General features: G+C 46.6%; 1 protein-coding gene across 1 annotated transcript; it reads right to left on the bottom strand.

Annotated features, from left to right (window-relative positions):
• Positions 1 to 34226: 34226 nt before the first annotated feature.
• On the bottom strand, positions 34227 to 112641 carry LOC141129031 (uncharacterized). The gene is made up of 5 exons (XM_073616761.1): positions 111048 to 112641; positions 94363 to 94518; positions 89038 to 89075; positions 84468 to 84615; positions 34227 to 36175 (listed from the first exon to the last, which is right to left on the bottom strand). Exons 1-5 carry the CDS (start codon positions 112629 to 112631, stop codon positions 34517 to 34519), a joined length of 3585 nt encoding a protein of 1194 aa, XP_073472862.1. The 5' UTR covers positions 112632 to 112641; the 3' UTR covers positions 34227 to 34516.
• Positions 112642 to 144179: the final 31538 nt, after the last annotated feature.

Raw genomic sequence — 144179 nt, 5'->3', positions numbered from 1 at the left:
TCTATACCCCTTTGTTCAATCAATAGAAACATACTACACATTACATCCTACATCACCTACCACCGTTTTCCCCCCTGTCCCAGCGGTCGACATTTACATTAAATTGGTTCTAATTGGTGTCTTTAGTCCCTTCAATTCCTTGTTATGTATTGTGAAGAAGAGAAAAAAAAAAAAAAGGGGGACCCACCCCACCGTGTTTATCGTGCTTATATTTATAAAGTGTTTAAAAATAAAATTATAAATAAGTTCCTCCTTATTCTTATTAGTATCATTAATCACTTCAATTCATAATTATATATTGTGAGAAAAAAAAAAAAAGGCATTCCCCCCTTATTCTAATTGGTGTCTTTAGTCCCTTCAATTCCTTGTTATGTATTGTGAAGAAGAGAAAAAAAAAAAAAAAGGGGGACCCACCCCACCGTGTTTATCGTGCTTATATTTATAAAGTGTTTAAAAATAAAATTATAAATAAGTTCCTCCTTATTCTTATTAGTATCATTAATCACTTCAATTCATAATTATATATTGTGAGAAAAAAAAAAAAAGGCATTCCCCCCTTATTCTAATTGGTGTCTTTAGTCCCTTCAATTCCTTGTTGTGTATTGTGAAGAAGGAAAAAAAAAAAAAAAAAAAAAAAAAAAAAAAGGGGGACCCACTCCACCGTGTTTATCGTGCTTATATTTATAAAGTGTTTAAAAATAAAATTATAAATAAGTTCCCCCTTATTCTTATTAGTGTTATTAATCACTTCAAAACCTCTGTGTATAATAGTGCTTATGATTATAAAGTGCTTAAATAAAAAAAAAAAAAAAAAAAAAAAAAAGCCCCCTTCCATGTATATTCGTGTTTGCGATTATATAATTTATAAAGTGTTTTTAAAGATAAATTTATGAATACATTCCCCCCCTTATTCTAATTCGTGTCATTAATTACTTCAGTACATTATTAAATACAACCCCTTTATTCTAGTTCTTGTCACTAACCACTAAAATTCATAATTATGAAAATGTGCATAAAAAAAAAAAAAAAAAAAAAAAAAAAGGGGGGGGGGTGGAGTAATATCCCTATAGTTCATAATTGTTATTAATCGTGTGCCTATCTCCTTCCCCCCTACACCTCCAATGTTTGTCAAAACCGGGACAAGAGGGAAATAGTAAAAAAAAAAAAAAAAACAGAAAAAAACAGAAACTACATATACATTTAACCATACCTTATCTTACCCCCCCTCCCTCTTGATTAGCATTAGAGAAGTTACATGACTATTTACCTTTACCCTTCAGGGCCATTCTTCTTATATCTCTATTCTAAATGACTATACCATTTCTTCCTCCTACCCATCTGTATTTCCCTCTTCTATTATCTCCTCAGCGCATTGTTCCCAGTTTGCCCATGTCGTTTCAAATTTCTTTCTTTGGTTTTTATAAATATTGTATCGGCCCAAACTCTATGTGCTCCGTCGTCATTTTCTTAATCCAGGGGGCTACTAATTCCCAAAAACGCTTAATTATTGGGCATGTCCACCATAGATGAAGAAAAGTTCCCCTCTGTCCACAGCCCCTCCAACATTTGTCATTAGCTTCTGAAGAGATTTGTGCCATTTTAACTGGTGTCCTATACCATCTCGCTAGGAATTTATATGCCATTTCTTGCACCTTTGTACTTATGGAAGTAGTAAATGTTAACGATATCATTTTATTTATTTGTTTATCTGTCCACATTTGGCCTAGCTCCCTCACCCATTCTTTCATGAAGTATGGGGGCTTCTTTTCTTGTTCTCCTTGGATCATTCTGTACATCCGGGATAATGTATGCCCATCTTCTGATGTCTGTGCACACTTCCTCTCAAATGCGGTAAGTGTATTTATGGATCTTAACGGTTTTATTTTCTTAAGGAAGCTCGTCATTTGATGGTGTTTCCATTCCGCCATTCTTGTCTCCCCAAATTTCAAGATCATCTCTGTCAGTGGTATTAAAACTCCATTTGGGGCAAACTTACTGCATCTAATATTCCCATCTTGTCCCCACGCCCCCAGACTTCCCGTCTTCTCCCCGGGGGGAACCACGGAAATCCCTCCAGAGGAGTCAGAGGGGAGGTCTGTGGGGCATACCTACCCTCTTTATTCATTCTATCCCATACTCCTAATGTATTCAGGGTTATTGGTGATGTCCATTGTGACAGCCCTCTCAGTGACCCTTGGATCCATGGTGCTCCTGCCAGGTTTCTCCCCGCCATCATCATTTCTGCCTGAACCCATGGTTTTCTATCTAGGTCATGGCACCAGTCTATTATTCTAACTAGCGCCATGGCCTTATAATAGGATGTTATATCCAGGAGTCCTAGGCCACCCTCCGCTCTACTCCTTCTTAAAATGTCGTACGCCAGTCTAGGCCTTTTATCGTTCCACACAAGGGCCATAAATAGCCAAAGCATTTGTTTAAGGAGACTCGCCGGCAACCTGATTGGCACTGTACGTAGCACATAAACTATTCTGGGCAGTATACTCATTTTTATGGCACTGATTCTTCCGAACCAGGTCAAGTATTTCCCCTTCCATTTCTTTAGTTCTTCTGTTATTTCTTTCACAAATGAGCCATAATTATGCTCCAACAATAATTCACTCCGAAGATGTGTGAACTTATAACAATGGCACAAAACAGAATTCAACAATAAAAATGGTTTTCCCAACAAGCTAGAGGGGGATGGGAAAATGCCTTAAACTGTCCAGAGAGAGAAAAAGCAAAGTCATTGGTCTTTTCCAATCTTGGTAAATAAAAACCTCGGACCACAAAACTGGTTCTTCCGATTCCAAGTTTTTCTTTGCACATCTGTAGATCTTGGGAAAGGTGTTCATTTTTTTTCAATAATCCTGTGGGATGAGAAAAAAAAAGTTATATACTTTTCCAACTATGTAGGGCACAAACATTGAATGAAACTGCATGCAAACCAGGTGCAGTGTTTTTCAACTCCAGTCCTCAAGGTGCCCCAACAGGTCAGGTTTTCAGGATTTCCCCTCAGATGAAACGGCTGTGATAATTACTAAGGCAGTGAAAGTGATGAAATCACCTGTGCAAAACAATGGAAATCCTGAAAACATGACCTGTTGGAGTGCCTTGAGGAATGGAGATGAAAACATTGGCTTAGTGAGTGTCAGGAACATCTAGCGCTCCTACTCTTCATTCCAGCACCCTGGTTTTGGCTATGGCATTCTCCTTGTTTGTCTGTCCACCTGCAAGGTGGTTAATGTGGCCAGTCTCTGGGTGGAAACCAAGCCTGTGAAAAGCCAGAAAAATCAGTTGCATGCTTGTGATATAGTGTGTTTAATTCCTGATCAAGCTTCCTGTCTGTCTGCCCTGCTAGTTTTGATTTTCCTGTGTATGACCTCGGACCGGATATCGGACTATTATCAGAACTCTGCCTGCCTTTTACCCAGACTGTCATAGAACCACTCTACCTGTCTGCCAACTGCAAGTACCTGTTTGCTTTGCTCAGTTTGCACTTGCCCTGGCATGATGGTCAGGCACTATAGCATTGTGTATAAGACCTGGGGGCAACCGAGTACCGGTAGGCCTGCTTGTCTTATGGGAAAAGGGGGCTGCTATAGGTGAAGAACACAGTAGCGAGCTATAGTGTCTGACCACCTCTGTTTGGGGTAAGTGTGACAGCGAGGCTTTACTCAACACTATCCTAGAGATTTTAATCACAGGGATAAGAAATGAGAAATGGTAATGTATGCAAACGATGGAGCAGTAAGGAATGTTTAACTGGACAGACTGAGGAGACACGGCCCAAGAGAATGATAAACACACAGGTTCCAACTCTTTGGCCAACACTTTATACAATTTTAGCTTGTATATAAAAACAGTTACAATGGGTTTACTCCACCATTCATTTAAGGACATTGTTCTTCTATAAACTTACAAGGGATATTCTGCCTAGTGGCTCTACTGTGGTCCTCCCAGGTCCCAGGGTCAGCCGGGAGAAAGATCAGAATTGCTCTGAATTATTATTTGTTGAGAGGCTCACTAGAGAACCTCCTGTCCTGATAGTTCTATGTAGGGGACTTGCTTCAGATCTACTAGAAGCCTCGCATTATTTTGATATGCATTTTCCACCAACTCACTTCAGGAAAACATTCTGGATTTTTAGATGGCCTTTCCTTTAAGCCATTACAGCAAGTAGATTGGTAATCAGTTTAAATTCTATACAGCAGTCCTAGACCTAAACATGTACTTCTCTGAATATTGCTGCAAGCCTAACCTGTACGGGACATGGCAATTTACAACTATCTACAAAGTGGTGACTGCCTAAGGCCTCAGCAAGTTCCTATGGAGGGAACATGTTGGCTGGGTGGTTTATAGAGAATATGATTTAAAAAAAGTGAATCTATAATATATTAGAGTCAGCCTGGGTTAGGGTCAATAGTAGACGGCAAGTACTTCCCTTTCAGGCCTGTTTATGAAGCAGCTGGTCAGTGAAGCTGGTTGGTGGCTGTTTTGCTATCAGTGGTAACATGCCTGGATCCTGGCTGGAAGACTCTTTTTTTCTGACTTGAACCTGTTGGGTGAGCTGGTCTGTAAAAGAGACCACCAGGGATGCCCACAACAGATGGATGACCAGGGATGCCACCCTAGACCGCCAGGGATGCCAGTAAGTGCCCAAATAATGCCAGTGCCAACACATCTTGCCAGTCAGTGCCTGCCAGATGTCTCCTCATCAGTGATGCCCAGCAGTGCCACCCATCAGTGTCCACCTATCAGTGCCACCCATAAGTGCCCATCAGTGCTTCATATCAGTGCCCACTACCAATGCCCATCAGTGCTGCACACCAGTGCCACCTCATCAGTGCCCATCACTGAAGGAGAAAACATATTTAATTCACAAAATTTTATAACAGAAACAAAGAAAAACTTTTTTTTTTCAAAATATTCGGTCTTTTTTTATTGGCTGCGCAAAAAATAAAAATGCCAGCAGTGATCAAATACCACCAAAAGAAATCTCTATTTGTGGGAACAAAGTGATAAAAAAACAATGTTTGTGTACAGTGTTGTATGACCGCGTAATTGTCATTCAAAGTGTGACAGTGCTGAAAGCTGAAAATTGGCCTGGGCAGGAAGGGGGGAAGTGCCCCCTAGTATTGAAGGGGTTAAAGAGTTTATATATCTGAACCTCAATTTTTACTGTCCGATGTTGGAGGCCATTTACCATCACTTTCTGTACCGGTTGATCAGGACACTGAGGGAGCATTCCCTAAGAAGGACACATCTTAAACCCGAGTTCCACCCAAAAATGGAACTTCCACTTTAAGGGAGGTGACCCCCTGACATGTCACATTTGGCATGTCATTTTTTTTGGGGGGGGGGATACCCTCCTTTTTAGATCCCCTTTTTAGAGGGTCCCAGCTCCCACTTCCTCCCGGCGCACTGGAAGGGAGATCACCCCTCCCCCTCTCAGCAATCATCTGGGACACGTCACAGGTCCCAGTCGTGGTGCGGCTCGTGCATGCGCAGTGAAGCCACAGCCGGGCGCCCACAGTTATTATGCAGAGAGGAGGGGTGAGGGGCGGGGCTTCATTCCCCCACATCGCTGGACCCGGGACAGGTAAGTGTCCAATTATTAAAAGTCAGCAGCTGCAGTATTTGTATCTCCTGACTGAACCCCCCGAACCCCAATGGGGCCTTAGACAAGTCTAAAAATGCCAAAAGCACAAATCCTTCTCTTTTCTAACCAGAACAATGAAAGTGATTTTCTCTCTTGCAGTACATAGGGGGGGCATCCAAAAATATTTTCTGTGTTTGTAAAGTCCAACAATGGCGTCTGTATGTACATAGACCACCTATTACTGCTAGAAATCTTGTCATCTGATAATAATCAGACAGAACTTCATCCACAGCTCTTTGAACAAACACCTCCGCCTCTATGAAGGAGATCTAGAGGTCATCTAAAGTGGGGGGTCACCAACCTGTAGATCACAAGACAGGTTACTAGTAGATCATGGTCTGGGCTTGCTGGACCTCCCCCCATCCCAGACCATCAAACCCAGTGCAATGCAGAGGGACTACTTGTAAAGTTGGAGCAAGAGCCGCATAAGCTGCTCCTTCCTCTGTAGTGCCGGATCCTGTCCCATGTGGAGTGACAACAACTGGACTCCACCTCTTATCCCCCCCACTAGTGACCTCCAGAGTGGTGCCAACAGCAGGAAAGAAGAGATCTCCATGTCAGTGTGAAGGAATACAGCGAGTATAATAGTAGAAGACGCCTTTCACACTCATGTGCTGTGCTTTACCCCACACCGCCGCTCCAGTACAGGGGACCTGCACCTTTCCTGCCCTTACCCATACACTTCTATTATGTGGATTAGGAGCACTTTCTGAAAGAACATTTCATCTACTGAATGCCGGAGATTTGATGAGCTTTCAAAAAGTGCAACTCACCCGCAGGATATAATAGTAGTCTATGGCAAAGTGCAGATCACCAAGGAAAGTTGTAGATACACCTGGGGTTCAGGTAATCTGCAGCACATCAGTGTGAAAGCAGCCTTATAGGGTTCTCAGAACAATAAGGGGTCATTTACATTTGTAGTTTGGGGGGGATGGTAAAACCTTAAGCTGTGTTTTTATCACCCCTGCCCTAACCACACTCCTTTAGTTGCGGTGTCCAGGGGTGTACACATGTTGTAGTCACAGCAGGACTTGTATGCCCCGTCATGGTTGGTGGGTGTAGCACCTACCAAACATGACCCATTCAAGTGAATGTGACCGCTCTGCAAGTGTCCTGCAACTCTGTGCAGTACAGCAAACCAGGGGTTAAGGCTGGCAGCATTGTTTTGTGTTCTCAACACCTGATTTAACCCCTTGCACCCTGCAGGTGTGGCACCCCTTGTAGTGGCCCATTTACTTGAATGGGTAGCAATTGTCAGGCGGAAGCCCCCACCAAAACCAACAGGGGGTGTAATTCCTGCTGCGGCATGTCTACACCTTTATGGCTGCTGCCTCAGCGGATAAAGAGAGTCGGGATTGGGGGGCAGTAAAATCATATCCCAACCGCATGGGTTTCCCCCCCAACTTTATATGTGAACAAGTTCTAAGGGGGCAACTAAGAGCTCAATAACAAGTGCAGCAGGCATTGCTGCTCCTCTGAAAAGCGATCCCAGTGTGTGTGACAGGTGGTGAGGAGGTCACCCCCTCCCCCTCTGATATAAACCCATGATAGCCGTGTAATGCCCGTGATGGGCACACAGTAGTGCGGCAATGAGAGGTGTGAATTGGGGGTGAGGAGGTGACGCTGTGCCCGGTGATCTTCTGACTTCTCCCATGTTCTTCAGGTAGATCACCACCTCTATAGGGTTCCCTTCCCCCGCTCTAAAGTCATAAAACATTTCCTGTGCTAGGATGGCATTGCTGCCTAATCCAGTAAGGTGAGTGTTCCCAACCTCGGGTAGATGTGATCTCCAGGGGGCATCGCTGGCTGAAAACAACATGAAGAAAAAGATGGCAGCCGCCACATGTGAAAAGTGGTGATGACAATATATACACCATATGATTGGAGATTATATCCCCTTTATCCCGGGTCACACGGCTGCAGGATGGAAATGGTACCAGTTCAGCCAAAACTCCATAAATAGTGACCTGATTGAAGAATATGAAGCCCCCCCGGTGTGGAAGCCGCCCAGCGCAGTGTCCGAGGAGCTGAAGGAAGCAGAAGAGGGAAGTGAAATGACATTAGATAGAGGAATACAGGAGACGCCGCTATATTATGTATTGATACATCCAACGTTTATCAGCTCCATGTCATCAGTGCCATTTATTGATTCTTTTCTATACAGCACTATGGATACAATGTTTGTGGATGGAGTGATAAGGATCCAGGATTTGGGGACATCCACTATCAGGATTTTGGGAGAGGGAATTCCCTGATCTGGGTGAGATGGATGTTGTGATGGTTTCTCCGGGTGAGGAGATCACATAGTCACTCTGGATGTACAAAGTCTGTTTGGAGGAAGAATTCTTCTTCACACCTCGAATATATCTTCATCCCTCATGTGTGTCTTCTCAATCCCTCTCTATTACAATTGGCACTTTGCTGAAGATTCAATCATTTCTAGACATTTCTTTCACCATTCCTAACATTCTCTTCATCTCACTGGAAGGTTTATCTCATTTTTCACTCATTTCTCTTTTCATTCATTTCTACTTTGTTTCTGGATTTCACCATTTTATACTTTTTGGACTATTTCATATAATATTTGGTACTTGTGGATGTTATTTGTCATTTATAGAGTTCATATTCTTCAATCAGGTCACTATTTATGGAACATCATACCAAAAAAAAAAGGTTTTCACATTTTATATTGGGACTCGGCTTTAGTTTTCCCTTTTCATTATCTCAGGTTTTTTCACCACTTCTGAATATTTGACACAAACTTCAAATTTTTGTGTATTTTTCACATTATTATTAGCGCTGCACCCCCCCTATGTTTTCACAGATCTGAGTTTGTATATAGAGATTTTTGGTGCTGGCAGCTTTATTTATTTCATTCATTTCAATTCTTTTCTTTTTCACATATCGTTTTCCAGCACAACGTTCACCATCTGGTTCTTTTTCTAGTCGGAATATTCTTGTATTGTCCGTGTCTCACATATTCTACGGATTGTGCGGCTCCTTATATTTGGTATCTGAAACCTAAAGTGAAGAATGAATTGGGGGAGGGGGAGCTGTATGTCAGACCATTTATTTTGCTTTGGATAGAGTGGGAAGAATTTCATCCCCAGTCAGATCTTTAGTGATACAAAATCTATGGAATATAAATGTAATACTAAAAACCTCTAAACCATATAGTCCTTTAAAATATTGCAGCAGCGCTCGTGTCAAATCCAATTAGATGAGAAGATTTCATATATAGTTCATATGCGAGTCAATGGAAAGAAAGGAGATCTATTATAGCTGTGATCTGTAGAGATTGGGGACAATACTAAGCTAAGCAGGGCAATAACTTCTCCGCAGGATGTGGAAACCTTACAAGAAGATCTGAACAAATTAATGGGGGAGGGGCGACTACATGGCAAATGAGGTTCAATGTATAAAAATGTAAAATAATGCATTTGGGTGGCAAAAATCTGAATGCAATCTATAGACTGGGGGGAGAACCTCTGGGGGGATCTAGGATGGAAAAGGACCTGGGGGTCCTAGTAGATGATAGGCTCAGCAATGGCATGCAATGCCAAGCTGCTGCTAACAAAGCAAACAGAATATTGGCATTAAAAAGGGGATCAACTCCAGAGATAAAACGATAATTCTCCCGCTCTACAAGACTCTGGTCCGGCCGCACCTGGAGAATGCTGTCCAGTTCTGGGCACCAGTCCTCAGGAAGGATGTACTGGAAATGGAGCGAGTACAAAGAAGGGCAACAAAGCTAATAAAGGGTCTGGAGGATCTTAGTTATGAGGAAAGGTTGTGAGCTCTGAACTTATTCTCTCTGGAGAAGAGACGCTTGAGAGGGGATATGATTTCAATATATAAATACCGGACTGGTGACCCCACAATATACAAATACCGGACTGGTGACCCCACAATATACAAATACCGGACTGGTGACCCCACAATATATAAATACCGGACTGGTGACCCCACAATATACAAATACCGGACTGGTGACCCCACAATAGGGAGAAAACTTTTACATGGAAGGGGGTTTAACAAGACTCGTGGCCACTCATTAAAATTAGAAAAAAATACATTTAACAATCAACTGTCAAGAGGGTTCATTACTGTAAGAATGGCAAGGATGTGGAATTCCCTTCCACAGGCGGTGGTCTCAGTGGGGGGCATCAATAGTTTCAAAAGAAAAAAAACGAAACAAAAAAACACAAACTTAGATAAGCAACTGAATGACCACAACATACAGGGATATACAATGTAATACTGACATATAATCACACACATAGGTTGGACTTGTGTCTTTCAGCCTCACCTATTACTATAGATAGGAAGAGGAACACCCTCCAAAGAAGCCCTGAATAGCAGGGACTTGCATGTGTTTTTTTTGCACAGATAATTTCATAGTTTAACCCTTAAATTACCTCCCATGATATCTCCGTAGGTCATGTGACACATTGTAAATGCTGTGCCCAGACGTTGACAAAAATAATTGCTTCTTCTGAGAGTCTTTCAGCAAGGTTGGCCTTACCTGCTCAAAGTATACTTTGAACCACTGAAAAAAAAAAAAAATTAAAAAAAAATCATCAGTACTCCAACTTTATTTTCCATCTCTCCAAACCCTGTTCTTTAGCATATTACCATTTCCTCTTCTTCCTCCAAAGCAAATGCTTCTACTTGGTTTGTGGCCGTCTTCTGTAGCTGAACCCCAATGATTGGATAAGAGGCCGTGTTTTCGGAAGTGACGTATCTGTGGAGCACTCGCTTCTCCCTCTCGTAAACCTAGGAGTACAAAATAAAGATAAAACACGCAGAGACATCTTCTGCAGTCACAATTTCTTACATTTTGGGATCTAGCGATCGTAGGACGATCTCATTTCATGTAAAACATAGAAAAAAAAAAAAAAAAAAATTCACGAGGGTAGCAGAAGAACACTAAAATTTCAAACAAGCAATTTTTTTTGTAAAGTGGTGTTTAGTACATGACATTAATCAGGACCAAATCCTGGGAACATTGAACATGGAAGAAAAATGGGAATGTTTTAGGAGCCTATAAAACAAAAAGGTATCACACAGTGCATTCAATATAGAAGAGTGAAGGTTAAACCAGGATGGCTAAACTATAATGTAAAAAGCCTCATTAAAAGAAAAAAAAAAAAAAAAAAGTATTTAAAACAATATAAAGGGGATGGGTCATTGTCATTATACAAACACTATAAGGAATGTAATAAGGAGGTGTAAGAACGCAATAAATGTAGAAAAAAAAAAAATTACGATTACGAGAGACACAAAAAATCCAAAGGAATATTTTTAGGTAGATTAACAGTAAAAATGCAAAATCAGAGCATATTGCCCAAATAAAAGGATGAGGAAGGGAGGATGGTTACGGATGACCCAGAGATTGTACTAAATGCCTTCTCCTCAGTTTTTACACAGCACAAGGAGGGGGTATACCGACTGGGGAAGTAGTGTTGGTGAAACATCACAGGATGTACCCTTGTGGCTAACAGAGGCCAGAGTGAAGGAAAGACTAGATAAACTTAATACAAATAAATCACCAGGACCAGATGGCTTACACCCGAGAGTCCTCAGAGAACTCAGTCGGGTTATAGCCAAACCATTGTCCCTAATCTTTGGATAGGATTGGTACCAGCTGATTGGAGAAAAGCCAATGTACCAATATTCAAAAAAGGACAGAGACAAATCCCTGGGAACTATAGGCCAGTTAGTCTAACAATCATTGGTAAATTGGAAGGGATGATAAGGGACTATATCCAAAAATTTACTGAGGAAAAAATCTTAAGTCATCATCAGCATGGGTTTACTGAAGGTTGTTCTTGCCAGATCAATCTGTTAACATTCTACGAGGAAGTGATCTGCCATCTAGACTGGGGAAGACCTGTGGATTTGGTGTATCTGGATTTTGCAAAGGCATTCAATACAGTTCCCCATAAGCGCTTAATCTAAAAGCTGAGGTCTGAAGGCATGGAATATGTTTGTTCTTCGTTGACCATAATGTTTGTTCTTTTTTTTTTTTTAAACTGTTTAACAATTTTTTCCATACAATACAAGATAACAAGTAATTATCAGAATCTTTCACAGATAAAGCAAATATACATTGTCATTAAAATTGGATTGCAAACAATAATGGAATGGAGTACACAATGTCGATGCAAAAGGTAAAAGGTATTGAGAAAAAAAGAAAAAAAGAAAAAAGAAAACCAGCCAGGTAATGATGGTGACCTGCATATGTACGATTTGGCTTCATCCACACAGATTATCAATGTTAGTATGGGGTCTAAAACAATGTAAAACACCCATGGTAAGTGGATATAATCAATATTAAAGAAGTCCGTATCAGTCTATGGAAGCATTGACACCATAAATTCATTATTACTCAAACAGAACTGTCAGTTTCAGAGCTATAATCAGATTCATCCCAAGGCCTTCATATTTGCAAGAATTTATGTGAAGAACCTTCGACTTTGGCTGTTAAAATGTTCCATGTTCCGTATGTCCGATATGATGGAAAGGGTCTACATAAGAGTGGTAGAAGCTGTAGAGAGCCATAGTTTTCTTAGCTGCTAATAGTATGAAGGACAACAGTTTACGTTTAAGTTTGTGGATATTAGGTACGGGAAGGCCTAAAATATAATGCATAGGGTTTAGGGGGATGGGGATCCCCATCAATTTTTCCAGGACCTTTTGTATTTGTGCCCAGATTTGGGTGACTAGAGAACATTCCCAGAAGATATGAAAATGTGAGCCCACAGCTTTATTACATCTCCAGCACATTTTTGAGGTAGCCAGGTTGTACTTGTGTAGGCGTTCTGGGGTTTTATACCAGAATAGTAGAATTTTATATGCCGACTCTTTATGTGCGACACATCGGGACATTTTGGAGGTGGATTCCCAGATATTCTTACAGTCTAACAGAGAGATGTCATGTTGGATTATCTGTGACCACCTCTTCATGTAGTGATGACTATCTACCTTCAAGGGGCTAGCTTTGTGTAGGATTCTATATATGTTGGAGATTAAGTGGGGTTCATAGGGGCCGTTGGCACACAAGATTTCAAAGTCTGTTGGTTTGTCTAAGGAAAGAGCGGGGCTTTTAGAAGTGAAAAAATGTCCAAATTGTAAGTAAGCGTAGAGACACGTTTTTGGAATCTGGTGTTTTTGTAAATCAGTGAATGACAGTAAATGTCTCGTAGCTGGATTAACAAGATGCCTCAGCTGAAAGATCGCGGCCTCAGTCCAATGTAACATACAATCGTAAGATAAGCTATCAGGAATGTCCGGGTTGAAGAGAAGGTTTATGAGAGGTGAGCACGGAGAAGATAATGAGTAATGCTCAGAACATCTCTTCCATGTTGCTAAAGTGAGCAGCATTGGAGCTAGGCACAATCCTTTCAGCTGAGGCATGTCTTTGTCACTAGATGGCCATAACAGGTAACACGGATGAACCGGTGAGGTGATGCTCATTTCGATTTCGGCCCACCTGTTTGGTGCTTTCTTGTGAGTCCAAGAAGAGAGGACTCTTAAATGTGAGGCATAATAATATTTAATGAAATCAGGAGCCCCCAACCCCCCTCTATTTTTACGTGCCATGACCACCGATCCTGCCACCCGATGGGATGCATTATTCCATATGAAGCGGAAACTTCTCCTTTGGGGAGCCTTCAGCTGTGACATAGGAATGGCTACTGGAAGTGTCTCAAATAGGTACAACAGCTTGGGAAGTATCGACATTTTGAGAATGTTTACACGTCCCAGGAGGGAGAGGGGAAGAGCTGTCCATTGGGTCAGGAGACGATTGATCTCCCTAAATAACAGTGGAAAATTAGCTTGGTATAACAGAGTATGACGACATAATCTGTACACCCAAGTATTTTAGTGAAGTGGTACACCAGTGGTAATTATAGTTCTGTTGAAGTATAGTTAATTGAGGAGACTTAATATTAATGGGTAGGGCTTCCCTTTTGGTGGTATTGATTTTGTATCCTGAGATGGCGTTAAACGCCGCTAGAATATTATGTAGTGATGGCAGGGACATATGTGGATGTGTAAGCATCAAGAGAACATCATCTGCAAAAAGGGATATTTTGTATTCTCTATGTCGCAAGTATACTCCAGTGACATTGGGACTTTCACGAATAGCAGCAGCCAGGGGTTCCAAGCTTAGGACAAACAATAAGGGTGACAGGGGACATCCCTGCCTGGGATTGGGGTAAGGTACCTTTGAATAAAGAGGAGAATAAGTTTAACATGTGTGGGGTTAATATTGGAAGGAAAGTTTTGTAATATGAATAGGGGAGTCCATCTGGGCCTGGGGCTTTGTTTGAGGGGAGTAGTTTAATCACATCTGCCAATTCCTCAGCGGTGATTGGCATATTAAGTGAGGATAGCTGCTCTGAGGAAACTCGAAGTAATTTTAGGGAAGATACAAAAGCGTCAAATTTCTCTTGTGAGAACTGTGTCGACGGGTCTGAACCCAAGCAATTGTAAAGATTATGATAAAATTCTCCAAAAACTTTGGACATTTCCTGGGGAGAATAAGTAGGTGTACCATCAGACTGTACTATATGGTCAGGGAAAGATAGGAATGGTCGTAGCTTTAACTTTTGGACTAGCATCCTATGTGGCTTATCTGCAAATTCATAAAATCTCTGTTTCGACCACAACAGTGCTCTAGAAATTTTACTCATATCCAAAGCCTTAATTTGGTTTCGAGTAGATACTACTGTACGTAGACGTGCTATCGTGGGAGATTGAAGCAAATGCATTTTCGCTGAGCGAAGTCGAGCTAGAAGATCTAATTTTTGTTGAGTTGATTCCCTTTTCTTTCATGAACCAGCAGAAATGCATTCGCCCCTAAAGAAAGCCTTATGAGCTTACCATAGGGTAGATACGCTTGAGACAGAACCCACGTTTAGTCGAAAATATTCTGTGAGTTTCGGTTGGAGTAGGTTATTGGTGTCAACATTCCGCAAAAGGGACTCGTTCAGTCTCCAGTGGCATGTCTTGGGTAGTGCAGAGTGTATGGCCAAATCTAATGTAATAGGGGCGTGATCAGACCATGTAATGGGGCCTATTTCGGAGGCAACCAGATAAGGTAGTAAGGGTGCGGTGATTAGAAAGTGGTCTAAGCGGGAGTACAGTTTATGCGGGGGGGGGAATAAAAGGTATATTGCCTTTGTGTGGGATGTTTCACCCTCCATGTATCAAATAAGTTGTATGAGCGCGTCAGTTTCCGAAATGAAGTGGACAATTTGTGAGCTTGGAGCGGTGGGGTGTTTTGGAAAAGGGCATGCCTGTCCTTACTGGGGGACATACATAAATTGAAATCACCTCCGAATATTGTAAAAGGTTGTGGGGAGGAATGTAACCTTTCGAGAATTTTTGTGAGGAAGCCAATCTGCTCCGAGTTAGGGGCATAAACATTGACCAATGTAAGGGGTGTTTTGTGGTGGACACAGTTCAGGAGGACATAGCTACCCTGGGGGTCCAGTGTTGAGGCAGTAATTTTCAATGGACAGGAGCATTTGATCAAAATGGCTACAGCCGCCCTTCCCGAGGGGTCGGAGGCCATAAATGCAGTTGGATATATTTTGGAGGCAAATTTGAAGGAGCCCCCCGGACGAAAATGTGTCTCCTGAACCATGACCACATCAGCCCCTGAGGCCTTGAATTCCTTCAGAGCCAACCAGCGCTTGTGAATGGAATTCAAGCCCTTTATGTTACATGAGAAAATTGTAACGCCATATAACATTTTGAAATAGAGCAGAAAGCGTTTTCTTAACCTGGCATAGGAATGTATTCCAGCATACTATAAGCAATCTGCAAAGAGACATATGTAAACATTTCTTAATGAACGTGAAGACAGTGATTAAATATTTGTCATTAAGGTAGTATAAACCTACCAAACTCAAACATGTAGGCAGGTCAAAAAAGGACCTGATAAAAGAAAAGAGAAAAAAATAATAAAAGAAACAAAAAAAAACTGAAACAGGCATTTTGTAAACCTGAAGGTAGGGAATCCTTCAGGAGGCCCAGGTAGGTTACCTTGGGAATGTATGGGAGCATGACAGTCATCAGTATCAGTTCATGGCCTACTCCTTCAAGAAATATCTATACTTGGACATTGTAAGCAAGAAGTAATGATCAAAAACAAAAAGAGCACGACTTACTGGATGTGCATCCTAAAGAACACAACATACAGGGATATGGGAAATATAGACACTGACACATGTGCAGGTTAACCTGGATGGCCTTTTGTCTTTATTCAGCCTTACCTACTATGTAACATTTTTTTACTTACTGTCATGTTATTAACCACCCCTGGTCTCTGAAGATGCTTAAGCACCAGAACTGCTTCCAGGTAATATATAATATTGCACTTGGTGCTCACTTCCAAATTCTCTTTATTTTGGTCTTTCCCGATTAGCTTCCAGAAAGGTCTCCTTTGCTATCTCCAGCGGCATTCGGTTGGAGTTTTGGAGGCAGTCATCAAGGTTTCAAACCTGTAATTGATGTGAAGGTTACAGCATTGCAGGAAGTTCTAAGAAATGACAAAGTCAGAATAATCGGCACAACCAAAGATTAGATTACCTTTTACCGACATTCTCACGAGATACGAGCTTCATTATCCTATTTTGTATATCATCGGTGATGTTCATAAAAAAAATGTACAATGTTGAAAGTTCAGGATCTTTCACAGAGAGATTAGTTCCCTTTAACTGATAGGTTACAAAGCGTCTCACGTGCTTCAAGTAGCCACTTATGGTCCGGTTCTTAAGGGGACGTTTCAAAGCGATAAAAAATGTATTTACTTTTCCTGTCCTTAGGACATATTTTGGATTTATAAAATATAATAATCTGGCCACATCCTCAACCTAGGGGGAAAACAAAACATAATTGATTATAAATTGGATGAAGGGTGTACTGCAGTGTTGGCACAGAAAAGCAGATTGATAAGTTTAGAGGAAAATCTGGCTGGCATATTCAAGGAGAAGTACAGGCAAAGCTCATTTGGCTGTACTTCTCCTGTGGATCACAGTTCATTCTGCACTCCTGTGAACCATTTTTAGCGGGCTGAAGCCCGCTGTCGGCTGATGTCAGAGCCAGTCCATGCTCGAGAAGGGTCATGACCATATGGTCGGGATCGGCTCACATGCCTGGACCAGCACCCGGCTTAGGCTCCCAGTGAGCCACCGAGAACCTGAGCCGGCTGCTCTGCCCCCTCCACAGCCCAGAACTAAAGTGAGTGAGGATTCTCGATTCTCAGTGTTAGAGCCAGTGTTCCATCAGAATCAGCAACCCATCAGATTTGGTAACAGGAGTGACTTTCCATCAGCTGAATACTTACTGTGCATGAGCAGGTTTGCTAATCTGAAAGAACACCTGCAGTCATAAAGCAACAGTGGACATCTTGCTACACCCAGCTATGTCTTGGATTTCACAGTCCTTTAACAAATAAAGTGATCATATATGACACAATATAGTATATGGAGATCTGCCATGCTGTTTTCATGTTATATTTTCAGTCTAAAGGTTTAGCACTGACCAGTGCGGGGTGTACCATCATGGCCTCTGCCAGCTTCCTACTGCTGGCATCTAGCTATTTTCAAAACGGCATCACAGGTTTCAACATACTACATTTATATCCGCTCAGTTTATTGCTAAAATGACTGAAATTCAAGACTTAGCTGGGTGTAGTAAAATGTCCGCTGCCACCTTGTGACTGCAGGTGTTCTGTCACATTATCAAACCTGCTACAAATGTGCAGTAAGTATTCATCTGACGGAACGTTCCCTCCATTACATAATTTGATGGGTCGCTAAGTCTGACGGAACACCATTGGACAGATGCAGCATTGGAATTTCAAGCAAGGACATTGGGTCAGTCCATTATGTAACACCACCATGTGTAAACTGACGTCCCAAACAGACCCCGCCTTCACTCACCCCTGGGTCCTAAAGAAACCCTACACAAGAAATGCCTGAAGGAAAGGGGCTTCTGTTCTGAGCTTGTGAACATCGTGTTTTTCTGTCTCCAGTAGGTGGAGCCACACTCTAAGGCACTCCCCTGGAGAGACCTCTTCAGGATTTAAGCCTAGGTTCAGACTAGTGTGATCTCAGACATCGCATGCAATTCGTACCCGCACCGTAGGTGCCGATCACATGCGATGTCTGAGCAACGCGAGTTCAGCCACACAGTTGTATTCACATGCATTAACTGTATGCATTGGATTTGCACAGAAAATGGCGCAGGGACTTGTGTTTTCCCCGCACTGGAATCGGATCACATGGGTGTTCTCAGCAGTCCGATTCCTGTGTGAGTTCAAAGTTCACACTGCGATCTGTGAACCATTCTGGGGGTGTCATTAACATTGTAATGACACCCACAGCGGTTGGCAGAGGGCGGTGTGACCTGCCTGCGGGAGAGATGTGGGAACCGGCGCTGGTTCCCGCATCGCACTAGTCTGAACCTAGGCTAAATGTTTTTATTTTGATCCATTAACATTTTGGTAACCAAATCTAGTACAGTACTGGTTTCATACCTCCTGTTTATAGTTCTCCATCTCCAAAGTTTCATACAAATATGTTGCAAACTCCTTGAGCATTGGTGCTTTCAAAGAATGCCTTTCATAGAGTCCTCCTTTTCTCATGTGTAATCGTGTCTTCGAGGTCCAGTTTGTATACTGAATCCTTTATTAGAAAAACATTAGAAATGCAGAAGAATGGAGAGTTTGAATTGATGCAGATAAAATTGTAAACAAAATGTTATAGTTACTGTGAAACCCCATAAACCTCTGGTATATCATCTCCTGTATCCTCTTCTTCCTGCACTATTTTCTCCACTGTGGGCCATGTGCATTGTGAGGAACCGGAAGCTTCTTCAGACACACATGGTGAAACCATGGCAGTCCTTGACTGTCCTTCAGCCAATAAGTCCCTTATGGGGATGAGGTTGTACGAGTCTTCATTAAACATTGCAATGTTGTGAAGTCTTCTACAGATGGTTCCTGAACTCTCCCTTGATCTTCATGATTTGGCACATATGGTGTGACTGCTGTATTAACCTGAGGTCTTGGGGTTGCCGATGAATGTTCCATTTGGACTCTTGGAGGGGGGGAATTTAAGAGCCCGAGTAAAGTTTTATTAATGTGTTTAATCAACACCATGTTGGATAGAGGGAGAGTGTGGTAAAACGTCTAAGTGAGATCAAGAGAAAGAACTCAAGTGAACATCAGATAGGAGCATGAGAGAACGAACGGTTCAAAAGAAAATGTTGGAAAAAACGGGGAAATGAAAAATGACCAACTCTAAAACTAAACTACCGAAAAAGACTGGGCCAAAACCTTTTGGAATTTTGCATTCTATTCCTTGGAAGGGACAAACTTTAGCTAATTTTATGAAAGGAAACCTCTATGCAAGGGTCTTTGAATAGTTGAAGTCTGTTTTAATAACCAAATCAATCTGTACAAACAGCTAGTTTGCAGATCTAAAGGAGATTATACAATTCGATTGATGTAATTGTAGCCATATTTGTGCCCATTACAAAAACTGACGACTGTCCATGATACTTTAGTTGCACCAACATCCAAAATTTTAGGGCCAGCTATTGGGGTGTAACCCTTTCCTCAAGGTCCAAACAGTACTAATACACAAGTAGACTGTTAATGAATCTCTAAAAAATAAAACACAAAGCAATTGTAAAAGCAAAAACTCAGGGAGTTGTGAGAAAAGACCGGAAGAGAGCAATGAAATGGTGTGGGGGAGGGGGGAGAGTCGCAGAGGTGGGAGTCATACTTATTACAGTTACTTAAATTTGCTGGATAAGTATTTGGAAAACTGCGGTCCACATTTAGTCCATTATATTTTGTGTACAGAAGAATAACTTTAAGAAGAATACATTCATGTCTTACATAGTGTGGTCTAGTGCAGTGTTCCTCAACTCCAGTCCTCAAGGCGCCCCAACAGGTCGTGTTTTCAGGATTTCCTTCAGATGAAACGGCTGTGGTAATTACTAAGGCAGTGAAACTGATCAAATCACCTGTGCAAAATAATGGGCAGCCTGAAAACATGACCTGTTGGGGGGCCTCAAGGACTGGAATTGAGGAACACGGCTCTAGAGTGTGGGACATTTCTCACAACCAGACCACACTATGAAAGACATGAATGGTTTACCTCTTCAAAACTACCCAGGAAAGTAAAATATTTGAATGATGAGTCTATTTGCAAAAATAAATAATGGACTAAATGCAGGCCTCAGTATTTTTACATCTTTATCCAACAGTTTTGTGACCTCTCAACTCCGACTCTCTCCTCCTCCCACCCCATCGCTCTTTCTCTGCCTTTTCTCACTATCCAAGCTTACTTACCATTGCTAAACATCGGATTTTATCTTCAGAGAGTCTTATTAACATCCTGATAAAACTTTGTGTATTAGTACTGCCTGAAGAAGGGTGTACACCCTGAAACTTGTCCTGATTTGGAGGTTATTGCAGAAAAACAATAAAAAAAAAAAAAAAAAAAGTGCATCGCTGACATTACTCAATTCCAATTCGATTGTAACCGGTGTGGTAAGATGAAGACAAAACAGGGTGACCTTACATACCTTGTTAAGCTCGGTTTGTTTATTACAGTTAGTCCTCTGTCCTCCAAAAACTTTGCAATGTCTTCCAATATTTCTGGATTGAATTGTTCCTCTAATTGTCTGGAAGGGACCGCACAACATTTGGCTGATTTGAATAGTTTGTCTCGAGTCCCAGAAATGGCGGCTTTGATTTCCTCATCAGGGGCCTCATTCATACAAACCCTTCTAAGGTGTGTGCAAAGGAAAGTCTCCACTTTAAAGAAAATGGGACACATAAGAGGAGATCTTCTCACCCTGAAAAGTGGAAAGACACATAGAAAAGGAGAGAAGACGGTAAATTGGTAAATGGTTTAAAACAAAAAAAGCCAGCACTCCATCCTTTTCAGGCCATTAGTCCAAAATTCTGTTTTAGAAATTCTCATATGCCAACAACTAGGTGTGTAAAGCTGACCATTCTGCTCTTTAGCAATTTAGTGCTTAATTTGCAACAATTCAGTAGCAGCTGTAATATATATATATATATATATATATATATATATATATATATATATATATATATATATATATATATATATATCAATTATCAGCAGTTCTGACGCTCATCTGACAGCCACATTCCAGCCGGTGTGGTGATTTGGCAGGTAACTTGCTGGAGCTTTTCAGTGATTGGCAACAATTCTAGCGATCTGATAGCAGCAAATCCACACTTTAGCGATTCAGCGACTGACTTGCAGCAAGGGTTCCATAATTAGCGACAATTATAGCAATCAACTAATAACAGCAGTTCAGCAATTATCTTGCAGCAACAATTCAATAGCTGACAGCATTCATATGGCTCCATCCTTATCATCTGGGTCTATTACCGATGATTAGAACAGTCCATCAATGGTGACAAGTCTGCAGTTCTTCTCTCACCAACAGAGAACAGCGATTAGGATTCTTTTACCTTTAGCAGCAGTTCAGTCATAAATGGTTTTCCCACAGCAGCAGCTCCACCAGCTTAAGAGAACTTCTAGTATTTGACTGAAATCAGCAACACTTCAATAATATATGGAGAGCAAGTAGCTGAGATCTTACCAAAGGAAGAAAAAGTTTGTGAAGGTTTGAATGGTGGACCTGCTTTGACACGAGTCTATATGAGGTCTGTGTGGTGGGTCTCATTACTGTGGAGAAGTGTAATAAAGCAAAGCGGAGCAAGGCAGGAGATATTAAAATCACCCCCCCCCCCCCCCCGCAGCCCCTATTCCTCTCCCCTCTCTCCTTCAAAGTTCCTCTCGTCTCCCATGATCTCTAAGTCTCCAGAGGCTGAGGGAGAAGTTTTAGCCATTCAGGAATTTCAGGCATTAAAGTCAATGGATCAAGCAAGACAGTGAGGTGAAGGATGGTGAGGGATGGTGAGGATGGTGAGGGATGGTGAGGGGATGATGATGAGGATGATGATGAGGATGATGAGGATGATGATGAGGATGGTGGGGTCTGGTGAGGTCTGGTGAGGGATGGTGAGGTCTGGTGAAGGATGGTGAGGTCTGGTGAGGGATGGTGAGGTCTGGTGAGGTCTGGTGAGGGATGGTGAGGTCTGGTGAGGTTTGGTGAGGGATGGTGAGGGATGGTGAGGGATGGTGAGGTCTGGTGAGGTTTGGTGAGGGATGGTGAGAATGGTGAGGGATGGTGAGGTCTGGTGAGGGATGGTGAGGGATGGTGAGGGATGGTGAGGTCTGGTGAGGGATGGTGAGGGATGGTGAGGTCTGGTGAGGTCTGGTGAGGGATGGTGAGGGATGGTGAGGGATGTTGAGGGATGGTGAGGGATGGTGAGGGATGGTGAGGTCTGGTGAGGTCTGGGGAAGCCTGTGATCAGACAGCAAACAACCGATGAGCAATGATGAAGAGCTGATGAGAAAACAGCTGATGTGCAGTCAGAGACCTGACTGATAAGACAAGCAGACAGTCATGGTGGAGGGGTACCAGGGGGGGGACGATGATCATTAATAATCATTTATTAGCTTAGTCACTTCTGACATCGCTGCCAACATCCTCCTAAGCCAGGCGGGGTAAAGATGTTTCGTCATCCCCTCGGAATGGAGCGGCATCAAAGCTCCTCTGAATGAAAGCCGCACATCGCAGAGCCGGCAAATGACCGTCCACTCAGATCACCTCACATCCGCACCTGAGCCTTTCATTGATAAAGAGCAGAATTTATGTCATCAGATGATTGTTATAGTTGCTCTTATTTAATGAACTGTTACTGCGAGTTAAAGAGGAAGTAATCCCTCCTGAAAAAAAAAAAAATCTAAAAACACACACCCTGCAAGTTAAAGGCATAATGAGCTAGTGCATAGCATACTAGCTCACTATGAATTACTTACCTGAGAACGAAGCCCCCGCAGCCGTCCTCGTCTCTCCCTCAGGAAGCCGACATGTCGCCTGGGGATTGCTTCCGGGTATCACGGCTCCGACGCTATGATTGACCGGAGCCGTGATGTCATCACTCCCGTGTGGGAGCCGCCGTGAACAGCACAGTGCAATGGCACGTATGTACTATTGCTTCAGTGGGCTTAAGTGCTCATGTGCCGCATGACGTCGGCAAATACAGGGAAATCTCCTAAACTGTGCAGGTATAGGACATATCCAGTGCAGCTCCAGGCAAGTCTAATTATAGGTTTGTCTGTAGTTTAGGGTGGTTATAAAGGGTTTACAACGACTTTAATTGCTAAATCATTACAGTTATTGATTTGCTGCCAATAGACGATCAATACAATTACTGCAAAACTATCGAATTATTGTGAAGTCTCTGAATTGTTGCCGACTGATGAAACTGTTCCTGATTGCTACATATGGCTGCTAATTACTCTTTTATCTGATTACCCTTCATATCTGTGAAAGCCATCTGAAAAGATAAATAAATAATTTCCTTTTTTATAAAAGTATATTTATCAAAAAAAAGAAAGGATAACAGATTATGACCCGGCAAAGGAGGGGGAGGGAACCGGAGGCCGAAATGGAGAAATCACTGAGAGACAATGAGGAGATGCCGGCAGAGGGTGTTAAAAAACTCAGAAGGATCAGAAAAAGGGGTTGAAGGAAATGTCTCCAAACAAAGAAGAGATTCTAATAAGATGACAAAAGCCATAATAAATGAGAATAGCAAAGCTGGAGCCAATCAGGATACTCAATGAATCTCAGAGTAATACTCAAACTACATCCCTGACCAGGGCTTTTTTTCCCTCAAACAATAGGTGCTGGAACTTAAAGAGGAGGTCCAGTCAAAAAAAATAAAAATTAAAAGTCAGCAGCTACAAATACTGCAGCTGCTGACTTTTAATTGGACACTTACCTGTCCCGGGGTCCAGCGATGCGGGAGGAATGAAGCCCCGCTCGTCTCCCCCTCCGTTCAGTGGCGCCGGCATTGCAACTGTGGGCGCCGGGCTGTGGCTTCACAGCCTGGCACCCACTGCGCATGTGCGAGCGGCACCGTGCGCTGTAATTGGCCACTCAGTCACCTGGGACCTGTAATGGGTCCCAGATGATTGACAGGAGGGAGGGAGCAGAGCTGAGCCCTTCCTGTGCCGAGGGGGAAGTGATGTCACCTGCCCAGGCACTGGAAGAGGCAGACTACGAGGGACCCCCTAGCAACAGGCATTTAGAGGTAAGTTAAAAAAAAAAATCCAAATTTTTTTTGTTTTTTAGGATTTTTCATGTATTTTTTTTTTTTTGGGTGGAACCCCACTTTAACCACGGCCCCACAAAACCCCTCCCCCTACACACACCCTCCAAATCATATCAAATAGTGGGTGCAGAGTTCAGGGGGGTTACACACAGAGTGCAGAGCTGTAACTTGTAAACACAGAAGTCTGGTTTCTGTGTTTACAAGTGATTGTGGTGAGCAGACACCAAAGGGTCTGAGCAAGAGGTGGTGGAACTGAGTTCACCAAGTTCCCCCTGAAAAAAAGCCCTGACATATATACTCCAGCACTCTGCTGAATCAGTCCTGTCCTTTGCACAGAACCGGTTTCCCCTTTTAAACACCAACATAGACGGAAATGGATCACCATTTTCAGAATTGTTAGTACATACCACATCATTAGGTTTATCTTTAACCCTTGTCTCTCTGCTACAAAGAGCATTGCATGGAGACAAGTCCTTATCAGTCCTCAAGCTTGCTGCAGGTTCAGATTTAAACTGGGCTTTGCTACTAGACGGGGTATTCATTCTCATCAAGTCTCTGAAAGCAGATTCTCTCTCTCTTTCTCTTTCTCTCTCTCTCCAGGTGTGGAAAGCTTCCATTGAGGGCGTTGTCCCTTCTTTGCTGTGCTCTCTAATGCCCCCTCATGGACACGGGGCAACATTGCATCTTTCTTGGATTTTCCAACATTCCCTGCAGGCCAAACAGGTTTCCTGTTGCCAGGGGTAACAGCAGACCCACACACATTGTCACACCCCTTGCAGGATGCTGGATACGGTGCCCTCTTCTCTGGGCTGACCACTTCACACAAGCAACCATAACTTGAAACCACTGGTTTCTTGTGCTCTCCATCACCCCCTGCAGGCTGAACAACATTTTCTCACATTTTCTGTCTGTTGTCACCAGGGGCAACAACAGACACTTTTGCATGAACCTCTTCACTCAGAATTTGAGCCACATCTCCGCTGTAGCTCCTTCTTTCTGCAAACTGACTTTCTCTGGTTGCTATGGGAGACCACATTCTCCCCTCAGAACTTTTCCAGTGCTCCATAGACTGGATGTCTTCTAGATAATTATCGTAGTCATCTCACTCATAACCCATCAAGCGGTTCACCCCTTGGTACTCTTGTGTCAGAAAAGGTTGCTCCAATTCAGCCTAGCGGTATCTGGGCCGCCCTTGGTAGGAAGAAATCATCGCAAATTCATCCCAAAAGTCTTCAACATGTTCAGAAGACAACATAGAAGGCACTTGTAGTGCAAAGTGGATTTGCCTTTGGTAAATAACCCCCATTGCTTCCTTTTTACATTCTGACCGCCCCATCTCTGCAGTCAGGCCCACAACATTTAACACAGTTCCTAATAAACACAGGAAAATTTGGTGTACTGTCTGTTTAAGACTTGCAAGCAGCAGACTTTCACATGCAGACTCCACTGGTTCACATGAGCCGCTCCTCACAGCATTGCTGCAAAACAGTTTCTTTCTACTCACCGTTTTTGGTATGTGAGGATCTGGAAGTCTTCCAACTCTGCCCAACATCCAAACCTCCACCATATGTAAGATTGGGGTGATCAGACTCAAGTGATAGGTGCGTTTCCAGTGAGTACGCCGGTCCAAAACTGTATTATAAGGGGGTGGTAGCCCAATTTTATTTAAAAGAACAAAAAGAAAGGTTCACAAAGACATCGGTATCCCACGCAGGGGGTTCCACCATTACTGGATCTTACAGACTCCAAATGCTTCAGCCTCCTGGCTTAGGTTATTGCCGGCTGCTTCAGGCCTGTAGCCTAGGCCTTAGGTCTGCTCCTTAGAACAAAAGAGTTTCCTAGAGTGAAGTTCTCTCCTAGCTTATTCCTGACATAGGTGTGCACCCCAAAGCTCAAATACACATGAACGCCACCTGCTGTCACAGGGAGGAGGCTCTGATGGTGGGAGACAGTTGATTGGGAGCCTATTACCTTAAATCCTAAGTATAGATGTAATATGTTCCTACAGTTGAACCTAGCCTTTATTATAATGTGGGCATTTACACTGGCCACTGGCACCCCAACCACCCACCTGGTGCCACCCCTGGATAATGCTAATGCACATGGGGTGATTAGGGTGTGCCCAGGCACACCCGGCACACCCTGTGCGCATGCCTATGATTCCTGATCAGCGCCTTGCTGCTCTGTCACAAAGTACATCTGCCTCCTGCAGACATGCATGCTCTGACTTCACCCCATGCAGCCTCTGACTCCTGCAGAGGAATGAGAGTCCCCCTGACTCCAATGTACAGACTTCCTGTCTGTGGGGTCCTGAGCCATAGTCAGGTCACAACTAAATAGCCCAACACACAGCTGTCCAATCAGAGGGCCCGTCTCTCCAAAATCTGGTGTAAACCAGCAATCTTTCAGGTAGTACAGGGTCCCACTGCCACATATATATATATTATATATTATATATCTATATATACACAATGGGGACGGACAGTATTCAGACCCCCTTAAATTTTTCACTCTTTGTTATATTGCAGCCATTTGCTAAAATCATTTAAGTTCATTTTTTTCCTCATTAATGTACACACAGCACCCCATATTGTACACACAGTACCCCATATTGTACACACAGCACCCCATATTGTACACACAGCCCCCCATATTGTACACACATCACCCCATATTGTACACACATCACCCCATATTGTACACACAACACCCCATATTGTACACACAGCACCCCATATTGTACACACAGCCCCCCATATTGTACACACAGCACCCCATATTGTACACACAGCACCCCATATTGACAGAAAAACACAGAATTGTTGACATTTTTGCAGATTTATTAAAAAAACCTGAAATATCACATGGTCCTAAGTATTCAGACCCTTTGCTCAGTATTTAGTAGAAGCCCCTTTTGATGAGTCTTTTTGGGAAAGATACAAGTTTTTCACACCTGGATTTGGGGATCCTCTGCCATTCCTCCTTGCAGATCCTCTCCAGTTCTGTCAGGTTGGATGGTAAACGTTGGTGGACGGCCATTTTTAGGTCTCTCCAGAGATGCTCAATTGGGTTTAAGTCAGGGCTCTGGCTGGGCCATTCAAGAACAGTCACTGTGTTGTTGTGAAGCCACTCCTTCGTTATTTTAGCTGTGTGCTTAGGGTCATTGTCTTGTTGGAAGGTAAACCTTCGGCCCAGTCTGAGGTCCTGAGCACTCTGGAGAAGGTTTTCATCCAGGATATCCCTGTACTTGGCCGCATTCATCTTTCCCTCGATTGCAACCAGTCGTCCTGTCCCTGCAGCTGAAACCCCCCCCACAGCATGATGCTGCCACCACCATGCTTCACTGTTGGGACTGTATTGGACAGGTGATGAGCAGTGCCTGGTTTTCTCCACACATACCGCTTAGAATTAAGGCCAAAAAGTTCTATCTTGGTCTCATCAGACCAGAGAATCTTATTTCTCACCATCTTGGAGTCCTTCAGGTGTTTTTTTTTAGCAAACTCCATGCGGCTTTCATGTGTCTTGCACTGAGGAGAGGCTTCCGTCGGGCCACTCTGCCATAAAGCCCCGACTGGTGGAGGGCTGCAGTGATGGTTGACTTTCTACAACTTTCTCCCATCTCCCGACTGTATCTCTGGAGCTCAGCCACAGTGATCTTTGGGTTCTTCTTTACCTCACTCACCAAGGCTCTTCTCCCCCGATAGCTCACTTTGGCCGGACGGCCAGCTTTAGGAAGGGTTCTGGTCGTCCCAAACGTCTTCCATTTAACGATTATGGAGGCCACTGTGCTCTTGGGAACCTTAAGTGCAGCAGAAATTTTTAGTAACCTTGGCCAGATCTGTGCCTTGCCACAATTCTGTCTCTGAGCTCTTCAGACAGTTCCTTTGACCTCATGATTCTCATTTGCTCTGACATGCACTGTGAGCTGTAAGGTCTTATATAGACAGGTGTGTGGCTTTCCTAATCAAGTCCAATCAGTATAATCAAACACAGCTGGACTCAAATGAAGGTGTAGAACCATCTCAAGGATGATCAGAAGAAATGGACAACACCTGAGTTAAATATATGAGTGTCACAGCAAAGGGTCTGAATACTTAGGACCATGTGATATTTCAGTTTTTCTTTTTTAATAAATCTGCAAAAATGTCAACAATTCTGTGTTTTTCTGTCAATATGGGGTGCTGTGTGTACAATATGGGGGGCTGTGTGTACAATATGGGGGGCTGTGTGTACAATATGGGGTGCTGTGTGTACAATATGGGGGGCTGTGTGTACAATATGGGGGGGCTGTGTGTACAATATGGGGTGCTTTGTGTACAATATGGGGGGCTGTGTGTACAATATGGGGTGTTGTGTGTACAATATGGGGTGCTTTGTGTACAATATGGGGGGCTGGGTGTACAATATGGGGTACTGTGTGTACAATATGGGGTGCTGTGTGTACATTAATGAGGAAAAAAATGAACTTAAATGAGTTTAGCAAATGGCTGCAATATAACAAAGAGTGAAAAATTTAAGGGGGTCTGAATACTTTCCGTCCCCACTGTATATGACTATTTGAATTTATTAAAACCTCTTTTTTATCCTATTTATGTTTTTCCTTCCGTGTGCCTTATATAAAGTTCTGCCCTTTGCTCTTCTTTTCTCTCCCAGGAGCTCGGCATACCAGAAGACACAAGAGGGAGGCGGCTGAACTGTAGCCAATCCCAGGATAACAAGTACATACCGGGAGAAAATGAAACTAGCTGATCACACGCTCTCATTTCTCACCAATCACATGATTGTTTTTTCAGGAACCCGAAACTGGAAGGTTTCCATATAGTTTAACCCTTTGGCTGCCAGGCCCTGCACTCCACTTTTTAAACTCGGCTGGCCGGACCATTTTGCCAATTTTTCTATCGATTTTTTATTTTTTCACTTCCAGCTATCAGAGTTTGTGAAAGACCCCCAAACCAGACATTTCCTGAAAGCACATGACCCGTAGAATAAAAAGAAGGAGCTACTGTTTTTTTTAAGCAATATTTGCTCAAACTATAAATGCACATATACCGCGCTGTCTAAAGAACAAGGAAAATAGCAGCCAGCACAGCAGCTAACAAGTGAAAACTCATTAAACCAATACAAATAATAAAGGTAAACTGGTAATGTAAACTTAGTGAAAAAATGTCCAACAATTTGTAATTGAAACACAAAGGGGGTTATTTACTAAAGGAAAATCCACTTTGCACTGCAAGTGCACTTGGAAGTTCAGCTGTAGATCCGAGGGGGACATGCAAGGAAGATAAAAAACAGAATTTTAGTTTGCACATGATTGGATGATAAAATCAGCAGAGCTTCCCCTCATTTCAGACCCCTTAGATTTAGAGTGACTGCACTTCCAAGTGCACTTGCAGTGCAAAGTGGATTTGCCTTTCGTAAATAACCCCAAAATGTCTTTAAAGAAAAAGAGAAACTTCAAAGTGCAATGTCCAAAAAGATCAGTGACAATCTTCAACTTCATATGTGATCATCAAATATGGTACTAATTTGATCGTTTGATAGTAGATCCACCACCAGAAACACCAAATGCTTACCGGAGGGATTGAACTCAAGTAGGTGTACACCTAGTGAGTCCATCAAACTTTGTGGTATAATATACCCAGAGGACATCAGGTTCAGGATCCGGATATAACCTCCAGGTGGATATTGGATGTAAGTAGGTTCAGATGAATCGGGCATTCAGCCCCACCATTAAAAGAAGAAGGAAGGCATATAGTGTAATTCCGTTGGAAAATTTAATGTATAAAAAAACAGAGGAAATACACTCACGTTTATGTAGTAAAAAAATGCTTGAATAAAAAGTGACAGTGGTCTCACCATGAATTTCCGACGCGTTTCGACTTATGAGTCATCATCTGGGGTGCTGATCCACTGTGGTCACTGTGTTTTTATATATGCTAAGTACCCCCATAATGAATAGCAGCTCCGTCTGATTGGTAATGCAATTCTAAGGTTACTTCCTGGTTCAGCCAAGATGGCGCCATAGCGTGCGTCCCAAGCCTCGTCCTGACACGTGGAAGCGGATATAACGTCACACTACACCATATCAGGCGTTGACAACCAAAAAAATAACGCCGCTGTCAGTGGGACAAAAACGTAACGCGGTCGTCAATCCTGGTTACATTCAATCCTGGTTACATTCAATCCTGGTCACATTCCGTTCCTCGCAGCCAGTTCCTGAGACTGCGTAGGAATTGTTCTGACGTAAACACTTATTTGGTTCAGGCGCCAACACTGAAAGAACGATTTATAGAGAAGGGATATGAACCAGTACTGGTAACTTCAGAACTAAATAAAGGGGCAGGGACTGATAGGAGTTCTTTGTTGGTAAAGAAACCTCCTCGGGAACAAGATAATTCCTTTAAATGTTCCATGCTCACCACATTTTCACTCCAACATAGAGAAAATAAAAACATCATCGGTCGTCATTGGGATAGACTCAGAAATGATCGTGTACTGAGAACTGTACTTCCGGAACAACCGAAAGTCATTTTTAGAGGAGTGTCTTCATTGCGAGGAAAGATTGCCCCTAATACGATCAATCCTCCGACACGATCTTCATTCTTTCACTATCTAGTTGGATATTTTCCTTGCAGGAAATGTACAGTATGCCAATATAATTCTTGTGGGAGACGTAAAAGTCTTGAATACAAATCTAATGTCACCAATCGGGTATATCCCATCTAAACATTTTGTACCTGTACCACCACACATGTCCTTTATATGATCACTTGCCCTTGCGGCAAACAATATGTGGGTCGTACGATCCGTGCGTTTTCCATCAGGGTAGGTGAGCATATCGCTAAAATGAAGAGTGGTGATGTCCAACATAATGTGCCCCGACATTATAGAGAACACCATAGTGGAGACCCCCCAATTCCTTATCATTGACAAATATATCCCCCCTTGGAGGGGAGGAGCCATGACACGTGGGGTCTCACGTCTGGAGATTTATTGGATTCACCAATTACAGACTTATTCACCTTTTGGATTAAATATTGAATGGGACATTAATGCTTTTATCAGCCAGGCATGATGTTCTGCTATTCTGGATATTATTGGGTGCAATCGGTACATATAGAATCATTTGTGTATCCATGTGCTCTATGTATATTTCAAATCAGTTTCTGTTCTATTTGTAGTGATTTAATGACCTTTCACTTGTTAGCGCTGAACTTTTTTACCTTTTTTGTCAATATTTGCACAAATGTTTGTCAAATTGCTATTTTTCCTTCGGGTCTGATATGGAAATTAAAGGGAACCCTGTGCCAAATAAAAAAAAATGGCGTAGGGTCCCCCCAAAATCCATACCAGACCCTTATCCGAGCACGCAACCCGGCAGACCGCAGGAAAAGGGGGATGAGAGAGCGCCCCCCCCTCCTGAACCGTACCAGGCCACATGCCCCCAACATGGGGAGGGTGCTTTGGGGTAGCCAGGCACGATATTTAAAGGAATATTTCATTTTTATTGTTTCACTTTAAGCATTAAAAAAATCACTGCTCCCGAAAAAAACAGCCTTTTTTTAAAACTTTTTTTTGCATTGATCCATGTCCCCTGGGGCAGGACCCGGGTCCCCAAACACTTTTTATGACAATAACTTGTATATAAGCCTTTAAAATTAGCACTTTTGATTTTTCATGTTCTTGTCCCATAGACTTTAATGGTGTTCTGGTGGTTTTCGAATTTTCCCCGAACATCACATATTATTCTCTGTTCACAGAACATCCGAACAACCAAACCTCGGCCCGAACCGTTCACCATCCCTACTGGAGAGCAATCCACACATGGATCGGACTTCAGAGGAAAGGGAGAATTAGACGCATGTCTATTCTTACTATGGTTTATTTTTACAATTTAAATTTATTTTTATCATTTTTGGAGGGAGGCTTTGGAGAGACATCAGGGGTCTAAACATCTAATATCTCTTTCTTGACTATCTGCAGTCTCTTTATCTGCAGCTGTAGATGAATGGCTAGGAGTCTGCATAGAGGATCCATTTTATTCAAAAACTGATGCATAGCAAACACAGTTTACTATGCTTCAGCGATGAATGAATGCAGAAGTGATCAGTAACGATCGCTGACTGTATTCATTCAGGAATGGAAGGGGGCTTGTAAACACAGGATTATTATCCCCCCCGCTCTCCATCCTGGCAGTGATCTCCTGCTCCAGTAGAGGTTGCAGCTGGTGGGAGGGGGAGCAAGGAAATCCAGCCACCAGCTGCACAGAGGGGGCATCCGGCCATCAGTGAGGTGGGGGGCACTGAGGGGGGTCAGAGCAGTGGGGGGATTTATTTGGACAAGTAGATCCCCCTGTGACTGCCCTGCAGCACCCAAAGCCAACAGGAGGATGGGGGAGGGAAGCTGGCAGCTGCAGGGTGGCCACATAGGGATCGGTGTTTATAAGGGGGGATCAGTGCTGGGGGGGATCAGTGCCGGGGGGATCAGTGCTGAGGAGGATCAGTGTTGGGGGGGGATCAGTGCTGGGGGGTGATCAGTGCTGGGGGGATCAGTGCTGGGGGGATCAGTGCCAGGGGGGGATCAGTGCTGGGGGGGATCAGTGTTGGGGGATCAGTGTTGGGGGGATCAGTGCTGGGGGGATCAGTGCTGGGGGTGATCAGTGCCGGGGGGGGGATCAGTGCAGCGGGGGGGAGTGGCAGGAAAGGGGGCATTAGAGATGAGGTGGAGGGAACTTCAGATGTCAGTAAAGGTGGGTGAGGGGCGGAAGACACGGGGCAGAGATATCAGTTTCTTCATTTCTATGGGGAGGAGTGTTTTTTGTTTGTTTTATAACTGACCAAATATACACCAAAAATGTAGCAAACAGGATTTCTAACACCACAAGGGAAGTGCATTTAAATTCATGAAATCATACATGTATGAATGTGAGTATACATAAAAAATATAAGTGAAAAAATACCAAAGTAAAAAAAAAAAAATGAAAAAAGAAAAACTAAAGCAAGGTCCCATCAAGAAACAAGTCCATAGATTCTTATAAAACAGAGTCCATCTAGATGAGATTAATTGCAGAAAGGAAATTGTGACAAAGTTTAAATTTTAAATTTAAATTTAAAATCATTTAAATTCGGTATGATTCTAATTTGGAAATTCGGATACATCGGAATAATGAGAATTTGTCTGAATTTTATTTCGGAATGATCCGATCCGCACATGTCTAATTCCAGGGACAGGAGAGCTCCCAGCACTACACTCAGGATTATACTTCTACTGAAGACTTCCTGTCTGGAATCTAGTTACCCTTCACATCCAAGAGGGAGGTTCTCACCCAGATTTACTGTCCTCCATTACAGTTTATTACACATTTTGGAGTATCCTAAAACTTCCCCTCCCCCATCCCAGTTTTTTAAGCAAATAAACTACAAAAGGACATCCAAGGCCTGATCTATGACTTGATGGTGGAAATGCGTTGTGCCTGGCTGCTCTGGGCCTATCAGGGAATGGAACCTGGGACCAAGCAGCAGGACCAGTCTCGGGTCTGTGCTATACTAGTAATAGTCCAATCTGTCTGATTGTTATATCTATATCCAATCATTGATCAATATTCCCATATACAGAGCCGAGGATTTCCACTTCCTGAGATTGTATACCCCTCCCCCGTCACCTGTCCACATTACCACACCCACACCACAATCCCCGCCCCCTCCACATCATAACCAATAGGAACAAGACTAGCACTGGCTGTATTCATAGTGATAATCATCACAGCCAATCACAGTGAGGGGGAGGAGCAATCACAGATCCATGGATTGGTCATGTAAAGGAACCTGTGAGGACAGAAATGTCGGAATTCTCATTGTGGATATTAAAGTGTGTGTCTAGACAAATCCTATTGTTCTAGATTTGGATGGAGTGGGGGAGGATTAGAACCCCTGTCAGGTTTTTACTGCTATCCGGGGCTCCATTAGAGAGATTTCCCCTCACTTCCTGTTCTGGTGACAACATTTTTTCAGACAGGAAATGAAGGAAAATCTACAACAGGGACACAGACAGAAATAAAGATCTGACAGGGGTTCTAATCCTTCCCCTACTCTACTAAAGAAAAGGATTTTTATTTCTGTCTGTGTTGCTGTTGGAGAGTTCCCCTCACTTCCTGTCTGGGGAAATGTTGTCACAGGAACAGGAAGTGAGGGGAAATCTCTCTAATGGAGCCCCAGATAGCAGAAAAAATCTGACAGAGGTTCTAATCCTCCCCCACTCCATCCAAAGCTGAAAATAGCCCTTTCTTCTATAGATAGACAGTGATGGTGGAGACCCCAGGGCCGTCATCCTGATCCTGGCTACACTATGTAGTGTGTCACTGACCCAGAACAAGCATGCAGCCAGTGAAGGCTGAACAATCTGACCTCCTGCATGCTTGTTCCTGGTCAGTGACACACTAGGTAGTGAAGTGAGGTTTAGGATGAAGATGACGGCCCCGGAACCTGCAGCTTTATAAATAAATCACTCATGTTTCCTGTCCTCTGCTTCCTCCTATTGGATGAGTATTCCACCAATCACCAATCAGATAATCCACCTTGTGATGTCTCTGGGCAGATCTCTCACTTCTGATTCCCCCCACATATCTTTATACAACCTCCCTCTACCCCCCCTACACATACCCCAGCATGGAGGGGCTCAGTGAAGGTGGTGTGGAAGGTGTGGAGATGTCGGATCGGGTCACACAGATCATAAAAGGAGATCCGCCCGGCCTCATAATCCAGATCTATCCTGACTCTCCTACTGGAGACATCGCCGGGTAATGGGATCTTATTACTGTCATGTCTCACTGAGAGCTGAGTACACCTCCCCCCCTCCAAACACCAGGACTTCTTATTACATCCAATCCATGACTGATCTCCTCTCCTGTCTATACTGGGGTAACACATCCCGACTCTCCAGTACTCTGCCCCCCCGACATCCACTTCCCAGTAATGTCTCCCTGAGGAGAACCTCTGACTGCTCATCACCTGAGAATCCTGAAACCTCTCTGGTGTTTCTGGGTGATTCTGATGTGATAATGATTTGGATGCAGTTTTCCTGTCATCTGATATATGTAGATAATTACCAGCTGTCCTCACATCCAGTAATATGTCTGTAACCCCCCTCTCTACATTTACCCCAGACATGATATCAGATAAACCTGTGTGTAATGTGTGTGAGATCCCCCCCACATCCAGATCCCCTCCATCATGGAGGAGTTTATCATGTCTCTCTCTGTCCTCATCATCTCCATCCTCAGTATCACACAAGTCACCTGTGTCTGATTCCTGTAGGACAGTCAGTGGATCCGTCATGTTACACAGCTCCTCAATGTCCCCCATCTTCCTGGACAGCTCCTCCTTCTTTATTTCCAGATCCTGGACCAGATCATTGATTATCCCGGAGATCCGCTCTGCCTGCCCGGAGATTTCCCTCAGGACTCTCTTCTCCAGGTCTTCCAGACGTCTCCTGAGGTCTCTGAACAGGACAGTGACTCTCTCTGTTTCATCATCTGCTTCTCCTTGTACTTTCCTCCTGTGTTCCTGCAGACTCTGGACTCTTTTCTCCATCTCCTCTCTCTCTGCCATCAGTTTCTGCAGAACATTCCTCAGTTTTTTCTTCTTCATCTCAGAGGCCTCATCCAGAGTCTCCACCTGGTGTCCCCGATGTTCTCCATCCAGCCTGCAGGACACACAGATACAGGTGGAGTCCTCAGTGCAGTAATACTCCAGGATCTTCTTATGGACGGAGCATTTCCTGTTCTCCAGGGAAGTGGTGAGGTCACATAAGACGTGTTCTGGTGACTTGCTGTGGACTCTCAGGTGATTGTCACACAGAGAAGCTTCACAATGCAGACAGGATATCACAGCAGGTACAGGAGTGTGAATACAGTAAGTACAGAAGACCCCGGACTCCTCCCGATCTGGATGGGTGGACAGGAAATTCTCCACTATGTTCCGTAGTGTTATGTTCCTGTGCAGTGCAGGCCGATCCTGGAACTCTTCTCTACATTCAGGACAGGAATAACCTCCAGACCCCTCCTGTGTATCCAACACACGACCAATACAGTCCCGGCAGAAGTTATGTCCACATTTCAGGGTTACAGGATCTGTATAAATGTTCAGACAGACGTAACATTCCAGCTCCTTCCTCAGATCAACAGACGCCATCGCTGAGAGCAGAAGAGAGAAATGAAACTGAAAGTATCTGACACTCATTATAACCAGTTCTGTACACTCCTACAAAGGGAGGGGCTGAGACTGAGACACGTAGTCATAGGAACTTTTATACAGAAGAACACAGATAATACAGTATCTCACAAAAGTAAGTACACCCCTCACATTTATGTAAATCTTTTCTTCTATCTTTTCCTGTGACAACACTGAAGAAATGACACTTGTCTACAATGTAAAGTAGTGAGTGTACAGCTTGTATAACAGTGTAAATTTGCTGTCCCCTCAAAATAACTCAACACACAGCCATTAATGTCTAAACTGCTGGTAACAAAAGTGAGTACACTCCCAAGTGAAAATCTCCAAATTTGGCCCAATTAGCCATTTTCCCTCCCCGGTGTCATGTGACTCGTTAGTGTTACAAGGTCTCAGGTGTGAATGGGGAGCAGGTGTGTTAAATTTGGTGTTATCGCTCTCACTCTCTCATACTGGTCACTGGAAGTTCAACATGGCACCTCATGGAAAGAACTCTCTGAGGATCTGAAAAAAAAGAATTGTTGCTCTACATAAAGATGGCCTAGACTATAAGAAGATTTCCAAGACCCTGAAACTGAGCTGCAGCACGGTGGCCAAGACCATACAGCGGTATAACAGGACAGGTTCCACTCCGAACAGGCCTCACCATGGTCCACCAAAGAAGTTGAGGTCACGTGCTCAGCATCATATCCAGAGGTTGTCTTTGGGAAATAGACGTACGAGTCCTGCCAGCATTGCTGCAGAGGTTGTAGGGGTGGGGGGGGGTCAGCCTGTCAGTGCTCAGACCATACACCGCACACTGCATCAAATTGGTCTGCGTGGCTGTTCTCCCAGAAGGAAGCCTCTTCTAAAGATGATGCACAAGAAAGACCGCAAACAGTTTGCTGAAGACAAGCAGACTAAGGACATGGATTACTGGAACCATGTTCTGTGGTCTGATGAGACCAAGATAAACGTATTTGGTTCAGATGGTGAGAAGCGTGTGTGGCGGCAACCAGGTGAGGAGGACAAAGACAAGTGTGTCTTGCCTACAGTCAAGCATGGTGGTGGGGGTGTCATGGTCTGGGGATGCATGAGTTGTGCCGGCACTGGGGAGCTACAGATCATTGAGGGAACCATGAATACCAACATGTACTGTGACATACTGAAGAAGAGCATGATCCCCTCCCTTCAGAGACTGGACCGCAGGGCAATATTCCAACATGATAACCACCCCAAACACACCTCCAAGACCACCACTGCCTTGCTAAAGAAGCTGAGGGTAAAGGTGATGGACTGGCCAAGCATGTCTCCAGACCTAAACCCTACTGAGCATCTGTGGGACATCCTCAAATGGAAGGTGGAGGAGCTAACATCCACCAGCTCTGTGATGTCGTCATGGAGGAGTGGAAGAGGACTCCAGTGACAACCTGTGAAGCTCTGGTGACCTCCATGCCCAAGAGGGTTAAGGCAATGCTGGAAAATAATGGTGGCCACACAAATTGACACTTTGGGCCCAATTTGGACATTTTCACTTAGGGGTGTACTGACTTTTGTTGCCAGCGATTTAGACATTAATGGCTGTGTGTTGAGTTAATTTGAAGGGACAGCAAATTTACACTGTTATACAAGCTGTACACTCACTACTTTACATTGTAGACAAGTGTCATTTCTTCAGTGTTGTCACATGAAAAGATAGAATCAAATATTTACAAAAATGTGACTGAGGGGCGTACTGACTTTTGTGAGATACTGTATATATGGACACATATATTGTTTATATACTAGTATTAGTATTAATTAACTCTCTCCACTAGATGGCAGCGTCTACAAGGCACATAAAAGGCTTTTCCCAGCTTGACAAAGGAGGGTGCACTGTGTACATCTCCCCAGTGCGCATGCCCTGAAACGTGTCGCAAGCACGCCAGTGACAACATCACTCCCAGCGCTGCGGTCCAGCCCTCTCCATCGGACCTCAGCTGTGCTCCAAGCCTCAGTTTGGATCCCGCTTAAGCGCCACAGTATTTTGCTGGCCAGGACTTCCAACAACACCATCTGGATATGGGAGGCGAGGGTCAAACACACAGCCTGGACGGACGTTAGCATGGTTCATTGGATCCATATGTACCTGATTACATAGGCGCCTGTGTCTTCTCTCTCTTTTTCTGCATGTCTGGAGTCTTCTTCCACTTCCCCTGCAAGGCTGGCCCTGATACAGTGGACTGTTCTGTTCCTTTACACAGAGCTGATTAGATCAAAGGACTTTTAGATGGACTTTTGTTTTATTTAAAAACACCTAATAGGCTGCGCCACTACCCATGTGTGTGTTATTATATAAACACAAAGCCTCTGAATGAGGCCGTGGTCTCAGAAGGGATACATGTCCCTTTACTTCTTATATCTTTCAGATTTGTCTACAAGAAAAGTTGATGTACATTATACTCTATGGACATTTCATTCTTTCATTCCTTAGAAAACAAAAATGCTGAGCATCTCAGATTTGTCTGCAAATGAGTATTTTACATCCCATTATACTCTATGGACATTCCCTTCTGTCCTTCATCCTCATCATTCCATTGAAAACAATAATAATCCCAAATAATCCCAATATTAAAGATCACCAGTGAATATGGAGAGGATGTCATGTAAGGATATATTTGGTAGGACTAAGGCCCCTTTCACACTCGTACGACCTGTATGGAAGTGGTTCTCAACCTCAGTCCTCAAGTACCCCCAACAGGACATCATGTTTTGGGAATTTCTCTTAGATAAAATATCTCTCCAAAATACCAAACCATTCACTCTGATTTAAAGCACCTGTGCAAGATGAAGGAAAACCTGCAAACATGGCCTGTTGGGGGTACTTGAGGACAGGGTTGAGAAGCACTGATCTAGGTCATCTCCTGTCCTCAGGACCCACTAACAGGCCAGATTTTAAGTATTACCTTGGGGGAGATGCAGACTAGAATACTGCAATCACTGAGCAGCAAATGATATCACCTGTGATGTGTTTCAGTTATCTTGCAGACCTGACCTGTTGGTGGGTCCTGAGGACAGGAGATGAGAACCTCTGATGTAAGTCACATGACTTGAAGCAATGCCTGTGTAATGTTGGGTCTATGGACCTCCAGTCACATCAAAGTCTCACCAAAGTAGTACAGGGACTAATCTGAAGTGGCACAGATATGAGCGGTGCTCATTGGAGATCATGGGGGACCACTTGTCATGTGACTTTGCACTAGGGTTGTCACCTCATCCCTTTAAACCCCAACACATAATAATTACCCGGGTTCTGTGGCTGATTAAGGTGGTAATTAAACTCACTTGGTGCCTTATCTGCATTAAATTATCCTCAGAACCGGAGTAATTCATATGTGTTCGGGATTAAGGGATGAGATAAGAACCCAACCTACAGTCCCAAGTCACACAAGTGTGAAAGGGGTCTAATGGTTCTGTGACCAACTGAAATCTATTCTTCCATTATTCTCTATGGACGTTCCTTTCTGTCATTCCTTGTAGTATGTCCCCATATCCAATACATCCCGACATCCTCTCCATAGTCAGTGGGGATATTTAATATTGAGATGAAGTGGGATTATTATTGTTTTCTATGGAATGACAGAAGGGAACGCCCATAGAGAATATTGGGAAGTAAAATAGAAACTCATTTTCAGGCAAATCTCAGAAGCTCAGCAGATTGTCCGCCAACGTCATCGGTCACAATGCCATACTATACCATGCTGACTCTCCGATTTGACTCTTCTGGTATTTTTTGTGTATGGAGGAGCCACAGACTCCGCCTCTTGCGGAATGCCCTGGGTTGTCTACCCGAGCCTCCATACCTCGAAAATGAGACATTTAAAATATGTGCGAACGACCGGGCGACCGCCAAGAGGAGCGTCGCCCACCACAGTTTCACTGTTTGCCCGCGTTTTGCTTTTTTCTCCTTTGCGGCTTTACCACAAGGAACCTCGCCTGGTCCCTTTACCTCAGGCACCGTAATCTGCCTTCTGGCGCCTGTGATAGCGGTCCCTATGCAGTCATCATCGTGAACTGAATACAGCGCATGGACGCGCCTCTGTGAGACACGTAGGGAGAAGCTCGATATCGCGCAAATGTAGACAAGGGTGTGATATCATTTTTTGGCCCAGTCACAAATTGTTGCGCCGTCCGGCGTTTGCACAAGGAATTTTTAATTGAAATGTTTACATTCCTGGCTGCAGAGGTGCAAACAGCCACCAGGTGTCATAAAGGAGTTGGTTTTAGTTGTCATTTCAAATGGCAGCCACTAGATGTCACTGTTGTATTAACTTTCATTTGATTGTGTTGTAAGCACTAGAAAAGACTCAAATACTTTTTTTAAAGATTGATGAAATGTTATCAAGTCCTGAACTGGTCAGTATAAAATTACATCTGTATGATTTATCATTTTGTGTTTAGAGGGTTTGGTTCATTTTGTCATTTACTTCATAAAAATGTTACATTTATATTTTTGGTTGATCGCATATATTATAAAATATTATTTACTGTTCCTTATTTAGTGTAACTATTCCTTATGTTTAGTGATTACACAACCACTCATTGCTTTTCTGTATGTTTTTGCTAATGTCTAATCTACTTTTACTGCCTGATCAAAAATAATCAATAAATATTATATTTGGGGGAAAAAAAAAATCATATATATATCTTTTCTTTCATACTTTCAGAAGATGAAAACTGTTTGCCGATGGTTTGTGGATTTCACCTGGACATGAAGATATATTGTGTACAGAAGTATAAAGATGAACTTTCATTAATTTTAGAATAAAGATAACCTTCTGTATATTGTATTGGAATGATATGAACGGGAGACATCATACATGGGAGAGTATACAAAACCTATAATGGTAGTATAGTATAATAATATGAACCCGGAACATTTGGGAGCATAAAGGTGAGCTGTCACCTAGGGAGAATAAAGAGAACATGTCATGTATAGGAGTATAAATAGCACTTGTAATGTATAGGACATTAAAGAGAACCTGTCACCAAAAAAAACCTGAAAAAAAGTCTTATATCTTGAAAGCCAGAAGACTCTAAAATATTTTATCTCTTCCAGAACCAGAAAGGACTCAGGATTTGGGGCAGTACAGTATCTTTGTGATCAGCACTACTGCCATGCAGCCCTAAGGTTCCTGGTGTGGAGTGAGGATCTTCATTCCCCACATCCAGAGGAGTAGCTAGTCTAGAACCTTCAGTGCCGAGACCCCATGAAAGGCCCCCCTGACCTCGGACACCAGGAACCTTTCCACCAATCCCTTTACTCCTGTCATGGGGCCCTTTATTACGGACCCACAGAAGGACCCTTTCACATGTCCTGCAGCAGGCCCCCTTTCTGCCATCTTGGGTAGGGATGCCACCCTTTCTTCAAGTCAAACCCGAGCACTTTAGCGTCTGTCAGGGATACCACATGGAGGAATCCAGCAAGGATGACCTGATTGGTAGGCTGTACCTTAAGATATCATGAATCAGGCTGAAAGAAGGTAAATGAGGTTTATTAGGACAAATAACACAATTCTGACACCAACACCAGTAAACCATCAACAATATAAGTGACACTGAAACATGAAATCGCAGCAACCAGAATAACAACCTAACTGGCTATGTAGGTCAGAACTGGCACAATATACAGGGGAATCGGGGAGCCTCTCGGTGCTTCCTGCCCTTGACTCCAAGCCAGTGGTGTAGCGTGGGGGGTGCAGGGGGTGCTGTGGCCCCGGGCGCGACATTTAGAGGGGTGCAGTATGTGTCACTGGCTGCCTCCTCCTAATTTCAGGTTCCTGTGTCCCCCGCGCTCCGGCCGCCATGTTAGGTGTCCGGCACCCTGTGATTGGGCGTATGGGGGTCATGTGAGGTGTAGGGCTGGCCTGTCCTCAATCGCTCCTGAAGTCCCGCCTCCTCACATGATCCCCCCATACGCCCAATCACAGTGCGCTGGACACTGAACATGGCAGCAGGCAGAGCGCAGGGGAGAGAAAAACAATGTGAGCCAAAGCCGTCCTCTCCTCCTCCTCAGGACTGATGCAGGACAAGAAGGTGAGTGAGACTCCCTCCTGAGAGACATGTTACTGGTCCCGGTGGGGGGGATGGGTGGGAGAGAGAGAGTGTAGGCAGGACAGTATAGTGTAGGCTGTGTAGTATAGTGGTCAGTATAGTGGACAGTATAGTGGGCAGTATAGTGTAGTATAGGGGTCAGTGTAGTATAGTATGGTGGTCAGTATAGTGGTCAGTATGGTGTAATATAGTGGACAGTATAGAGGTCAGTGTAGTGTAGTATAGTATGGAGGTCAGTATAGTGGTTAGTAAAGTGGTCAGTATGGTGTAGTGGTCAGTGTAGTATAGTGGTCAGTGTAGTATGGTGGTCAGTGTAGTGTAGTATGGTGGTCAGTGTAGTGTAGTATGGTGGACAGTGTAGTGTAGTATAGTGGACAGTGTAGTATAGTGGACAGTGTAGTATAGTGGTCAGTGCAGTGTAGGATGGTGGTCAGTTTAGTGTAGTATAGTGGTCAGTATAGTGGACAGTACAGTGGTTAGTGTAGTGTAGTTTAGTATGGAGGTCAGTGTAGTGTAGTATAGTTATCAGTATAGTGTAGTGGACAGTAAAGTGTAGTGGTCAGTATAGGAATCAGGTAGGTCAGTACTATTGTATTGGAAGGGACTCGGGGAGTGCTAGAAGTCCACAGGTTAGAGGGGGGGGGATTACTTGCCTTGCCCCGGGTGCTGACAACCCACGCTACACCACTGCACCAAGCCCCTTGGCCTGCCTGCCCTTGACTCAAGGCTCCCCTCCAGCCTCCCCTTCACTCGCCAAGCTGACCATTGACCCTTAAGCCCGTAGGCTGAAAGAAGGTAAATGAGGTTTATTAGGACAAATAACACAATTCTGACACCAACACCAGTAAACCATCAACAATATAAGTGACACTGAAACATGAAATCGCAGCAACCCAAATAACTGGCTATGTAGGTCACAACTGGACAATAAACAGGGGTATCAGGGAGCAAGGTACTGGGAGCCGGAAGAAGGGAACAGGGTGCAGGGTACAGGGAGCTGGAAGAAGGGAACAGGGTGCAGGGTACAGGGAGCTGGAAGAAGGGAACAGGGTACAGGGAGCTGGAAGAAGGGAACAGGGTGCAGGGAGCTGGAAGAAGGGAACAGGGTGCAGGGAGCTGGAAGAAGGGAACAGGGTGCAGGGAGCTGGAAGAAGGGAACAGGGTGCAGGGAGCTGGAAGAAGGGAACAGGGTGCAGGGTACAGGGAGCTGGAAGAAGGGAACAGGGTGCAGGGTACAGGGAGCTGGAAGAAGGGAACAGGGTGCAGGGTACAGGGAGCTGGAAGAAGGGAACAGGGTGCAGGGTACTGGGAGCTGGAAGAAGGGAACAGGGTGCAGGGTACTGGGAGCTGGAAGAAGGGAACAGGGTGCAGGGTACAGGGAGCTGGTAGAAGGGAACAGGGTGCAGGGTACAGGGAGCTGAAAGAAGGGAACAGGGTGCACGATACAGGGAGCTCGAAGAAGGGAACATGGTGCAGGGTACAGGGAGCTGGAAGAAGGGAACAGGGTGCAGGGTACAGGGAGCTGGAAGAAGGGAACAGGGTGCAGGGTACAGGGAGCTGGAAGAAGGGAACAGGGTGCAGGGTACAGGGAGCTGGAAGAAGGGAACAGGGTGCAGGGTACAGGGAGCCGGAAGAAGGGAACAGGGTGCAGGGTACAGGGATCGGGAAGAAGGGAACAGGGTGCAGGGTACAGTTAGCTGGAAGAAGGGAACAGGGTGCAGGGTACAGGGAGCTGGAAGAAGGGAACAGGGTGCAGGGTACAGGGACTGGGAAGAAGGGAACAGGGTGCAGGGTACAGGGACTGGGAAGAAGGGAACAGGGTGCAGGGTACAGGGAGCTGGAAGAAGGGAACAGGGTGCAGGGTACTGGGAGCTGGAAGAAGGGAACAGGGTACAGGGAGCTGGAAGAAGGGAACAGGGTGCAGGGTACTGGGAGCTGGAAGAAGGGAACAGGGTGCAGGGTACAGGGAGCTGGAAGAAGGGAACAGGGCGCAGGGTACTGGGAGCTGGAAGAAGGGAACAGGGTGCAGGGTGCAGGGAGCTGGAAGAAGGGAACAGGGTGCAGGGTACAGGGAGCTGGAAGAAGAGAACAGGGTGCAGGGTACAGGGAGCTGGAAGAAGGGAACAGGGTGCAGGGTACTGGGATCGGGAAGAAGGGAACAGGGTGCAGGGTACTGGGAGCTGGAAGAAGGGAACAGGGTACAGGGAGCTGGAAGAAGGGAACAGGGTGCAGGGTACTGGGATCGGGAAGAAGGGAACAGGGTGCAGGGTACTGGGAGCTGGAAGAAGGGAACAGGGTACAGGGAGCTGGAAGAAGGGAACAGGGTGCAGGGTACAGGGAGCTGGAAGAAGGGAACAGGGTGCAGGGTACTGGGAGCTGGAAGAAGGGAACAGGGTGCAGGGTACTGGGAGCTGGAAGAAGGGAACAGGGTACAGGGAGCTGGAAGAAGGGAACAGGGTGCAGGGTACTGGGAGCTGGAAGAAGGGAACAGGGTGCAGGGTACAGGGAGCTGGAAGAAGGGAACAGGGTGCAGGGTACTGGGAGCTGGAAGAAGGGAACAGGGCGCAGGGTACAGGGAGCTGGAAGAAGGGAACAGGGTGCAGGGTACAGGGAGCTGGAAGAAGGGAACAGGGCGCAGGGTACAGGGAGCTGGAAGAAGGGAACAGGGTGCAGGGTACAGGGAGCTGGAAGAAGGGAACAGGGCGCAGGGTACTGGGAGCTGGAAGAAGGGAACAGGGTGCAGGGTACAGGGAGCTGGAAGAAGGGAACAGGGTGCAGGGTACAGGGAGCCGGAAGAAGGGAACAGGGTGCAGGGTACAGGGAGCCGGAAGAAGGGAACAGGGTGCAGGGTACAGGGCGCTGGAAGAAGGGAACAGGGTACAGGGAGCTGGAAGAAGGGAACAGGGTGCAGGGTACAGGGCGCTGGAAGAAGGGAACAGGGTGCAGGGTGCAGGGTACAGGGAGCTGGAAGAAGGGAACAGGGTGCAGGGTACAGGGATCGGGAAGAAGGGAACAGGGTGCAGGGTACAGTTAGCTGGAAGAAGGGAACAGGGTGCAGGGTACAGTTAGCTGGAAGAAGGGAACAGGGTGCAGGGTACAGGGAGCTGGAAGAAGGGAACAGGGTGCAGGGTACAGGGAGCTGGAAGAAGGGAACAGGGTGCAGGGTACAGGGACTGGGAAGAAGAGAACAGGGTGCAGGGTACAGGGAGCTGGAAGAAGGGAACAGGGTGCAGGGTACTGGGAGCTGGAAGAAGGGAACAGGGTACAGGGAGCTGGAAGAAGGGAACAGGGTGCAGGGTACAGGGAGCTGGAAGAAGGGAACAGGGCACAGGGTACTGGGAGCTGGAAGAAGGGAACAGGGTGCAGGGTGCAGGGAGCTGGAAGAAGGGAACAGGGTGCAGGGTACAGGGAGCCGGAAGAAGGGAACAGGGTGCAGGGTACAGGGAGCTGGAAGAAGGGAACAGGGTGCAGGGTACAGGGAGCTGGAAGAAGAGAACAGGGTGCAGGGTACAGGGAGCTGGAAGAAGGGAACAGGGTGCAGGGTACTGGGATCGGGAAGAAGGGAACAGGGTGCAGGGTACTGGGAGCTGGAAGAAGGGAACAGGGTACAGGGAGCTGGAAGAAGGGAACAGGGTGCAGGGTACTGGGATCGGGAAGAAGGGAACAGGGTGCAGGGTACTGGGAGCTGGAAGAAGGGAACAGGGTACAGGGAGCTGGAAGAAGGGAACAGGGTGCAGGGCACAGGGAGCTGGAAGAAGGGAACAGGGTGCAGGGTACAGGGAGCTGGAAGAAGAGAAGAGGGTGCAGGGTACAGGGAGCTGGAAGAAGGGAACAGGGTGCAGGGTACAGGGAGATGGAAGAAGGGAACAGGGTGCAGGGTACAGGGAGCTGGAAGAAGGGAACAGGGTGCAGGGTACAGGGAGCTGGAAGAAGGGAACAGGGTGCAGGGTACAGGGAGCTGGAAGAAGGGAACAGGGCGCAGGGTACTGGGAGCTGGAAGAAGGGAACAGGGTGCAGGGTACTGGGAGCTGGAAGAAGGGAACAGGGTGCAGGGAGCTGGAAGAAGGGAACAGGGTGCAAGGTACAGGGAGCCGGAAGAAGGGAACAGGGTGCAGGGTACAGGGAGCTGGAAGAAGGGAACAGGGTGCAGGGTACAGGGAGCTGGAAGAAGGGAACAGGGTGCAGGGTACAGGGAGCTGGAAGAAGGGAACAGGGTGCAGGGTACAGGGAGCTGGAAGAAGAGAACAGGGTGCAGGGTACAGGGAGCTGGAAGAAGGGAACAGGGTGCAGGGTACAGGGAGCCGGAAGAAGGGAACAGGGTGCAGGGTACAGGGAGCCGGAAGAAGGGAACAGGGTGCAGGGTACAGGGAGCCGGAAGAAGGGAACAGGGTGCAGGGTACAGGGAGCCGGAAGAAGGGAACAGGGTGCAGGGTACAGGGAGCCGGAAGAAGGGAACAGGGTGCAGGGTACAGGGAGCTGGAAGAAGGGAACAGGGTGCAGGGTACAGGGAGCTGGAAGAAGGGAACAGGGAACAGGGTACAGGGAGCTGGAAGAAGGGAACAGGGAACAGGGTACAGGGAGCTGGAAGAAGGGAACAGGGTGCAGGGTACAGGGAGCTGGAAGAAGGGAACAGGGTGCAGGGTACTGGGAGCTGGAAGAAGGGAACAGGGTGCAGGGTACTGGGAGCTGGAAGAAGGGAACAGGGTGCAGGGTACTGGGATCGGGAAGAAGGGAACAGGGTGCAGGGTACTGGGAGCTGGAAGAAGGGAACAGGGTACAGGGAGCTGGAAGAAGGGAACAGGGTGCAGGGCACAGGGAGCTGGAAGAAGGGAACAGGGTGCAGGGTACAGGGAGCTGGAAGAAGAGAACAGGGTGCAGGGTACAGGGAGCTGGAAGAAGGGAACAGGGTGCAGGGTACAGGGAGCTGGAAGAAGGGAACAGGGTGCAGGGTACAGGGAGCTGGAAGAAGGGAACAGGGTGCAGGGTACAGGGAGCTGGAAGAAGGGAACAGGGTGCAGGGTACAGGGAGCTGGAAGAAGGGAACAGGGTGCAGGGTACAGGGAGCTGGAAGAAGGGAACAGGGTGCAGGGTACAGGGAGCTGGAAGAAGGGAACAGGGTGCAGGGTACAGGGAGCCGGAAGAAGGGAACAGGGTGCAGGGTACAGGGCGCTGGAAGAAGGGAACAGGGTACAGGGAGCTGGAAGAAGGGAACAGGGTGCAGGGTACAGGGCGCTGGAAGAAGGGAACAGGGTACAGGGAGCTGGAAGAAGGGAACAGGGTGCAGGGTACAGGGAGCTGGAAGAAGGGAACAGGGTGCAGGGTACAGGGAGCTGGAAGAAGGGAACAGGGTGCAGGGTACAGGGAGCTGGAAGAAGGGAACAGGGTGCAGGGTACAGGGAGCTGGAAGAAGGGAACAGGGTGCAGGGTACAGTTAGCTGGAAGAAAGGAACAGGGTGCAGGGTACTGGGAGCTGGAAGAAGGGAACAGGGTGCAGGGTACTGGGAGCTGGAAGAAGGGAACAGGGTGCAGGGTGCAGGGTACAGGAAGCTGGAAGAAGGGAACAGGGTGCAGGGTACAGGGATCGGGAAGAAGGGAACAGGGTGCAGGGTACAGTTAGCTGGAAGAAGGGAACAAGGTGCAGGGTACAGGGAGCTGGAAGAAGGGAACAGGGTGCAGGGTACAGGGAGCTGGAAGAAGGGAACAGGGTGCAGGGTACAGGGACTGGGAAGAAGAGAACAGGGTGCAGGGTACAGGGAGCTGGAAGAAGGGAACAGGGTGCAGGGTACTGGGAGCTGGAAGAAGGGAACAGGGTGCAGGGTACAGGGAGCTGGAAGAAGGGAACAGGGCGCAGGGTACTGGGAGCTGGAAGAAGGGAACAGGGTGCAGGGTGCAGGGAGCTGGAAGAAGGGAACAGGGTGCAGGGTACAGGGAGCTGGAAGAAGAGAACAGGGTGCAGGGTACAGGGAGCTGGAAGAAGGGAACAGGGTGCAGGGTACTGGGATCGGGAAGAAGGGAACAGGGTGCAGGGTACTGGGAGCTGGAAGAAGGGAACAGGGTGCAGGGTACTGGGATCGGGAAGAAGGGAACAGGGTGCAGGGTACTGGGAGCTGGAAGAAGGGAACAGGGTACAGGGAGCTGGAAGAAGGGAACAGGGTGCAGGGCACAGGGAGCTGGAAGAAGGGAACAGGGTGCAGGGTACAGGGAGCTGGAAGAAGAGAACAGGGTGCAGGGTACAGGGAGCTGGGAGAAGGGAACAGGGTGCAGGGTACAGGGAGCTGGAAGAAGGGAACAGGGTGCAGGGTACAGGGAGCTGGAAGAAGGGAACAGGGTGCAGGGTACAGGGAGCTGGAAGAAGGGAACAGGGTGCAGGGTACAGGGAGCTGGAAGAAGGGAACAGGGTGCAGGGTACAGGGAGCTGGAAGAAGGGAACAGGGTGCAGGGTACAGGGAGCTGGAAGAAGGGAACAGGGCGCAGGGTACTGGGAGCTGGAAGAAGGGAACAGGGTGCAGGGTAATGGGAGCTGGAAGAAGGGAACAGGGTGCAGGGTGCAGGGAGCTGGAAGAAGGGAACAGGGTGCAAGGTACAGGGAGCCGGAAGAAGGGAACAGGGTGCAGGGTACAGGGAGCTTGAAGAAGGGAACAGGGTGCAGGGTACAGGGAGCTGGAAGAAGGGAACAGGGTGCAGGGTACAGGGAGCTGGAAGAAGGGAACAGGGTGCAGGGTACAGGGAGCTGGAAGAAGGGAACAGGGTGCAGGGTGCAGGGAGCTGGAAGAAGGGAACAGGGTGCAGGGTACAGGGAGCTGGAAGAAGGGAACAGGGTGCAGGGTACTGGGAGCCGGAAGAAGGGAACAGGGTGCAGGGTACAGGGAGCTGGAAGAAGGGAACAGGGTGCAGGGTACAGGGAGCTGGAAGAAGGGAACAGGGTGCAGGGTACAGGGAGCTGGAAGAAGGGAACAGGGTGCAGGGTACAGGGAGCTGGAAGAATGGAACAGGGTGCAGGGTACAGGGAGCTGGAAGAAGGGAACAGGGTGCAGGGTACAGGGAGCTGGAAGAAGGGAACAGGGAACAGGGTACAGGGAGCTGGAAGAAGGGAACAGGGTGCAGGGTACAGGGAGCTGGAAGAAGGGAACAGGGTGCAGGGTACGGGGAGCTGGAAGAAGGGAACAGGGTGCAGGGTACAGGGAGCTGGAAGAAGGGAACAGGGTGCAGGGTACAGGGAGCAGGGTGCAGGGTACAGGGAGCTGGAAGAAGGGAACAGGGTGCTGGGTACAGGGAGCAGGGTGCAGGGTACAGGGAGCTGGAAGAAGGGAACAGGGTGCAGGGTACAGGGAGCTGGAAGAAGGGAACAGGGTGCAGGGTACTGGGATCGGGAAGAAGGGAACAGGGTGCAGGGTACTGGGAGCTGGAAGAAGGGAACAGGGTGCAGGGTACTGGGATCGGGAAGAAGGGAACAGGGTGCAGGGTACTGGGAGCTGGAAGAAGGGAACAGGGTACAGGGAGCTGGAAGAAGGGAACAGGGTGCAGGGCACAGGGAGCTGGAAGAAGGGAACAGGGTGCAGGGTACAGGGAGCTGGAAGAAGGGAACAGGGTGCAGGGTACAGGGAGCTGGAAGAAGGGAACAGGGTGCAGGGTACAGGGAGCTGGAAGAAGGGAACAGGGTGCAGGGTACAGGGAGCTGGAAGAAGGGAACAGGGTGCAGGGTACAGGGAGCTGGAAGAAGGGAACAGGGCGCAGGGTACTGGGAGCTGGAAGAAGGGAACAGGGTGCAGGGTAATGGGAGCTGGAAGAAGGGAACAGGGTGCAGGGTGCAGGGAGCTGGAAGAAGGGAACAGGGTGCAAGGTACAGGGAGCCGGAAGAAGGGAACAGGGTGCAGGGTACAGGGAGCTTGAAGAAGGGAACAGGGTGCAGGGTACAGGGAGCTGGAAGAAGGGAACAGGGTGCAGGGTACAGGGAGCTGGAAGAAGGGAACAGGGTGCAGGGTACAGGGAGCTGGAAGAAGGGAACAGGGTGCAGGGTGCAGGGAGCTGGAAGAAGGGAACAGGGTGCAGGGTACAGGGAGCTGGAAGAAGGGAACAGGGTGCAGGGTACTGGGAGCCGGAAGAAGGGAACAGGGTGCAGGGTACAGGGAGCTGGAAGAAGGGAACAGGGTGCAGGGTACAGGGAGCTGGAAGAAGGGAACAGGGTGCAGGGTACAGGGAGCTGGAAGAAGGGAACAGGGTGCAGGGTACAGGGAGCTGGAAGAATGGAACAGGGTGCAGGGTACAGGGAGCTGGAAGAAGGGAACAGGGTGCAGGGTACAGGGAGCTGGAAGAAGGGAACAGGGAACAGGGTACAGGGAGCTGGAAGAAGGGAACAGGGTGCAGGGTACAGGGAGCTGGAAGAAGGGAACAGGGTGCAGGGTACAGGGAGCTGGAAGAAGGGAACAGGGTGCAGGGTACAGGGAGCTGGAAGAAGGGAACAGGGTGCAGGGTACGGGGAGCTGGAAGAAGGGAACAGGGTGCAGGGTACAGGGAGCTGGAAGAAGGGAACAGGGTGCAGGGTACAGGGAGCAGGGTGCAGGGTACAGGGAGCTGGAAGAAGGGAACAGGGTGCTGGGTACAGGGAGCTGGAAGAAGGGAACAGGGTGCAGGGTACAGGGAGCTGGAAGAAGGGAACAGGGTGCAGGGTACAGGGAGCTGGAAGAAGGGAACAGGGTGCAGGGTACAGGGAGCTGGAAGAAGGGAACAGGGTACAGGGAGCTGGAAGAAGGGAACAGGGTGCAGGGTACAGGGAGCTGGAAGAAGGGAACAGGGAGCAGGGTACAGGGAGCTGGAAGAAGGGAACAGGGAACAGGGTACAGGGAGCTGGAAGAAGGGAACAGGGTGCAGGGTACAGGGAGCTGGAAGAAGGGAACAGGGTGCAGGGTACAGGGAGCTGGAAGAAGGGAACAGGGTGCAGGGTGCAGGGAGCTGGAAGAAGGGAACAGGGTGCAGGGTACTGGGAGCTGGAAGAAGGGAACAGGGTGCAGGGTACAGGGAGCTGGAAGAAGGGAACAGGGTGCAGGGTACAGGGAGCTGGAAGAAGGGAACAGGGTGCAGGGTACAGGGAGCTGGAAGAAGGGAACAGGGTGCAGGGTACAGGGAGCTGGAAGAAGGGAACAGGGTGCAGGGTACAGGGAGCTGGAAGAAGGGAACAGGGTGCAGGGTACAGGGAGCTGGAAGAAGGGAACAGGGTGCAGGGTACAGGGAGCTGGAAGAAGGGAACAGGGTGCAGGGTACAGGGAGTGGGAAGAAGGGAACAAGGTGCAGGGTACAGGGAGCTGGTCACAGATGCAGGTACAAGAGAAGTAATCAGGAGCAGGTCCAGAAACAAGGATCAGGCAGGGACCAGCCTCACAGGAAGAACACTGAAGAACTGAACTCCAGTTAAGGGAACAATTGTATACCTTCCATCAGCACTTATTTACTGGGGCATAAAGCAAACAATGAGAAGCTACATCCTCCTTTCCTCCTTCCCATCAAGGGAGGCAGCTTTGCATTCACAAGACCCGACATTTCTCAATGAAGCCGCCTTACAGTATCCCTCAGCTCTTTATTGATAGTACAGACAGCTATCAAAGTGCAGGTAATTCCAGTCCTCTAGTCAGAAGCTTCATTCTCTCCACCTGTTTCTTACCATCTAGGAAGCCAGTTTCACACTCAAGGACTATTTTTGGCCAGGAAACATCCTGAAAATTTCCCTTAACCCAGGGCTCGACAAACCCCGGGCGCCAGGTCGCATTTGCGACTAGAATTAGCGACCTGGCGCCTGGGGCGGCACAGCTCGCGTATCCTGTGTCCGTTCGACACCCCCCCTCCCGCCGCGATCGCGCTGGGCCGCGCCGGTAATTGAGGCCCCGGCTTTGCGGCCTACTGCAGTCCTATGGTTCCTGGTTCCTTCTGCAAGCGGGCGCCCTCTGGTGGTGGCCGTTGGTATGACAAGACATCCACCAATGCTAATGGAGCTTTCCCTACCTGTTTTCACTGCCTGCTCATCTCCTTCCCTTTACTTAGAACCCCCAAACATTATATATATTTTTTATTCTAACACCCTAGAGAATAAAATGGCGGTCATTGCAATACTTTCTGTCACACCGTATTTGCGCAGCGGACTTACAAGCGCACTTTTTTGGGAAAAAATACTTTTTTTTATTAAAAAAATAAGAAAACAGTAAAGTTAGCCCAATTTTTTTTATATTGTGGAAGATAATGTTACGCCGAGTAAATTGATTCCCAACATGTCACGCTTCAAAATTTCATCCGCTCGTGGAATGGCGACAAACTTTTACCCTTTAAAATCTCCATAGGCATTGTTTAAAAAATTCTACAGGTTGCATGTTTTGAGTTACAGAGGAGGCCTAGGGCTAGAATTATTGCTCTCGCTCTAACGATCGTGGCGATACCTCACATGTGCGGTTTGAACACCGCTTTCATATGCGGGTGCTACTCACATATGCGTTTGCTTCTGCAAGCGAGCTCAGCGGGACGGGGCGCATTTAAAAAAATTATTATTTTTTCTTATATATTTTACTTTTTATTTTTTATTTTTACACTGTTTTTAAAAAAAAATAAAAATTGTGTCACTTTTATTTCTATTACAAGGGATGGGGCACATTTAAATTTTTTTTTCTTATTTATTTTAACTTTTATTTTTTCACTGTTCTTTTAAAAAAAAAAAAAAGTCACTTTTATTCCTATTACAAGGAATGTAAAAATCCCTTGTAATAGAAAAAAGCATGACAGGTCCTCTTAAATATGACATCTGGGGTCAAAAAGACCTCACATCTCATATTTACACTAAAATGCATTAAAAAAAAAATTGTCATTTGAAAAAAAAAAATGTCCCTTCAAGAGCTATGGGTGGAAGTGAAGATTTGACGTCGCTTCTGCCCTGCAATGACTTGGAGATGGGCGGGGGGGCCATCTTCCTCTCACTCGTCTCCATGTCAGGCCAGGGATAGATCTGGATCGCCTCCGCCGTTACCGACGGCCACGGTAAGCGGTGAAGGGCACCGGAGAGCGGCGGTAGGGGGGGCCCTCTCCTGCCGCCGATAAAAGTGATCTCGCTGCTAATCTGCTGCAGAGACCACTTTTATCTGAAAGAGAACCGCCGGCTCTTGAAGAAGATACCGGGGTCATGGAGCTAGCTGCTACCATAAGAACGGTATTTCTCTTCAAAGACAGGACGTATATAGTCGTCCTGCGGGAAGGAAGTGGTTCATTAAAATGAATTTATTATTTGTCATCTCCCTGCTTGTCCCCTTTCACACGGGCCGTCTGATCAGGTTCACCTGTCAGCTTTTCAGGAGGACCTGATTGGATCCTTAGCGGGAATATGGTGGTCTTGTGTCCCTGCATGGCAGGAAATAAAAGCAGTCACATTCGTTCTAGTCGTCTCTGTGTAAATTTAAGATTGGTTCATTTTTATATTGAAAATAAAGCTTTGTCGGTCGTTTAAAAAAAAAAAACCTGGCTCCTAACTTTTTTAGCTGGCTCCTAGATTCCAAGCAAATTTGTCAAGCCCTGCCTTAACCCATTTTCATACCTCCCAACTTTTGAACTTCAGAATGAGGGACACTTTAGGGAGGAAGCGACAGATAGCGCACTACGTGCACTGTGGCAAAACTGGGTGTGGTCAAACTCTTAACAGTGGGAGGGGTTTAATGGGTGTGGTTAAACAAAACCCAGGTTTCCTTGTACCTCTAAAATAGGCTTTAATTGCTGTGCCACAAGATAGAGTCTCACAGACACATACAAACCTCAGTACTATTATTTAAATAACAAGACAGACAGATGGCAGGAGAGTGCAGGGATGGTGTCAGCAATGGAGGTACTCAGCTGTAGTACTTACCTTCTACTTTGATCTGAATGGACGATGACAGGTTCTCTTTACTGCCCGACACCCCTAGGTGACTGATCCTCCTCTCAGATCTCCTGTAGGGGGCCCCAGAGCCCACACACTGGACAGATCCAATCTGCAGAGAGAGATCTCACCAATACATACAGAGAGCTGAGGGGGAGACCAGCCTGACACCTCATTTCCCCCCCACCAGCACAGTGAGTAGATGGAACCTCACACAGCATGTAATACCCAGGAAGTGATATCCTTAGCACTGCACATAGTGATAGCACAATCATAAACATCAAGGCTGCAGACACACAAACCTCCTCAGAAAGCAGCTGACATGCTGGGACCTGTATTCCCTCCTGTGAATGGCTTAGATACCCCACCAACCAATCAGAGTTTAGCCTCCTCTCACCTGACATTCACCTCCAGTGTTCTCCGTGTGCATAGTACTAACAGAAGCTGCTCATGCTGGAAAGGACCTAGGGGGAGGGGCTTAGATCAAATGTGCGAGAGGGGAGGGGCCGCTGTGTTCTGTCTAAGCCATGAATGGGGAAGTGTAGTGTGTGGATGTGATAAGGAGGGGGAGGAGCACTCCATGTTATGATGTACAATGGGAGCCGCTCTTTCATTACACTGGTTATTTGAGAGAGGGGGCGGGTCTGAGTTGCAGTCCCGCCCATACCCGACATCACATCTTGGATCTGACAGGCGATGTCTGTCATTGGAACTGCACACTGCACATCCAGCTGGTTTCCCAATCCGTGGCTGTTTACACTGCTGCAGGTCCTATCTAGCCACAAGTCCATATACAACATAAGCAACATAATTATGCGGGACAAACAACCCTTACAGCGGGATAGCGGGACAAACATCTGCATGCGGGAAAGTCACGGGACGGTTGGGAGGTATGCATTTTCATAAGATGTCCAGCTTGGTGCGCATAGCTAATTGTAGTTCTTTAGTCGGGAGCTTCATCCTCCATATCTGCTTCTTCCCATCTAGGAAGCCAGTTTCACACTCACAAGGAATATTTTTGTACATTAAACACCCTGAAAATTTCCCTTAACTCTTTTTGGATAGTATGGCTGGCTTGGCACAAATAGATAATTGCAGTCCTGTAGTCAGGAGCTTCTTTTCCCACAATCACTTTCCATCTGAGTAAGATTGCTTCATGTTTTTATTACTGAGGCATGGAGCTAACAATGGACAGCTACTCCCACTTCTCCAATGAGAAGATACAACCTGCTTCCCATCAAAGGAGGCAGCTTGGCACCCACAAGGCCCCACCTTTCTCCATGATGGAGCCCTTACAATTTCTCTTAACTCTTTTTTGAAAGCACCTCCAGTTTGGCATGCGCAGTTATTTGAGGTCCTTCAGTCAGAAACTTCATCCAATGAGAAACTTCATCCTCCCTGTCTGTTTCCCATCTAGGGAGGCAGCTTCAACCTCACAAGACCACACCTTGTGCCCCAGAAGTCACAGAGGTTTTTATGTTCCACACTGACAGCTGTATAGCGTTCTATTTTCTCACTAGCAGCTTGGAGACAAGTGTGTAAGTGAGCGTGTTGTGGGAGGATGACTTGGCGCTACACGAGTGTGACGGGAGTGACCCCGATACAGCTCTTGGCTCGCAGAGTCATTGTCCTTCACCGCGGGTGTCACCGTTCATGGAATGTGGTGCTCAGCTGGAAAAAGCAAAACCTCATCCATGTTCTATAGACAAGCGATTAACTCTGTAGGATCCATCCGCTTGTCTGCTGAACTATGCAGTCCTCTAAGGTGACCCTTCTCTGAGCATGACCAAATGTCCAATTCCCTCTTTTACAGAGCGAGTGCATATTGTTTTTAACCCTTTACTTTCCAACATTTACACTGTACAGGATGCCAAGGATGGGTCCTGAACGGGGTGCTATGTGGCACCAGTGTTTAAGTTAGGATCCCTTTAAGGGAAGAGTGTGGGTACTCGGGGGCTCACCATAGGTGGGTGAGGAATTTCTGGGTTAGCCATGTTAAGGAGAGAACTGACTCGCAGTCCTCTCTGTATTAATAGAGAGGTATTTGGGACCAGAGGTTTTGAGCTCCTAAAGTGACATTTCGGTGAGAAATAAATAAATTGGTTGGATAATGCACTAGACCAGTGCGCCCCATTTTCTTTTTCTATTCTCACAAAAGGGCCTCCACCCCTGACTACAGGGACTCCAGTCTCCAAAGGTCTAGGAGCCTCTGGGAAGCAGCACTTAAACCAGAAAGTAGTATTCGGTGTGGTGGTGTGAGAAGGAGTTGGGGAGAGACACCTGTTTGGAGTAATAGGCAGACTGGGGCTGTGCTGAGCCCGGGGTAAAGTCCCATCTATGAACCGGGTTTCATTATATTTTGTACTTTTGTAGACAAGCAGACTTTTTGTGTGTTGCACTTTGTTTTGCTGTTGGAAGCATTTCTTTGTGTTTGTCTTCAGAAAAAGTAAACAGCTTTTAGTTTGAAGTTAAATGTCTTTGTACATGGCGCTGTGGAGCTACAACCCCCAAACTTTACAATGCTTAGATGGGGGGGCAGTTTTGTGTTTTCACAGCACGAGATCCACAGGAGATGGACCAGGTGTGACGAGCCACAATGCCCATAACTCTCTCAGACATTATTAGACAACCCTTGTGTTGGGAAGCTTTACCATTTTTGGTGACATTGTGCAACCAACCAGCCGGATTCACTTGGCCAGGGCAGCTGTTAGGCTGAATGGGTCCCCTTGATGTCTATCTGGCAGGACCCCCTCCCTCTAGCCCAAAGCAGACAGTCATGAAAAAGGTGGTGGCATGGACTGTGTGCAATGAAGAACGATCTGTATTATCATCTTCTTCTATATTTGATTTTATATCATCTGTTTATATTTACATTTCTAATTTTTATGTGTGTTAGATGGTCAGCCTGGCTTTTGTTTGTTATTTGTGTGATTTATCTATTCCATATTGGTTTTATGCACCTGTTTATATTTTTGTTCTAGACCCTCTGGTGTGTGTTCATCTCACATTGTTACTTAGAACAAGTGCTGCTGTGCTTCTCAATCCCTATTTATTACAGTATGCAATAAGGCCAACCTAACGCTCAGAGCCTTGGTTCAGTCCCCCCCTCCCCCAACCAGACTTGCCAAGCACCTGGTTCTGAAGACTTCTTCTGTCTGGGGTCCTTGGGCAGTGCTTCTCCGGGGGCCCCTCCTGGAGCTGGGAGCCTGGGGACCATCCATAGGCTGGACCACATTTCATTTTGTAGTTGCAAGAAGCCCACAATTGTCTGTAGAATCACAAGCTCTTACAAACTGATATGAATGATTCTGAGTATGTTCTCTAGATCAGCCGTTTTCCCCCAGAGTGCCCTGGCAAAATATTTACCACAAATGTATACAGGCCAGCAGGTGGAACAAGCCTGCCTTATAGTGAAATAAAGCCACAGGTTTTCATTGTGCACCATTACCACCTTCTAGCCACCGGAGTCCTAACAACCAATCATCCTCCCTTTGCCCCTCTCTGTAAGCGCTGGGGTTACATTAGATTAGCGATGGAGAAAAACTGAGGGAGAAGAGAAACTTTGGAATACTAGTCAGTACCAGCGTGTAAAAGTATAGTGGATTTGGAAAAATACATCACAGCCAACGTTGGGTGTCCTTCGTGTGTGGATGACGATGTGTTATGTAAAACTATTAGAATAATGTTTTACATTTTAGAATGGGGTGCCCCGAGACTGTTCATAATTTTAGGGGGTGCCTTGACTAAAAATAGGTTGAGAAGCAATGCTCTAGAACAGGGGTCTCCAAACTGCGGCCCGGGGGCCAGATGTGGCCCTTTGCTTGCTTTTATCAGGGCCTTGGGGTACTATGTCATCCACTGATACCAATAATGAGGTATAATACCCCCTCCCCCACACTGAGACCAGTGAAGGGGCACACTTCCTTTCAATTATACCAACGATGGGACACAATTCCTCCCAAAGACACCAACAACTGGGCAAAATGACACCAATGATGGGGCACAATTCCTCCAACTGACACCAATGATGGGGCACAATTCCTCCAACTGACACCAATGATGGGGCACAATTCCTCCAACTGACACCAATGATGGGGCACAATTCCTCCCAATGACACCAAAGATGGGGCACAATTCCTCTCAATGACACCAATGATGGGGCACAATTCCTCCAACTGACACCAATGATGGGGCACAATTCCTCCAACTGACACCAATGATGGGGCACAATTCCTCCCACCAACACAGGAGCACAATCTCACCCAATGACATCACCGATGGGGCACAATTCCTACCAATGACACCAAAGATGACGCCATTGTTTATTCCCACTGATGTTGGGACCTTTTCTACTCCCATTGACCACAGTCCCCCCCCCCTCCAAAAGTAAACTGGCCCCCTGTTTAGAAAATTTGGAGACCCCTGCTCTAGAAGATCACCATTACTGTGAATATAGTTTATATTAGCTTGCTGTTGCTTAGAAAGGCCACAAGATGTCCCCATAGTCTACAGGATGAGCTCTTGTAAGTAAAACATCTCATGTGACCTCCTCTGAGCATGCTCCAGCTTGTCATTACCATGAATACACCTTTTTATTTGATATTGTAGTGTAAAAACAATGAGAAATGAAGCCCACATTGTCTGCAGATTAATGAGCTCTTACAGACTCCTATGAATGCTTCTGAGCATGCTCTCTAGATTACTATTACTGCATAGTTGCCAACATTGAAAAAAAAATTTTTAGGGACACATTTTTGGCTGTAGGCGGAGTCTTATTATAATTAGGGGGTGGGATATGCATTTGTAGGCGTGGCACAGTGCAGAAAATGGGCGTGGTTTACGCAAAATAGTGGGCGTATCTTAATTGGGCGTGGCTCAAAGGGTGTGTGGTTAGAGTCTAAAATGAATGAGGCAAGGAGAGGGAAAGGGGGGAGAGGGATGGAGGGACAGCAGGCCCAGATCCTATACAACAATGGAAATATGTGTATTATAGAAAGTTTAACAACCAGCAGATAAAGATACTCCAAACACCTGGTGTTAGCACTTTAATCATCCCGACACCATGGTTGTTATGATGTCAGGATGATTGAAGTGCATTATTTCTATTATTACATTGTAATATAAAATGAAATCATTCAACTCACCATAATGCCGAATCAGTGGGATCCCTGAGTGTGTCACCTGCCACCAACCATCCGTCCTTGCATCACGTGTCCCAGCAGAGCCCCCCCTTGTATCAGATGTCCCCAGCGGAGCCCCCCTTACATCAGGTGTCCCAAGCGGAGCCCCCCTTACATCAGGTGTCCCACGCGGAGCCCCCCTTACATCAGATGTTCCCAGCGGAGCCCCCCATTACATCAGAGGTCCCCAGCGGTGCCCTCCCAAACATCAGGTGTCCCCAGCGGTCCCCCCTAACATCAGAAGACCCCAGCGGTGCCCCCCCTAGCATCAGGTGTCCCCAATGGTGCCCTCCCTTACCTTTCCATAGCAGACCGGCAGCGGGGTGGGGGGTAGGCGGGGCGAGGCGGAGCAGGGTGCAGGGTGGGCGGCGACGCAGGAGCTTCGTCTAGCCACCCAGCCATTCCTGGTCTCCTTAAAAATGGCGGCCGGCGGAGACGGACCTATAGCGGCGGCGGCGAAAATTCGTAAAAAAACGGATTTCTCGGGACATTTCCAGGGAGACAATCAACTCGGGAAAAGAGTCCAAATCCCAGGAAATCCAGGACAGTTGGTAAGTATGTTACTGTGAATGTAGCTGACATGAGGTTGTTGTTGCTTAGAAAGGCCACAAGATGTCCCCATTGTCTGCAGGATGATCTCTTGTAAGAAAACAATCTCATGAGAACTGGTGTGATCATTACTATGAATACACAACCGTTTATTTGATTTTGTAGTTGCAAACCAATACAAAAAAAGTGCATTGTCTGCAGATCAATGAGCGCTTACAAACTCCTATGAATACATCTAAGCATGCGCTGTAGAATGATTACCATTTATAAGAACTTGTTGTTACTTAGAAAGGCCACAAGATGTCCCCATTGTCTGCAGGATCAGCTCTTCTAAGCAAACCAACTCCTATGAACTTGCCTGAGCATGCTTTCCATTGTCATTACAAGAGAAATTTCCGGAAATTTTGAAGCTCGGAAAAAAAACAGTTTTTTTGGGAAAAACTAAAATTTTCAGAAAAATTGAAAAAAATGCTACATTAGCACTTTGTCTTTTTAAGATTGAAAGTCATTCTGTTATTTTAGGAACATAAAATATGACTATGGACAATTTGACTTGGCATAAAATGATCTGATAAGGTCAGGGATTTAATTTAGAGTTCTCACTTAATATGATGCCTACATGTAAATCTGTTTTTAACTTTTTGGCTGTTGAACTCAATTGAAGCTGCTTTTGTTTTCTTGTAACTGTATTGCCATGGTGTTGAAGCTTGTGTTCGTAGCCCAGGTGACTCCTGTTGTTGTTTACCCTTGCCCTGTGTGGGGGGGTTGTGCTAATGCTATTGTTTGTATAAAAGGCCTTGGAAAGATTAAAGAGCAGCAGTCCATTATGCTCAAGAACTGATACACGGATTTCTGACTCTGTGTCTTAATTCCTATATGAAGCAATAATTTGGCAAAGCAATATAAACTATAAGCAACTTATTTAAAAGTTGAATCTAACATTTTGGCGCCCGGACGAGGAACTCACCGATGATACTACAAGAGGTGGATGAGCTACGCTGACGGAACAAAAGAAATAGGCATTCTGGGAATCACAGATCAAAAAAAACCTGCGCAGGTAAGAAAAAGCTTTATTTTTCTTATATTCTGTGCTCCCCTGATTTGTGCCTATCCGTTCTGTCAGTTACGGTTCTCCTGGTTTTAAAACACCAGCCTCTGTAGTGGTGAGTCTAGAATTACTGCATATTTTAGTTTATATTGCTGGAATTATTTGTTTGTTTTTGTTATCTGTGTTTGTCTTGTCTGTCTTGTTGAGAAAGTGAATGAGCCTTGTCAAGGATGGTATGAGTTAGAAGGGGATTGCCGAACTAAGCAACAGAATGCGCCTTACCTCACATGATTGGGAACCTGAGGGCTTGTGAGCTTGGGGGTCTGACGCTTATGCTTAACCTCACATCTAACTCATAAACCATAGACGGGTTGAGAGTATAAGCCCTGTCTGCTCCATAAAGCAGGGATAAGAGTGTATGAGAGGGATTCCCAGATACGAGGGGGGAATAAGGTCTCAACAAAGTCCCGAGATCTAGTCGGATACCTGGCCACTTAAAGGAATGCTTGTATATGTTGTAGCCGCATTTTTGTATATGTTGTAGCCGCATTCTGGTTTGTTATTGGGCTAGCATATAAAGTAATTATTTATTTTTGGGCTAGCATATAAAGTAATTTGGTTTCAGAAATCTCATTCCGGAGAGGTTTCTAGAATTCTAGCACCCTAGGAGGAAGGCAACGAGGAACTAGTGTAACTTAGCTGGTTTGCTATTGGGCTAGCATATGAAGTAATTATTCATTCTTGTATATGTTGTAGCCGCATTATATTGTACACTAAGTGTCCCACACGCTACCTAGGCAGGACTGTTAGAATGGGCCAGAGGAACACAAAACCCCGTCAGGGAATTGTGGCGCACTATACGGTGCCACAGATAATTAAGAACATTTATGGGAAAACCGAAGCACAGGACTTAAAGGATGTCCTTCGTAAATTTAAGGTGAAAGGAGCAGCGGGCTTAGACCCGGATGTATGGAGTGAAATAAAAAGGGACAGACAAGGAGAGGTGTTAGAGAAGCAATGGATGCGTCAGGTTCAATGCTTAATTAAGGTCTCAAATAGAGCGAAAGAAGAGGGGTGGAAGTATAATCCAGATTGTGATGGTTGGGATATGAAAGATAGAAGAACAAAAAATGTCGAGGCTCCCAGCTCAGCCATCCCACCCCCATACACTGACGTAGAACGCAAACCACACAAGATATATCCGGTACTTGAGGGGAGAGGATGGGTTTGTCAGGATTGTGGAGCACAAAACCCAGAATGGGCAGTAGAATGTGTGCATTGTGGGGCACAAAAACCGCATCCAGAAACTGTAGCTCCCGTACGCACTGATACACGCATTGTTCAGGTAAACAATCCAGAATTTGGACAAGCAGCCCATCCAAATGCCCCGCCTACTGTCACTCGTAGAATGCAAATAAGGACTTGGGCACCATGGTCGGCAGACACCCTTATGGCATTAATACAGAGCGCCCCAGACCCAGTAGCAAAGCCAGCTGCTTTTTGTAGATTTGTGACACAGTTAATGAATACACATGAAGCGACCTGGCAGGATGGGGAGGATCTATGCAGACACAAAATGACTCTGACCCTGCTTAACCAGTTTATGACCGAAATAGGTCCACACAGACCTGCAGGACAAGTTGATGGGGATGGCAACCTGGAGGCAGGACATGTCAGACATATAGACTCAAGGGCCCCTTTTATTGCTAGATTAGAAGCTTTTTGTCAGGCAAAACAACAGGAGAGGGGGTCCATATCACCCATGAAGCAAATGCCAGGACAGACTGTTTCGGAATTTTACTTATCTATGGAAAGTATGATGGCAGATGAGGGATTGGACTTGGCCCTGCCAGTCACAATCCGAGCCTTCAATAAGTAAGTGAGAGACTGAAAGCCTGCACACCAGAGTGGAGGGCAACTAGAGATAGAGGGACGTTGTTACAAAAAGCGCAAGGCATAGAGGCGGACTTAGCAGAAACCAAAGGGAGCAAATCTCATGCTATCAACGCACTCGGGGGTCCCCAAGAGCAAGGTAGAGGTTCCTTTCGCAAACCCCTTACCTGTCACTACTGTAACAAGATTGGTCACATCAGACGCAACTGTAAGAAAAGAATAAGGGATGAAGGAGAGGAAGGTGTTGATTCTCCAGTTAATCAGAGAAGGAACCAGCCCAGGGACAACAAAAATAGTCATATCAGGCAGCAGGGAGATGGTCCACGAGCATGACTCACCCCGGTTTTAGAAAAATCCAAAACAACAATGCTTAAGACAAATATAACAGTTGGTAATAAGAAAATCTCTTGTTTAGTCGATACAGGAGCTTCACGCTCGTTACTTTCTGACTCTGAACTACTCCCTGGCCAAAAATCACCTGACACTTTACTAATAACTGGATATGATGGCATTTTAGCCGACGCCCCGCTTACAAAACCTCTGAAAGTTAAAGTAGGAAACCACATGTTCCTTTCACGCTTTCTGGTATCCAGAGGAGCCCCCACTAATTTGTTAGGAGCTGACATTTTGCAGAAAATAGGAGCTAACATTACCTATCACCCAGATGGCACTGTCACCTTAGCTATAGGGGATAATCAAGAACACATGGAGATGTGTAACCTGATACAATACCTAGAGGAGGAATCGGAATTGTCCGACCCACCTCCTTCAGACTTAGATCAGATTTTGTCGTCCCTTCCAGGAGAACTATGGGAGAAACATCCAGCTGATGTTGGACTTTTGCCCATACCTCCGGTTACCCTACAGCTGATTCCAGGAGCAGTGCTTCCCCAACAAAAGCAGTATCCACTTAGTGCACCTCAAGAGACGGCCATAGAAATGCAGGTCCAATCCTTCTTAAAAAGTGGAGTTCTAAAAGAGGTAAAATCACCGGCAAACACTCCCTTGTACCCGGTTAAAAAGAAATCAGTAGCCGGTAGTCCGGTTAAGTATAGAATGGTCCAAGACCTTAGAGCGGTCAACAAAATACTAGCCCCGATGACACCTTTAGTACCCAATCCACATACATTACTGTCACAAATACCATCAACCAGTATGTACTTTACGGTTATAGATTTAGCGAATGCTTTCTTTTCCGTCCCGCTTGCTGAAGAATGCCAACTTTGGTTTGCATTTTCAATAAAAAAATCGGCAACTAACCTGGACACGCCTACCTCAGGGTATGGCGCATTCACCTACCTTGTATTCGCAAGCATTGCAAACGGTGTTGGGAGAATGGGTACCACCAGATTCCTGTGTATTGTTACAATATGTGGATGATTTATTGTTATGCTGCCCTGACAAAGAAACTTGTTTGGCCACCACCCTTAATTTGTTGCGATTTTTGGCAGAAAAAGGTTGCAAGGTTAATAAGAAAAAGTTACAAGTGTGTTAGGAAAAAGTTATCTTTTTGGGACATTGTATATCACAGGGTACGAGACATCTCACTGAGGAGAGGGTTCAAGTGATAAAGGGAATGTTACCCCCACGGAATTTCAAACAATTGCGTATGTTTTTAGGTATCGTGTCATATTGTAGACAGTGGATACCACATGCTAGCGCTTTGATGCAGCCATTATACGATTGTTTGAAAATTGTACCGTATGTGCTTACAGAAGTAGCATATGAGTCGTTTATCACTTTGAAAAAGTTGTTGATTTCTGCCCCGGCTATTGGTATACCAGATTACACCAAGATATTTAACCTGTACATTGCTGAGATCACTGGACATGCCACAGGTGTTCTGACACAGGCACATGTAAAACAAAGACCAGTCGCTTACTTTTCAGCAGCATTAGATCCAGTATCTAGAGGTTCACCGTCCTGTGTACGGGCGGTAGCAGCAGTATCAATTATCATAGATAAGTCATCAGAGATTGTTCTAGACAATCCAGTCGTAGTGCATACCACACATGACATACATGCAATCTTGTCTCAGGTACAGCCCAAACACATTTCCATGGCTAGGCAATTAAGGTTACAGTGTACTTTACTCTTACCTCCAAATGTTACTTTTCAGCGCTGTACAACCTTAAATTTGGCTACCTTTTTGCCTCTTCAGTCACCAGATTTGGCAAGGGGGAATGATAGTGCTAATAGTACTAGTGAGAAAGGAAATGAGGTACCTGACACTCTTTTGTTTAAACAAGTAGATGAACACGATTGTTTTCAGCTCATGGAACAGGAGACAATGGGATTCCCACACGTTACAGATACACCAATTTTAAATGCTGAGCACACTTTGTACATAGATGGCAGTAGGTTTGCTGATGACAAGGGTAAATATCACACAGGGTATGCTGTAGTGACTGATACGCAGGTAATTGAAGCACAGGCCTTACCGGCCCACATGTCAGCACAGGAAGCAGAATTAAAAGCTTTAGAACAAGCCCTAGAATATTTAAAAGAACGAGAAGGGAATATTTACACTGACTCTGCCTACGCTTATGGTGTAGCGCACGATTATGGCCACATATGGAGGGCTAGAGGCTATCTGACAGCAGCAGGTACACCTGTAAAACATGGAGAAGGGATTAAGAGAGTCCTGAACAATCTTCAAAAGGTTAAACGAGTGGCCATCATGAAGATAGCGGCACACACGAGCGCAAAAACAATTGAGGCAAAAGGAAATGCATTTGCAGATTTGACTGCAAAACAGGCAGCTCTAGGGGAAGGAAGCCCTGAGACCTTAGCAGCGGTAGAGGTGAGTATCCCAGAACCAACATGGCAGCAGCTGAGTAAATTACAGGAGCAAGCAGGGGAGAGCGAGAAAGATAAGTGGGTCAGAATGGGAGCAGCACCAGACCTTGACAATGTATGGAGGGAAGGGGGCAAAATATGCCTGCCTGCCTCTCTGTACCCAGCAATGGCAGCGGCAGTTCACCTACCCACACACGTCAGTTCCAATTCCATGTATAGGATTGTGAACCAAGGATGGCTCGCCCCTGGATTCAGTAGTACTGCAAGAAACTACTGTGCAGCCTGCCAAATCTGTCTCCTGAATAACCCAGGACAGAGAGTAAAAACCCCACGAAAACACCAGGTCCGGGCCCAATACCCCTTCCAGAGACTGCAAATTGATTACATACAAATGCCTAAGAGCGGCCCCTTTGAGTTTGTCCTCGTGTGTATCGATTTATTCTCAGGTTGGCCCGAAAGTTATCCAGTAAAATCGGCTACAGCTAAAGCCACAGCTAAGAAACTGATCACTGAGTTAATACCTAGGTTTGGTCTTCCTGAAACCATAGAATCAGATAGGGGGACACACTTTACAGGAGAAATCATGCAGAATGTGATGACCATGTTAGGGGTTCAACAAAGTTTTCACACCCCTTACAACCCACAGAGTTCAGGATCAGTGGAGAGAGTAAATGGGACAATAAAGTTAAAAATACAAAAAGCCATGCAAGAGTTAAACAAGCCTTGGCCAGAATGCCTGCCTTTGGCTTTGTTCTCTATAAGGTACACTCCAACAGGAAAGACAGGATTATCCCCATATGAGATACTTTTTGGGAATGCACCTAGATTGGGTTTATACTTTCCACAGAGTATGCAATTGCAATGTGATAGTTTGACTGCATATGTGATACAATTACAACAACGTCTAACTAAGATCCACAAAAGTGTGTATTCTTCTCTTCCAGACCCTAATTCAATAACAGGTACACATACTCTGCTACCAGGGGATTATGTATATGTAAAGAAACACACCAGAAAGACATTGGAACCCAGGTTTGAAGGTCCTTACCAAGTACTCTTGACCACAGCCACCTCAGTAAAGCTGGAAGGAAAACCTACCTGGATACACGCATCACACTGCAAGAAACAACCCGAGAAAACAATATGATGAAATATCTACTTACATATTTTTTGTTGAAGATTGTTGTTTTACAAATATTTGCATGGACTCCTGGTATTAATGTACTTGAAGTAGAGGAAACAACAACTTTCGAATGGGCTATAGATGATCCTAAAGTAGCAAATTATTATTGACAAAGGTAGACTAGTACATCTTTCCTCACAGATACAACAGGATACTGCACCACATTGGTGGGATATATTTAGTGGAATGTCTTCTACAGCAACCAATACCTTTCACTGGTTGTTAAGTCCAATGGTAATTATTATTCTAATATTAATATCACTTACAATCACGAATATATGTGTATACAGGAAAATAAATAGGAAAATTAGGAGAATAGACAGGGCATACCGATAAATGTGTATTGACATCACCCTACTCCTATAAAACTCCTCTTCTTGAATTTTAAGATGTTGGTAATACCTAGGGGGATGGGTTCTACCCCTCTGACAACCCGCGGTCAGGGAAAGGACTCTGGGGAAAAACTGACTAGAACTTATTCATGAGGACCCAGGGGGAAGGAGAGAATGATGTCAAAGGGGGAAATTGATAAGGTCAGGGATTTAATTTAGAGTTCTCACTTAATATGATGCCTACATGTAAATCTGTTTTTAACTTTTTGGCTGTTGAACTCAATTGAAGCTGCTTTTGTTTTCTTGTAACTGTATTGCCATGGTGTTGAAGCTTGTGTTCGTAGCCCAGGTGACTCCTGTTGTTGTTTACCCTTGCCCTGTGTGGGGGGGTTGTGCTAATGCTATTGTTTGTATAAAAGGCCTTGGAAAGATTAAAGAGCAGCAGTCCATTATGCTCAAGAACTGATACACGGATTTCTGACTCTGTGTCTTAATTCCTATATGAAGCAATAATTTGGCAAAGCAATATAAACTATAAGCAACTTATTTAACAGTTGCATCTAACAGATCACAACTAGCATATTAAATATATAGTGTAGCCAAACAATTATCACAAACAGAATTTACTTTTTTATAACATTTATTTGTAACAAAGGGAGCGACAATCTCCTGAACTGATTACTAGTTTATGTGGAACAGCCAAAAAAACCTCCACAAAACAATTTTCAAAACCAAAAGTAACAATTTGTCATATTTCCTCTCCACAGTATTAAATAAAAATAAAACCCCCATTCTCATAAAAAGAATTGAAGATGGGGGAAGTGTTAAGAAGAGAGTTGGGACTAAAGTTTCAATGGACATTTAATCAGAATCATTTTCTGAAATTCTCATTATCCGTCTCTCTGCTTCTGCAGATTCTCTTTTCTGTCCGTCATCACAATTAGGAACTTCTAAAAACTTAAGGTGAACACCCTGTCTTCAAATATTTTATTCCTCATGTTAAAATAAAATATTCCACATTTTTTTTTTTGTTTCGATTTTTCTAATATTTTAGAAAAACAACAAAAAAAACAAACAAAAACAAAAAAACAAACAAAAAAAAAAACAAAACGTTTTTTCTGAATCTCCGTTTTTTTTCCCAGGCCTTCACATCTCTAGCCATTACTATGAATACAGTTCCATTTTGTAGTTGCCAACAGAAGCCTCACTGTCTGCAGAATAATGAAATACTCCTGAAAAGTAGCAAACAAATAAAATCATATGAGTGTGATGCTGTATTCCATTACAATGTATAAAGAGTTTGTACAATGTTGTTATCACAGAGAAATGTCACATGATGATATTTCCATTGTATTTAGAATGTGAGATATTAAAAAAAGGTATTTGTGTATTCACAGTAATGTCTTAGTGGATCCCCCGCAGAAGGTTTTTTTGTGTAAATTTTCTGGTTCAAATTTTCATCTTGACTTTTATCCCTCAAATATTTCTATGTAGTTGCCGGGAAACTCCAAAAGTCTCTCATATATGAAATGCATATGAAGAGAACTGAGCATGCTTGCAGCCAATGTCTTTGGTACCGGGGGGGGGGGTGGGGGGTGGAGCCCGATGGGGACCTTCAGCTCCATTTTGCTTTTGATTGGCCAGACACAGAAAAAAAAAGGATCCATATCTAATATTCAGCCCAATGTCGGCTCTCAAACGTGTCCTCTGCAGACCTGATGGGAAACTAGTCTCCGTTCTCCATCACACTCCGCCCATTTAATGACAAATCATTTCCCATATATGGGCATTGTCCTGTTTTTGGGCTATGACATCACCATTATCTCATTTACATTTATCTTTCAGACAAGAAATCTCCCAGCCGACATGTAAGTGGGGGCAGGGATACAGCACTATATTGTGTACATACAGCCAGCTTCCCAACAAAGGCACTGCCCGCTCTGAGTACTCGTGTACCCGTCTATGCCAGCTCAGAGGGGGTCTTAATTACCAATCTACTAATCTGAGAAATGGCAGAAAATGTTGAAGAAATTGTTGCCGTCATAGCAAGAGATTCTTAAAGTGTCAGTAGTAAGAACTAATCTGACATTGTCACACGGTAATAATGTTACCAACACTGGAGCAAATGCTTGTCTGAGTTGGGCATGAGAACCACCCACAGAAAAGTTCCAATAGTTCTTTTTACTCAAAAGTATGGAAAGCAGATCCATGAACCCAGCATTGTTCAAGAAGCATTAACAAAAATATGTTTTTTCTTTTAATTTATTTAAATTTATAACCAAAACTTTTGTACAAAAAAATTATATATATATCTTTTTTAAATAGAAAATAATATTATATATACAGTCCTCCTCTGTAGTCCGATCAATTAGATGAAAAGTGCTGACAAAACAAAACAACAACATTCCTAAAATGGTAGAAAAATGTGAAAACGTACGTCTGGGGTCACACTGCCGTATGGATTGGATCACATCAGGGGTCCGGTGATCCCCTCTTCACTGTTTCAGGTTTGATTTTTGGTCAGAAGTTTTGGTTGAAGTCAAACCTGAAAGCAGACCAGAAGACGCTCAGGACTCCGGTGTAATTCACTCCGAAGATGTGTGAACTTATAACAATGGCACAAAACAGAATTCAACAATAAAAATGGTTTTCCCCAACAAGCTAGAGGGGGATGGGAAAATGCCTTAAACTGTCCAGAGAGAGAAAAAGCAAAGTCATTGGTCTTTTCCAATCTTGGTAAATAAAAACCTCGACCACAAAACTGGTGCTTTGATTCCAAGTTTTTCTTTGCACATCTGTAGATCTTGGGAAAGGTCTTCATTTTTTTCCCCCATAATCCTGTGGGATGAGAAAAAAAAAGTTAAATACTTTTCCAACTATGTAGGACACAAACATTGAATTAAACTGCATGCAAACCAGGTGCAGTGTTTCTCGATGCCAGTCCTCAAGGTGCCCCAACAGGTCAGGTTTTCAGGATTTCCTTCAGATGAAAACGACTGTGGAATTTACTAAGGCAGTGAAAGTGATGAAATCACCTGTGCAAAACAATGGAGACCCTGAAAACATGACCTGTTGGGGTGCCTTGAGGAATGGAGTTGAAAACATTGGCTTAGTGAGTGTCAGGAACATCTAGCGCTCCTACTCTTCATTCCAGCATCCTGGTTTTGGCTATGGCATTCTCCTTGTTTGTCTCTCTACCTGCAAGGTGGTTAATGTGGCCAGTCTCTGGGTGGAAACCAAGCCTGTTAAAAGCCAGAAAAATCATCAGTTGCATGCTTGTGATATAGTGAGTTTAATTCCTGATCAAGCTCCCTGTCTGTCTGCCCTGCTAGTTTCGATTTTCCTGTGTATGACCTTGGACCGGATATCGGACTATTATCAGAACTCTGCCTGCCTTTTACCCGGACTGTCATAGAACCACTCTACCCGTCTGCCAACTGCAAGTACCGGTTTGCTTTGCTCAGTTTGCGCTTGCCCTGGCATGATGGTCAGGCACTATAGCATTGTGTATAAGACCTGGGGGCAACCGAGTACCGGTAGGCCTGCTTGTCTTATGGGAAAAGGGGGCTGCTATAGGTGAAGAACACAGTAGTGATCTATAGTGTCTGACCACCTCTGTTTGGGGTAAGTGTGACAGCGAGGCTTTACTCAACTCTGTCCTAGAGATTTTAATCACAGGGATAAGAAATGAGAAATGGTAATGTATGCAAACGATGGAGCAGTAAGGAATGTTTAACTGGACAGACTGAGGAGACACGGCCCAAGAGAATGATAAACACACAGGTTCCAACTCTTTGGCCAACACTTTATACAATTTTAGCTTGTATATAAAAACAGTTACAATGGGTTTACTCCACCATTCATTTAAGGACATTGTTCTTCTATAAACTTACAAGGGATATTCTGCCTAGTGGCTCTACAGTGGTCCTCCCAGGTCCCAGGGTCAGCCGGGAGAAAGATCAGAATTGCTCTGAATTATTATTTGTTGAGAGGCTCACTAGAGAACCTCCTGTCCTGATAGTTCTATGTGGGGCACTTGCTTCAGATCTACTAGAAGCCTCGCATAATTTTGATATGCATTTTCCACCAACTCACTTCAGGAAAACATTCTGGATTTTTAGATGGCCTTTCCTTTAAACCATTACAGCAAGTAGATTGGTAATCAGTTTAAATTCTATACAGCAGTCCTAGACCTAAACATGTACTTCTCTGAATATTGCTGCAAGCCTAACCTGTACGGGACATGGCAATTTACAACTATCTACAAAGTGGTAACTGCCTAAGGCCTCAGCAAGTTCCTATGGAGGGAACATGTTGGCTGGGTGGTTTATAGAGAATATGATTAAAAAAAAAGTGAATATATAATATATTAGAGTCAGCCTGGGTTAGGGTCAATAGTAGACGGCAAGTACTTCCCTTTCAGGCCTGTTTATGAAGCAGCTGGTCAGTGAAGCTGGTTGGTGGCTGTTTTGTTATCAGTGGTAACATGCCTGGATCCTGGCTGGAAGACTCTTTTTTTCTGACTTGAACCTGTTGGGTGAGCTGGCCTGTAAAATAGACCACCAGGGATGCCCACAACAGATGGATGACCAGGGATGCCACCCTAGACCGCCAGGGATGCCAATAAGTGCCCAAATAATGCCAGTGCCAACACATCTTGCCAGTCAGTGCCTGCCGGATGTCTCCTCATCAGTGATGCCCAGCAGTGCCACTCATCAGTGCCACCTATCAGTGCCCATCAGTGCTGCATACCAGTGCCACCTATCAGTGCCCATCAGTGCCACCTCATCAGTGCCCGTCAGTGAAGGAGAAAACTTATTTACAAAATTTTATAACAGAAACAAAGAAAAAACTATTTTTTTTTCAAACTGTTTGGTCTTTTTCTATTAGTTGCGCAAAAAATAAAAATGCCAGCAGTGATTAAATACCACCAAAAGAAATCTCTATTTGTGGGAACAAAATGATAAAAAAAATAATGTTTGTGTACAGTGTTGTATGACCGTGTAATTGTTATTCAAAGTGTGACAGCGCTGAAAGCTAAAAATTGGCCTGGGCAGGAAGGGGGGGAAGTGCCCCCCGGTATTGAAGGGGTTAAAGAGTTTATATATCTGAACCTCAATTTTTACTGTCCGATGTTGGAGGCCATTTACCATCACTTTCTGTACCGGTTGAGGAGGACACTGAGGGAGCATTCCCTAAGAAGGGCACATCTTAAAGCCGAGTTCCACCCAAAAATGGAACTTCCACTTTAAGGGAGGTGACCCCCTGACATGTCACATTTGGCATGTCATTTTTTTTTGGGGGGGGATACTCTCCTTTTTAGATCCCCTTTTTAGAGGGTCCCAGCTCCCACTTCCTCCCGGCGCACTGGAAGGGAGATCACCCCTCCCCCTCTCAGCAATTATCTGGGACACATCACAGGTCCCAGTCGTGGTGTGGCTCGTGCATGCGCAGTGAAGCCACAGCCAGGCGCCCACAGTTATAATGCAGAGAAGAGGGGTGAGAGGGGCGGGGCTTCGTTCCCCCACATCGCTGGACCCGGGACAGGTAAGTGTCCAATTATTAAAAGTCAGCAGCTGCAGTATTTGTATCTCCTGACTTGTAATTATTTTTTTAGCAGAACTCGGCTTTATTAGATATTTTCACTCAGTTTCTGGAATGTCTTCATTGCAGGAAAAGAATGGGGAACCCCCCGAACCCCAATGGGGCCTTAGACAAGTCTAAAAATGCCAAAAGCACAAATCCTTCTCTTTTCTAACCAGAACAATGAAAGTGATTTTCTCTCTTGCAGTACATAGGGGGGGCATCCAAAAATATTTTATGTGTTTGTAAAGTCCAACAATGGCGTCTGTATGTACATAGACCACCTATTACTGCTAGAAATCTTGTCATCTGATAATAATCAGACAGAACTTCATCCACAGCTCTTTGAACAAACACCTCCGCCTCTATGAAGGAGATCTAGAGGTCATCTAAAGTGGGGGGTCACCAACCTGTAGATCACAAGACAGGTTACTAGTAGATCATGGTCTGGGCTTGCTGGACCTCCCCCCATCCCAGACCATCAAACCCAGTGCAATGCAGAGGGACTACTTGTAAAGTTGGAGCAAGAGCCGCATAAGCTGCTCCTTCCTCTGTAGTGCCGGATCCTGTCCCATGTGGAGTGACAACAACTGGACTCCACCTCTTATCCCCCCCACTAGTGACCTCCAGAGTGGTGCCAACAGCAGGAAAGAAGAGATCTCCATGTCAGTGTGAAGGAATACACCGAGTATAATAGTAGAAGACGCCTTTCACACTCATGTGCTGTGCTTTACCCCACACCGCCGCTCCAGTACAGGGGACCTGCACCTTTCCTGCCCTTACCCATACACTTCTATTATGTGGATTAGGAGCACTTTCTGAAAGAACATTTCATCTACTGAATGCCGGAGATTTGATGAGCTTTCAAAAAGTGCAACTCACCCGCAGGATATAATAGTAGTCTATGGCAAAGTGCAGATCACCAAGGAAAGTTGTAGATACACCTGGGGTTCAGGTAATCTGCAGCACATCAGTGTGAAAGCAGCCTTATAGGGTTCTCAGAACAATAAGGGGTCATTTACATTTGTAGTTTGGGGGGGTGGTAAAACCTTAAGCTGTGTTTGTATCACCCCTGCCCTAACCACACTCCTTTAGTTGCGGTGTCCAGGGGTGTACACATGTTGTAGTCACAGCAGGACTTGTATGTCCCGTCATGGTTGGTGGGTGTAGCACCTACCAAACATGACCCATTCAAGTGAATGTGACCGCTCTGCAAGTGTCCTGCAACTCTGTGCAGTACAGCAAACCAGGGGTTAAGGCCGGCAGCATTGTTTTGTGTTCTCAACACCTGATTTAACCCCTTGCACCCTGCAGGTGTGGCGCCCCTTGTAGTGGGCCCATTTACTTGAATGGGTAGCAATTGTCAGGCGGAAGCCCCCACCAAAACCAACAGGGGGTGTAATTCCTGCTGCGGCATGTCTACACCTTTATGGCTGCTGCCTCAGCAGATAAAGAGAGTCGGGATTGGGGGGCAGTAAAATCATGTCCCAACCGCATGGGTTTCCCCCCCAACTTTATATGTGAACAAGTTCTAAGGGGGCAACTAAGAGCTCAATAACAAGTGCAGCAGGCATTGCTGCTCCTCTGAAAAGCGATCCCAGTGTGTGTGACAGGTGGTGAGGAGGTCACCCCCTCCCCCTCTGATATAAACCCATGATAGCCGTGTAATGCCCGTGATGGGCACACAGTAGTGCGGCAATGAGAGGTGTGAATTGGGGGTGAGGAGGTGACGCTGTGCCCGGTGATCTTCTGACTTCTCCCATGTTCTTCAGGTAGATCACCACCTCTATAGGGTTCCCTTCCCCCGCTCTAAAGTCATAAAACATTTCCTGTGCTAGGATGGCATTGCTGCCTAATCCAGTAAGGTGAGTGTTCCCAACCTCGGGTAGATGTGATCTCCAGGGGGCATCGCTGGCTGAAAACAACATGAAGAAAAAGATGGCAGCCGCCACATGTGAAAAGTGGTGATGACAATATATACACCATATGATTGGAGATTATATCCCCTTTATCCCGGGTCACACGGCTGCAGGATGGAAATGGTACAGTACCTGACCGCGAGATTGTGTTTCCAGCGCGATAGCATCGCGCTGGTTCTCGGCGACAGGGTACTGTGAATGTCGCGCTGGCTCGCTCATCGGGAAAGGAAAACTTTGTCTTCCTTCCGCGATGAGTGACAGGCAGTGCTGACAGCTGTCTGGTATGAATCCTGAGGCGGGAACACCGCGCCAAATTCTAAATGAAAAAACCGGTGTGGGTTCCCCCCTCGGGGGCATACCAGGCCCTTGGGTCTGGCATGGATTGTAAGGGGAACCCCCTATGCCGAAAAATCGGCGTGGGGGTCCCCCCCAAATCCATACCAGACCCTTATCCGAGCACGCAGCCCGGCCGGCGAGGAAAGGGGGTGGGGACGAGCGAGCGCCCCCCCCCCTCCTGAGCCGTACCAGGCCGCATGCCCTCAACATGGGGGGGTGGGTGCCTTGGGGGAGGGGGGCGCCCTGCGCCCCCCCACCCCAAAGCACCTTGTCCCCATGTTGATGAGGACAAGGGCCTCTTCCCGACAACCCTGGCCGTTGGTTGTCGGGGTCTGCGGGCGGGGGGCTTATCGGAATCCGGGAGCCCCCCTTAATAAGGGGGCCCCCAGATACCGGCCCCCCACCCTGTGTGAATAAGTTTGGGGTACATGGTACCCCTACCCATTCACCTAGGGAAAAGGGTCAATATAAAAAAAACACACTACACAGGTTTTAAGAGTCATTTATTAGTCAGCTCCGGGGGTCTTCTTCCGACTTCGGGGGTCTCCTTCCGACTTCTCCCGGTGTTCGGCCTCTTCTCCCGGGCCCCGCCGCTATCTTCTTCCAGCTCTATTGCCAGCGAGGGGCCCGGTCTGCTGCCGCTGTCTCGCCGCCGCTGTCCCAGTGTTCGGCCTCTTCTCCCGGGCCCCGCCGCTATCTTCTTCCAGCTCTATTGCCAGCGAGGGGCCTGGTCTGCTGCCGCTGTCTTGTCGCCGCTGTCTCGCCGCCGCTGTCTCTCCGCTTCTTCTCTTCTTTTCTTCTTCCCCGATGTTGACACGACGCTCTCTCCGGCTCGAATGCTGTGTGCGAGCTGCGGAGCCATTTATATAGGCGGTAACCCCACCCCCTTACGACGTCATGGTCCCAGCATGCGCAGGGACTCTGGCGTCATAAGGGGGCGTGGCCCCAGAGTCCCTGCGCATGCTGGGACCATGACGTCGTAAAGGGGTGGGGTTACCGCCTATATAAATGGCTCCGCAGCTCGCACACAGCATTCGAGCCGGAGAGAGCGTCGTGTCAACATCGGGGAAGAAGAAAAGAAGAGAAGAAGCGGAGAGACAGCGGCGGAGAGACAGCGGCGACAAGACAGCGGCAGCAGACCGGGCCCCTCGCTGGCAATAGAGCTGGAAGAAGATAGCGGCGGGGCCCGGGAGAAGAGGCCGAACACCGGGACAGCGGCGGCGAGACAGCGGCAGCAGACCGGGCCCCTCGCTGGCAATAGAGCTGGAAGAAGATAGCGGCGGGGCCCGGGAGAAGAGGCCGAACACCGGGAGAAGTCGGAAGGAGACCCCCGAAGTCGGAAGAAGACCCCCGGAGCTGACTAATAAATGACTCTTAAAACCTGTGTAGTGTGTTTTTTTTCTATTGACACTTTCCCCTAGGTGAATGGGTAGGGGTACCATGTACCCCAAACTCATTCACACAGGGTGGGGGGCCGGTATCTGGGGGCCCCCTTATTAAGGGGGGCTCCCGGATTCCGATAAGCCCCCCGCCCGCAGACCCCGACAACCAACGGCCAGGGTTGTCGGGAAGAGGCCCTTGTCCTCATCAACATGGGGACAAGGTGCTTTGGGGTGGGGGGCGCCCCCCTCCCCCAAGGCACCCACCCCCCCATGTTGAGGGCATGCGGCCTGGTACGGCTCAGGAGGGGGGGGGGCGCTCGCTCGTCCCCACCCCCTTTCCTCGCCGGCCGGGCTGCGTGCTCGCATAAGGGTCTGGTATGGATTTGGGGGGGACCCCCACGCCGATTTTTCGGCATAGGGGGTTCCCCTTACAATCCATGCCAGACCCAAGGGCCTGGTATGCCCCCGAGGGGGGAACCCACGCCGGTTTTTTCATTTAAAATTTGGCGCGGTGTTCCCGCCTCAGGATTCATACCAGACAGCTGTCAGCACTGCCTGTCACTCATCGCGGAAGGAAGACAAAGTTTTCCTTTCCCGATGAGCGAGCCATCTCGGCGCTGGCTCCTGCGACGGGGCTCGTAGGTGTCAAATCTTGCCGAGAAGTGCGGCGAGATTGACACAATATCGCGGTCACCAACTGTACCAGTTCAGCCAAAACTCCATAAATAGTGACCTGATTGAAGAATATGAAGCCCCCCCGGTGTGGAAGCCGCCCAGCGCAGTGTCCGAGGAGCTGAAGGAAGCAGAAGAGGGAAGTGAAATGACATTAGATAGAGGAATACAGGAGACGCCGCTATATTATGTATTGATACATCCAACGTTTATCAGCTCCATGTCATCAGTGCCATTTATTGATTCTTTTCTATACAGCACTATGGATACAATGTTTGTGGATGGAGTGATAAGGATCCAGGATTTGGGGACATCCACTATCAGGATTTTGGGAGAGGGAATTCCCTGATCTGGGTGAGATGGATGTTGTGATGGTTTCTCCGGGTGAGGAGATCACATAGTCACTCTGGATGTACAAAGTCTGTTTGGAGGAAGAATTCTTCTTCACACCTCGAATATATCTTCATCCCTCATGTGTGTCTTCTCAATCCCTCTCTATTACAATTGGCACTTTGCTGAAGATTCAATCATTTCTAGACATTTCTTTCACCATTCCTAACATTCTCTTCATCTCACTGGAAGGTTTATCTCATTTTTCACTCATTTCTCTTTTCATTCATTTCTACTTTCTTTGTGGATTTCACCATTTTATTACTTTTTGGACTATTTCATATAATATTTGGTACTTGTGTATGTTATTTGCCATTTATAGAGTTCATATTCTTCAATCAGGTCACTATTTATGGAACATCATACCAAAAAAAAAAAAGTTTTCACATTTTATATTGGGACTCTGCTTTAGTTTTCCCTTTTCATTATCTCAGGTTTTTTCACCACTTCTGAATATTTGACACAAACTTCTAATGTTTGTGTTTTTTTCACATTGTTATTAGTGCTGCCCCCACCCCTATGTTTTCACAGATCTGAGTTTGTATATAGAGCTTTTTGGTGCTGGCAGCTTTATTTATTTCATTCATTTCAATTTTTTCCTTTTTTTCTTTTTCACATATCGTTTTCCAGCACAACGTTCACCATCTGGTTCTTTTTCTAGTCGGAATATTCTTGTATTGTCCGTGTCTCACATATTCTACGGATTGTGTGGCTTATATTTGGTAGCTGAAACCTAAAGTGAAGAATGAATTGGGGGAGGGGGAGCTGTATGTCAGACCATTTATTTTGCTTTGGATAGAGTGGGAAGAATTTCATCCCCAGTCAGATCTTTACTGATACAAAATCTATGGAATGTAAATGTAATACTAAAAACCTCTAAACCATATAGTCCTTTAAAATATTGCAGCAGTGCTCGTGTCAAATCCAATTAGATGAGAAGATTTCATATATAGTTCATATGCGAGTCAATGGAAAGAAAGGAGATCTATTATAGCTGTGATCTGTAGAGATTGGGGACAATACTAAGCTAAGCAGGGCAATAACTTCTCCGCAGGATGTGGAAACCTTGCAAGAAGATCTGAACAAATAATGGGGGAGGGGCGACTACATGGCAAATGAGGTTCAATGTAGAAAAATGTAAAATAATGAATTTGGGTGCCAAAAATCTGAATGTAATCTATACACTGGGGGAGAACCTCTGGGGGAATCTAGGATGGAAAAGGGCCTGGGGGTCCTAGTAGATGATAGGCTCAGCAATGACATGCAATGCCAAGCTGCTGCTAACAAAGCAAACAGAATATTGGCATTAAAAAGGGGATCAACTCCAGAGATAAAACGATAATTCTCCCGCTCTACAAGACTCTGGTCCGGCCGCACCTGGAGTATGCTGTCCAGTTCTGGGCACCAGTCCTCAGGAGGGATGTACTGGAAATGGAGCGAGTACAAAGAAGGGCAACAAAGCTAATAAAGGGTCTGGAGGATCTTAGTTATGAGGAAAGGTTGTGAGCTCTGAACTTATTCTCTCTGGAGAAGAGACACTTGAGAGGGGATATGATTTCAATTTACAAATACTGTACTGGTGACCCCACAATATATAAATACCGGACTGGTGACCCCACAATATATAAATACCGGACTGGTGACCCCACAATATACAAATACCGGACTGGTGACGCCACAATATACAAATACCGGACTGGTGACCCCACAATATATAAATACCAGACTGGTGACCCCACAATAGGGATAAAACTTTTCTTCCACGGAAGGGAGTTTAAGAAGACACTCATTAAAATTAGAAAAAAAGACATTTAACAATAAACTGTCAAGATGGTTCATTACTGTAAGAATGGATAGGATGTGGAATTCCCTTCCACAGGCGGTGGTTTCAGTGGAGGCATCGATAGTTTCAAAAGAAAATAAAAAAAAAAAACAGAAAACACAAACTTAGATAAGCAACTGAATGATCACAACATACAGGGATATACAATGTAATACTGACATATAATCACACACATAGGTTGGACTTGTGTCTTTCAACCTCACCTAATATAGTTGGGAAGAGGGAGGGGCAAACACCCTCCAAAGAAGCCCTGAATAGCAGGGACTTGCATGTTTTGTTTTTTGGCACAGATAATTTTATAGTTTAACCCTTAAATTACCTCCCGTGATATCTCCGTAGGTCATGTGACACATTGTAAATGCTGTGCCCAGACGTTGACAAAAATAATTGCTTCTTCTGAGAGTCTTCTTTCAGCAAGGTTGGCCTTACCTGCTCAAAGTATACTTTGAACCACTGAAAAAAAAAAAAAAAATCATCAGCACTCCAACTTTATTTTCCATCTCTCCAAACCCTGTTCTTTAGCATATTACCATTTCCTCTTCTTCCTCCAAAGCAAATGCTTCTACTTGGTTTGTGGCCGTCTTATGTAGCTGAACCCCAATGATTGGATAAGAGGCCGTGTTTTCGGAAGTGACGTATCTGTGGTGCACTCGCTTCTCCCTCTCGTAAACCTAGGAGTACAAAATAAAGATAAAACACGCAGAGACATCTTCTGCAGTCACAATTTCTTACATTTTGGGATCTAGCGATCGTAGGACAATCTCATTTCATGTAAAACATAGAAAAAGTATTCACGAGGGTAGCAGAAGAACACTAAATTTCAAACGAGCAAAACTGTGCTCTTTACTACATGACATTAATCGGGACCAAATCCTGGGAACATTGAACATGGAAGAAACATGGGAATGTTTTAGGAGCCTATAAAACAAAAAGGTATCACACAGTGCATTCAATATAGAAGAGTGAAGGTTAAACCAGGATGGCTAAACTATAATGTAAAAAGCCTCATTAAAAGAGAAAAAAAAAAGTCTTTAAACAATATAAAGGGGATGGGTCATTGTCACCATACAAACACTATAAGGAATGCAATAAGGAAGTGCAAGAATGCAATAAATGTGGCAAAAAAAGGATTACGAGAGACACAAAAAAATCCAAAGGAATTTTTTTAGATAGATTAACAGTAAAAATGTAAAATCGGAGCATATTGCCCAAATAAAGGATGAGGAAGGGAGGATGGTTACGGATGACCCAGAGATTGTACTAAATGCCTTCTCCTCAGTTTTTACACAGCACAAGGAGGGGGTATACCGACTGGGGAAGTAGTGTTGGTGAAACATCACAGGATGTACCCTTGTGGCTAACAGAGGCCAGAGTGAAGGAAAGACGAGATAAACTTAATACAAATAAATCACCAGGACCAGATGGTTTACACCAGAGAGTCCTCAGAGAACTCAGTTAGGTTATAGCCAAACCATTGTCCCTAATCTTTGGATAGGATTGGTACCAGCTGATTGGAGAAAAGTCAATGTACCAATATTCAAAAAAGGACAGAGACAAATCTCTGGGAACTATAGGCCAGTTAGTCTAACATCAATCGTTGGTAAATTATTGGAAGGGATGATAAGGGACTATATCCAAAAATTTACTGAGGAAAAAATCTTAAGTAGTCATCACCAGCAGCATGGGTTTACTGAATGTTGTTCTTGCCAGACCAATCTGTGAACATTCTAGGAGGAAGTGAGCTGCCATCTAGACTGGGGAAGACCTGTGGATTTGGTGTATCTGGATTTTGCAAAGGCATTCAATACAGTTCCCCATAAGCGCTTAATCTAAAAGCTGAGGTCTGAAGACGTGGACTATGTTTGTTCTTCGTGGACCATAATGTTTGTTCTTAGGTCAAAAATTGGTTACAGTGGCGTGTCCAAAGGGTGGTGATAAATAACGTGTACTCAGACTGGTCTGGAGCGGTAAGTAAGTGAGATGCCCCAAGGTTCTGTCTTGGGACCAATTCTATTCTATTTATTCGTAAATGATAGAGGATGGGATAAATAGCTCAATCTCAGTTTGAGGATGACACAAAAATAAGCAGGACAATAACTTATCAGAATATAGAAATTTTACAGAAAGACCTGAAAAAAATAACGGAGTGGGCAAATACATGGCAAATGAGGTTTAATGTGGAAAAAAATGTAAAGTAATGCACTTGGGGGGGGGGGGGGCAAAAAACAAATGCAAACTACTCCCTAGGGGGAATCAAGGATGGAGAAAGATCTGGTGGTCCCAGTAGAAGATAGATTGAGCAATAGCATGCAATGCCAAGCTGCAGCTACCAAAGCTGGCAGAAAAAAAAAAAAAAATTATATACTCCAGGGATAAAAACTATAATCCCGCCACTTAATAAAACTCTCATTAGGCCACATGTGGAGTATTCTGTCCAGTTCTGGTCACCAGTCCTCAGGAAGGATGTGCTGGAACTGGAGAGAGTCCAAAGAAGGGCAACAAAACTAATAAGGGGACTGGAGGACCTCGATTACGAGAAACAACTGCAAACCCAAAATCTTTTCTTGCTGGAGAAAACGCTTGAGAAGAGATATGATAGCGATTTACAAAGACCTCAATGGTGATCCCAGCATATAGAAAAACAATTCAGTCTCAGGAAGTGTAAGAGGACACACAATGAGATTGGAGGTGAAGCGGTTTAACCTTAAACTGTGCAGGTTTTTTTTTCACTGTCAGGGCAGTGAGGATGTGGATCTCTTCCACAATTAGTGGTGGCTGCGGGGAGTATGGATATTTTTATGAGACTCTTGGATGTGCATCTTAAAGAACACAACATACAGGGATATGGGAAATATAGACACTGACACATGTGCAGGTTAACCTGGATGGCCTTTTGTCTTTATTCAGCCTTACCTACTATGTAGCATTTTTTACTTACTGTCATGTTATTAACCACCCCTGATCTCTGAAGATGCTTAAGCACCAGAACTGCTTCCAGGTAATATATAATATCACACTTGGTGCTCACTTCCAAATTCTATTTATTTTGGTCTTTCCCGATTAGCTTCCAGAAAGGTCTCCTTTGCTACCTCCAGCGGCATTCGGTTGGAGTTTTGGAGGCAGTCATCAAGGTTTCAAACCTGTAATTGATGTGAAGGGTACAGCATTGCAGGAAGTTCTAAGAAATGTCAGAATAATCGGCACAACCAAAGATTAGATGACCTTTTACCGACATTCTCACGAGATACGAGCTTCATTATCCTATTTTGTATATCGTCGGTGATGTTCATAAAAAATGTACATTGTTGAAAAAGTTCAGGATCTTTCACAGAGAGATTAGTTCCCTTTACCTGATAGGTTACAAAGCGCCTCACGTGCTTCAAGTAGCCACTTTTCCGGTTCTTAAGGGGACGTTTCAAAGAGTTAAATGTATTTACTTTTCCTATGTCCTTCACAAAATGTAGGTTTACACGTTTTAGATTCATAAACTATAAGAATCTGGCCACATCCTCAACCTAGGGGGAAAACAAAACATAATGGATTATAAATTGGATGAAGGGTGTACTGCAGTGTTGGCACAGAGAAGCAGATTGATAAGTTTAGAGGAAAATCTGGCTGGCATATTCAAGGAGAAGTACAGCCAAAGCTCATTTGGCTGTACTTCTCCTGTGGATCACAGTTCATTCTGCACTCCTGTGAACCATTTTCAGTGGGCTGAAGTCCGCTGTCAGCTGATATCACAGAGCCAGTCCATGCTCGGGAAGGGTCATGACCATATGGTCAGGATCCGCCCACATGCCTGGACCAGCACCCGGCTCAGGCTCCCAGTAAGCCACCGAGAACCTGAGCCGGCTGCTCTGCCCCCTCCACAGCCCAGCACTAAAGTGAGTGAGGAGGGGGCAGAGCAGAGAGCAGTGACTGGCAGTCACCAGATCTCTGCTCAGGGAGCTCTGAGAACCAAGCGATTGGCAGGGTTTGCTCGATTCTCAGTGGTAGAGCCAGTGTGCCATCAGAATCAGCAACCCGTCAGATTAGGTAATTGGAGTGACGTTCCTTCAGCTGAATACTTACTGTGCATGAGCAGGTTTGCTAATCTGAAAGAACACCTGCAGTCATAAAGCAACAGTGGACATCTTGCTACACCCAGCTACGTCTTGAATTTCACAGTCCTTTAACAAATAAAGTGATCATATATGACTCAATATAGTATATTGAGATCTGCCATGCTGTTTTCATGTTATATTTTCAGTCTAAAGGTTTAGTGCTGACCAGTGTGGGGTGTACCATCATGGCCTTTGCCAGCTTCCTACTGCTGGCATCCAGCTTCTTTCAAAACGGCATCACACATTTCAACATACTACATTTATATCCACTCAGTTTATTGCTAAAATGACTGAAATTCAAGACTTAGCTGGGTGTAGTAAAATGTCCGCTGCCACCTTGTGACTGCAGGTGTTCTGTCACATTATCAAACCTGCTACAAATGTGCAGTAAGTATTCATCTGACGGAATGTTCCTTACATCATTTGATGGGTCGCTAAGTCTGACGGAACACCGTTGGACAGATGCAGCATTGGAATTTCAAGCAAGGCCACTGGGTCAGTCCATTATGTAACACCCCCATGTGTAAACTGACGTCCCAAACAGACCCCGCCTTCACTCACCCCTGGGTCCTAAAGAAACCCTACACAAGAAATGCCTGAAGGAAAGGGGCTTCTGTTCTGAGCTTGTGAACATCGTGTTTTTCTGTCTCCAGTAGGTGGAGCCACACTCTAAGGCACTCCCCTAGAAAGACCTCTTCAGCATTTAAGCCTAGGTTCAGACTAGTGTGATCTCAGACATCGCATGCAATTCGTACCCGCACCGTAGGTGCCGATCACATGCGATGTCTGAGCAATGCGAGTTCAGCCATACAGTTGTATTCGCATGCATTAACTGTATGCATTGGATTTACACAGAAAATGGCGCAGGGACTTGTGTTTTCCCCGCACTGGAATCGGATCACATGGGTGTTCTCAGCAGTCCGATTCCTGTGTGAGTTCAAAGTTCGCACTGCAATCTGTGAACCATTCTGGGGGTGTCATTAACATTGTAATGACACCCACAGCGGTTGGCAGAGGGCGGTGTGACCTGCCTGCGGGAGAGATGTGGGAACCGGCGCTGGTTCCAGCATCGCACTAGTCTGAACCTAGGCTAAATGTTTTTATTTTGATCCATTAACATTTTGGTAACCAAATCTAGTAGAGTACTGGTTTCATACCTCCTGTTTATAGTTCTCCATCTCCAAAGTTTCATGCAAATATGTTGCAAACTCCTTGAGCATTGGTGCTTTCAAAGAATGCCTTTCATAGAGTCCTCCTTTTCTCATGTGTAATCGTGTCTTCGAGGTCCAGTTTGTATACTGAATCCTTTATTAGAAAAACATTAGAAATGCAGAAGAATGGAGAGTTTGAATTGATGCAGATAAAATTGTAAACAAAATTTTATAGTTACAATGAAACCCCATAAACCTCTGGTATATCATCTCCTGTATCCTCTTCTTCCTGCACTATTTTCTCCACTGTGGGCCATGTGCATTGTGAGGAACCGGAAGCTTCTTCAGACACACATGGTGAAACCATGGCAGTCCTTGACTGTCCTTCAGACAATAAGTCCCTTATGGGGATGAGGTTGTACGAGTCTTCATTATTTAAACATTGCAATGTTGTGGAGTCTTCTACAGATGGTTCCTGAACTCTCCCTGGATCTTCATGATTTGGCACATATGGTGTGACTGCTGTATTAACCTGAGGTCTTGAGGTTGCCGATGAATGTTCCATTTGGACTCTTGGGGGGGGGGGGAATAATTTAAGAACCTGAGTAAAGTTTTATTAATGTGTTTAATCAACACCATGTTGGATAGAGGGAGAGTGTGGTAAAACGTCTAAGTGAGGTCAAGAGAAAGAACTCAAGTGAACATCAGATAGGAGCATGAGAGAACGAACGGTTCAAAAGAAAATGATGTTGGAAAAACGATGAAATGAAAAAATGACCAACTCTAAAACTAAACTACCGAAAAAGACTGGGCCAAAACGTTTTGGAATTTTGCATTCTATTCCTTGGAAGGGACAAACTTTAGCCAATTTTATTAAAGGAAACCTCTATGCAAGGGTCTTTGTACAGATTGATTTGGTTATTAAAACAAACAGCCTTCAACTATTCAAACAGCTAGTTTGCAGATCTAAAGGAGATTATACAATTCAATTGATGTAATTGTAGCCATATTTGTGCACATTACAAAAACGGAGTTCTGTCCATGATACTTTAGTTGCACCAACATCCAAAATTTTAGGGCCAGCTATTGGGGTGTACCCCTTTCTTCAAGGTCCAAACAGTACTAATACACAAGTAGACTGGTAAAGAATCTCTAAAAAAAATAAAACACAAAGCAATTGTAAAAGCAAAAACTCAGGGAGTTGTGAGAGAAGACCGGAAGAGAGCAATGAAATGGTGTGGGGGAGGGGGAGAGTCGCAGAGGTGGGAGTCATACTTATTACAGTTACTTAAATTTGCTGGATAAATATTTGGAAAACTGCGGTCCACATTTAGTCCATTATATTTTGTGTACAGAAGAATACCTTTAAGAAGAACACATTCATGTCTTACATAGTGTGGTCTAGTGCAGTGTTCCTCAACTCCAGTCCTCAAGGCGCCCCCAACGGTCGTGTTTTCAGGATTTCCCTCAGATGAAACGGTTGTGGTAATTACTAAGACAGGGAAACTGATCAAATCACCTGTGCAAAATAATGGGGAGCCTGAAAACATGACCTGTTGGGGGGCCTCAAGGACTGGAGTTGAGGAACACGGCTCTAGTGTGTGGGACATTTCTCACAACCAGACCACACTATGAAAGACATGAATGGTTTACCTCTTCAAAACTACCCAGGAAAGTAAAATATTTGAATGATGAGTCTATTTGCAAAAACAAATAATGGACTAAATTTAGGCCTCAGTTTTTTTACATCTTTATCCAACAGTTTTGTGACCTCTCAACTCCGACTCTCCCCTCCTCCCATCCCATCGATCTTTCTCTGCCTTTTCTCACCAACTATCAAAGCTTACTTATCATTGATATATATATCTGAGTTTATCTTCAGAGAGAGTCTTATTAACACCCTGATAAAACTTTGTGTATTAGTACTGCCTGAAGAAGGGTGTACACCCTGAAACTTGTCCTGATTTGGAGGTTATTGCAGAAATAAAAATAAAAAAAAGGAAGAAGTGCATCACTGACATTACTCAATTCCAATTAGATTGTAACCGGTGTGGTAAGATGAAGACAAAACAGGGTGACCTTACATACCTTGTTAAGCTCGGTTTGTTTATTACAGTTAGTCCTCTGTCCTCCAAAAACTTTGCAATGTCTTCCAATATTTCTGGATTGAATTGTTCCTCTAATTGTCTGGAAGGGACCGCACAACATTTGGCTGATTTGAATAGTTTGTCTCGAGCCCCAGAAATGGCGGCTTTGATTTCCTCATCAGGGGCCTCATTCATACAAACCCTTCTAAGGTGAGTGCAAAGGAAAGTCTCCACTTTAAAGAAAATGGGACACATAAGAGGAGATCTTCTTACCCTGAAAAGTGGAAAGACACATAGAAAAGGAGAGAAGACGGTAAATTGGTAAATGGTTTAAAACCTTGCAAAATAAAAAAAGCCAGCACTCCATCCTTTTCAGGCCATTAGTCCAAAATTCTGTTTTAGAAATTCTCATATGCCAACAACTAGGTGTGTAAAGCTGACCATTCTGCTCTTTATCAATTTAGTGCTTAACTTGCTTATATATATATATATATCTCAATTATCAGAGATTATAGCAGATAGCTGGTAGCAACAGTTGATCAATTATCTGCAGTTCTGACGCTCATCTGACAGCCGCATTCCAGCCGGTGTGGTGATTTGGCAGGTAACTTGCAGTGGCCTTTCAGTGATTGGCAACAATTCTAGCGATCTGATAGCAGCAAATTCACACTTTAGTGATTCAGCGACTGACTTGCAGCAAGGGTTCCATAATTAGCGACAATTATAGCAATCAACTGATAACAGCAGTTCAGCAATTATCTTGCAGCAACAATTCAATAGTTGACAGCATTCATATGGCTCCATCCTTATCATCCGGGTCTATTACCGATGATTAGAAGAGTCCATCAATGGTGACAAGTCTGCAGTTCTTCTCTCACCAACAGAGAACAGCGATTAGGATTCTTTTACCTTTAGCAGCAGTTCAGTCATAAATGGTTTTCCCACAGCAGCAGCTCCACCAGCTTAAGAGAACTTCTAGTATTTGACTGAAATCAGCAACACTTCAATAATATATGGAGAGCAAGTAGCTGAGATCTTATCAAAGGAAGAAAGTTTGTGAAGGTTTGAATGGTGGACCTTCTTTGACACGAGTCTATATGAGGTCTGTGTGGTGGGTCTCATTACTGTGGAGAAGTGTAATAAAGCAAAGCGGAGCAAGGCAGGAGATATTAAAATCACCCCCCCCCCCCCCCCGCAGCCCCCCCATTCCTCTCCCCTCTCTCCTTCAAAGTTCCTCTCGTCTCCCATGATCTCTAAGTCTCCAGAGACTGAGGGAGAAGTTTTAGCCGTTCAGGAATTTCAGCCATCAAAGTCAATGGATCAAGTAAGACAGTGAGGTGAGGATGGTGAGAATGGTGACGTCTGATGAGGATGATGAGGATGGTGAGGGATGGTGAGGGATGGTGAGGGATGGTGAGGATGATGGGATGGTGAGGATGATGGGAATGGTGAGGGATGGTGAGGATGGTGAGGATGATGGGAATGGTGAGGGATGGTGAGGGATAGTGAAGTCAGTGATCAGACAGCAAACAGAAAATGAGCTATGATGAAGAGCTGATGAGAAAACAGTTGATTTGCAGTCAGAGACCCGGCTGATAAGACAAGTAAACCGTCATGGTGGAGGGGTACCAGGGGGGAGACAATGATAGCTAATAATCATTTAATAGCTTAGTCACTTCTGACATCGCTGCCAACATCCTCCTAAGCCAGGCGGGGTAAAGATGTTCCGGAATCCCCTCGGAATGGAGCGGCATCAAAGCTCCTCTGAATGAAAGCCGCACATCGCAGAGCCGGCAAATGACCGTCCACTCAGCTCACCTCACATCCGCACCTGAGCCTTTCATTGATAAAGAGCAGAATTTATGTCATCAGATGATCGGTATAGTTGCTGTTAATTAATGAACTGTTACTGCAAGTTAAAGAGGAAGTAATCCCACCTGCAAAAAAAAAAAACAAATATAAACACACTCATAGCATAGCATACTAGCTCATTATGAATTACTTACCCGAGAACGAAGCCCCCGCAGCCGTCCTCATCTCCCCCTCAGGAAGCCAACATGTCGCCCGGGGCTTGCATCCGGGTATCATGGCTCCGACGCTGTGATTGGCCGGAGCCGCAATGTCATCACTCCCGTGCGGGAGCCGTCGTGAACAGCACAGTACAACGGCACATTTGTGCCATTGCTTCAGTTGGCTTAAGCGCTCATGTGCCGCATGACGTCGGCAAATACAGGGATATCTCCTAAATCGTGCAGGTATAGGAGATATCCAGTGCAGCTCCAGGAAAGCCTAATTATAGACTTGCCTGTAGTTTAAAGTTGTTATAAAGGGTTTACAACGACTTTAATTGCTAAATCATTACAGTTATTGATATTCTGCCAATAGACGATCAATACAATTACTGCAAAACTATCGAATTATTGTTAAGTCGCTGAATTGTTGCCGACTGATGAAACTGTTCCTGATTGTTACATATGGCTGCTAATTACTCTTTTATCTGCTTACCCTTTATATCTGTAAAAGCCATCTGAAAAGATAAATATAGTTTTATAAAAAAGGAATTTATTTATTTATCAATAACAGATTATGACCCGGAAAGGAGGAGGAGGGAACCGGAGGCCGAAATGGAGAAATCACTGAGAGACAATGAGGAGATGCCGGCAGAGGGTTTCAATAAAAAAAAAAAAGTTAAAAAACTCAGAAGGATCAGAAAAAGGGGTTTAAGGAAATCTGTCCAAACAAGGAACAGATTCTAATAAGATGACAAAAGCCATAATAAATGAGAATAGCAAATCGGGGGCCAATCAGGATCCTCTGAATGAATCTCAGAGTAATACAGAAACTACACCCCTGACATATATACTTCAGCACTCTGCTGAATCAGTCCTGTCCTTTGCACAGAACCATTTTCCCCTTTTAAACCCCAACATAGACGGAAATGGATCACCATTTTCAGAATTGTTAGTACATACCACATCATTAGGTTTATCTTTAACCCTTGTCTCTCTGCTACAAAGAGCATTGCATGGAGACAAGTCCTTATCAGTCCTCAAGCTTGCTGCAGGTTCAGATTTAAACTGGGCTTTGCTACTACACAGGGTATTCATTTTCATCAAGTCTCTGAAAAGCAGATTTTCTCACTGGACTTCCTCCCACTTCACAGGGAATAGTCCCAGGACCCGTCTCTCTCTCTATCACATTTGTAAGCCCCGGTTCACACGGGGCGACTTAGCCGCCTCACAAGTCGTGTTCCGTTCTGTATTATGGAACCGGTCTAATAGGAGCGACGCAAATTTCCTGTACTATTTTTGGGGCGACTTCAGGCAACTTGCATTGACTTCTATACAGAAGTCATTTTGCAAGTCGTGAGTCGGCCTGCAAGTCGTGTTGCCCCTGTGTGAACCGGCAGTAACAGTCTTACCAATCCAGTTGTCAGGTGTGGAAAGCTTCCATTGAGGGCGTTGTCCCTTCTTTGCTGTGCTCTCTAATGCCCCCTCATGGACACGGGGCAACATTGCATCTTTCTTGGATTTTCCAACATTCCCTGCAGGCCAAACAGGTTTCCTGTTGCCAGGGGTAACAGCAGACCCACACACATTGTCACACCCCTTGCAGGATGCTGGATACGGTGCCCTCTTCTCTGGGCTGACCACTTCACACAAGCAGCCATAACTTGAAACCACTGGTTTCTTGTGCTCTCCATCACCCCCTGCAGGCTGAACAACATTTTCTCACATTTTCAGGGGCAACAACAGACACTTTTACCTGAACCTCTTCACTCAGAATTTGAGCCACATCTCCGCTGTAGCTCCTCCTTTCTGCAAATGGACTTTCTTCGGTTGCTATGGGAGACTACATTCTCCCTGCAGAACTTTTCCATAGACTGGATGTCTTCTAGATAATTATCGGAGTCATCTCACTCATAACCCATCAAGCGGTTCACCCCTTGGTACTCTTGTGTCAGAAAAGGTTGCACCAATTCAGCCTAGCGGTATCTGGACCACCCTTGGTAGGAAGCAATCATCGCAAATTCATCCAAAAAGTCTTCAACATGTTCAGAAGACAACATAGAAGGCACTTGTAGTGCAAAGTGGATTTGCCTTTCATAAATAACCCCCATTGCTTCCTTTTTGCATTTTGACCGCCCCATCTCTGCAGTCAGGCCCACAATATTTAACACAGTTCCTAATAAACACAGGAAAATTTGGTGTACTGTCTCTTTAAGACTTGCAAGCAGCAGACTTTCACATGCAGACTCCACTGGTTCACATGAGCCGCTCCTCACAGCATTGCTGCAAAACACTTTCTTTCTACTCACCGGTTTTGGTATGTGAGGATCTGGAAGTCTTCCAACTCTACCCAACATCCAAACCTCCACCATATGTAAGATTGGGGTGATCAGACTCAAGTGATAGGTGCGTTTCCAGTGAGTACGCCGGTCCAAACCTGTATTATAAGGGGGTGGTAGCCCAATTTTATTTAATAAAAGGGTTCACAAAGACATGAGTATCCCACGCAGGGGGTTCCACCATTACTGGATCTTACAGACTCCAAATGCTTCAGCCTCCTGGCTTAGGTTATTGCCGGCTGCTTCAGGCCTGTAGCCTAGGCCTTAGGTCTGCTCCTTAGAACAAAAGAGTTTCCTAGAGTGAAGTTCTCTCCTAGCTTATTCCTGATCAGCGCCTTGCTGCTCTGTCACAAAGTACATCTGCCTCCTGCAGACATGCAATGCTCTGACTTCACCCCATGCAGCCTCTGACTCCTGCAGAGGAATGAGAGTCCCCCTGACTCCAATGTACAGACTTCCTGTCTGTGGGGTCCTGAGCCATAGTCAGGTCACAACTAAATAGCCCAACACACAGCTGTCCAATCAGAGGGCCCGTCTCTCCAAAATCTGGTGTAAGCCAGCAATCTTTCAAGTAGCACGGGGTCCCACTAATATATATTATATATAATATAAATATTCTATAAAATGTATGTAAAACCTATGCCCAGCACTCCATCCTTTTCAGGCCATTAGTCTGAAATTCTTATATCCTAACAATTAGGTGTGTAAATCTAGTCATACACTATACAATCTGATTGCTCAGTTTTCATAAATCTTAGGTAAGGACAAGTCTAAGCTGCCATTAGATTAGAGATAGACACACACCACCACTTCCCCTACAAATATTAACCGGTTCCCGACCGGCACACGCCGATGTACGTCGGCAGAATGGCACGGCTGGGCAAATGGGCGTACCTTGTACCTCCATTTGAATTCCCCGCCGTGCCATTGCGTGCACGCGCTGGCCGGGAGCTCCGTGAATCGGGTTGTGGGTCCGGCAGACTCGATCGCCGCGGGGATAAGCGCGATCAGCTCACGGAGAGGACGAACGGGGAGATGAAAAGTAAAAGTATGGGTGTGGCGCTGCTCCTTTTTGTATCCTACGTGATTTGTGGTGTCTTGCTATATGCACCTCTATTTAAGTGAATGATGATCGCGGTTCAGAGAAGGTTGAGAAACCACATAAGCACTTTATCTATCCTATATTGTGTCACGTGTCAGAATAGCCACAAGTCTATGTGACGTGGCCTGACCTCATATTTACACCTTTATTTTTATTCTTCTTTATCCCTTATCACGTTAGAGTTTTTGCATTTTTTCTCTGAACCGCGATCATCATTCACTTAAATAGAGGTGCATATAGCAAGACACCACAAATCACGTAGGATACAAAAAGGAGCAGCGCCACACCCATACTTTTACTTTTCAATCCAGCTTTTTCCACCTCATGTGGTGATTGCATACTGGGGGGGGGGGCAGTTCTGGTCTATCTGCAGCTCACCGCAAATAACTTCTCTATATTTCCACTGCGCGGGGCACCATTACACCTTTTATGAACGGGGAGATTCTGATGTAAACAGGATCTCCCCGTTCTGCCTAGTGACAAGTGTCAGATCTCTGCTCCCTGTCATCAGAGCAGAGATCAGTGACATGTCACAGCTAGCCCCTCCCCCCTACAGTCAGTAATCACTCCCCTAGGACATACCTAACCCCTCCCCGCCCCCTAGTGGTTAACCTCTTCACTGCCAGTGTCATTTACACAGTAATCAGTGCATTTTTAATTGTTTGTATAAATGACAATGGTCCCAAAAATGTGTCAAAAATGTCCATCGTGTCCGCCATAATGTCGCAGTCACAATAAAAATCGCTGATCGCCGCCATTACTAGTAAAAAAAAAAAATATTAATAAAAATGCCATAAAACTATCCCGTATTTTGTAAACGCTATAACTTTTGCGCAAACGAATCAATAAACGCTTATTGCGATTTTTAAAAAAAAAAAAATATGTAGAAGAATACGTATCGACCTAAACTGGGGAAAAAAAATGTTTCTTTTATATATTTTTGGGGGATATTTATTATAGCAAAATCTAAAAAATAATGCGTTTTTTTCAAAATTGTTGCTCTTATTTTGTTTATAGGGCAAAAAATAAAAACCGCAGAGGTGATCAAATACCACCAAAAGAAATCTCTATTTGTGGGGAAAAAAAGACATCAATTTTGTTTGAGAGCCACGTCGCATGACCTCGCAATTATCAGTTAAAGCGACGCAGCGCCGAATCACAAAATGTGCTCTGGTCAGGAAGGGGGTAAAATCTTCCGGGGCTGAAGCAGTTAATGACCATTTTCATTATATGATGTAATGTGGAAAAAATAAAATATATCAAGTTAAAAGAAAACCTTAAATGACCACATAAGCCACATTGCTTAAAACACTTAAATGATCATTAATCTTCAATACAAATAAATAAACAGCCTAGCTATGTTCAGTTATCACACATTCTATGGACCTATTATAATGTAGAAAATCACAAACCAATGTGAGTTTTATACTTCTGGACGACGTGGAACCTTCTCCATGATTACAAGAAGTTCAGGAAAGAATAGTAAACTTGCGATGCTCAGCAGATTCTCTCTGTTGCTTTGCTGAGTTTTGGTGTCAGTTTTATAGTTATCTTATCTTTTCTTCTTCTACATGGGCGGGACAAGAACAATACCATCGGCAGATACTATTTTATTTTATATCATGGGGAGAGTTGAACTTTTTTTTAGGGCTCATTAACATTTTAGTAAAACTAGCCAATCCGCTTCTAACTTCAGCTTCTCCCAATGGGCTTTGACAAGAAAACCCGGAATCTGAGGATTTCAGTATCTGAAACTGGGACACAAATCAGTCATTTTACCAACACAGGTGCAAAGACTTTTCTGAATTCTGCACAAGTATTTAAGGGGACAACCACCCAGAAAAGTACCACTTACTTTATTTCTACTCAAAGTATTGAAGCCACAGACAGCCCTGCAACCAGCATTGTCCAAGATAGATTTTATCATACAAAATAAATCGGTTTGCTTTACATGTAGACTGGAGATCAACATTTGAGAAGAACCTACAATATCCTAAATGTCAAGGTCACTGCTTAGTCCTCATTGAAATGATCTAAACCAGAGTAAAAGAACCGTCTTGTTAAGCGTTTTTCCTGAGTAGCAGATATTTTGTAGCACAGAATAAAAAAAAAACTTCAATGAGATTTGAAAAAGAAGATTGATGGAAATTGGAGAAGACTTTCAGATACCTGGCAGTTATTGGTGTTGGGCGAGGTTCACACTGACAGCGGGGATGTAATTGTACGAGTTCAGCTGAATGTCAGTCCGATGTCAGACATCTGCAGGTTTCTACACAGATATCTATGGAAATCGCACATCGAAGTCCCCAATAGTAGCACAGAAACAACTTTTTGGGAATCGGTGCCACAAATGGAGCGTCACACCACTTTGGACAAATCTGCAATGTGAACCAGAACTTCATCTGACACTTTGTGTTCATTTCTTTCATTTTCTACATCCAATTGAACTGTCAGCCTAAATCTTGGTCCACACATCAGCTTATCGGACAAATATTCCTCGGTTTTTGGTGACATGCTGGTCTGATATAGAAAATGAAGAGGTTACTGCAATGTTTGTAAAACCAAATACAACTTCATAAGTGATGTCGTGTTCAATTGTTTTGTGTGTATTTTTTTGTTTGCGATCATGCGCAGTCTTGCTTTTACAATTTTATTTTTTATTTTTTTTACAAACTGTACTAATTAAATGAAAATGGAACTTTCTCTTCACATATGATAACAATTTTACAGCCTGCACCATCAGTTTTTGTCATCCAAAAAGTCAGACTTGGCAGTCAGAAGCCCAATACTAAGAATCAGACAATCAGCCGATTGTTCATAGTATGAAATGTTACTTCTGATTTTCTTTTCGTGTGAACGGCTCTTTACTTTCCAGTCTTTCACTGACTACAAGATGGTGAGCCGTTCTAAAGTGACTGGAACCCTCCGGAACACCTCCCAACTTTCTGAGATGGGAATGAGGGACACCTATCAGCAAAAGTGTGCAGGCATAGGACACACCCCTGGCCACGCCCCCTTAAAGGAGAATTGTACAAAAAAACAAAGATTGCTTAAACCCACAAGTCCTTTTTTTACCACTACTATTCCTTCATATTGGCTTTTGGAATTTACAAATGTAGCAATTTAGATGAATCAGATGAAATGTTTAGTGCTAGAAAACACTTTTTGATAAATAAAAAGTGCATTTTATATACATCTATATAGATCAGACCAAAATGAGGGACAAATGAGGAGAAATGAGGGACAGAGGGACATTATTCCAAATCAGGGACAGTCCCTCGAAATCAGGGACAGTTGGGAGCTATGCCCTCTGGCAGCAGGTTGTCCAGATGGAGGGCAAACGGATGACCCTTTCAGCCATAGCAAGAGAAGTTTGTCATTCCAAATCTGTGATTTCTAGAATATTGTATCTTTACAATGTCACAAACTCATTCAAGTCCCCCAAGAAGGCTGGTCGTCCACAAAAGACAAATGTAAGAATGGACAGGATAACGCTGAGAATCTAAATGGGCGATCGAATCAACACTGCAGCTGGGATTGCTCACCAGTTTAGCGCTGAAAAGAGTAAGGATCTGTCTCCTCAAGCAGTGTCTCTCCGATTAGGAGAATTTGGACTGAAAGCCAACTCTGCAATGACCAAACCTCTCTGTAATAATATTCCATTATAATAAGTCCCTCCATTTCATTTTGTTCCTGCTATTTCAGTATAGTCTCTCATTGCTGTTGGTTTCAGTCTATATATGATTGTGTAGGAATGTCTGTATAATAGCACGGTACCGAGGGTCCAAGTGGCTTCTCTTTGTGCACAGGATACACACTGATGTGAAGTGGCCTCTTACCTTGCGGTAAAGAGGTAACCTCATATAATCGCTGGTAATGGCTGCCTCTCCCTTGTATTCCTAACTGCCTCTCCCTTATGTTCTGGGCTGGATGGAGCTGTTAGTAGGTCTTTGTCTCTCAGCGGAGCAGGAGGGGGGGTAAAGGAAAGAAGGGGCCAGATAGTGTAGTAATTCCAATCAGAGGTTGTTATTTATTAAAACAGTAGTGAGGGTACTCACATAACTTACATGTAAAACCAAACAGAAAACTTATCTCCTACGAGCGGTGAGCTTGTTTGCATACATCAGTCTGAAATACCTATCCCGTCCATACGCGTGATGTCACGGTCACGTGACTTCATCAGGGGATAAAGGGAAGGCATAGTAGATGTCCTTAAATAGTATCTCCCATTAAGTTCAATGGGCGGCCATTTTCCCGTAGCTCCATAAGATAATAGCATTGGTGGCCATTTTCCGGGAGATCATAGGCGCAGACATTTTCTTGGTGGTCTATTACTTTATAATCCAGCAGCCAATCACAGCCTGTTTGATACCGAAAGGGGCGTGGTCAATACCCCAGTCCTCTGTAGGATGGGCGCGGCAGAGGGGGGAGGGAGAACTGTCAGCAGAGTATCGAGGGCTAAGATACATACTGAAAAGTGCTGACGTGACGGACTGACATCGCAAAGACCGCAATAGAATAAGACAATCTAAGACATCTAAAAAAATAATATATTTTTCGAGATGGACAAAAAATAAACAGCAATATTAAAAAATAAAGTATCAATAAAAATAATTGGATTTTATCAATTCAAAATGTAAAAAACGTGTGTCTATGGCGAACGGTTAGGCTGCAACACTGACGTGTGCATATATACGAGCAAAATAACACAGGCAAATAGTACAAACTCAACCTGCTAAAATCAATGATGATAAGAAGGGAGATATGTATCAAGTATATCTTGATCATAATATATATCTCCAAATGGGCAGGGGTAAGTAGCAGCAAGAGGAAGAAAGGGGAAGGTGGGGGGACTACATACCATTGGACTACATACCTAGTCCTATTATATTTTGCACACCGTTGCTTTGCTTGAATTTTCACGAGTTCTACAGTGGACCTTGTTTTCTGGCTATATGTTTTTCGCATTTTCTGCACATATTGATTGCACTCCACACATTTAGTTCATTATTGCTGTTTTTGCACATTATCTTTTGCTTATTTGCACAATCTATTGAGGCTTTTAGTGATTGTATATTGATTTTACCCATTCCAGCTAGATATTTATCACATCTGGTTTAAAGTCATTATTGATTGATTTTTTGCACTTTGCTATTATCACCGATTACTGTGGTATTCCATACTGTACCTATTGGGTATAGAAGCGTTCTTATAGTGATTGTATATATTTTTATATTGTTTCTGACTTTTTATATTTATATTATTTCACATTTTTAATACACTTTTGTACTTCTCCCTTTAGCAATATAGGTTTTTTCCATGTTTTAAGATCAGCGCAGCGCCAACTTCTACGTATATCTTCTCTCTTGCTGTATGGGTCGGGTTTGACCCATATTCGGGGCTTGCAGCAGTTCAGCGGTTTTTGCTCTTCCTTTACATGGTAGCGCAGGAATAACTACACACTTCAGTTCCAAGTGACTTGCCGAATTAACCAAAGATGGCCGTCCAGAAGCAGAATTCCTTTCACTCTCTTTGGCAGGAAGCCTCAACAGGCTGGACTAACCTTTGCTGAGGAGCATGTTGTGTGGACAGAGGAGAACTGGTCCAACCTTCACTTTAGTGATGAAAGCACGTTTAATATAAATGGGAAGCATTATGTTTGTCATCAAATTGTGAAAAGACTGAACCCAAAGTGTGTAAAGAAGTCAGTGAAAGGTGGGAGGGAAGCATCATGGTTTGGGGGATGTTTTCTGCTGCAGGAGTTGGGCCTCTCATACAGATACATGGCAGAGAGATAACATGGGGTTCCTTCCCTGCATTCATCACACAATCAACCAGCAATTTTCATGCACAACAATGCCCCCGTCACACAGCAAAATGGGGAAAAGCCAGAAGCTGAAAACATTGAATAGGCCGGCCCAGAGTCCTGATCTAAACCCAATAGAAAACCTGTGGAAAGTTCTTGGTAACAAGGTTTAGGCCAATAAACATACTACAGTGACGGAACGGTGGAGGAGACTGGAAGAAGAGTGGAAGAAAATCACACCAGAGCAGTGTGAGAGACTAGTGATGTCCTGTGGATGCAGATATACTGAAGTCATTCCAAACAGGGGCCTGTACACTTCCTATTCATTTATTGAACCTTCAGAAATGTTCGTTGTAATCTTTGTCCATGCTACAGTCATTGCTGTCCTCTCATTCTGATCATTGTGTTTTCTACAAAATAAACTTTTTTTTGTTGAAGTGCCTTTTGTTAGTTTGAAATACGGGGGGGGGGGTTATTTACTAAAGGCAATTCCACTTTGTACTACAAGTGCAAACTACAAGTGCAAAGTGCACCTGATATTACACTGAAAGTGCACTTGGAGGTTCAGTGTCTGTAAATCTGAGGGGAAGATCTGAAATGAGGGGAAGCTCTGCTGATTTTATCATCCAAACATGTACAAGCTAAAATCCTGTTTTTTATTGTCCTTGCATGTCCCCCTCAGATTTCCAAGTGAACTTCCAGTGTAATTTCAGGTGCACTTTGCCCTTGTAGTTTGCACTTGTAGTACAAAGTGGATTTGCCTTTGGTAAATGACCCCCATAGTCTTGCATTGTATGTGTGGACAATGCACATTCGCTCTCTTGCTCTCTAGACTGCTTGTAATTGTCAGTCTTATAGAAGTCTGACATAGTTGCCAACATTGGAAAAAAAAATTTCGGGACACTTTTTTGGCTGTAGCCTATAATTAGGGGGCGGGGCATGCGTTAGTAGGTGTGTCATAGGAAAAGTGAAAAATGTGGCGCGCAGTGCGCAGCGCAAAAAAATGGGCGTGGTTTACGTGAAATAGTGGGCGTGGCTTACATGAGCGTGGCTAAAATGGGGTGTGGTTAGAGTCTGAGATGAATGAGGGATGCAGAGGGAAAGGAGGAAAGGGGGGTAGAGGGAGAGGGATGGAGGGACAGCAGACCCAGATCCTACACTACAATAGCAATGTGTATTCCAGAGTTTAACCATCAGCAGATAAAGATACTCCAAACACCTGGTGTTGGCGCTTCAATCATCCCGACACCATGGTTGTTATGGTGTCAGGATGATTGAAGCACATTATTTCTATTATTACATTGTAATATAAAATGAAATCATTCAACTCACCATAATGCAGAATCAGTGGGACCACTGAGCGTGTCACCTGCTACGTCGCCTGCCACCAGATGCCATCAGGTTCCCCCAGCAGAGTCTGTCCTTACATATGGTGCCCCCAGCAGAGTTCATCCTTACATCAGGCATTCCCAGCGGAGAGCCTCCTTACATCATGTGTCCCCAGTACAGTACCTCTTACATCAGGTGTCCCCAGCGGAGTGCCTCAAATCAGTGCCCCCAGCGAAGTGTTGGCTACAGTCTAGCTACATCTCCTCAAGAGTGGTGACAAGGGGAGAGAGGTGTGTGGGTGGAGGCATGGTGACTTGGGGTGTTACAGGCTGACTTGGGGAAGGGTGGAGACAGGGTGGTGATTTGGGGGTGCAGGCATGATGGTGACCTGGGGAGGCAGGCATGGTGGTGACTAGGCCGGAGGGGGTGCAGGCATGGTGGTGACTAGGCCAGAGGGGGTGCAGGCATGGTGGTGACTAGGCCAGAGGGGGTGCAGGCATGGTGGGAGGGGGATGCAGGCATGGTGTTGACATGGGGGAGGGGGGTGCAGGTATGGTGATGACATGGGGGAGGGAGGCAGGTATAGTGGTGACATAGGGGGAGGGGGCTACAGGTATGGTGGTGACACGGGGGGAGAGGGGGGTGCAGGTATGGTGGTGACACAGGGGGGAGAGGGGGGTGCAGGTATGGTGGTGACACAGGGGGGGAGAGGGGGGTGCAGGTATATTGGTGACACAGGGGGGGAGGGGGGAATCAGGTATGGTGGTAACATGGGGGGAGGGGGTGCAGGTATGGTTGTGACATGGGGTGCAAGAGGGGAGCCAGGACCATCAAAGTCCCCAGCTAGTAGAGCCCCGGTCCTTCCATGCTGGACCTCAGCCTTTGAGAAGAATATTGCAGGGAAAGCTCCAAGCCTCCCATACACTGAGTACACCCCCTCCCCCTATCTCTCCTCTCCCCCACTACACTGACAGGCCACAACTACTACTACTCACAGGTCTGTCAGAAAACTCCTGAACAGCCAGGTGAAGCCTCCCTTCTTCCCTCCCGTCACTCCCACCATTCCCCGAGCCCCGTCGGACACACGGGGGCGGAGGGTGACGGTGGTGGAGGCTGATCACGTCTTCCTTGTGTTCAGTGTAGAGCGGGGAGGGGTTGCCAATCCCTGCAGCCAATAGGCTTCAGTGTACAATAGAATTTTCTATTTGTACACTGAAGAGAGAAGCCGATTGGCTGCCCCTCTTCCCCGCACTGAACACAAAGGGAAACAACTTTGTGACTGACTCGTGGAGGCGACGGCGGACATTTTTGTGGAGCCGTTGCCGCTTTTTTACAAAAACACTCACGATTTTCTCGGGACAAACCCAAAAATTCGGGAAAACACCCGGAACAAGATTAAATTGGGACGAGGGTCCCAAAATAGGGATTGTCCCGGGAAAATCGGGACTGTTGGCAACTATGGTCTGGATGGGGCTTTTTAGGACATGTCTTGTTTTGTGTGCCAACTTTAAATTCTCCAAATATTTACCTTGGCATTAAAGCTGCTCAGTGGCACATCTCTTGTCTGATTGGTTCTTGCCATTTGTTTTTATTGCCTAAGTTGCATCATTTTCATACTGTGCATTCAGACGGTGTTGCTTGGTCCCGCTCTCTCCTCACTGGCAGGAGCCAAATACACCGTCATCTGCAGCCACTGGATTGTGTGTGATAACCCCCGCTGTCAGGTCTGTACGATGCATGGACCTGGCAGCCAAAGGGTTAAATGGGATTGTACAATCAGATTGTATAATGTATGGTCAGCCTAAGCCTGTCACTGTGCAAAGTCCATACCAGACAAGCAATTTCTTCTCCCGAACAATATTCAGGTAGTAATGGAAGCCCAAAGATACATACATGTTCCCTAACCAAGTAGTAAATGTATCGTGTGAACATGCAGGTCACATGTTCCTGCAGACAAGACTGGCCCTTTTCACATTTGGGGGAAAAGTGAGATTTTGCTCTTAAGATTGAATGTTGAAACCTGGATGCAGTCAGCTTTGTCCAGAGATGTGCCCTTAAGCACATGTCCCCCCTTGGTGTGTGGCTACATGAAAACACATCAGCCGCTGTCAGCCTGACATGAGTTTGTATTGGCTGAGCGGCCATCGCTCTTCACATTCTTCACTCCAGCCTCGATCTTCTGACTCTTCCCCCTGGAATGGAGTGTATGATGATAAACTGCCATGTGAAGAACAATCCAGTACTGTTGTGATACTAACATCCAATTTGCAGGCCAAGCTTTCAGGCAGCCCAAGGAGTACTGCTTGGTCCTTGAAGGAGGACAATCCCCAAAAGCTCGTCCCTAAAAATTGGATGCATTAATGCAGCTACAATCTTCTCATGGAGGCTTAATTATGGAATCCCCCCCCTTTATAAAGGGGTTTTACACTCGTTATTGTTGCACCTCCAGGAGAATGAAGTGAAATCTCCAACCAGGCAAGGAGGACCTGAAACTCTTCTCTGAAAAAGTGATGAAATGTGGTTGTTCTGGACCAGAGGTCTCCATAAGTTCCAGCGTAATGTTCTTCAGACTTTAGGGTTGCTGGACTGTGGGGGAGGGGGGGATGTCTCAGCATTGGGAGTAACCAATAATATAGGCTTGGAGTACAAGCCTGAGATCAGAAGGACAAATAGTGCCCCATCCTTGTTGGGGTCAGTGTATTTATGACGGTTGTTGGTAGATGGATTAGTGGCCCAAGAGCCACATAGGATAGCAAAGGGCCACAGTCTGGAGACCAATGGTGAAGATCAATAATGTTCAGCAGATGATAGATGGTGGAAATGTAGACAGGCTATAATAGAATGAAGCTGGAGAAAATCCCAATCAAATTACAAATGAGACTCGATAAAGTGTAAAAAAAATATATATATTAAAACCATTTTGTCATGTGGTGCTTACCTGTGAACTGCCGTAAATACATTGGGGGTTATTTACTAAAGGTAAATCCACTTTGTACTACAAGTGAAAACTACAAGTGTAAAGTGCACCTGAAATTACACTGAAAGTGCACTTGGAAGTTCAGTCGCTGGAGATCTGAGGGGGACAAGCAAGGAAAATAAAAAAGCACTTTAGCTTGTACATGACTGGATGATAAAATCAGCAGAGCTTCCCCTCATCTCAGATCTTCCCCTCAGATTTACAGTCTAAATGAAAATTGTACAATCAGATTGTATGATGTATGGGCAGCTTAGATTTAGAACATGCACAGTCAGAATACTCGCTGCTTTGCAGTGACCTTTATGTGACCTCCTGGCTCCGCCCTCTGATGTGACTTATTATAAGGTCAATTTGTGTCCAGTCATCCGGTGTTGTGAAATCTGCTCAACAGCACAGCAGCAGGTCACTATGGAAATGACATGTTCTGAGAAACTATCCGGGGCTCCATGTCAGCACCGCCACTGATGAATTTGAAGGCTGCTCAGCAGCGCCACACCAGGTTACTTAGGAAATGACATGCAGTTTAATGAATACATGTATTGAAGGAAAGTAAAGTGTTCCTCCTCCTCTCCCCTCCCCCTCTCCAATCTACACAGTTCAGACAAAGTGCCGCTCATGACAAGTGTCAGGGGGAAGAATGTTTAGAATGTAGAATTGATGATTTTATGATTTTATGTATACAAGTATTAGTGGATTTTGGAATATAAATGGGATAGATAGTAGAGATTGTACAGATGATGGGAGAATACAGAAGTGATCGATATCGATCTTTTACTGACTTATATCTTCATAGTTTATGCTGAGATGGTGATTGTAATGAGCCTCATATATGAAGGTAAAGAGGGCGAGGGTTTAATATGGGGCTGCAACTAACCATTATTTTCATTATCGATTAGATGGCCGATTATTGTTTTGATGAATCGGTTAATAACCTCAAAAAAAATGTGCTGTATAATTTATATATAATAATAATGTATAATTTATTTATTAATTTATGTAAAGTTTTTAAAAAAGGCAATTTATTCTTAAATCTCTCTATGAAGTGCTAAATATAAATAACCAAATATATTGTTAGGGAGCAAAATCTCTAATCCACTCTGAGAATAACAGACAGAAGAGACATGCTCACACATCGAGTCCCCATGACGGTGAAGCACCGGTACACAGAATAAACATATAACTGGAATAAACATTTTTATGGGGTGTTGTTAGAGTGCTGCGTCCAGCATTATCACATAAGACATATCCTAACTTGTAAAACACCACCAATTACAGTGATGATATGGATACGCAAAAAAAATATATATATAGGTGTCCGCAACTTAAATTTTATCATTGTTTCATAGACGACCTCCTATTCATTTGGGAAGGCTCGCTTGAGTCTGTGATGAGGTTCTTAGAAGACCTTAATCAGAATACTAACAATATTAGGTTGGACCATCAGATCAGTGAGAGAAGTGTCAATTTTTTGGATGTGATCATTGAAAAAGAGAAGACCAGGTCGATCACTAAGGTATACTTCAAACCCACAGACCACAATAGATTTCTGTCAATTCATAGTGGCCATCATCCATCTTGGATCTGAAATATACCCAGGGGACAGATGTTGAGAATTAGACGTAACGAGAACAAGTGACTTCCATCAACAAGCTCAAATATTGAAAAATAAGTTCCTACAGAAGGGTTACACTGAGGGATCCTTGAATGACGTTATTCAAGAGATTTCTGAGATTCATGTTTGGTGAAGAAAACTGAGAACCAGAACTCTAATGATCAACATCAGTTGAGCTTTATATCCAGTTTTCATTGCCAATACAAAGGAGTAGAGAACGTCTACCGCAGGCATTGGCATATATTAGGCAGGGATAGACATCTAGGAGAAATTCTAAACAATCAACCTAGGTTTATCTATAGACGGGCCCCGAATTCTGGTGATCTGGTCGTTAAAAAGCTATTGGACCCTCCAGATCAACAAGCCCTTAAAATTAATCTGAAGGGATTTTTCGCGTGTAGAAAATGCAAATGCTGCAAAACGGTCAACATTAGCAATAGAGGGACAACGAGGGTCACCAATAGAGAGGGTGAATCCTTTGATATCAAAGAATTCATCACCTGCAATTCATCACATGTGGTGTACCTGGTGTGGTGCCCATGTGGGCTTTTCTATGTGGGAAGAACAAAAAGACTCCTCAAAGTGCGGATTGGGGAGCATATCACCAACATCAGGTTGGGTTTTCGTCACCATAGTGTATCCGTACATTTCAAAGAAAAACACAATCAGGACCCGTCTCTGTTACAATTCTGTGGTCTGGATACCATCCATCCTTCTTGGAGGGGGTCCAATAGAGTAAGGGACCTATCACAGAGGGAAACCCGCTGGATTTTCTTGATGAAATGTATGGCACCTAGGGGGTTAAACATTGAGATGGACCTCAATTGCTTTATTAATGATTTTTAGTTTATGAGATCTCCCTTTTATGAAATAATTTGTATGTGCAATAATACCGCCTTTATCCCATTAATAATTGTGTATTTCATTTATTGACCTTTATACATCATAACTTGGGGTTGTGCAACCAACTCATGGTTATGATACCTGTCCCCTTGTATAATAATATACTCTATATATATACTGCACACAAGATGGTGCCCTTTAATACAGACACCATAGTATGTAGCTATATATTCACTGTATAGGCTTACAGAGTTCACCAGTCTTCCACTTTAAATCAATAGAAAGATCTAGTATAGCAAGAGTGATGTCTGTATAGTGACCACTGATTGCTTATTATCACCTTTCTCTTTTTACTTAGCTTTACATGAAGTCATCCATATTTTTTAATATTTTCTAATATTTTCAATGTCAATGGGATCAGACTGTGCTTGAAGCATTGTAATCCGTGTGTCTGAGTGCGCTACTCTTTTTCCATACACCACTTTTTATGTCATTAAGTGTCCTTAAATATACCTGATATGTTTTCCCATAATCAATAATAAAAAACCTATGTAATCAATTAACTAATAATTACTACAAACCACATCAAACCCCCCTAAATGTATATATATTTCCCACTTACATATCACCACACTACCAAAACATATATGTAAGTCACCAATATCCGACAATCTGTAAGTGAAAATTACTATCAATATAAGAGAGTTAACAAAAAGTCCATGTGCAAAGTGCAAATACGTAAATGAATGCTATATGTTCAGCCTTTTCATTAGGTTCCGCTGTGTATCATCTGTCATTCATCGTGACTTTTTCACCATGTTCGTGACACACCACCACCGTATAGATTGGCCACTCACCAGATACTTCTTGTATAATATGCCTTCGGTTCATTAATAGGGATAACCACTCCACCTGTTTGTACTGTTCCACACCCGCTATGCCTGAGCTTTGTTTTTCCTCATGCAAAATATATGGACAACGATCATTGCGCAATGTGTTTAAAACGTATTTATTATCGCTAAAATACAAAGTGTCAACTCACATTTAAAAGTGCCCTCGAGCCGGCACTAAGCTATTCCAGCAGTTATGGATGGGTGTCTCTAGTAGCGTAGTTAGCCTGTGTGCGATAAGGATTCCCCCCGCATCCGGCTTGCGCTTCACCCCTCGTTCCTGTTCGTTCCGGACGTTCACGCTCACGTGGTTGAGAATCTCCCAACAGGCTCTACGCGTTTCGCATCATAGTATGCGTCTTCAGTAAGCTTCACTATCTGGTGAGTGGCCAATCTATACGGTGGTGGTGTGTCACGAACATGGTGAAAAAGTCACGATGAATCACAGATGATACACAGCGGAACCTAATGAAAAGGCTGAACATATAGCATTCATTTACGTATTTGCACTTTGCACATGGACTTTTTGTTAACTCTCTTATATTGATAGTAATTTTCACTTACAGATTGTCGGATATTGGTGACTTACATATATGTCTTGGTAGTGTGGTGATATGTAAGTGGGAAATATATATAAATTTAGGGGGGTTTGATGTGGTTTGTAGTAATTATTAGTTAATTGATTACATAGGTTTTCCCATAATCAATAATAAAAAAACCTATCAGGTATATTTAACCACTTCATTACCCAGCTATAGACATATGACGTCCACAGATGGGATCTCCCATCCTGGGTGGACGTCATATGATGTCCTGGGATTCCCGGCCGTCTAGGGGGCCCGCCGCGTTGCTCGGGACCCGGTGCGTGTGCCCGGCGACCGCGATGTCCGCCGGGCACCCGCGATTGCCCGTTAACCGGGCCGGCATGTGGATCTGTGTGTGTAAACACACAGATCCACAGCCTGTCAGCTCTGAGGAGAGCGATCTGTGTTCCCAGAACGGAGGAACACTGATCGGTCTCCTCCCCTTGAGCGTCCCCTCCCCCTTCAGTTAGAATCATTCCCTAGGAAACATACTTAACCCCGCCCCCTAGGGGTTAACCCCTTCACTGCCTGTCACATTTACACAGTAATCAATGCAATTGTATAGCATTGATCGCTGTATAAATGTGAATGGTCCCAAAAATGTGTCAAAAGTGTCCGATGTGTCCGTCATAATGTTGCAGTCATGAAAAAAAATTGCGATCGCCGCTAAAAAAATAAATAAATATTTTTTTTTAAAAACTGCCATAAATCTATCCCGTATTTTGTAGACACTATAACTTTTGCGCAAACCAATCAATATATGCTTATTGCGATTTTTTTAACCAAAAATAGGTAGAAGAATACATATCGGCCGAAACTGAGGAAAATTTATTTATTTATTTATTTATTTTAAATTGGGATATTTATTTATAGCAAAAAGTAAAAAATATTGTGTTTTTTTCAAAATTGTCGCTCTTCTTTTGTTTATAGCGCAAAAAATAAAAACCGCAGAGGCGATCAAATACCACCAAAAGAAAGCTCTATTTGTGGTGAAAAAAGGACGTCAATTTTTTTGGGTACAACGTCGCACGACCGCGCAATTGACGTTTAAAGTGCGACAGCGCTAAAAACTAAAAATTGGCCTGGGAAGGAAGGGGGTGAAATTGCCCGGTATTCAACCGGTTAAGGACACTTAATGACATAAAAAGTGGTGTATGGAAAAAGAGTAGCGCACTCAGACACACAGATTATAGTTATATCCCATTTCACTGAATGTTTTTTTTTGGATGCAGCAACTCAAAATCTTAAAGGGAAAGCAAAATTTTTTGCGCCGGTGACTGACACATATTGATTGTGCTTGAAGCATTGTTTGCCCTTTGGAGCTATATGACAGCATCATGACTAGTTTATATGGCTTATATATTTTAACTAGATATAGTTATTATCTCCTGTTGAAACGTTCATTTTTATATATATATTTATATTTATGTATGTATATATATATATATATTTTTTTTTTTTTTTGCGTATCCATATCATCACTGTAATTGTTGGTGTTTTACAAGTTAGGATATGTCTTATGTGATAATGCTGGACGCAGCACTCTAACAACACCCCATAAAAATGTTTATTCCAGTTATGTGTTTAATCCGTGTACCGGTGCTTCACGGTCATGGGGACACGATGAGTGAGCATGTGTGGAGCAGGGGATCACATGACTGATGATGGTCACATGATTGATCATGGGTAGTATATTAGGATTGAAGGACCGCTTGTGTAACCAATCCCATTTGAAGAAATCTTTTTGACGAAACATGTCTGGGGCGTGGTTACACAGCATTCCATCGCACTGACATTAGATGCCGCTGTCTGGAGAGGACTACACCGATCGGACTGCTGGGCCTTAGAAGGTTGGGTGAGAGACACACCAGTTTACACTTCAGGTCCGCTGTGACCGCGGTGCACCGTTGGATCATTGATCCTGTTGTTTGCTGTGGATTTGTTCAAAGGCTTATTTGTTTCAGTTTAAAAGTGAGTGCAACCACTGAAGTGTGCTTGGAGTGATTTTAATAAATTTGTTAAAACGTTATCATGATATGTGGAGCACTTTATTCATTTGTCTTTCACATATGGAGCCGGCTAGATTGGAGTCACGGTTCATCACATGCAACCCAGGTGTGGTTCAATTGCTGTTTTGCCAAACACGAGAGTGGGAGGTATACATTCTGGTGAGTGCGCTCTTCAGAGGGAGTGGTGTCACTATCACAGTGGTGTGTTGGAAGAGTAGAAGATCTATCATATAGAAAGATTGAAAAACTACTGGTGTGCTGGATTTTTTTCATGTGAACTTCTTCCATGGACTTTTCACAGTTTATGATTTTTGTAATGTTTTTATCTTTATACTGACACTTTTCACGGGGTGTTATATTCCTATCTTTATTACTGTTTTTTGTATAGAATTAGAGTATCACCGGTATCATGCTGTTTTGACTCATATCTTTACAAATATACATTAGCGCCACTATCTCTATCTGTACACATGTGAGAGGTAGGGATGAGCCGAACACCCCCCTGTTCGGTTCGCACCAGAACATGCGAACATGAAAAAAGTTTGTTCGAACACGAGAACACCGTTAAAGTCTATGGGACACGAACATGAATAATCAAAAGTGCTAATTTTAAAGGCTTATATGCAAGTTATTGTCATAAAAAGGGTTTGGGGACCCGGGTCCTGCCCCCATCGATCATCTATACCAGGGGGAGGCAACCTCCGCCCTCCAGCTGTGGTGAGACTACAAGTCCCATGAGACATCGCAAGACCCCGACAATCACAGGCATGACTCCTAGAGGCAGAGGCATGATGGGATTTGTAGTCTCACCACAGCTGGAGGGCCGAGGTTGTCTCCCCCCGATCTATACCACCTCTTCCATCGATCAAATTTATATCTCAAACTCCTCGACTACACGCTAATTCCATATAAAACACACAGAGCTCCACACCACACCCATTTCTTATTCCTGTGATAAACCTCACACACAATATACATATCATACTGCAGTTATTATCCCCTAAACTAATATTCAACTCTCAGGATCCGAAACCCAACACAATTCTACAATTCTTTATCAGAACATTATTATCAAAAATGATTTATTTATGTCCACTGAACGATTTATCGGTCATTACATGATGGCACAATCGTTTGCGGTGACGGCCGAACGTTCGTTTTTCGAAAATGGGTTCAGCCAATTTTTCGTATATTGTATGGCCAGAAAACTAACAACAACCAACTATTAAATTATAAGTGTTTTCAATTTCCTTTCAAATTTGGCTGTTTGTGATCGTAACAAATACAAATTTATCTGAAGTTACGAATTCTGCGAAATAACAAATGCCGCATCTAAACAAATTAATAATAAATAAATAAATAATAATAATAATAAAAAGGTTTTATTATTGTTATGTATTATTATTATATCGTTACGTTCCATTCTCTCAGATACGACATTCGTTAAGATAATTCGTAACTTCGGATAAATTTGTATTCGTTACGATCACAAACAGACAAATTTAAAAGGAAATTTTTTCTGGTTTTTGAATTCTCAGATTTTTTTTTTCTTCATTCTTATTTTCGAATTTACAAATTTCCAAATTTTAAAATCTTCCAATTTCCGAATTTTTAAATTTCAGAAATTCGGAATTCGGAAATTGTAAAATTTGGAAATTCGGAAATGTTGAAATAAACACATTTATCAAAATTCATTAAAAACGAATTCGGAACAAAACGAATTGCACATGTCTGTCCTTCATTACAGTTTATTAGACATTTTGGAGTATCCTAAAACATTCCCTCCCCCATCACAGTTTTTTAAGCAAATAAACTACAAAAGGACATCCAAGGCCTGATCTATGACTTGATGGAGGAAATGCGTTGTGCCTGGCTGCTCTGGGCCTATCAGGGAATGGAACCTGGGACCAAGCAGCAGGACCAGTCTCTGGTCTGTGCTATACTAGTAATAGTCCAATCTGTCTGATTGTTATATCTATATCCAATCATTGATCAATATTCCCATATACAGAGCCGAGGATTTCCACTTCCTGAGACTGTATACCCCTCCCCCGTCACCTGTCCACATTACCACACCCACACCACAATCCCCACCCCCTCCACATCATAACCAATAGGAACAAGACTAGCACTGGCTGTATTCATAGTGATAATCATCACAGCCAATCACAGTGAGGGGGAGGAGCAATCACAGATCCATGGATTGGTCATGTAAAGGAACCTGTGAGGACAGAAATGTAGGAATTCTCATTGTGGATATTAAAGTGTGTGTCTAGACAAATCCTATTGTTCTAGATTTGGATGGAGTGGGGGAGGATTAGAACCCCTGTCAGGTTTTTACTGCTATCCGGGGCTCCATTAGAGAGATTTCCCCTCACTTCCTGTCCTGGTGACAACGTTTTATCAGACAGGAAATGAAGGAAAATCTACAACAGGGACACAGACAGAAATAAAGATCTGACAGGGGTTCTAATCCTTCCCCTACTCTACTAAAGAAAAGGATTTTTATTTCTGTCTGTGTTGCTGTTGGAGAGTTCCCCTCACTTCCTGTCTGGGGAAATGTTGTCACAGGAACAGGAAGTGAGAGGAAATCTCTCTAATGGAGCGCCAGATAGCAGAAATAAAGATCTGACAGAGGTTCTAATCCTCCCCCACTCCATCCAAAGCTGAAAATAGCCCTTTCTTCTATAGATAGACAGTGATGGTGGAGACCCCAGGGCCGTCATCCTGATCCTGGCTACACTATGTAGTGTCACTGACCCAGAACAAGCATGCAGCCAGTGAAGGCTGAACAATCTGACCTCCTGCATGCTTGTTCCTGGTCAGTGACACACTAGGTAGTGAAGTGAGGTTTAGGATGAAGATGACGGCCCCGGAACCTGCAGCTTTATAAATAAATCACTCATGTTTCCTGTCCTCTGCTTCCTCCTATTGGATGAGTATTCCACCAATCACCAATCAGATAATCCACCTTGTGATGTCTCCGGGCAGATCTCTCACTTCCGATTCCCCCCACATATCTTTATACAACCTCCCCATCCCCCCCCTACATATACCCCAGCATGGAGGGGCTCAGTGAAGGTGGTGGTGAAGGTGTGGAGATGTCGGATCGGGTCACACAGATCATAAAAGGAGATCCGCCCGGCCTCATAATCCAGATCTATCCTGGCTCTCCCACTGGAGACATCGCTGGGTAATGGGGTCTTATTACTGTCATGTATCACCGAGTACTGATTATCCCACCTCTGCAAACACCAGGACTTCTTATTCCATCCAATCCGTGACTGATCTCCTCTCCTCTCTATACTGGGGTAACACATCCCGACTCTCCACCATCCAGACCCCCCGACATCCACTTCCCAGTAATGTCTCCCTGAGGAGAACCTCTGACTGCTCATCACCTGATAATCCTGAAACCTCTCTGGTGTTTCTGGATGATTCTGAGGTGATGATGAGTCGGATGCAGTTTTCATGTCATCTGATATATGTAGATAATTACCAGCTGTCCTCACATCCAGTAATATGTCTGTAACCCCCCTCTCTACATTTACCCCAGACATGATATCAGATAAACCTGTGTGTAATGTGTGTGAGATCCCCCCCACATCCAGATCCCCTCCATCATGGAGGAGTTTATCATGTCTCTCTCTGTCCTCATCATCTCCATCCTCAGTATCACACAAGTCACCTGTGTCTGATTCCTGTAGGACAGTCAGTGGATCCGTCATGTTACACAGCTCCTCAATGTCCTCCATCTTCCTGGACAGCTCCTCCTTCTTTATTTCCAGATCCTGGACCAGATCATTGATTATCCCGGAGATCCGCTCTGCCTGCCCGGAGATTTCCCTCAGGACTCTCTTCTCCAGATCTTCCAGACGTCTCCTGAGGTCTCTGAACAGGACAGTGACTCTCTCTGTTTCATCATCTGCTTCTCCTTGTACTTTCCTCCTGTGTTCCTGCAGACTCTGGACTCTTTTCTCCATCTCCTCTCTCTCTGTCATCAGTTTCTGCAGAACATTCCTCAGTTTCTTCTTCTTCATCTCAGAGGCCTCATCCAGAGTCTCCACCTGGTGTCCCCGATGTTCTCCATCCAGCCTGCAGGACACACAGATACAGGTGGAGTCCTCAGTGCAGTAATACTCCAGGATCTTCTTATGGACGGAGCATTTCCTGTTCTCCAGGGAAGTGGTGAGGTCACATAAGACGTGTTCTGGTGACTTGCTGTGGACTCTCAGGTGATTGTCACACAGAGAAGCTTCACAATGCAGACAAGATATCACAGCAGGTACAGGAGTGTGAATACAGTAAGTACAGAAGACCCCGGACTCCTCCTGATCTGGATGGGTGGACAGGAAATTCTCCACTATGTTCCGTAGTGTTATGTTCCTGTGCAGTGCAGGCCGATCCTGGAACTCTTCTCTACATTCAGGACAGGAATAACCTCCAGACCTCTCCTGTGTATCCCACACACGACCAATACAGTCCCGGCAGAAGTTATGTCCACATTTCAGGGTTACAGGATCTGTATAAATGTTCAGACAGATGGAACATTCCAGCTCCTTCCTCAGATCAACAGACGCCATCGCTGAGAGCAGAAGAGAGAAATGAAACTGAAAGTATCTGACACTCATTATAACCAGTTCTGTACACTCCTACACAGGGAGGGGCTGAGACTGAGACACGTAGTCATAGGAACTTTTATACAGAAGAACACAGATAATACAGTATCTCACAAAAGTAAGTACACCCCTCACATTTATGTAAATCTTTTCTTCTATCTTTTCCTGTGACAACACTGAAGAAATGACACTTTGCTACAATGTAAAGTAGTGAGTGTACAGCTTGTATAGCAGTGTAAATTTGCTGTCCCCTCAAAATAACTCAACACACAGCCATTAATGTCTAAACTGCTGGTAACAAAAGTGAGTACACTCCCAAGTGAAAATCTCCAAATTTGGCCCAATTAGCCATTTTCCCTCCCCGGTGTCATGTGACTCGTTAGTGTTACAAGGTCTCAGGTGTGAATGGGGAGCAGGTGTGTTAAATTTGGTGTTATCGCTCTCACTCTCTCATACTGGTCACTGGAAGTTCAACATGGCACCTCATGGAAAGAACTCTCTGAGGATCTGAAAAAAAAGAATTGTTGCTCTACATAAAGATGGCCTAGACTATAAGAAGATTTCCAAGACCCTGAAACTGAGCTGCAGCACGGTGGCCAAGACCATACAGCGGTATAACAGGACAGGTTCCACTCCGAACAGGCCTCACCATGGTCCACCAAAGAAGTTGAGGTCACGTGCTCAGCATCATATCCAGAGGTTGTCTTTGGGAAATAGACGTACGAGTCCTGCCAGCATTGCTGCAGAGGTTGTAGGGGTGGGGGGGGGTCAGCCTGTCAGTGCTCAGACCATACACCGCACACTGCATCAAATTGGTCTGCGTGGCTGTTCTCCCAGAAGGAAGCCTCTTCTAAAGATGATGCACAAGAAAGACCGCAAACAGTTTGCTGAAGACAAGCAGACTAAGGACATGGATTACTGGAACCATGTTCTGTGGTCTGATGAGACCAAGATAAACGTATTTGGTTCAGATGGTGAGAAGCGTGTGTGGCGGCAACCAGGTGAGGAGGACAAAGACAAGTGTGTCTTGCCTACAGTCAAGCATGGTGGTGGGGGTGTCATGGTCTGGGGATGCATGAGTTGTGCCGGCACTGGGGAGCTACAGATCATTGAGGGAACCATGAATGCCAACATGTACTGTGACATACTGAAGAAGAGCATGATCCCCTCCCTTCAGAGACTGGACCGCAGGGCAATATTCCAACATGATAACCACCCCAAACACACCTCCAAGACCACCACTGCCTTGCTAAAGAAGCTGAGGGTAAAGGTGATGGACTGGCCAAGCATGTCTCCAGACCTAAACCCTACTGAGCATCTGTGGGACATCCTCAAATGGAAGGTGGAGGAGCTAACATCCACCAGCTCTGTGATGTCGTCATGGAGGAGTGGAAGAGGACTCCAGTGACAACCTGTGAAGCTCTGGTGACCTCCATGCCCAAGAGGGTTAAGGCAATGCTGGAAAATAATGGTGGCCACACAAATTGACACTTTGGGCCCAATTTGGACATTTTCACTTAGGGGTGTACTGACTTTTGTTGCCAGCGATTTAGACATTAATGGCTGTGTGTTGAGTTAATTTGAAGGGACAGCAAATTTACACTGTTATACAAGCTGTACACTCACTACTTTACATTGTAGACAAGTGTCATTTCTTCAGTGTTGTCACATGAAAAGATAGAATCAAATATTTACAAAAATGTGACTGAGGGGCGTACTGACTTTTGTGAGATACTGTATATATGGACACATATATTGTTTATATACTAGTATTAGTATTAATTAACTCTCTCCACTAGATGGCAGCGTCTACAAGGCACATAAAAGGCTTTTCCCAGCTTGACAAAGGAGGTTGCACTGTGTACATCTCCCCAGTGCGCATGCCCTGAAACGTGTCGCAAGCACGCCAGTGACAACATCACGCCCAGCGCTGCGGTCCAGCCCTCTCCATCGGACCTCAGCTGTGCTCCAAGCCTCAGTTTGGATCCCGCTTAAGCGCCACAGTATTTTGCTGGCCAGGACTTCCAACAACACCATCTGGATATGGGAGGCGAGGGTCAAACACACAGCCTGGACGGACGTTAGCATGGTTCATTGGATCCATATGTACCTGATTACATAGGCGCCTGTGTCTTCTCTCTCTTTTTCTGCATGTCTGGAGTCTTCTTCCACTTCCCCTGCAAGGCTGGCCCTGATACAGTGGACTGTTCTGTTCCTTTACACAGAGCTGATTAGATCAAAGGACTTTTAGATGGACTTTTGTTATATTTAAAAACACCTAATAGGCTGCGCCACTACCCATGTGTGTGTTATTATATAAACACAAAGCCTCTGAATGAGGCCGTGGTCTCAGAAGGGATACATGTCCCTTTACTTCTTATATCTTTCAGATTTGTCTACAAGAAAAGTTGATATACATTATACTCTATGGACATTTCATTCTTTCATTCCTTAGAAAACAATTATTATCCAATTCCTCTTCGTTTTGAAGATCCCCACTGACTATGGAGAGGATGTCGGGTGAGGATGTATTGGCTACGGTGAATGGTTCTGACTCCGGGTCACATCTTCCCATTATACTCTATGGACATTCCTTTCTATCATTTATCTGTCATTCCATAGAAAACAATAATAATCCCAAATAATCCCAATCTTATAATCCGCTCCTCTACTTGGGGAACACCTGTGGGAAAGGATAAAATGCTGAGCATCTCAGATTTGTCTGCAAATGAGTATTTTACATCCCATTATACTCTATGGGCATTCCCTTCTGTCATTCATCCTCATCATTCCATTGAAAACAATAATAATCCCAAATAATCTCAATATTAAAGATCACCAGTGAATATGGAGAGGATGTCATGTAAGGATATATTTGGTAGGACTAAGGCCCCTTTCACACTCGTATGACCTGTATGGAAGTGGTTCTCAACCTCAGTCCTCAAGTCCCCCCAACAGGACATCATGTTTTGGGAATTTCTCTTAGATAAAATATCTCTCCAAAATACCAAACCATTCACTCTGATTTAAAGCACCTGTGCAAGATGAAGGAAAACCTGCAAACATGGCCTGTTGGGGGTACTTGAGGACAGGGTTGAGAAGCACTGATCTAGGTCATCTCCTGTCCTCAGGACCCACTAACAGGCCAGATTTTAAGTATTACCTTGGGGGAGATGCAGACTAGAATACTGCAATCACTGAGCAGCAAATGATATCACCTGTGATGTGTTTCAGTTATCTTGCAGACCTGGCCTGTTGGTGGGTCCTGAGGACAGGAGATGAGAACCTCTGATGTAAGTCACATGACTTGAAGCAATGCCTGTGTAATGTTGGGTCTATGGACCTCCAGTCACATCAAAGTCTCACCAAAGTAGTACAGGGACTAATCTGAAGTGGCACAGATATGAGCGGTGCTCATTGGAGATCATGGGGGACCACTTGTCATGTGACTTTGCACTAGGGTTGTCACCTCATCCCTTTAAACCCCAACACATAATAATTACCCGGGTTCTGTGGCTGATTAAGGTGGTAATTAAACTCACTTGGTGCCTTATCTGCATTAAATTATCCTCAGAACCGGAGTAATTCATATGTGTTCGGGATTAAGGGATGAGATAAGAACCCAACCTACAGTCCCAAGTCACACAAGTGTGAAAGGGGTCTAATGGTTCTGTGACCAACTGAAATCTATTCTTCCATTATTCTCTATGGACGTTCCTTTCTGTCATTCCTTGTAGTATGTCCCCATATCCAATACATCCCGACATCCTCTCCATAGTCAGTGGGGATATTTAATATTGAGATGAAGTGGGATTATTATTGTTTTCTATGGAATGACAGAAGGGAACGCCCATAGAGAATATTGGGAAGTAAAATAGAAACTCATTTTCAGGCAAATCTCAGAAGCTCAGCAGATTGTCCGCCAACGCCATCGGTCACAATTCCATACTATACCATGCTGACTCTCCGATTTGACTCTTCTGGTTTTTTTTGTGTATGGAGGAGCCACAGACTCCGCCTCTTGCGGAATGCCCTGGGTTGTCTACCCGAGCCTCCATACCTCGAAAATGAGACATTTAAAATATGTGCGAACGACCGGGCGACCGCCAAGAGGAGCGTCGCCCACCACAGTTTCACTGTTTGCCCGCGTTTTGCTTTTTTCTCCTTTGCGGCTTTACCACAAGGAACCTCGCCTGGTCCCTTTACCTCAGGCACCGTAATCTGCCTTCTGGCGCCTGTGATAGCGGTCCCTATGCAGTCATCATCGTGAACTGAATACAGCGCATGGACGCGCCTCTGTGAGACACGTAGGGAGAAGCTCGATATCGCGCAAATGTAGACAAGGGTGTGATATCATTTTTTGGCCCAGTCACAAATTGTTGCGCCGTCCGGCGTTTGCACAAGGAATTTTTAATTGAAATGTTTGCATTCCTGGCTGCAGAGGTGCAAACAGCCACCAGGTGTCATAAAGGAGTTGGTTTTAGTTGTCATTTCAAATGGCAGCCACTAGATGTCACTGTTGTATTAACTTTCATTTGATTGTGTTGTAAGCACTAGAAAAGACTCAAATACTTTTTTTAAAGATTGATGAAATGTTATCAAGTCCTGAACTGGTCAGTATAAAATTACATCTGTATGATTTATCATTTTGTGTTTAGAGGGTTTGGTTCATTTTGTCATTTAGTTCATAAAAATGTTACATTTATATTTTTGGTTGATCGCATATATTATAAAATATTATTTACTGTTCCTTATTTAGTGTAACTATTCCTTATGTTTAGTGATTACACAACCACTCATTGCTTTTCTGTATGTTTTTGCTAATGTCTAATCTACTTTTACTGCCTGATCAAAAATAATCAATAAATATTATATTTGGGGGAAAAAAAAAATCATATATATATCTTTTCTTTCATACTTGCAGAAGATGAAAACTGTTTGCCGATGGTTTGTGGATTTCACCTGGACATGAAGATATATTGTGTACAGAAGTATAAAGATGAACTTTCATTAATTTTAGAATAAAGATAACCTTCTGTATATTGTATTGGAATGATATGAACGGGAGACATCATGTATGGGAGAGTATATAAAACCTATAATGGTAGTATAGTATAATAATATGAACCCGGAACATTTGGGAGCATAAAGGTGAGCTGTCACCTAGGGAGAATAAAGAGAACATGTCATATATAGGAGTATAAATAGCACTTGTAATGTATAGGACATTAAAGAGAACCTGTCACCAAAAAAAAAAATGAAAAAAGTCTTATATCTTGAAAGCCAGAAGACTCTAAAATATTTGATCTCTTCCAGAACCAGAAAGGACTCAGGATTTGGGGCAGTACAGTATCTTTGTGATCAGCACTACTGCCATGCAGCCCTAAGGTTCCTGGTGTGGAGTGAGGATCTTCATTCCCCACATCCAGAGGAGTAGCTAGTCTAGAACCTTCAGTGCCGAGACCCCATGAAAGGCCCCCCTGACCTCGGACACCAGGGACCTTTCCACCAATCCCTTTACTCCTGTCATGGGGCCCTTTATTACGGACCCACAGAAGGACCCTTTCACATGTCCTGCAGCAGGCCCCCTTTCTGCCATCTTGGGTAGGGATGCCACCCTTTCTTCAAGTCAAACCCGAGCACTTTAGCATCTGTCAGGGATACCACATGGAGGAATCCAGCAAGGATGACCTGATTGGTAGGCTGTACCTTAAGATATCATGAATCAGGCTGAAAGAAGGTAAATGAGGTTTATTAGGACAAATAACACAATTCTGACACCAACACCAGTAAACCATCAACAATATAAGTGACACTGAAACATGAAATCGCAGCAACCAGAATAACAACCTAACTGGCTATGTAGGTCAGAACTGGCACAATATACAGGGGTATCGGGGAGCCTCTCGGTGCTTCCTGCCCTTGACTCCAAGCCAGTGGTGTAGCGTGGGGGGTGCAGGGGGTGCTGTGGCCCCGGGCGCGACATTTAGAGGGGTGCAGTATGTGTCACTGGCTGCCTCCTCCTAATTTCAGGTTCCTGTGTCCCCCGCGCTCCGGCCGCCATGTTAGGTGTCCGGCGCCCTGTGATTGGGCGTATGGGGGTCATGTGAGGTGTAGGGCTGGCCTGTCCTCAATCGCTCCTGAAGTCCCGCCTCCTCACATGATCCCCCCATACGCCCAATCACAGTGCGCTGGACACTGAACATGGCAGCAGGCAGAGCGCAGGGGAGAGAAAAACAATGTGAGCCAAAGCCGTCCTCTCCTCCTCCTCAGGACTGATGCAGGACAAGAAGGTGAGTGAGACTCCCTCCTGAGAGACATGTTACTGACCCCGGTGGGGGGGATGGGTGGGAGAGAGAGACTGTAGGCAGGACAGTATAGTGTAGGCTGTGTAGTATAGTGGTCAGTATAGTGGACAGTATAGTGGGCAGTATAGTGTAGTATAGGGGTCAGTGTAGTATAGTATGGTGGTCAGTATAGTGGTCAGTATGGTGTAATATAGTGGACAGTATAGAGGTCAGTGTAGTGTAGTATAGTATGGAGGTCAGTATAGTGGTTAGTAAAGTGGTCAGTATGGTGTAGTGGTCAGTGTAGTATAGTGGTCAGTGTAGTATGGTGGTCAGTGTAGTGTAGTATGGTGGTCAGTGTAGTGTAGTATGGTGGACAGTGTAGTGTAGTATAGTGGACAGTGTAGTGTAGTATAGTGGACAGTGTAGTGTAGTATAGTGGACAGTGTAGTATAGTGGACAGTGTAGTATAGTGGACAGTGCAGTGTAGGATGGTGGTCAGTTTAGTGTAGTATAGTGGTCAGTATAGTGGACAGTACAGTGGTTAGTGTAGTGTAGTTTAGTATGGAGGTCAGTGTAGTGTAGTATAGTTATCAGTATAGTGTAGTGGACAGTAAAGTGTAGTGGTCAGTATAGGAATCAGGTAGGTCAGTACTATTGTATTGGAAGGGACTCGGGGAGTGCTAGAAGTCCACAGGTTAGAGGGGGGGGGATTACTTGCCTTGCCCCGGGTGCTGACAACCCACGCTACACCACTGCACCAAGCCCCTTGGCCTGCCTGCCCTTGACTCAAGGCTCCCCTCCAGCCTCCCCTTCACTCGCCAAGCTGACCATTGACCCTTAAGCCCGTAGGCTGAAAGAAGGTAAATGAGGTTTATTAGGACAAATAACACAATTCTGACACCAACACCAGTAAACCATCAACAATATAAGTGACACTGAAACATGAAATCGCAGCAACCCAAATAACTGGCTATGTAGGTCACAACTGGACAATAAACAGGGGTATCAGGGAGCAAGGTACTGGGAGCCGGAAGAAGGGAACAGGGTGCAGGGTACAGGGAGCTGGAAGAAGGGAACAGGGTGCAGGGTACTGGGAGCTGGAAGAAGGGAACAGGGTACAGGGAACTGGAAGAAGGGAACAGGGTGCAGGGTACTGGGAGCTGGAAGAAGGGAACAGGGCGCAGGGTACAGGGAGCTGGAAGAAGGGAACAGGGCGCAGGGTACTGGGAGCTGGAAGAAGGGAACAGGGTGCAGGGTGCAGGGAGCTGGAAGAAGGGAACAGGGTGCAGGGTACAGGGAGCCGGAAGAAGGGAACAGGGTGCAGGGTACAGGGAGCTGGAAGAAGAGAACAGGGTGCAGGGTACAGGGAGCTGGAAGAAGGGAACAGGGCGCAGGGTACTGGGAGCTGGAAGAAGGGAACAGGGTGCAGGGTGCAGGGTACAGGGAGCTGGAAGAAGGGAACAGGGTGCAGGGTACAGGGATCGGGAAGAAGGGAACAGGGTGCAGGGTACAGGGAGCTGGAAGAAGGGAACAGGGTGCAGGGTACAGGGAGCTGGAAGAAGGGAACAGGGTGCTGGGTACAGGGAGCTGGAAGAAGGGAACAGGGTGCAGGGTACAGGGAGCTGGAAGAAGGGAACAGGGTGCAGGGTACAGGGAGCTGGAAGAAGGGAACAGGGTGCAGGGTACAGGGAGCTGGAAGAAGGGAACAGGGTGCAGGGTACAGGGAGCTGGAAGAAGGGAACAGGGTGCAGGGTACAGGGAGCTGGAAGAAGGGAACAGGGTGCAGGGTACAGGGAGCTGGAAGAAGGGAACAGGGTGCGGGGTACAGGGAGCTGGAAGAAGGGAACAGGGTGCAGGGTACTGGGAGCTGGAAGAAGGGAACAGGGTGCAGGGTACAGGGAGCTGGAAGAAGGGAACAGGGCGCAGGGTACTGGGAGCTGGAAGAAGGGAACAGGGTGCAGGGTGCAGGGAGCTGGAAGAAGGGAACAGGGTGCAGGGTACAGGGAGCCGGAAGAAGGGAACAGGGTGCAGGGTACAGGGAGCTGGAAGAAGAGAACAGGGTGCAGGGTACAGGGAGCTGGAAGAAGGGAACAGGGTGCAGGGTACTGGGATCGGGAAGAAGGGAACAGGGTGCAGGGTACTGGGAGCTGGAAGAAGGGAACAGGGTACAGGGAGCTGGAAGAAGGGAACAGGGTGCAGGGTACTGGGATCGGGAAGAAGGGAACAGGGTGCAGGGTACTGGGAGCTGGAAGAAGGGAACAGGGTACAGGGAGCTGGAAGAAGGGAACAGGGTGCAGGGCACAGGGAGCTGGAAGAAGGGAACAGGGTGCAGGGTACAGGGAGCTGGAAGAAGAGAACAGGGTGCAGGGTACAGGGAGCTGGAAGAAGGGAACAGGGTGCAGGGTACAGGGAGCTGGAAGAAGGGAACAGGGTGCAGGGTACAGGGAGCTGGAAGAAGGGAACAGGGTGCAGGGTACAGGGAGCTGGAAGAAGGGAACAGGGCGCAGGGTACTGGGAGCTGGAAGAAGGGAACAGGGTGCAGGGTACTGGGAGCTGGAAGAAGGGAACAGGGTGCAGGGAGCTGGAAGAAGGGAACAGGGTGCAAGGTACAGGGAGCCGGAAGAAGGGAACAGGGTGCAGGGTACAGGGAGCTGGAAGAAGGGAACAGGGTGCAGGGTACAGGGAGCTGGAAGAAGGGAACAGGGTGCAGGGTACAGGGAGCTGGAAGAAGGGAACAGGGTGCAGGGTACAGGGAGCTGGAAGAAGGGAACAGGGTGCAGGGTACAGGGAGCTGGAAGAAGGGAACAGGGTGCAGGGTACAGGGAGCCGGAAGAAGGGAACAGGGTGCAGGGTACAGGGAGCCGGAAGAAGGGAACAGGGTGCAGGGTACAGGGAGCCGGAAGAAGGGAACAGGGTGCAGGGTACAGGGAGCTGGAAGAAGGGAACAGGGTGCAGGGTACAGGGAGCTGGAAGAAGGGAACAGGGAACAGGGTACAGGGAGCTGGAAGAAGGGAACAGGGTGCAGGGTACAGGGAGCTGGAAGAAGGGAACAGGGTGCAGGGTACAGGGAGCTGGAAGAAGGGAACAGGGAGCAGGGTACAGGGAGCTGGAAGAAGGGAACAGGGAGCAGGGTACAGGGAGCTGGAAGAAGGGAACAGGGTGCAGGGTACAGGGAGCTGGAAGAAGGGAACAGGGTGCAGGGTACGGGGAGCTGGAAGAAGGGAACAGGGTGCAGGGTACAGGGAGCTGGAAGAAGGGAACAGGGTGCAGGGTACAGGGAGCTGGAAGAAGGGAACAGGGTGCAGGGTACAGGGAGCTGGAAGAAGGGAACAGGGTGCTGGGTACAGGGAGCTGGAAGAAGGGAACAGGGTGCAGGGTACAGGGAGCTGGAAGAAGGGAACAGGGCGCAGGGTACTGGGAGCTGGAAGAAGGGAACAGGGTGCAGGGTACTGGGAGCTGGAAGAAGGGAACAGGGTGCAGGAAGCTGGAAGAAGGGAACAGGGTGCAAGGTACAGGGAGCCGGAAGAAGGGAACAGGGCGCAGGGAGCTGGAAGAAGGGAACAGGGTGCAGGGTACAGGGCGCTGGAAGAAGGGAACAGGGTACAGGGAGCTGGAAGAAGGGAACAGGGTACAGGGTACAGGGAGCTGGAAGAAGGGAACAGGGTGCAGGGTACAGGGAGCCGGAAGAAGGGAACAGGGTGCAGGGTACAGGGAGCTGGAAGAAGGGAACAGGGTGCAGGGTACAGGGAGCTGGAAGAAGAGAACAGGGTGCAGGGTACAGGGAGCTGGAAGAAGGGAACAGGGTGCAGGGTACAGGGAGCTGGAAGAAGGGAACAGGGTGCAGGGTACAGGGAGCTGGAAGAAGGGAACAGGGTGCAGGGTACAGGGAGCTGGAAGAAGGGAACAGGGAACAGGGTACAGGGAGCTGGAAGAAGGGAACAGGGTGCAGGGTACAGGGAGCTGGAAGAAGGGAACAGGGAGCAGGGTACAGGGAGCTGGAAGAAGGGAACAGGGAACAGGGTACAGGGAGCTGGAAGAAGGGAACAGGGAACAGGGTACAGGGAGCTGGAAGAAGGGAACAGGGAACAGGGTACAGGGAGCTGGAAGAAGGGAACAGGGTGTAGGGTACAGGGAGCTGGAAGAAGGGAACAGGGTGCAGGGTACGGGGAGCTGGAAGAAGGGAACAGGGTGCAGGGTACAGGGAGCTGGAAGAAGGGAACAGGGTGCAGGGCACAGGGAGCTGGAAGAAGGGAACAGGGTGCAGGGTACAGGGAGCTGGAAGAAGGGAACAGGGTGCAGGGTACAGGGATCGGGAAGAAGGGAACAGGGTGCAGGGTACAGTTAGCTGGAAGAAGGGAACAGGGTGCAGGGTACAGTTAGCTGGAAGAAGGGAACAGGGTGCAGGGTACAGGGAGCTGGAAGAAGGGAACAGGGTGCAGGGTACAGGGAGCTGGAAGAAGGGAACAGGGTGCAGGGTACAGGGACTGGGAAGAAGAGAACAGGGTGCAGGGTACAGGGAGCTGGAAGAAGGGAACAGGGTGCAGGGTACTGGGAGCTGGAAGAAGGGAACAGGGTACAGGGAGCTGGAAGAAGGGAACAGGGTGCAGGGTACTGGGAGCTGGAAGAAGGGAACAGGGTGCAGGGTACAGGGAGCTGGAAGAAGGGAACAGGGCGCAGGGTACTGGGAGCTGGAAGAAGGGAACAGGGTGCAGGGTGCAGGGAGCTGGAAGAAGGGAACAGGGTGCAGGGTACAGGGAGCCGGAAGAAGGGAACAGGGTGCAGGGTACAGGGAGCTGGAAGAAGAGAACAGGGTGCAGGGTACAGGGAGCTGGAAGAAGGGAACAGGGTGCAGGGTACTGGGATCGGGAAGAAGGGAACAGGGTGCAGGGTACTGGGAGCTGGAAGAAGGGAACAGGGTACAGGGAGCTGGAAGAAGGGAACAGGGTGCAGGGTACTGGGATCGGGAAGAAGGGAACAGGGTGCAGGGTACTGGGAGCTGGAAGAAGGGAACAGGGTACAGGGAGCTGGAAGAAGGGAACAGGGTGCAGGGCACAGGGAGCTGGAAGAAGGGAACAGGGTGCAGGGTACAGGGAGCTGGAAGAAGAGAACAGGGTGCAGGGTACAGGGAGCTGGAAGAAGGGAACAGGGTGCAGGGTACAGGGAGCTGGAAGAAGGGAACAGGGTGCAGGGTACAGGGAGCTGGAAGAAGGGAACAGGGTGCAGGGTACAGGGAGCTGGAAGAAGGGAACAGGGTGCAGGGTACAGGGAGCTGGAAGAAGGGAACAGGGTGCAGGGTACAGGGAGCTGGAAGAAGGGAACAGGGCGCAGGGTACTGGGAGCTGGAAGAAGGGAACAGGGTGCAGGGTACTGGGAGCTGGAAGAAGGGAACAGGGTGCAGGGAGCTGGAAGAAGGGAACAGGGTGCAAGGTACAGGGAGCTGGAAGAAGGGAACAGGGTGCAAGGTACAGGGAGCCGGAAGAAGGGAACAGGGTGCAAGGTACAGGGAGCCGGAAGAAGGGAACAGGGTGCAGGGTACAGGGAGCTGGAAGAAGGGAACAGGGTGCAGGGTACAGGGAGCTGGAAGAAGGGAACAGGGTGCAGGGTACAGGGAGCTGGAAGAAGAGAACAGGGTGCAGGGTACAGGGAGCTGGAAGAAGAGAACAGGGTGCAGGGTACAGGGAGCCGGAAGAAGGGAACAGGGTGCAGGGTACAGGGAGCCGGAAGAAGGGAACAGGGTGCAGGGTACAGGGAGCTGGAAGAAGAGAACAGGGTGCAGGGTACAGGGAGCTGGAAGAAGGGAACAGGGTGCAGGGTACTGGGATCGGGAAGAAGGGAACAGGGTGCAGGGTACTGGGAGCTGGAAGAAGGGAACAGGGTACAGGGAGCTGGAAGAAGGGAACAGGGTGCAGGGTACTGGGATCGGGAAGAAGGGAACAGGGTGCAGGGTACTGGGAGCTGGAAGAAGGGAACAGGGTACAGGGAGCTGGAAGAAGGGAACAGGGTGCAGGGCACAGGGAGCTGGAAGAAGGGAACAGGGTGCAGGGTACAGGGAGCTGGAAGAAGGGAACAGGGTGCAGGGTACAGGGAGCTGGAAGAAGAGAACAGGGTGCAGGGTACAGGGAGCTGGAAGAAGGGAACAGGGTGCAGGGTACAGGGAGCTGGAAGAAGGGAACAGGGTGCAGGGTACAGGGAGCTGGAAGAAGGGAACAGGGTGCAGGGTACAGGGAGCTGGAAGAAGGGAACAGGGTGCAGGGTACAGGGAGCTGGAAGAAGGGAACAGGGTGCAGGGTACAGGGAGCTGGAAGAAGGGAACAGGGCGCAGGGTACTGGGAGCTGGAAGAAGGGAACAGGGTGCAGGGTACTGGGAGCTGGAAGAAGGGAACAGGGTGCAGGGAGCTGGAAGAAGGGAACAGGGTGCAAGGTACAGGGAGCTGGAAGAAGGGAACAGGGTGCAAGGTACAGGGAGCCGGAAGAAGGGAACAGGGTGCAAGGTACAGGGAGCCGGAAGAAGGGAACAGGGTGCAGGGTACAGGGAGCTGGAAGAAGGGAACAGGGTGCAGGGTACAGGGAGCTGGAAGAAGGGAACAGGGTGCAGGGTACAGGGAGCTGGAAGAAGAGAACAGGGTGCAGGGTACAGGGAGCCGGAAGAAGAGAACAGGGTGCAGGGTACAGGGAGCCGGAAGAAGGGAACAGGGTGCAGGGTACAGGGAGCCGGAAGAAGGGAACAGGGTGCAGGGTACAGGGAGCCGGAAGAAGGGAACAGGGTGCAGGGTACAGGGAGCTGGAAGAAGGGAACAGGGTGCAGGGTACAGGGAGCTGGAAGAAGGGAACAGGGTGCAGGGTACAGGGAGCTGGAAGAAGGGAACAGGGTGCAGGGTACAGGGAGCTGGAAGAAGGGAACAGGGTGCAGGGTACAGGGAGCTGGAAGAAGGGAACAGGGTGCTGGGTACAGGGAGCTGGAAGAAGGGAACAGGGTGCAGGGTACAGGGAGCTGGAAGAAGGGAACAGGGTGCAGGGTACAGGGAGCTGGAAGAAGGGAACAGGGTGCAGGGTACAGGGAGCTGGAAGAAGGGAACAGGGTGCAGGGTACGGGGAGCTGGAAGAAGGGAACAGGGTGCAGGGTACAGGGAGCTGGAAGAAGGGAACAGGGTGCAGGGTACAGGGAGCTGGAAGAAGGGAACAGGGTGCAGGGTACAGGGAGCTGGAAGAAGGGAACAGGGTGCTGGGTACAGGGAGCTGGAAGAAGGGAACAGGGTGCAGGGTACAGGGAGCTGGAAGAAGGGAACAGGGCGCAGGGTACTGGGAGCTGGAAGAAGGGAACAGGGTGCAGGGTACTGGGAGCTGGAAGAAGGGAACAGGGTGCAGGAAGCTGGAAGAAGGGAACAGGGTGCAAGGTACAGGGAGCCGGAAGAAGGGAACAGGGCGCAGGGAGCTGGAAGAAGGGAACAGGGTGCAGGGTACAGGGCGCTGGAAGAAGGGAACAGGGTACAGGGAGCTGGAAGAAGGGAACAGGGTGCAGGGTACAGGGAGCCGGAAGAAGGGAACAGGGTGCAGGGTACAGGGAGCCGGAAGAAGGGAACAGGGTGCAGGGTACAGGGAGCTGGAAGAAGGGAACAGGGTGCAGGGTACAGGGAGCTGGAAGAAGAGAACAGGGTGCAGGGTACAGGGAGCTGGAAGAAGGGAACAGGGTACAGGGTACAGGGAGCTGGAAGAAGGGAACAGGGTGCAGGGTACAGGGAGCTGGAAGAAGGGAACAGGGTGCAGGGTACAGGGAGCTGGAAGAAGGGAACAGGGCGCAGGGTACTGGGAGCTGGAAGAAGGGAACAGGGTGCAGGGTACTGGGAGCTGGAAGAAGGGAACAGGGTGCAGGGTGCAGGGAGCTGGAAGAAGGGAACAGGGTGCAAGGTACAGGGAGCCGGAAGAAGGGAACAGGGTGCAGGGTACTGGGATCGGGAAGAAGGGAACAGGGTGCAGGGTACTGGGAGCTGGAAGAAGGGAACAGGGTACAGGGAGCTGGAAGAAGGGAACAGGGTGCAGGGCACAGGGAGCTGGAAGAAGAGAACAGGGTGCAGGGTACAGGGAGCTGGAAGAAGGGAACAGGGTGCAGGGTACAGGGAGCTGGAAGAAGGGAACAGGGTGCAGGGTACAGGGAGCTGGAAGAAGGGAACAGGGTGCAGGGTACAGGGAGCTGGAAGAAGGGAACAGGGTGCAGGGTACAGGGAGCTGGAAGAAGGGAACAGGGTGCTGGGTACAGGGAGCTGGAAGAAGGGAACAGGGTGCAGGGTACAGGGAGCTGGAAGAAGGGAACAGGGTGCAGGGTACAGGGAGCTGGAAGAAGGGAACAGGGTGCAGGGTACAGGGAGCTGGAAGAAGGGAACAGGGTGCAGGGTACAGGGAGCTGGAAGAAGGGAACAGGGTGCAGGGTACAGGGAGCTGGAAGAAGGGAACAGGGTGCGGGGTACAGGGAGCTGGAAGAAGGGAACAGGGTGCAGGGTACTGGGAGCTGGAAGAAGGGAACAGGGTGCAGGGTACAGGGAGCTGGAAGAAGGGAACAGGGTGCAGGGTACAGGGAGCTGGAAGAAGGGAACAGGGTGCTGGGTACAGGGAGCTGGAAGAAGGGAACAGGGTGCAGGGTACAGGGAGCTGGAAGAAGGGAACAGGGTGCAGGGTACAGGGAGCTGGAAGAAGGGAACAGGGTGCAGGGTACAGGGAGCTGGAAGAAGGGAACAGGGTGCAGGGTACGGGGAGCTGGAAGAAGGGAACAGGGTGCAGGGTACAGGGAGCTGGAAGAAGGGAACAGGGTGCGGGGTACAGGGAGCTGGAAGAAGGGAACAGGGTGCAGGGTACAGGGAGCCGGAAGAAGGGAACAGGGTGCAGGGTACAGGGAGCTGGAAGAAGAGAACAGGGTGCAGGGTACAGGGAGCTGGAAGAAGGGAACAGGGTGCAGGGTACTGGGATCGGGAAGAAGGGAACAGGGTGCAGGGTACTGGGAGCTGGAAGAAGGGAACAGGGTACAGGGAGCTGGAAGAAGGGAACAGGGTGCAGGGTACTGGGATCGGGAAGAAGGGAACAGGGTGCAGGGTACTGGGAGCTGGAAGAAGGGAACAGGGTACAGGGAGCTGGAAGAAGGGAACAGGGTGCAGGGCACAGGGAGCTGGAAGAAGGGAACAGGGTGCAGGGTACAGGGAGCTGGAAGAAGAGAACAGGGTGCAGGGTACAGGGAGCTGGAAGAAGGGAACAGGGTGCAGGGTACAGGGAGCTGGAAGAAGGGAAGAGGGTGCAGGGTACAGGGAGCTGGAAGAAGGGAACAGGGTGCAGGGTACAGGGAGCTGGAAGAAGGGAACAGGGTGCAGGGTACAGGGAGCTGGAAGAAGGGAACAGGGTGCAGGGTACAGGGAGCTGGAAGAAGGGAACAGGGCGCAGGGTACTGGGAGCTGGAAGAAGGGAACAGGGTGCAGGGTACTGGGAGCTGGAAGAAGGGAACAGGGTGCAGGGAGCTGGAAGAAGGGAACAGGGTGCAAGGTACAGGGAGCCGGAAGAAGGGAACAGGGTGCAGGGTACAGGGAGCTGGAAGAAGGGAACAGGGTGCAGGGTACAGGGAGCTGGAAGAAGGGAACAGGGTGCAGGGTACAGGGAGCTGGAAGAAGGGAACAGGGTGCAGGGTACAGGGAGCTGGAAGAAGAGAACAGGGTGCAGGGTACAGGGAGCTGGAAGAAGGGAACAGGGTGCAGGGTACAGGGAGCTGGAAGAAGGGAACAGGGTGCAGGGTACAGGGAGCTGGAAGAAGGGAACAGGGTGCAGGGTACAGGGAGCTGGAAGAAGGGAACAGGGAGCAGGGTACAGGGAGCTGGAAGAAGGGAACAGGGAGCAGGGTACAGGGAGCTGGAAGAAGGGAACAGGGTGCAGGGTACAGGGAGCTGGAAGAAGGGAACAGGGTGCAGGGTACGGGGAGCTGGAAGAAGGGAACAGGGTGCAGGGTACAGGGAGCTGGAAGAAGGGAACAGGGTGCAGGGTACAGGGAGCTGGAAGAAGGGAACAGGGTGCAGGGTACAGGGAGCTGGAAGAAGGGAACAGGGTGCTGGGTACAGGGAGCTGGAAGAAGGGAACAGGGTGCAGGGTACAGGGAGCTGGAAGAAGGGAACAGGGCGCAGGGTACTGGGAGCTGGAAGAAGGGAACAGGGTGCAGGGTACTGGGAGCTGGAAGAAGGGAACAGGGTGCAGGAAGCTGGAAGAAGGGAACAGGGTGCAAGGTACAGGGAGCCGGAAGAAGGGAACAGGGCGCAGGGAGCTGGAAGAAGGGAACAGGGTGCAGGGTACAGGGCGCTGGAAGAAGGGAACAGGGTACAGGGAGCTGGAAGAAGGGAACAGGGTGCAGGGTACAGGGAGCTGGAAGAAGGGAACAGGGTGCAGGGTACAGGGAGCCGGAAGAAGGGAACAGGGTGCAGGGTACAGGGAGCTGGAAGAAGGGAACAGGGTGCAGGGTACAGGGAGCTGGAAGAAGAGAACAGGGTGCAGGGTACAGGGAGCTGGAAGAAGGGAACAGGGTGCAGGGTACAGGGAGCTGGAAGAAGGGAACAGGGTGCAGGGTACAGGGAGCTGGAAGAAGGGAACAGGGTGCAGGGTACAGGGAGCTGGAAGAAGGGAACAGGGAACAGGGTACAGGGAGCTGGAAGAAGGGAACAGGGTGCAGGGTACAGGGAGCTGGAAGAAGGGAACAGGGAGCAGGGTACAGGGAGCTGGAAGAAGGGAACAGGGAACAGGGTACAGGGAGCTGGAAGAAGGGAACAGGGTGCAGGGTACAGGGAGCTGGAAGAAGGGAACAGGGTGCAGGGTACTGGGAGCTGGAAGAAGGGAACAGGGTGCAGGGTACTGGGAGCTGGAAGAAGGGAACAGGGTGCAGGGAGCTGGAAGAAGGGAACAGGGTGCAAGGTACAGGGAGCTGGAAGAAGGGAACAGGGTGCAAGGTACAGGGAGCCGGAAGAAGGGAACAGGGTGCAAGGTACAGGGAGCCGGAAGAAGGGAACAGGGTGCAGGGTACAGGGAGCTGGAAGAAGGGAACAGGGTGCAGGGTACAGGGAGCTGGAAGAAGGGAACAGGGTGCAGGGTACAGGGAGCTGGAAGAAGAGAACAGGGTGCAGGGTACAGGGAGCTGGAAGAAGAGAACAGGGTGCAGGGTACAGGGAGCTGGAAGAAGGGAACAGGGTGCAGGGTACAGGGAGCTGGAAGAAGGGAACAGGGTGCAGGGTACAGGGAGCCGGAAGAAGGGAACAGGGTGCAGGGTACAGGGAGCTGGAAGAAGGGAACAGGGTGCAGGGTACAGGGAGCTGGAAGAAGGGAACAGGGTGCAGGGTACAGGGAGCTGGAAGAAGGGAACAGGGTGCAGGGTACAGGGAGCTGGAAGAAGGGAACAGGGTGCAGGGTACAGGGAGCTGGAAGAAGGGAACAGGGTGCTGGGTACAGGGAGCTGGAAGAAGGGAACAGGGTGCAGGGTACAGGGAGCTGGAAGAAGGGAACAGGGTGCAGGGTACAGGGAGCTGGAATAAGGGAACAGGGTGCAGGGTACAGGGAGCTGGAAGAAGGGAACAGGGTGCAGGGTACAGGGAGCTGGAAGAAGGGAACAGGGTGCAGGGTACTGGGATCGGGAAGAAGGGAACAGGGTGCAGGGTACTGGGAGCTGGAAGAAGGGAACAGGGTACAGGGAGCTGGAAGAAGGGAACAGGGTGCAGGGTACTGGGATCGGGAAGAAGGGAACAGGGTGCAGGGTACTGGGAGCTGGAAGAAGGGAACAGGGTACAGGGAGCTGGAAGAAGGGAACAGGGTGCAGGGCACAGGGAGCTGGAAGAAGGGAACAGGGTGCAGGGTACAGGGAGCTGGAAGAAGAGAACAGGGTGCAGGGTACAGGGAGCTGGAAGAAGGGAACAGGGTGCAGGGTACAGGGAGCTGGAAGAAGGGAACAGGGTGCAGGGTACAGGGAGCTGGAAGAAGGGAACAGGGTGCAGGGTACAGGGAGCTGGAAGAAGGGAACAGGGTGCAGGGTACAGGGAGCTGGAAGAAGGGAACAGGGCGCAGGGTACTGGGAGCTGGAAGAAGGGAACAGGGTGCAGGGTACTGGGAGCTGGAAGAAGGGAACAGGGTGCAGGGAGCTGGAAGAAGGGAACAGGGTGCAAGGTACAGGGAGCCGGAAGAAGGGAACAGGGTGCAGGGTACAGGGAGCTGGAAGAAGGGAACAGGGTGCAGGGTACAGGGAGCTGGAAGAAGGGAACAGGGTGCAGGGTACAGGGAGCTGGAAGAAGGGAACAGGGTGCAGGGTACAGGGAGCTGGAAGAAGGGAACAGGGTGCAGGGTACTGGGAGCTGGAAGAAGGGAACAGGGTGCAGGGTGCAGGGAGCTGGAAGAAGGGAACAGGGTGCAAGGTACAGGGAGCCGGAAGAAGGGAACAGGGTGCAGGGTACAGGGAGCTGGAAGAAGGGAACAGGGTGCAGGGTACTGGGAGCTGGAAGAAGGGAACAGGGTGCAGGGTGCAGGGAGCTGGAAGAAGGGAACAGGGTGCAAGGTACAGGGAGCCGGAAGAAGGGAACAGGGTGCAGGGTACAGGGAGCTGGAAGAAGGGAACAGGGTGCAGGGTACAGGGAGCTGGAAGAAGGGAACAGGGTGCAGGGTACAGGGAGCTGGAAGAAGAGAACAGGGTGCAGGGTACAGGGAGCTGGAAGAAGGGAACAGGGTGCAGGGTACTGGGATCGGGAAGAAGGGAACAGGGTGCAGGGTACTGGGAGCTGGAAGAAGGGAACAGGGTACAGGGAGCTGGAAGAAGGGAACAGGGTGCAGGGTACTGGGATCGGGAAGAAGGGAACAGGGTGCAGGGTGCAGGGAGCTGGAAGAAGGGAACAGGGTGCAAGGTACAGGGAGCCGGAAGAAGGGAACAGGGTGCAGGGTACAGGGAGCTGGAAGAAGGGAACAGGGTGCAGGGTACAGGGAGCTGGAAGAAGGGAACAGGGTGCAGGGTACAGGGAGCTGGAAGAAGAGAACAGGGTGCAGGGTACAGGGAGCTGGAAGAAGGGAACAGGGTGCAGGGTACTGGGATCGGGAAGAAGGGAACAGGGTGCAGGGTACTGGGAGCTGGAAGAAGGGAACAGGGTACAGGGAGCTGGAAGAAGGGAACAGGGTGCAGGGTACTGGGATCGGGAAGAAGGGAACAGGGTGCAGGGTACTGGGAGCTGGAAGAAGGGAACAGGGTACAGGGAGCTGGAAGAAGGGAACAGGGTGCAGGGCACAGGGAGCTGGAAGAAGGGAACAGGGTGCAGGGTACAGGGAGCTGGAAGAAGAGAACAGGGTGCAGGGTACAGGGAGCTGGAAGAAGGGAACAGGGTGCAGGGTACAGGGAGCTGGAAGAAGGGAACAGGGTGCAGGGTACAGGGAGCTGGAAGAAGGGAACAGGGTGCAGGGTACAGGGAGCTGGAAGAAGGGAACAGGGTGCAGGGTACAGGGAGCTGGAAGAAGGGAACAGGGCGCAGGGTACTGGGAGCTGGAAGAAGGGAACAGGGTGCAGGGTACAGGGAGCTGGAAGAAGGGAACAGGGTGCAGGGTACAGGGAGCCGGAAGAAGGGAACAGGGTGCAGGGTACAGGGAGCTGGAAGAAGGGAACAGGGTGCAGGGAGCTGGAAGAAGGGAACAGGGTGCAAGGTACAGGGAGCCGGAAGAAGGGAACAGGGTGCAGGGTACAGGGAGCTGGAAGAAGGGAACAGGGTGCAGGGTACAGGGAGCTGGAAGAAGGGAACAGGGTGCAGGGTACAGGGAGCTGGAAGAAGGGAACAGGGTGCAGGGTACAGGGAGCTGGAAGAAGGGAACAGGGTGCAGGGTACAGGGAGCTGGAAGAAGAGAACAGGGTGCAGGGTACAGGGAGCTGGAAGAAGGGAACAGGGTGCAGGGTACAGGGAGCTGGAAGAAGGGAACAGGGTGCAGGGTACAGGGAGCCGGAAGAAGGGAACAGGGTGCAGGGTACAGGGAGCTGGAAGAAGGGAACAGGGTGCAGGGTACAGGGAGCCGGAAGAAGGGAACAGGGTGCAGGGTACAGGGAGCCGGAAGAAGGGAACAGGGTGCAGGGTACAGGGAGCTGGAAGAAGGGAACAGGGTGCAGGGTACAGGGAGCTGGAAGAAGGGAACAGGGTGCAGGGTACAGGGAGCTGGAAGAAGGGAACAGGGTGCAGGGTACAGGGAGCTGGAAGAAGGGAACAGGGTGCAGGGTGCAGGGAGCTGGAAGAAGGGAACAGGGTGCAAGGTACAGGGAGCCGGAAGAAGGGAACAGGGTGCAGGGTACAGGGAGCTGGAAGAAGGGAACAGGGTGCAGGGTACAGGGAGCTGGAAGAAGGGAACAGGGTGCAGGGTACAGGGAGCTGGAAGAAGAGAACAGGGTGCAGGGTACAGGGAGCTGGAAGAAGGGAACAGGGTGCAGGGTACAGGGAGCTGGAAGAAGGGAACAGGGTGCAGGGTACAGGGAGCTGGAAGAAGGGAACAGGGTGCAGGGTACAGGGAGCTGGAAGAAGGGAACAGGGTGCAGGGTACAGGGAGCTGGAAGAAGGGAACAGGGCGCAGGGTACTGGGAGCTGGAAGAAGGGAACAGGGTGCAGGGTACTGGGAGCTGGAAGAAGGGAACAGGGTGCAGGGAGCTGGAAGAAGGGAACAGGGTGCAAGGTACAGGGAGCCGGAAGAAGGGAACAGGGTGCAGGGTACAGGGAGCTGGAAGAAGGGAACAGGGTGCAGGGTACAGGGAGCTGGAAGAAGGGAACAGGGTGCAGGGTACAGGGAGCTGGAAGAAGGGAACAGGGTGCAGGGTACAGGGAGCTGGAAGAAGGGAACAGGGTGCAGGGTACTGGGAGCTGGAAGAAGGGAACAGGGTGCAGGGTGCAGGGAGCTGGAAGAAGGGAACAGGGTGCAAGGTACAGGGAGCCGGAAGAAGGGAACAGGGTGCAGGGTACAGGGAGCTGGAAGAAGGGAACAGGGTGCAGGGTACAGGGAGCTGGAAGAAGGGAACAGGGTGCAGGGTACAGGGAGCTGGAAGAAGAGAACAGGGTGCAGGGTACAGGGAGCTGGAAGAAGGGAACAGGGTGCAGGGTACAGGGAGCTGGAAGAAGAGAACAGGGTGCAGGGTACAGGGAGCTGGAAGAAGGGAACAGGGTGCAGGGTACTGGGATCGGGAAGAAGGGAACAGGGTGCAGGGTACTGGGAGCTGGAAGAAGGGAACAGGGTACAGGGAGCTGGAAGAAGGGAACAGGGTGCAGGGTACTGGGATCGGGAAGAAGGGAACAGGGTGCAGGGTACTGGGAGCTGGAAGAAGGGAACAGGGTACAGGGAGCTGGAAGAAGGGAACAGGGTGCAGGGCACAGGGAGCTGGAAGAAGGGAACAGGGTGCAGGGTACAGGGAGCTGGAAGAAGAGAACAGGGTGCAGGGTACAGGGAGCTGGAAGAAGGGAACAGGGTGCAGGGTACAGGGAGCTGGAAGAAGGGAACAGGGTGCAGGGTACAGGGAGCTGGAAGAAGGGAACAGGGTGCAGGGTACAGGGAGCTGGAAGAAGGGAACAGGGTGCAGGGTACAGGGAGCTGGAAGAAGGGAACAGGGCGCAGGGTACTGGGAGCTGGAAGAAGGGAACAGGGTGCAGGGTACTGGGAGCTGGAAGAAGGGAACAGGGTGCAGGGAGCTGGAAGAAGGGAACAGGGTGCAAGGTACAGGGAGCCGGAAGAAGGGAACAGGGTGCAAGGTACAGGGAGCTGGAAGAAGGGAACAGGGTGCAGGGTACAGGGAGCTGGAAGAAGGGAACAGGGTGCAGGGTACAGGGAGCTGGAAGAAGGGAACAGGGTGCAGGGTACAGGGAGCTGGAAGAAGAGAACAGGGTGCAGGGTACAGGGAGCTGGAAGAAGGGAACAGGGTGCAGGGTACAGGGAGCCGGAAGAAGGGAACAGGGTGCAGGGTACAGGGAGCTGGAAGAAGGGAACAGGGTGCAGGGTACAGGGAGCCGGAAGAAGGGAACAGGGTGCAGGGTACAGGGAGCCGGAAGAAGGGAACAGGGTGCAGGGTACAGGGAGCCGGAAGAAGGGAACAGGGTGCAGGGTACAGGGAGCTGGAAGAAGGGAACAGGGTGCAGGGTACAGGGAGCTGGAAGAAGGGAACAGGGTGCAGGGTACAGGGAGCTGGAAGAAGGGAACAGGGTGCAGGGTACAGGGAGCTGGAAGAAGGGAACAGGGAACAGGGTACAGGGAGCTGGAAGAAGGGAACAGGGTGCAGGGTACAGGGAGCTGGAAGAAGGGAACAGGGAGCAGGGTACAGGGAGCTGGAAGAAGGGAACAGGGAGCAGGGTACAGGGAGCTGGAAGAAGGGAACAGGGTGCAGGGTACAGGGAGCTGGAAGAAGGGAACAGGGTGCAGGGTACGGGGAGCTGGAAGAAGGGAACAGGGTGCAGGGTACAGGGAGCTGGAAGAAGGGAACAGGGTGCAGGGTACAGGGAGCTGGAAGAAGGGAACAGGGTGCAGGGTACAGGGAGCTGGAAGAAGGGAACAGGGTGCTGGGTACAGGGAGCTGGAAGAAGGGAACAGGGTGCAGGGTACAGGGAGCTGGAAGAAGGGAACAGTACGCAGGGTACTGGGAGCTGGAAGAAGGGAACAGGGTGCAGGGTACTGGGAGCTGGAAGAAGGGAACAGGGTGCAGGAAGCTGGAAGAAGGGAACAGGGTGCAAGGTACAGGGAGCCGGAAGAAGGGAACAGGGCGCAGGGAGCTGGAAGAAGGGAACAGGGTGCAGGGTACAGGGCGCTGGAAGAAGGGAACAGGGTACAGGGAGCTGGAAGAAGGGAACAGGGTGCAGGGTACAGGGAGCTGGAAGAAGGGAACAGGGTGCAGGGTACAGGGAGCCGGAAGAAGGGAACAGGGTGCAGGGTACAGGGAGCTGGAAGAAGGGAACAGGGTGCAGGGTACAGGGAGCTGGAAGAAGAGAACAGGGTGCAGGGTACAGGGAGCTGGAAGAAGGGAACAGGGTACAGGGTACAGGGAGCTGGAAGAAGGGAACAGGGTACAGGGTACAGGGAGCTGGAAGAAGGGAACAGGGTGCAGGGTACAGGGAGCTGGAAGAAGGGAACAGGGTGCAGGGTACAGGGAGCTGGAAGAAGGGAACAGGGCGCAGGGTACTGGGAGCTGGAAGAAGGGAACAGGGTGCAGGGTACTGGGAGCTGGAAGAAGGGAACAGGGTGCAGGGTGCAGGGAGCTGGAAGAAGGGAACAGGGTGCAAGGTACAGGGAGCCGGAAGAAGGGAACAGGGTGCAGGGTACAGGGAGCTGGAAGAAGGGAACAGGGTGCAGGGTACAGGGAGCTGGAAGAAGGGAACAGGGTGCAGGGTACAGGGAGCTGGAAGAAGAGAACAGGGTGCAGGGTGCAGGGAGCTGGAAGAAGGGAACAGGGTACAGGGTACAGGGAGCTGGAAGAAGGGAACAGGGTGCAGGGTACAGAGCTGGAAGAAGGGAACAGGGTGCAGGGTACAGGGAGCTGGAAGAAGGGAACAGGGTGCAGGGTACAGGGAGCTGGAAGAAGAGAACAGGGTGCAGGGTACAGGGAGCTGGAAGAAGGGAACAGGGTGCAGGGTACAGGGAGCTGGAAGAAGGGAACAGGGTGCAGGGTACTGGGAGCTGGAAGAAGAGAACAGGGTGCAGGGTACAGGGAGCTGGAAGAAGGGAACAGGGTGCAGGGTACAGGGAGCTGGAAGAAGGGAACAGGGTGCAGGGTACAGGGAGCTGGAAGAAGGGAACAGGGTGCAGGGTACAGGGAGCTGGAAGAAGGGAACAGGGTGCAGGGTACAGGGAGTTGGAAGAAGGGAACAGGGTGCAGGGTACAGGGAGCTGGAAGAAGGGAACAGGGTGCAGGGTACAGGGAGTTGGAAGAAGGGAACAGGGTGCAGGGTACAGGGAGCTGGTCACAGATGCAGGTACAAGAGAAGTACTCAGGAGCAGGTCCAGAAACAAGGATCAGGCAGGGACCAGCCTCACAGGAAGAACACTGAAGAACTGAACTCCAGTTAAGGGAACAATTGTATACCTTCCATCAGCACTTATTTACTGGGGCATAAAGCAAACAATGAGAAGCTACATCCTCCTTTCCTCCTTCCCATCAAGGGAGGCAGCTTTGCATTCACAAGACCCGACATTTCTCAATGAAGCCGCCTTACAGTATCCCTCAGCTCTTTATTGATAGTACAGACAGCTATCAAAGTGCAGGTAATTCCAGTCCTCTAGTCAGAAGCTTCATTCTCTCCACCTGTTTCTTACCATCTAGGAAGCCAGTTTCACACTCAAGGACTATTTTTGGCCAGGAAACATCCTGAAAATTTCCCTTAACCCAGGGCTCGACAAACCCCGGGCGCCAGGTCGCATTTGCGACTAGAATTAGCGACCTGGCGCCTGGGGCGGCACAGCTCGCGTATCCTGTGTCCGTTCGACACCCCCCCTCCCGCCGCGATCGCGCTGGGCCGCGCCGGTAATTGAGGCCCCGGCTTTGCGGCCTACTGCAGTCCTATGGTTCCTGGTTCCTTCTGCAAGCGGGCGCCCTCTGGTGGTGGCCGTTGGTATGACAAGACATCCACCAATGCTAATGGAGCTTTCCCTACCTGTTTTCACTGCCTGCTCATCTCCTTCCCTTTACTTAGAACCCCCAAACATTATATATATTTTTTATTCTAACACCCTAGAGAATAAAATGGCGGTCATTGCAATACTTTCTGTCACACCGTATTTGCGCAGCGGACTTACAAGCGCACTTTTTTGGGAAAAAATACTTTTTTTTATTAAAAAAATAAGAAAACAGTAAAGTTAGCCCAATTTTTTTTATATTGTGGAAGATAATGTTACGCCGAGTAAATTGATTCCCAACATGTCACGCTTCAAAATTTCATCCGCTCGTGGAATGGCGACAAACTTTTACCCTTTAAAATCTCCATAGGCATTGTTTAAAAAATTCTACAGGTTGCATGTTTTGAGTTACAGAGGAGGCCTAGGACTAGAATTATTGCTCTCGCTCTAACGATCGTGGCGATACCTCACGTGTGGTTTGAACACCGCTTTCATATGCGGGTGCTACTCACATATGCGTTTGCTTCTGCAAGCGAGCTCAGCGGGACGGGGCGCATTTAAAAAAATTATTATTTTTTCTTATATATTTTACTTTTTATTTTTTATTTTTACACTGTTTTTAAAAAAAAAATAAAAATTGTGTCACTTTTATTTCTATTACAAGGGATGGGGCACATTTAAATTTTTTTTTCTTATTTATTTTAACTTTTATTTTTTCACTGTTCTTTTAAAAAAAAAAAAAGTCACTTTTATTCCTATTACAAGGAATGTAAAAATCCCTTGTAATAGAAAAAAGCATGACAGGTCCTCTTAAATATGACATCTGGGGTCAAAAAGACCTCAGATCTCATATTTACACTAAAATGCATTAAAAAAAAAATTGTCATTTGAAAAAAAAAAAAAAAAAAAAAAATGTCCCTTCAAGAGCTATGGGTGGAAGTGAAGATTTGACGTCGCTTCTGCCCTGCAATGACTTGGAGATGGGCGGGGGGGCCCATCTTCCTCTCACTCGTCTCCATGTCAGGCCAGGGACAGATCCGGATCTCCTCCGCCGTTACCGACGGCCACGGTAAGCGGTGAAGGGCACCGGAGAGCGGCGGTAGGGGGGGCCCTCTCCTGCCGCCGATAAAAGTGATCTCGCTGCTAATCTGCTGCAGAGACCACTTTTATCTGAAAGAGAACCGCCGGCTCTTGAAGAAGATACCGGGGTCATGGAGCTAGCTGCTACCATAAGAACGGTATTTCTCTTCAAAGACAGGACGTATATAGTCGTCCTGCGGGAAGGAAGTGGTTCATTAAAATGAATTTATTATTTGTCATCTCCCTGCTTGTCCCCTTTCACACGGGCCGTCTGATCAGGTTCACCTGTCAGCTTTTCAGGAGGACCTGATTGGATCCTTAGCGGGAATATGGTGGTCTTGTGTCCCTGCATGGCAGGAAATAAAAGCAGTCACATTAGTTCTAGTCGTCTCTGTGTAAATTTAAGATTGGTTCATTTTTATATTGAAAATAAAGCTTTGTCGGTCGTTTAAAAAAAAAAACCTGGCTCCTAACTTTTTTAGCTGGCTCCTAGATTCCAAGCAAATTTGTCAAGCCCTGCCTTAACCCATTTTCATACCTCCCAACTTTTGAACTTCAGAATGAGGGACACTTTAGGGAGGAAGCGACAGATAGCGCACTATGTGCACTGTGGCAAAACTGGGTGTGGTCAAACTCTTAACAGTGGGAGGGGTTTAATGGGTGTGGTTAAACAAAACCCAGGTTTCCTTGTACCTGTAAAATAGGCTTTAATTGCTGTGCCACAAGATAGAGTCTCACAGACACATACAAACCTCAGTACTATTATTTAAATAACAAGACAGACAGATGGCAGGAGAGTGCAGGGATGGTGTCAGCAATGGAGGTACTCAGCTGTAGTACTTACCTTCTACTTTGATCTGAATGGACGATGACAGGTTCTCTTTACTGCCCGACACCCCTAGGTGACTGATCCTCCTCTCAGATCTCCTGTAGGGGGCCCCAGAGCCCACACACTGGACAGATCCAATCTGCAGAGAGAGATCTCACCAATACATACAGAGAGCTGAGGGGGAGACCAGCCTGACACCTCATTTCCCCCCCACCAGCACAGTGAGTAGATGGAACCTCACACAGCATGTAATACCCAGGAAGTGATATCCTTAGCACTGCACATAGTGATAGCACAATCATAAACATCAAGGCTGCAGACACACAAACCTCCTCAGAAAGCAGCTGACATGCTGGGACCTGTATTCCCTCCTGTGAATGGCTTAGATACCCCACCAACCAATCAGAGTTTAGCCTCCTCTCACCTCACATTCACCTCCAGTGTTCTCCGTGTGCATAGTACTAACAGAAGCTGCTCATGCTGGAAAGGACCTAGGGGGAGGGGCTTAGATCAAATGTGCGAGAGGGGAGGGGCCGCTGTCTTCTGTCTAAGCGATGAATGGGGAAGTGTAGTGTGTGGATGTGATAAGGAGGGGGAGGAGCACTCCATGTTATGATGTACAATGGGAGCCGCTCTTTCATTACATTGGTTATTTGAGAGAGGGGGCGGGTCTGAGTTGCAGTCCCGCCCATACCCGACATCACATCTTGGATCTGACAGGTGATGTCTGTCATTGGAACTGCACACTGCACATCCAGCTGGTTTCCCAATCCGTGGCTGTTTACACTGCTGCAGGTCCTATCTAGCCACAAGTCCATATACAACATAAGCAACATAATTATGTGGGACAAACAACCCTTACAGCGGGATAGCGGGACAAACATCTGCATGCGGGAAAGTCACGGGACGGTTGGGAGGTATGCATTTTCATAAGATGTCCAGCTTGGTGCGCATAGCTAATTGTAGTTCTTTAGTCAGGAGCTTCATCCTCCATATCTGCTTCTTCCCATCTAGGAAGCCAGTTTTACACTCAAGGACTATTTTTGTCCAGGAAACAGCCTAAATATTCCAGAGAACTCATTTTTTTATAGGATGTCCAGCTTGGTGCGCATAGTTAATTGTAGTCCTTTAGTCAGGAGCTTCATCCTCCATATCTGCTTCTTCCCATCTAGGAAGCCAGTTTCACACTCACAAGGAATAATTTTGTCCATTAAACAGCCTAAAAATTTCCCATAACTCTTTTTGGATAGTATGGCTGGCTTGGCACAAATAGCTAATTGCAGTCCTGTAGTCAGGGGCTTCTTTTCCCACAATCACTTTCCATCTGAGTAAGATTGCTTCATTTTTTTATTACTGGGGCATGGAGCTAACAATGGACAGCTACTCCCACTCCTCCAATGAGAAGATACAGCCTGCTTCCCATCAATGGAGACAGCTTGGCACCCACAAGGCCCCACATTTCTCCATGATGGAGCCCTTACAATTTCCCTTAACTCTTTTTTGAAAGCACCTCCAGTTTGGCATGCGCAGTTAATTGAGGTCCTTCAGTCAGAAACTTCATCCAATGAGAAACTTCATCCTCCCTGTCTGCTTCCCATCTAGGGAGGCAGCTTCAACCTCACAAGGCCACACCTTGTGCCCCAGAAGTCACAGAGGTTTTTATGTTCCACACTGACAGCTGTATAGCGTTCTATTTTCTCACTAGCAGCTTGGAGACAAGTGTGTAAGTGAGCGTGTTGTGGGAGGATGACTTGGTGCTGCACGAGTGTGACGGGAGTGACCCCGATACAGCTCTTGGCTCGCAGAGTCATTGTCCTTCACCGCGGGTGTCACCGTTCATGGAATGTGGAGCTCAGCTGGAAAAAGCAAAACCGCATCCATGTTCTATAGATAAGCGATTAACTCTGTAGGACCCATCCGCTTGTCTGCTGAACTATGCAGTCCTCTAAGGTGACCCTTCTCTGAGCATGACCAAATGTCCAATTCCCTCTTTTACAGAGCGAGTGCATATTGTTTTTATCCCTTTACTTTCCAACATTTACACTGTACAGGAAGCCAAGGATGGGTCCTGAACGGGGTGCTATGTGGCACCAGTGTTTAAGTTAGGATCCCTTTAAGGGAAGAGTGTGGGTACTCGGGGGGTCACCATAGGTGGGTGAGGAATTTCTGGGTTAGCCATGTTAAGGAGAGAACTGACTCGCAGTCCCCTCTGTATTAATAGAGAGGTATTTGGGACCAGAGGTTTTGAGCCCCTAAAGTGACATTTCGGTGAGAAATAAATAAATTGGTTGGATAATGCACTAGGCCAGTGCACCCCAATTTCTTTTTCTATTCTCACAAAAGGGCCTCCACCCCTGACTACAGGGACTCCAGTCTCCAAAGGTCTAGGAGCCTCTGGGAAGCAGCACTTAAACCACAAAGTAGTATTCGGTGTGGTGGTGTGAGAAGGAGTTGAGGAGAGACACCTGTTTGGAGTAATAGGCAGACTGGGGCTGTGCTGAGCCCGGGGTAAAGTCCCATCTATGAACCGGGTTTTATTATATTTTGTACTTTTGTAGACAAGCAGACTTTTTGTGTGTTGCACTTTGTTTTGCTGCTGGAAGCATTTCTTTGTGTTTGCCTTCAGGAAAAGTAAACAGCTTTTAGTTTGAAGTTAAATGTCTTTGTACATGGCGCTGTGGAGCTACAACCCCCAAACTTTACAATGCTTAGATGGGGGGGCAGTTTTGTGTTTTCACAGCACGAGATCCACAGGAGATGGACCAGGTGTGACGAGCCACAATGCCCATAACTCTCTCAAACATTATTAGGCAACCCTTGTGTTGGGAAGCTTTACCATTTTGGTGACATTGTGCAACCAACCAGCCGGAACCACTTGGCCAGGGCAGCTGTTAGGCTGAATGGGTCCCCTTGATTTCTATCTGGCAGGACCCCCCTCCCTCTAGCCCAAAGCAGACAGTCATGAAGAAGGTGGTGGCATGGACTGTGTGCAATGAAGAACGATCTGTATTATCATCTTCTTCTATATTTGATTTTATATCATCTGTTTATATTTACATTTCTAATTTTTATGTGTGTTAGATGGTCAGCCTGGCTTTTGTTTGTTATTTGTGTGATTTATCTATTCCATATTGGTTTTATGCACCTGTTTATATTTTTGTTCTAGACCCTCTGGTGTGTGTTCATCTCACATTGTTACTTAGAACAAGTGCTGCTGTGCTTCTCAATCCCTATTTATTACAGTATGCAATAAGGCCAACCTAACGCTCAGAGCCAGGGTTCAGTCCCCCCCTCCCCCAACCAGACTTGCCAAGCACCTGGTTCTGAAGACTTCTTCTGTCTGGGGTCCTTGGGCAGTGCTTCTCCGGGGGGCCCCTCCTGGAGCTGGGAGTCTGGGGACCATCCATAGGCTGGACCACATTTCATTTTGTAGTTGCAAGAAGCCCACAATTGTCTGTAGAATCACAAGCTCTTACAAACTGATATGAATGATTCTGAGTATGTTCTCTAGATCAGCCGTTTTCCCCCCAGAGTGCCCTGGCAAAATATTTACCACAAATGTATACAGGCCAGCAGGTGGAACAAGCCTGCCTTATAGTGAAATAAAGCCACAGGTTTTCATTGTGCACCATTACCACCTTCTAGCCACCGGAGTCCTAACAACCAATCATCCTCCCTTTGCCCCTCTCTGTAAGCGCTGGGGTTACATTAGATTAGTGATGGAGAAAAACTGAGGGAGAAGAGAAACTTTGGAATACTAGTCAGTACCAGTGTGTAAAAGTATAGTGGATTTGGAAAAATACATCACAGCCAACGTTGGGTGTCCTTCGTGTGTGGATGACGATGTGTTATGTAAAACTATTAGAATATTGTTTTAACATTTTAGAATGGGGTGCCCCGAGACTGTTCATAATTTTATAGGGGGCCTGGACTAAAAAAGAGGTTGAGAAGCAATGCTCTAGAACAGGGGTCTCCAAACTGCGGCCCGGGGGCCAGATGTGGCCCTTTGCTTGCTTTTATCAGGCCCTTGGGGCACTATGTCATCCACCGATACCAATAATGAGGCATAATACCCCCTCCCCCACACTGAGACCAGTGAAGGGGCACACTTCCTTCCAATTATACCAACGATGGGACACAATTCCTCCCAAAGACACCAACAACTGGGCAAAATGACACCAACGATGGGACACAATTCCTCCCAAAGACACTAATGATGGGGCACTATTCCTCCAACTGACACCAATGATGGGGCACAATTCCTCCCAATGACACCAATGATGGGGCACAATTCCTCCCAATGACACCAATGATGGGGCACAATTCCTCCAACTGACACCAATGATGGGGCACAATTCCTCCAACTGACACCAATGATGGGACACAATTCCTCCCAATGATGGGGCACAATTCCTCCCACCAACACAAGAGCACAATCTCACCCAATGACATCACCAATGGGGCACAATTCTTCCCACTGACACCAAAGATGACGCCATTGTTTATTCCCACTTATGTTGGGACCTTTTCTACTCCCAATGACCACAGTCCCCCCCCCCCCAAAGTCTGAGGAACAGTAAACTGGCCCCCTGTTTAGAAAGTTTGGAGACCCCTGCTGTAGACGATCACCATTACTGTGAATATAGTTTATATGAGATTGCTGTTGCTTAGAAAGGCCACAAGATGTCCCCATTGTCTGCAGGATGATCTCTT

Source organism: Aquarana catesbeiana, linkage group LG01 (genome assembly GCF_042186555.1).
Source record: "Aquarana catesbeiana isolate 2022-GZ linkage group LG01, ASM4218655v1, whole genome shotgun sequence".
NCBI lineage: Eukaryota > Metazoa > Chordata > Amphibia > Anura > Ranidae > Aquarana > Aquarana catesbeiana.
Note: the sequence above shows the minus strand (reverse complement) of the source record. Positions and strands in the feature narration are given on the sequence as shown.

Excerpts from the sequence above, each read along its gene's own strand:
- LOC141129031 (XM_073616761.1), bottom strand. The coding sequence starts at position 112,631 with ATGGCGTCTGTTGATCTGAGGAAGGAGCTGGAATGTTCCATCTGTCTG. Across the intron at positions 84,616-89,037 it reads AAGGGTAAGCAGATAAAAGA|GATTCAGTATACAAACTGGA; the intron begins GTAATTAGCAGC and ends TTTCTAATAAAG. Across the intron at positions 36,176-84,467 it reads TGGAGAACTATAAACAGGAG|GAGTGTACAGAACTGGTTAT; the intron begins GTATGAAACCAG and ends CTCCCTTTGTAG.